At 43.7% G+C, this 107,134-nt stretch overlaps 1 protein-coding gene and 1 pseudogene across 3 annotated transcripts; one reads left to right on the top strand and one right to left on the bottom strand.

The window, feature by feature from the left end:
• The first annotated feature begins 10,029 nt into the window (after nucleotides 1-10,029).
• SEPTIN11 (septin 11) lies at nucleotides 10,030-103,629 on the top strand. Of its 3 annotated transcripts, none has more exons than XM_043447730.1 (10): nucleotides 10,030-10,244; nucleotides 57,137-57,251; nucleotides 67,755-67,950; nucleotides 75,728-75,914; nucleotides 79,837-79,998; nucleotides 82,477-82,573; nucleotides 83,967-84,135; nucleotides 92,325-92,457; nucleotides 94,196-94,383; nucleotides 97,937-101,925. In XM_043447730.1, the coding sequence occupies exons 1-10, from the start codon at nucleotides 10,218-10,220 to the stop codon at nucleotides 97,950-97,952; spliced, it is 1,290 nt and encodes a 429-aa protein (XP_043303665.1). In that variant the 5' UTR covers nucleotides 10,030-10,217; the 3' UTR covers nucleotides 97,953-101,925. The 3 variants fall into 3 exon arrangements, with proteins under 3 accessions (XP_043303665.1, XP_043303667.1, XP_043303666.1); XM_043447732.1 differs by lacking the exon at nucleotides 97,937-101,925 and adding an exon at nucleotides 103,204-103,629 and having other exon boundaries at nucleotides 10,032-10,244; XM_043447731.1 differs by lacking the exon at nucleotides 97,937-101,925 and adding an exon at nucleotides 102,554-103,172 and having other exon boundaries at nucleotides 10,032-10,244.
• On the bottom strand, nucleotides 76,791-78,948 carry LOC122427981 (annotated as a pseudogene).
• Nucleotides 103,630-107,134: the final 3,505 nt, after the last annotated feature.

Below are 107,134 nucleotides of genomic sequence, written 5' to 3' on the forward strand. Positions count from 1 at the left end.
GATAAATGTACACTAGGCAATTTTCTTAAAGTCTCTGTGCTTCATTATCTTCATCTGTAAAATAGAGCAGTTATCAGAGGGCTGTTGAGATGACTTGGGCTTCTCCGATGGCTCAGCGGGTAAAGAATGTGTCTGCAATGCAGGAGACACAGGGGACGCAGGTTCAGTCCCTGGGTGGGGAAGATCCCCTGGAGGAGGAAAAGGGCAACTCACTCAAGTGTTCTTGCCTGAAAAACTCCATGGACAGAGGAACCTGGCAGGCTACAGGGCAAGCTGTCACAAAGAGCGGGACATGACTGAGTGACTAAGCATGCTGTGATGACTAAATGAAATATGCATGCAAAATACCTTGCCTGATGCCTAACAGAGTGGATATTCAATAAATCTAAACAGACATTTGGTGGTATGTAATTACTTCTAGAGAAAGAGACCTACTCTTATAGTTTTTGATATAACAATAGCTACCTTGGTACAGTAACCTTAAAAATAAATTTTATTATGTATAATTGATAGACAATAATACATGTCCATTTTAAGTACAGAGATCAGTGAACTGTGACAAATTAATTCACTCATGTAATCACCACCACAACCACTATAAAGAACACTTTGGGGACGTCCCTGGTGGTTTAGTGGTTAAGAATCCACCTGCCAATGCAGGGGACATGGGTTTGATCCCGGCTCGGGAAGATCTCACATGCCACGGAGCAACTAAGCTTGTGGGCTACAGCTGTTGAGCCCATGCTCCAGCACAAGAGAAGCCGCGGTAAGTCCTTGCACTGCAGCGAAGAGTAGCCGCCTCTAGCTGCAACTCTTGCAATGAAGACCCAGCGCAGCCAAAAATAAATTAATTAATTTAAAAAAAGATCCAGGATGGGGAACACATGTAAATCCATGGCTGATGTCAATGTATGGCAAAAACCACTACAAAATTGTAAAGTAATTAGCCTCCAACTAATAAAAATAAATGAAAAAATAAATAAATAAAAAAATTTTTAAAAGATTCATCTGTTTGGCTCTAAGAGAAGAATTGAAACATATTTTATCATCTCAAAAATTCCTTTTGTGCCCTTTCAAGTTAATCCACCCTACCTGAGACCCCAGGCCACCACTATTTTGTTTTCTGTAAGTACGGTTTGGGTTTTTAGAATTTTATATAAACGGAATCATATTGTATGCACTTTTTTTTCTGTGTCTGGTTCGTTTCATTCGGCATAATGCTTTTGAGACCTATCCACATTTTGCATTATCTGTGGATTATTTTATTGTTGCTGGGCTGTGCTAAGGCACTTCAGTCGTGTCTGACTCTTTGGGACCCAGTGGACTGTAGCCCGCCAGGCTCCTCTGCTCATGGGATTCTCCAGGCAAGAATACTGGAGCGGGTTGCCATGCCCTCTTCCAGGGGATCTTCTTGACCCAGGGATCAAACCCATGTCTCCTGCGGCTCCCGCATTATAGGTGGATTCTTTACCACTGAGCCACTTGAGAAGCCCCTATTTCATTGCTGAGTAGCATCCAATTGTACAGATAGCCCACAATTTATTTACCGATTAAACTGTTGAGGGACTCTTGGACTGTTTCCATTTCAGGGCTACTATGAATAAAGCTGCTATGAATATTCTTTTTGTGGGTACAAGTTCTTGTCTCTCTTGTAAATACCTCTGAATGAAATTATTGAATCATATGACTTAGTATTTAATGTTTGTAAGAAATTGCCAAGTTGTTTCCCAAAGTAGTTGTATATTTTACATTCTCATTAACAATACATCAGAGTTTGTTACTCCACATCCTCCCTAACAATTGGTATTGCCAATTTTTTCTAACTTTCACCATTCAAGGAGGTGGAATATAATTGTGGTTTAGCTTGGATTTCCCTAAAGACTAGTGATGTTGATTATCATTTCATGTGCATTTGGCCAAACATATTTTATGATGCCATGTGGCTGAACTACACTGACTCCATTCTGTAAACTGCAGTTAACTGCATCTTAGGAGTACAGTCCTACCCTCTCCCCTTCCCACATGACTGAACTTTAGCCTATTCATAAGCAATGCCCTCAAGCCAGATAAATTAACAAAAGGAAATGAAAGCAATCCAATAGATATTGACAGATGAGGAATCAGGATATTGATCGATGATTGAAATAGGTAGAGAAAATTTTACTTCATTCAAAAGGAAGGAGTTGACAAGAAGGGAGATGACAGTGCAGAGGAATCCCATGCGCTAGAGAGTTATTCAGCAGGTGGAAATTGATGATGGTAGAATGATGGATAGCAAACAGGTTGAGACAAAAGGTAAAAATGTAGAAGTGATATTGCTGCTCGAATATACAGGTATGTATGTATGAATCTGTTCTAATCCAGTGTCAATATTTAATGGTCGAAAGGACTTCAACTATGTAAATTTTTTAGGCTCACAAAGAAGGAATAATAACTGATATTACAATATATGACTACAGGCAGAAAGGAATTATCTGAGAATTAGAGATGCCAGAACTATGGGAACTGACCCAGCTCTGGGGCTGGCTGCCAAAGAGAGTGACCAGCAGGCCAAGTCATCATACTCCAGGGAGCAGATCATTTCACAGGATGCTCGTTAATAAGATCAGATTTTAAAAAGGAGCATGTATTAAACAGTAGCACAAGCCTACAAGGATTGATACTTGCAGACTTAATTTTGCTTTTAAAAAGAAAATCAAGAATTTTTCAAAAATTGTTTCTTGCTTTTTAAGTAATACTTGTCATAAGAGGGTGAAAAGGAAGAATAAAGTCACCTATTGATGCTGATGATATAATGCTATCAGATGACAGAGAAAAGTAAAAGCTACCCAAGTTTAATTTCGTTTTCTCTCTCAAAGAGAATAATTTTAAATGAAAAATGTAGTATTAACGTGATTAAAAGGTTACTGAAATCCAGTGTGGTAAGTGAGCAACCAATTGCTTTCTTTAAGTGAGTTAAACTTTCCAGGCCTCAATGAATTATCCATGAAAGACTTTGCATAAGTGATTGTAGATTAGTGTCAGTCAGCTTTGGAAAACCAGAGAAAAATAAGAAATGCCAAGGACTGAAGAAGGGCAAATATTGTCCTGATTTTCAAATAGTAAAAAGGCAACAGGAGCAGGGCAGAGTTTGAGTTACTGGTAAATTTAACATTGCCTAGAATGAATGTTTAACCAATTGTTTTAACAACAGGGAAAGAAATTGAGCTTACTAATAACAATATCAATTTTTTTCCTGTTTCCTTATATATCTACCAAAGTCTCCATGGGAAAAAAAATATTTCAGCAGATGTTTCAAATAAAAAATAAATAAACAAAAACCTCTTAAATAAAGGGTAGAACTGTAAACACTTCATTGTCTAGTATAATCACTAAATCAGCAGCGTCAGCATCACCTGGGAGACTGACAGACCCAAAGAGTATCAGGTCCCACACCAGACCTACTGGTTTTAGAATCTGCATTTTAACAGGATCTCCACGTGATTCACATGTACTAAAATTTGAGATGCACTGAAGTCAAACAAATAAGGGATGGTAAGGCACCCAAAGACTAATAAAATTAAGAAATCATTATCACCCTTAGGACTGAAGGAAAACAAAGGGAGGAAATTGTGAGACTGGAACTGGTGAATCTATTAAAAAAAAAACATTGAATTGTTTACTTTAAATGAGTAAATTGTATGATATGTGCATGTACAGATGTGAGAGTTGGACCATAAAAAAGCGTGAGTGTTGTGGTGCTGGAGAAGACTCTTGAGAGTCCCTTAGACAGCAAGATCAAATCAGTCAATCCCAAAGGAAATCAGCCTTGAATATTCATTGGAAGGAATGAATGAATGAATGCTGAAGCTGAAGCTCCAATACTTTGGCCACCTGATGGGAGGAACTGACTCATTGGAAAAGACCCTGATGCTGGGAAAGATTGAAGGCGGGAGGAGAAGGGGACAACAGAAAATGAGATGGTTGGATGGCATCACTGACTCGATGGACATGAGTTTGAGCAAACTCTGGGAGATGGTGGAAGACAGAGGAGCCTGGCCTGCTGCAGTCCATGTGGTCACAGAGAGTCAGACATGACTTAGCGACTGAATAACAACAAGCTGGCATGTGAATTGTATTTTGATAAAACTGTTGGAAAAAAAACAAAAAATACATGTAAAACCTGTATTCTGAAATCAAAATATTAAAAAAAGCAAGCAGGGGGAATAAATATCATGTTCATGGATTGAAAGATTCGATAGTGTTAAGATGTTAATTCTCCCAAGTGATTCTATAGATTTAATGCAATCCGAAATAAATCCCATCATGATTTTTTGGTATGACTTTACAAGATTATAAAATGTATATAGAGAGGCAAACAATTTAGATTAGCCAAAGTGATTTAGAAAGAGAATAAAGTTGGAGAGTTCATATTTCCTCATTTCAAGACTTACTAGAAAGCTACAGAAACCAAGGCAGCGTGGTATTGGCAGAAGGACAGATACATTGACCAATAGACAGAATAGAAATTAGTCTAGACAAGCATATATATGCTTAGTCAATTTTTGACTAAGGTACAAAGGCAATTCAGTGGAGAAAGGATAATCTTTCCAATATCTGAAGCTGGAAAAATTGGATATGTCAGAAAATAAACTTTCATCCATATCTCACACAATATACAAAAATTAACTCAAAACCATGCATAGACTTAAATGTAAAGACAAAAACTATAGACTTCTAGAAAAAACAAAGATTTGACAGATTTCTTAAACACCAAGAGCACAATCCATAAAAGAAAAAAAACCAGTTATACTCCATCAAATAAAACTTTCTGCTCTATTAAGAAAATGAAATGACAAACCTTAGAAATATGTGTAAAACATACAGCAAGCATAAGAATAAAAAATAAAGTAACTCAGTTTAATAAGAAACAGCAAAAAACCCCACATAACCCAAGAAGGTATGAAAGCAAAAGTGTTAGTCACTCAGTCATGTATGACTCTTTGCGACCCCATGGGCTGGAACCCACCAGGCTCCTCCATCCATGGAATTTTCCAGGCAAGAATACTGGAGTGGGTTGCCCTGCCCTTCTCCAGGGGATCTTCCCAACCCAGGGATTAAACCATGGTCTCCCACATTGTCAGCAGTTTCTTTACTGTCCAAGAAACAAATGGAAAGACTGTCAGCACCATCATTCACCAGAGAAATGCAAATTAAAAGAACATTGAGGTACCCCTGAAAAATGACTAGAATGACTAAAAATTTAAAAACTGAATATACTTACTGCTGATACAGAACAGAACAACTGGAACCTTACATGTCACCATGATAGATTTTAGAACATTTTTATCATTTAAAAAAAAAAAATTCCATACCCCTTAGTTATTACTTAGTTATGACTTCTCTACCACTTCAGTCCTGAGTAACTGTTAATTTACGTCTGTCTGTATTTGTGGTGTTGTTCAGCCTCTCAGTCGTGTCCGACTTATTGTGACCCCATGGCCTGCAGCACGCCAGGCTTCCCTGTCCTTCACTGTCTCCCGGAGTTTGCTCAAACTCATGTCCACTGAGTTGATGATGCCATCCAATTGTCACCCCTTCTCCTCCTGCCCTCAATCATTCCCAGCATCAGGAAATCTTTTCTAAATCCTTAGTATGGCAATAACGGTCTTTTGTAACCCCTAGCCTCATCTCTATTCCAATGCAATTCAACATTTATTGAATGTATCAGACTTTATGTGTGCGGGCTTCCCAGGTAGTGCTAGTGGTAAGGAATCCGCCTGCCAATGCAGGAGATGTAAGGGACGCGGTTTGATCCCTGGGTCAGGAAGATCCCCCGGAGAAGGAATAGTCTCATCTCTATTCCAATACAGCTCAATGTTTACTGAATATATCAGACTTCATGTAACACAAATAAGCACTCTTGCCTTGAGACACTCATACTCCAGTAAAAGATGTGTATTAGGATGATCATCTTTCAATTAATAATGTCTTATAAAAATAGCTAGGGTGACCATAAGTCCTGGTTTTTGCCTATTGTCCTAGTGTAGTTACTAATGGTACCAATGCTGTTTTTCAGTCTCAAAAGTTTCTAGAAAGTTTGAACAATAGCAAGAATACTGGAGTGAATTGCCATCCCTCCTCCAGGTTACCCTGGGTTACCCTAGAAAAACCTAGTCACTGTGAGCTTCAGAAGTAGCCATATCAATGTATGACAAAACCCACTGAAATGTTGTGAAGTAATTAGCCTCCAACTAAAAAAAAAAAAAAAAAAGAAGTAGCCAGCTTGCAGTCATCCCATAGCAAGGGAGCCTAGGGGAATAAGTAACCAGACTCCTCTGCTGTATTGCTGTTGCTCCGCATTGCCCAAACTCAGCTAACTGAACCTAAGGGAAAGAAAGCCCTTTACGTTCAGGCTCTCTTGGGGGCAGGAACATGGATATCCTGTATCAGGACTCACAGTTACTACCTTATTTTGCAATAGGAAAAAAATGAGATGAAGAAAGGCTAACATGCTCAATGTGACAAAGCTGGTAAGTGATAATACGGAGTGCTGTGTGCTCCCCACTCTACCAGGCTCCCTCCTACGTCCTAGCAAATGCCAAAGTACCTGTCCTCGCCACAGCATCATTACCCCTGAAGCCACTAAATCTTTGCTCATTCTCATCCCTTGTTTGGAATGTCTTCCTTGCCCTCTCCCCTCCACCTCTTTGGTGAAGCCTTTCCTGTTCTGACAGGCAGAGTGAATGGCTCCTTCTACTGTGCTTTGAAATCCCATAATTGATATATCTTTTCTAGGATTTGACCTATTTATTAGAGTTCTTCAACATCTGTCTCTCAGCAGACTGTGTACGGGTTAAGAGTCAGAGAGGCATCCTATTAAAAAATAGTTTTTTAGTTGCTAGCACAGTGCTGGGCAGAATTAGAAAGGTAATCTAAGCCCTTAGCAACTCTACTAGGGAGGAACGATCACTAAACAGGTTTTAAAGATGAGAAAATTGAAGCACTGAAATGCTAAGTAATTTGCCCAAGGTCACACAGCTGTCAAGCAGTAAAGCCAGGATTTTGGATCTAGGTAGTCAGGTTGGAGTTGTTGTTATGCTTGGTTGCCCAGTCATGTCTGACTCTTTGCAACTGCATGGACTATAGTCCACCAGGCTCCTCTGTCCATGGAATTCTCCAGGCAAGAATACTGGAGTGGGTTGCCATTCCCTTCTCCGGGAGATCTTCTCAACCCAGGGATCAAACCTGGGTCTCCTGCACTGCAGGCAGATTCTTTACCATCTGAGCCACCAGGGAAGCCCAGTCTGATTGTAGAATGATACATAAATAACTTCATAATAAGAAATGAAATTCTGAAACAGCATTCCTTGGTTGAAAGGACTTAAGTTGTACATTTATTAAATATATTTATGCCTACCTGCCAAAAAAACAAGGAGGGGGGCAGTTTAAGGCACTGCCCTCATCAGTGAAAAAATTCAGGCAGAAACTCGGTTAACTGATGATTTTATCCTGAAAGAGTTCCCTCAAACAGATGAAACTTTGGAATAAACGACTTTGAGCTTTAGTGAGGAGCATAAAATAACCTACTAACAAAGTCAGGGAGTTCACATTATCAGTTGTTTTCAATATAGGTGAAAGAAGGTGAAGTCCCTCAGTCGTGTCCGACTCTTTGTGACCCCTGGACTGTAGCCTACCAGGGTCCTAGGTCCAGGGATTTTCCAGGCAAGAATACTGGAGTGGGTTGCTATTTCCTTCTCCAGGGGATCTTCCCAACCCAGGGATCAAACCCGGGTCTCCCGCATTGTAGCAGACGCCTTACCATCTGAGCTACCTTTGGCCCCTTTCAATATAAGCATTTGCAAACAAAATGTCAATAAAATTAAAAACAATTAGTAAAACCCTGCAGTCTGGTTTGGTCAATATAACACAAAATGGAGAGCTGGTTTGCAGCTGCCCTTATGGGGTTGACAGCTCCTGGAGCATCTTTTCATCGGGTTCACCTGAGACCTCTGGTCCAGGGCAGTGTTGCTCTTAAATCCTTCCTCCAGGAGAAGGAACCGAATGTCCATATACCACAGAGAGTGTGGATCAAGTATATATTCCCCCTCCCTTTGCACAGTACCCATGTACCTGGTAATCCTAACTCAGTACATAGGGTGCCTCACGTCTGCTTGACATAAAGCAGTGGTCTTGTCTTCCAAAGAGCTGAAGCCTAGGGGAAGACACTGGTCAGAAATGAAGAGGTTAGTGCTCTGAGGGTCTGGGCTACAGACTGAGGAGCTGCTCATCTTTCTTTCATCGAGTGTGTGTTCAAGTCCTGTCCAACTCTCTGCAACCCCCCCCCCCCCCCCCCTTCGCTCGCCAGCCAGGCTCCTCTGTCTGTGGGATTTTCCAGCAAGAAAACTGGAATGGATTGCTATTTCTCCCTCCAGGGGATCTTCTCCATCCCGGGATGGAACAGGGGCTCCTGAATTGGCAGGCGGGTTCTTCATCACTTGAACCACCTGGGAAGTCCTTTCACTGAGAGCTCTTTCATCCTATTCTCTCATTCCCGGCTGTCCATCCCATCCCTGCGGGTGGACTTCACCCTGGGTTGCCTCTAGCCCCTCGACCCCTCCCGGGGCAAACCAGTGTCTGTCTCGCAGCAGCGGGACGCCCACTCAACACTTGGGCAAAGGTGGCGCAGCGAGTTTGAGTCCTGCACCGTTGGGGGCAGAGGCAGCTGGAGCGGCAGACCCAAGGCCGCGAGAAAGCCGGGTAGTTGAAGTCTCAGCTCAGACTCTGAGGCGCCCCAGTCTGAAGAGGCGGTTTGTCTTTTCATCTAATTCAGTAGGCCCAGGATTTCCCCAAGGGCGCAATCCCGTGGGCTGATCACAGACAGCCCTTCATCGCCTCACCACACCTTCCCCACGCTGGGATCCACTGGCTTCCCTCTCCCCGACCGGTCGCTATCCTCGATCACCGTGTCGTCAGGGCCCCCCCGCCACCGCGACCCCACATCTACAGCACTCCAAACACACCTCGCCGCCCAGCCCTGGCCGAGGCGCCGCGCCGCCCCGCGTGCAGCGGGACTCGGTCTTTCTTCCCGCGGCACAGACACGCAGCAATGCCCCAACACCTCCGGGAAAAACCCTTCCCCACCGCAAAGCAGTCTCCAGTCGCACCCGCTCCAGGGTCACCCGCCTGGCGCCGCCGCCGCCCTGCGCGCCCGCCTCCGGGTCGTGGGGTCGGGTCTCCAGCGATCAAAAAAGGCCGGCCGCGCAGTCACTTGTGTCCAGCTCTCCGGTTACACCCGGGGGAGGCCTCGGCCCCCACGCTCTAGGGCAGTCAGCAGCTGCTTTCGTTCTCCGGCTGGGGCGTCCTTTTCTTCCTCTCTGGCAGGCGGTGGTTAGCGGTGCACGGCTGCAACTCCTCCGGCCTCTTCCTCTCCGGTGGGGTCGCCTATCCGGCCGCACGCGACAGTGACAGCTTCCAGCTGCCTGCCTTTGAGTCTCTCCCTTAGGAGAAAAGAATTGTGGAGGGGCATCTCTCCCCTCGCGGGGGTCTGCCCAGCCCTACCTCGGTCGCCCGCCGCTCTCCCTAGTGACCCGCTCCCCTTTCAAGCCAGTTCCTCCGAGGGGAGCGTGCTTGCCCGGGGCTAACTCTCGGCGAGATGCTGTCCGCGTGGACCTGTCTCGCCCCAGGAGCCCGTCTCCCTCTACGCAGCCCCTCCAGCCACCAGCTTGGGGAAGCGCGTGGCGGGACCCAGGGCTGGGACCTCAGCGCCCAGGCTTTTACTCGGACTTCAGCACGTGGTGGAACGGGGGGTGGCGGCCAGCACACAGGCTTGGGGGGCGCTCCCGGTGGCACCGGAGCGGGTCCTTTCGGAGCCGATCGCTCCATTCGGGGAGGGCGAGCCCGGCGGCCGGGGCTGGCTGACCCGGGCTGGAGACCCGCCCTCCGTCCTCCCTCCCACCGCCTCAGCCAGGGCGCGCCGGCTCACACCCCTTCCTGGGGAAGCAAATGGTCCCTTCCAGGCGGGTGGCCATGTTGCTCTAATAAAGCGGGAGGGGCGGCGGCGTGGGGGCAGCAGATGCTGCTAGTGGCGCGCGGGATCCGGGCGCAAGCAGAGCGCAGCCGCGAGGGAGGCGCGGGGGTGGCGAGCCGGAGCCGGAGCCGGAGCTCGAGCCCGAGCAGCAGCCGCTAGTGTTGGCGGAGAGCACCCGGGCGCAGCCAGAGCCGCCGCCGCCGCCGCGATGGCCGTGGCCGTGGGGAGACCATCTGTGAGTGCTGGGGCCTCGCTTTCCTCGTCCGCCTCTCCTCCGGCGCTGGTGGGGGTGGGGGGCTCCCGCTGGGCGGGAGGGTATCGGCGGGGACCCCGGGGGCCGGGGCGGGGGCGCGGGACGGCTGCGGCGGTGGCTCTGGGTGTGTGCATGAATTTGGGCGCGCGTCTGGGGCGAAGGGGAGGGCGAGGAGCCGGGAGGCTCGGCTACTACGTGATGCAACAGTGGATCGCCCCGGTTCTGGGGATGTGGGAGAAAAAGGACCCCTTTCCTGTTTTTTTATTTTTTAACAGGGTCGTTTTGGCCACGGTGTTTCTCGGCTGCCTCCCTCTCCCCGCGCACACCTTTTCTCTCGTGGCGGTGGAGAAAGGCGCCGGGTGCGGGGCTTTCCTCCCGGCTCCCCCGCGCCGAGGGGCGACCAGGGCATGGGAATTGTTAGTCCAAGCGCCGTGTCTTAGGGTGGCAGAAGCCGGCTCAAAAATAAAGGAGAGGGATTTCCGTGGTGGCTTCCCCAGTGCCTTGAGAGATTCCGGACACCCTCCGGCACCCACGCCGGTAACCGGGCCCTGCCCAGGATGTGGACAAAAGCCCTAGACACACACACAAAGTTTTCAAAGGGCCCCCTTGTCCGGGTGGGTGGAAGTCTTAAAGCGCTCTGCGGTTGGAAGGCCGGAGGCGGGGGCGCGGGAAGAGGAAGGGATGGCGGGTGCGTGGAGAATCGGGTGCCCCGAGACTGGGGCGAGGGAGCCGGGGAGGGAGGGAGGGGGATGCTCAGGCCGCGGGCTAGCGGGCGGGGCGGGGGTGCAGGGCTCAGTGGGCGACTCCGGAGCCGGCCTGGATGGCAGCGGGACTTCAAGGGCGCGGCTTCAGCCGGGCTCCGCATCCCGGGTGAAGGGCGAAGGGAAGGGGCGGCGACGGCCTTTTCCTTTTTTTTTTTAACTGAAAGGAGCAGAGCCGGGTGGGGAAGGCGGAGTCCTTTTTCTTTCTCTTTCCCCCTTTCTTTGTCGCTCTTCAAAGTCCATTTTCGTCCCACGGGCTTTGTGGGCTCTCTCAGAGAGGCTCTTCCCGCTCCGTCACCGCCGGTTCCTTTCCTCTTCGCCTGCTCACCGCTGTGGAGCTGCAGGTGGTGGCTGCAGAGGGTTTGTAGGTATAGACCCAAGTCTCCGGGAGATCCTGGAAGCTCTGAAAACCCAGAAGTGCAAAACGCAAGACTGTGCTCTTAGGACCCCCCCCCCCCCGCCCCGGTTCTTCTTGCAACTCTTCCCCCAGATACCCTCTCTTTTTGCACCCCTTCCTCTTCATTTAGCGGAGTCCCTCTCCGGGTTCTAACCCGGTTGGGTGGTTCAGCTGCCAGAGGTGTTTTCAAAGGCATTCTCCACCGTCGGAACAAGTGCAGTTGGTCGTATTGAAGCGTAACTGTAGGTCTTCTAGGCATTTTAAACTCTAATATTTAATGACATACTCTTCAGAATTCAGGCCTCCTCTTGATAATTAGTGGTCATAGATTGTTGTTACTGAGGGAATTTGCAAAGTCTCCGGGCTGATCCCTTTATTTTGCTGGTGAGAAAATTGAGGTCCAGAGAGGTCAAGTTCATCTGGTTAAATTACCACCCCCATCCGCCTACCCTACCCCCTTCCCCAAGACACACACACACACACACTCACACACTCACTCACACACTCACTCACTCACACTCACTCTCTCTCTCTCTCATTTCCAGAGCAGTGATTCAGATAACTAAAATAACAAGGTAATTGGACAGTGGCTAGGAATGCAAATATTCTGTGTGTGTAGGGGGAGGATGCCTTCAGTGACACCTATTGCTGGTGCATTCTTGGGGCAAGGGGGAGGTGGAAGAAATAATTTGCCGCACATTTTCTATAAATTAGTTAGTTCATATATGTCAGCTAAATAGGAACAGTATGTGGATTTAAGACTCAGTTGTGTGGCCGTAATCATATCCAACACCAGGTCTGCCAACCAGATGTGAACTTAATCCCTCAGAATTCTTGTGTAAGACCTTGCTCATTCAAAAACAGAGGTGACTTTACAAAGTATATGTGCACAGAGGAGGTGACTGCTTTCTCTGCACATTCCCTGTTGTCACTAGAATTAAGATTAAATTACTTACAGTTTGAAAACAGAAGACTTTTTTTGGATCAAGTTGTGGTAGGGGTGATCAGGAGTTGACTACAAAGTTACAAAGTCTTTTCAGGCAGCTTGCAAGGAATTGTTGAAGGGTTTCACTTTGTTCATTCGGTTACTGTCTTAGTGTAGTATTTGCCCTTAGGTCTTCAGAACAACCCCAGTGAATGCAAAAGAGTCTCCTAACTCAGCCCCAAGGCCTCTATACAGAGTCCTTGATGGTAGAATTAGTTGCTCCCTCCTTTTCCCTCATCTAGTCTGTGATTTGAACAAAAGAAGGGAAGGGTGTGTTGAGAAAAAAGAATTACTTAGAAGTTGATTGTGGATAGAATGTCCCTAGTTAGTCCTTTAGAATTAGTTTTGTGTTTTTTTTTTTTTTTAGTTGTTTAGGAAACCATGAACACATCTCCTTTCCCTACAGACCGTCTCTCTCATTCAGATTGAAGAAAAGTTCAGTCAAAATAAGTTGCCCTCAACTTGAGACTGACATTCTTGGACTTGAACATCTTAATCTGATATCTTAGGTAAATACGCAGTTTACTGAGCAAAAATCTTTACATATCAGAGGTAATATTTTCTGTCTTCTGAAGTGGTTGTATTCAGTTATAACGATTTTAATTTCAAGGCTAAACTGAGACGTCTCAAGTGGATTTGTTGTTGGCTGGGCGACAGGAGCTTCGGTCTGGTGCGATTCTGTTTATTTCCATTTTGATCTCGACCCCTAGCTGCGCCATTTTCCCAAGAATGGTTTTTGTATTTGGCTCTCAGAGGCCCCTGAGGCACATCTGCTGTTTCCAGAGTGTGACTGGTGATTAGCAAGAGTATTTCTTCCCTAGGGATGTGTCCACATTTTGGATGAGTTAGTATTTTGGCATCCAAGTCCCAGGGCAGCTATTAACTTTATTTTAATCAGAGCATGGTAATTCACTCTACCTGGGAACAGACTTTAAGCAGCTGATCTCTCAGGGAGTGGTGTTCATAAAGTTATAGGGTCTGGGGGTTTAGAGGGGTTTTAGAGGTCATTTGGTTCAGCCTCCTCTGCAATGCAGAAATATTTTCCGCGTTATGCCTAATAGAAGTGTTTAAACTTTCCCAATGGTGGAGGGTCTTCTGTGATATCAAGAAACGTTTTCAAGAAACACGTTTAATTTTTGTTTATTCACTGTACCCAAAGGAATAGAAAATCACGTTTGTTCATTAGCTCACTTAACACTGTTAAACACCTCCTCTGTGCCAGTACTGTTCTACGTGCTCGGGATACAATAGTGGACAACTGAGAAATTCCTTCTTACCTGGAGCTTTTATTTTCTGAAATTTAGTGTCCGTGTGTATTACAGAAACAAACTTCAACAGAGTATGTAAGCCATTTAGGGAGAAAGGAAATTACGTGCCTATTGCCGAGTGAATAGCTATGATGCAGGTGAAGGATCTTATCTGTTTGAGGGTTTTTATAGGCAGTTCCTAAGATATGGTCTGTCTTCAGCTGGAGGGTGAGGACTGGCAGTGAAAAGTTATTTTCCCTTGTAGTAAAATTGCCATTTTTATGACTTGAGGATGTGGCCCCTACTTGGAAGTCTCTGGTTGTTGGACCTGGAGAAGGAGTAAATCTTTTGAAAGCTGTGGATTATTTTTCTATCTTTTAAAATAACTTTAGAAATGATGTCTCTACATCACAATGAAAAATCGACCCAAGAAATTGATTAAAAGACCAAAGCTACTCATAATCCCATTGTCCTTATATAACAGTACTTAGAGTGTTATTTTCATCCATTTTTTGAGGTTTATACCAGCAAGCATAACCCATACCATATAAATTGTTGCTAAGAAACCAGACTGTTTAATTGGGAGATTGGGATCAACATACATACACTGTGGTAAAGAATCTACCTGCAATGCAGGAGACATGTTTTCGATCCCTGGGTCGGGAAGATCCCTTGGAAAAAGGAATGGCAACCCACTCCAGTGTTCTTGCCTGGGAAATCCCATGGACAGAGGAGCCTGGCGGGCCACAGCCCATGGGGTCACAAAAGAGTCAGACGTGACTGAGCAACTAAACCACAACAACAATAAAATAGATAACTAATGTGAACCTACTGTATAGCATTCTATTCAGTGCTCTGTGGTGACATAAATGGAAAGGAAATTCAAAAAAGAGGGGATATATGTAGAAAATAAATAAACCAAACTATGTGCCTGGGAAGACCCTGTGTGACTAATTGGACATTCATATAATGAAGGAAACAGATGCTTAGTGCTCTCACAGGGGCCACCATATGTCTGTGTCCAGACAAAAGAATGAATGATTCGGATGGCCTGCTTTGATTAATTACCAGAAGACTCAGTGTCTGTTACCACTCATTGATGATGCCACAACTGATAACGATGCTCGGGTTTTGACTCCTTGTGGAGCCAGCTATGGTTTTCTGTGCCTCTCTTTCTCTTCGCAGGGCCTGCACTTGGTTGGGGGAGGAGCAGGGTAGGGACCGCTCTTGGATTTTATCATTTTTGGGGAACTGTCTTTCATAGCCTTAGTTAGACTGTCTCACCCGGGGTCAGCCAAGCTGAACCATTATTGAAGCAAAGACCCAGTAGGTCTAAAGCTTCTATCCTTTTTCCCAAGGAGAACTACTTTGCAATATAATTGATACCCCCTCTGTTTTGGGGTTGTTAGTTTTAATCCAGATTGACAGAAAACTCCCTTCCAACTAAACAATACCTCTTCTACCCACTCAGGCCTCTTGGCAGCCCATCAGTGCAGCTGCTGTTGAATGGAGAAACATAACTGGAGCTAAGGTGAAACAGACAGGTTTCTAAAAAGAATGCTAGTGCTCTAAGAAGCAAATTTGCATTATCTCAGGCCTGGCCGGAGGTAGAAATCAGGTCTGTTGCCTGATATGACCAGGCATCAGAGCCACCTCTTTCAGATCCACGCCAGTGAGAGAGAGTGAGCGTGTCACTCAGGTCAAAGGATGCAGGAGGTTGAGTTGTGTGGATGTACTTTGTCTGTCTGTTGGGCTAGGATGGCAGGACAGGGTGCGATGTATTGATGGAAGGGGCCAGGCTGCGCTGGACAAGTAGGAATGACTTCATGCTCCAAAAGGGCATCTTTGGGGTCTGACAAGGGGCAGCTTCGTTTCTGCCTTTTTAAAAAAAAATTATTAAGATTGTTGTGAAAACAGACATAAAATGTGTCTACTTTTGATGACTAACATTCCTTTGGAAAGAATTTATGAATTTTTTTACTTTCTAACCTTTTTTTTTTTTTTTTTTGTCATAGAAGTAGAATCACTGTAATATAGATAGGTTAAAAGTGGAAAAACAAAACCACTCTCAACACCCTAATGCATCAGTAGTCATTCTTGGCTTTATCTGGCTTCGTCTTGGCTAATCCATCTGCTTTATCAGATACTTCATGTGCAGTTTCTTTGTGCAGGTGCTGAGGTTATGATGTGGGTACTTGAGATGCTGTTCCTGCTGCTCTCATCAAATTTCTCTAAAGGATGAGCAAGCACTAGGATTTAGCAAGGAAAACGAGGTGGGGAAAAGTGTTCCAAGCCAAGGGAACAGCGTGTGCAAAGCTCTGAGGTGAGGCAGAGCCTCCGAAGGATATATCCAGTGTAGCAGGGACATCAGCATTCAAGATGGGGGATTGGTAGACAGATAGGAGGCTGGGGAGGTGATGGAAAGAGACCACATCACTTTTGTGGTGCATTCTTCGGGACATGGGTATTGACTGCAGAGCATTTTCAGTATTTTCAATGCAGTCCAGCCGCCCCGCAACTTACAATATCCCAGATTCTTGCACTTGGTTGATAGAAGACACTGAAAATCTTCAGAGCACTAATTCTTCAGCTTTCAGGGAAGGTTCAGGGGAGTTGATTCCTTTCATGGCCAAATCTAGCCCTTAAAGAACAGAGGAAGAATGGGAAGGGCAGGGAGAGGAGGAGGGATCCAGTAACAATATCACCAGGTCTTCCTCTGTCTAGTTATCTGTATTGAGTTCTTCCTCAAAAGGTAGAACTAAAGTCTTAGACACTGAAGCAGATGAGTCCTAAAGGGTGGGATGGGGAGAATGCTAGGACTCCTTCCGCCTTAGATTGTGTGTTGTCCCTAAAGAAAACTAAAAACCCATTGGATCCTGTGAAGACAGGAGGAACGTCTTAAAAGCCAGGGTCCTCCTAAGACTTAATCCTTTTTTATTCATCTCCCTTTGTGTACCATTTTCATGCCAGTATAAACTTCATGAATCTCATTAAGGGTGCCCATTAAATTTACTCAGACCTGCTGTTGCAAGGAAAAGGCTTGACTCACAACTTCTCTGTACAGGAAACCTGTGTAGCATCTTGACTTTTTAAGTGTTTTCTGTTTAAATTACTGTCAAGACAGTTCTCTCTTAATCCTCACAGTTCCTAAGAAGTAATGTAGGCAGGGAAACTGAGGCACAAAGAAGTCATCACTCACCTGATCTGGTACAACCAGTTAGTGGGAGAACTTGGCTTTGGAACCCATGGCTCTTAACCAACATGCATACGGACCTACTGTTCATGTTGGTTAGGGAGACTCAATTCTGTTGAGGTAACAAACTGCTCCCAAGATCTGGTGGCTTACCCAGCAGAGGTTTGTTTTCTCACGCAGGGTCCCTGTCTGTTCCTTCCTCTGAGATCCGCTCCATGCTGAACTGACCTTTGGACCCAGCTGAGGGAGTGTCCTGTCCTCTTCTCTGGACATTGCCAGTCTGGTACCAGAGGAGAAATAGGCAGGCTGAACCCTGAACTGACTTTCCAGGCTCTTGGATGAGTCACTTCCAATGTGAACCTCACTGGCGAAAATAAATGGTCATTTCTAAATTCAACAGGATGGAGGTGGATAGTTTTCTGCAGAGAGGGGCTCTGCTGGTCTCGTGGCCAGGCTGGATGGGATGGGGGAAGTCAGCCCTCCCCTAGGGAGGGCCAGTGGTGGTGTTCAATAGCGAGATTTCACCATACCTGGTGGCTCAGACAGTGAAGAATCTACCTGCAGTGTAGGAAACAGGGTTTGATCCCTGGGTTGGGAAGATCCCCTGGAGAAGGAAATGGCAACCCACTCCAGTATTCTTGCCTGGAGAATTCCATGGATGGAGGAGCCTGGTGGGCTACAGTCCATGGGGTTGCAAAGAGTCAGACATGACTGAGTGACTAACACATTCCCCTTCCTAGTCAGGGCGTCTTCTGGAGAGCCACGTGTCCTTATTTTGTAAAATTGTCTCCCTGTCGGTAGTGATTTCTCTCCGTCTGTTTGATTTCTGTGATTCCAGCTGGATTTTGTAAACTGAAGAGAGAGGGAGAAAGTGTTCAGCTGGGACGAACTGAAGGCTGAGAGTGTGACTGTTTCTCTTCTTTCACAGTGAACTTCCAAGTAGCATCATCACCAGATAAGGGATTGGGCGGTGACCTTCTCAAAGACCTTCTGTGCTGCTCTCTGGTGGCCCCAGCTCTGGGACTCTGCTCTCTGGGAACTGGTTTTGAGGCCATTAGGACTTCCAGCTGCTTGATAGGCTGATTTCCCTTAGGATGCTTCCAAATCAGTCCTTTTTCCCCCAGGCCTGTCTGTCCTAAACGCAGATACATCTATGACCCCCTTCTTCTTTGTGTTGTTTTCTCTCTACTGAGAGATACTAGTATGGTTGTGTCCCTCAGTGTCCATGGGGACTGGTTCCAGGATCCCCGTGGACCCCCAAATATGCGGATGCTCAAGCCCCTTATATAGAATGGCCTAGTGTAGTCTGCGCTCCGTATCTAGATTCACCCAGCCGCTGATGTGGTCCCTGCAGACCACTTGGATGGAGGACTGTATGCAGCGTTTTGGTTAAGAATGTGGGCTCTAGAGCCAGACTGCTGGAGGAGTTCTTGGGTATCAGCTCTGCCATTTGGCCTCCTTTATGACCTTAGACAGGCCAGCTCTCAGTCCTCATATGTGAAATAATTATAGTGTGTGCTCAGCCATGTCTGACTCTTTGTGATCCCACGGTGGAAGTCCACCAGGTTCCTCTGTCCGTGGGATTTTCCAAGCAAGAATACTGGAGTGCTTTGCCGTTGCCTTCTCCAGGGGATCTTCTGGACCGAGGGATCAAACCAGTGTTTCCTGCATCGGCAGGCAGATCCTTTACCACTGAGCTGCCTGGGAAGCCCCAGATAATTACAGTACCTTGCTCAAAGGTTTACAGGATTAAATGAGTTAGTCCACCTGGTGCTTTCACTGATGTAGTCCTCTTTAATTCCAGCTGTGCTGTGCTGAACTCAGGCAGGCATAGACCTCATCTCTGCAGCTTTCTTCCCCAAGTTTTTCTGCTGTAGCCGCTTGGGTTCTGCTTAGCTATTCTGACCTGTATGCAAATCCGGATATCCAAGGTTGTTAGCATTCCCTGGGCCCACCTTTGACTGCTGGGGATGGAAGCTGGTAGAGAAGTACTTCTGTCTTTTGTTACTAAGTTGGACAATTCTGAAACACAATAGATAGGGCTCCTCAGAGGGTCCACGTGGGCCCCAGCCCACAGGGATGACTGTCTCCATCCTTTAGGATGATTTTCCTCTTTCTCTGTTAAACTATTCCAGGTCCCCACTCCTGTTCCTTGGGATCACTTTTCAAAATAGCTGCGTGTACACACGCTCTTGTCTCAGGTTTCTGCATTTTGGGGAAAACTGGGTGAAAACACCTTGTTTTCTGGTTTGTGTCTCTTTTTTTGCGTTATGCAGATGAGGGAGCTTCCATGTTACTTTTGTAACATAACATAACTCTGGACGTCAAAAAAAAAAAGGTTCACAACAAACTGATCTTTTATCAGATTTTTACTGTTTACTAGAGGTCAGACTTCAAACTTCTATAAAAACTGGTCTTAGGAAAACAGGCCTCTCTGTCACCTAAACTTTTCTATTATTTTCTTCCCTAGATCCTTGGAATGGGATTCTGATACTCCCCAGTTTGCAGGTGCTTTTTCTGAGTCCATGGAGCCTAGTTTGTGCTATAACTTGTTTATCATGCTGATTGCAAGTCAGTGACATATTTTGTTACCCAGAAACTAGATACAGAGTGTATGAGGGAAGATGTGTGTGTGTGTGTGTGTGTGTGTGTGTGTGTTTTCTTATGATGTCCTTTTTTTATTCAAATATGTTTAGAAAGGTAAAATTTTTTATAATTGGAGGATAATTGCTTTACAATATTGTGTTGATTTCTGCCATCCATCAACATGAATCAGCCACAGGTATACCTAATATGTCCCTTGTGATTCTCCCTCCCATCTCCCACCCCATCCCACCCTTCTAGGTTGTCAGAGAGCACTGGGTTGAACTCCCGGTGTCGCATAGCAAATTCCCACTTGCTATCTAGTTCACAATATTACTCAGCTACGAAAAGTGTTTTTGATATATGCCTGGGCTGTGAACTTGGGCCAAAGCTTAAAACTTTTTGAAAAAGAGAAATTTGGGAGCTTACATTGTCCATAAAGATTGGAAAAATGAGGTCGCAATTCTTGAAAGAGTTTTTCGTTAACTAATGTTGGGAGATTTTAAGGGCCCAGATTAATTTATGTATCTACCCGGGAGTTCTTAGGATAATTGTTCAAATCATCCTGGCTCTTTGTAGAAGCTTAGCTCAGAGGTGGTTTCTGATGTGGAAGAGATATTTGGAAACATAGAAGCCAAATGGATTCATTCTCCAAATCTCACCGAACTTGTCACCTTTGCTCCTACCCTGAGATTTGGTTTGACTTTCTGTGTGGGTGGGCAATCAGAGACTACGCCACCACCACCGCTGGAATGGTTTGATTATTTACCTATTAGGTACTTCTTTGTTTTCAAAGACTCTTCCAATCCTTAGTCAGCCTTTGAATCACTTCTCCCCTGGGGGATATTGGTTGGTCCTGAAGCACAGTTTTATCTCTTGGCCCGCTGAAGAAGTCTTTTAGTTGCTGGTAATCAAATTTTCCTGATTCAGAAAACAGAATGCTAAAGTATTTTATGAACTTAAGGCAGAATATGAAATTAAGATCAGCCATTGAAATGACTGATAATTAATTTGTTGTCACTAGCTGCCGTTCCAAAGCTGGCTTTTATAGCTAAAGAGACCTTAGTCTAAATTGGATTTTATAACCCAGTCAGAGCGAGAGAGATGAGAATTCTCAGGGACTTTCTATAACAAACATTTATGTAGGCATATTGCGGAGTTAGGGATACTGCTAAATGTTACTTCTTCTTTCTTAAAGATTTTGTTTCCTTATTCCTCAAAGGTCTTTCCTGTTTCCCTGTTTCGTTAAGTCAATAGACACTGAACCTGGGCCAGCACCATGCATGAGTGAAGATGTCAAAACCTTATTCCTTCTCATTCTCCCACTAAACCAAGCCAGAACCAAAAATCTTTTTTGGCAAATGGAGCTCCCTGTCACTGAGATTCAAAATCTTGAAAGGAATTCCTTGGTGGCCCAGTGGTTAGGACTTGGGTGCTCTCAATGCTCTGGGTTCAATCCCTGAACTAAGATCCCACTTGCCACATGGCATAGTCCAAAATTAAAAAGTAAAGAAATAAAAATAAAGATGTACTCAGTCTGTCTGGGAAGAAGAAATTACCTCTTTAGATATAGATGAAAACTTGGCCCATAGTCAGTCATCAGCCTGGATTTTTTCATTCATTCCCCCCACTTACCTTAGGTAATCTTCCATCAGCAATTTGATTTAATTTTTAATCCCAACATTTTTAATCCCAAAATTAAGTGTTTTTTTTTTAAAGTAAATAGTTGTTTTTCTATTCTAAAATAAAGGTAGTGGGAGGAGAAACTTAATAAATTGGAAGCTGAAATGTGTGATTTCTCCTTTTTTCAAACTAAAACTGGAATCATTTTTCAGTTTTGTTGGGTTTTTTTGGTCTTTTCAAAATATATGTATATTTCAAAATATACATTTGAAATGTTGCTAATTTGCACATTGGCTTTACCATTAAACTCAACTGCATAGACAGCAGTGATGTCCTAGTTGAAGTTGTGCAATTGCATATATTTTTCCTGTGATAAGATTTCAATGGGGTAAAAGGTGATTTTTGAAATAACATTGTGAGGAAGTTTGATTAGATATTATTCTTGATCCAAGCCCATCAGCCCCTATTTTGACGGATCAGGACTCAGACTTGATGCTCTTAAGGCCAAGTCGTCTGACTATTGGTTATACTTCTTACCAAATAGAGGTTCCAGATACCACCCTAGGCTGCAGACCAGAGCAATCAGGTAGAACTTTCTATGACAATGGAAATGTTCTCCTACTACATTGATCAGTTATGGCAGCTGCTAGCCACAGATTGCTGTTTAACATTTGAAATATGACTGGTACAACTACAGAATTAAATTTTTTGTCTGGTTTAATTCATTTGCTTTAAATAGCTACATGTGGCTAGTGGCTATTGCACTGAATAGGGAACCTTTAGGAGTATAGTCTAGAGATATTTACAACCTGATGTCTGTCTCAATTTTTAGAAAACTTTTTTGTTGAGGAAACTATCATACACAGAGTAGGGATGGAAGTGTTCATTGTAATGTTCTGTCATCACCCAGACCAGTCTTAGTTCATCTAGTTCCCCTTTTCTCTTCTCTTCCCCACCCATCAGTCCCCCAAACTATTTTGAAGTAAATTCCAGGCACACTCCAATCTCATTTTGTTTTTAAAACTAGGAAGGTGATCTGGGGAAGTAGGGGAATGGTATCAGAGAGGTACTCAGGGATCTTCAAATGTATCTATGATTTAAAAAAAAAAAAAAGATGTGAAGTATATGGGTGGGAAAAGCTATGGTTTGATGAAGCTAGGTAATGAGTATACAGATGTTTTGTATGTTTTGTATGCTTGAAACATTTCATCACTATCATAATCAGAAAAAGCCAAGCTTGAGCCCAGAGATTGAACAGTCACTGTACCAGGACTTGTTTACCTGTGCTTACTGTGGACTTTGGGTTTCCCTGGTGGCTCAGATGGTTAAGCGTCTGCCCCGCAATGCGGGAGACCGGGTTTAATCCCCGGGTGGGGAATATCCCCTGGAGAAGGAAATGGCAACCCACTCCAGTATTCTTGCCTGGAGAATCCCATGGACAGAGGACCCTGATAGGCTACAGTCCATGGGGTCACAAAGAGTTGGACACACAACTGAGCGACTTCACTTTCACTTTCGCTGTGAACTTTGAGTTCATGGGTAATTTAAACAAATATTATTCACATACGGTATTTATCATTGAGCTTAATTGAATGCCGACAGTGCTATAGAGTCATAGGATCTGTACAAAGGTGGAAAGGAAGGTGAGGATCTTTTTCTTTAGCCCAGTCTCCTCCCATCACTTGGTTCCAGAGAGTGGTAGCTTGATGAGAGCTCACAGTGAGTCCAGAGCTCTCTGCCACACTTGCCAGATGGACTGATTTGCTAAGTTAAAACTTGCAGCACTAAGTCACTCCTTGTGTTGTTCAGTTGCTAAGTCATGCCAGATTCTTCTTGACCTCATGGGCTGCAGCACACGAGGCTTCCCTGTCCTTCACTATCTCCTGGAGTTTGTTCAAATTCATGTCTGTTGAGTCAGTGATGCTGTCTAACCATCTCATTCTCTGCTGCCCTCTTCTCCTTTTGCCTTCAGTCTTTCCCAGCATCAGGGTCTTTTCCAGTGAGTCAGCTCTTCGCCTCAGGTGGCCAAAATATTGGAGCTTCAGCATCAGTCCTTCCAATGAATATTCAGGGTTGATTTCCTTTAGGATTGACTGGTTTGATCTCCTTGTCCAAGGGACTCTCAAGCGTCTTCTTCCACTCCACAGTTCAAAAGCATCAATTCTTTGGCCCTTAGCCTTCTTTATGGTCCAACTCTCACATCCTTACAGAACTACTGGAAAAACTATAGCTTTGATTAAACAGACCTCTGTCATGCCTACCTACTTTTCAGAATGGCAGATTCTTATGATCTCTGTTAGAGCAGATGCATTATTTCTAAGTCTGCTTGCAGTTTTGCAGATATCCTTGTGGGAGGGAAATGTTTCTATAAGAGTATGAAGAAGTCATTTATGAAAATCTTATCTTTGGGGCTGAAAATCGATGCCTGTTACTGGTGGAGATCATTACAGGAAATGCCTGTTTGTTTTTTATGTTTCTATTTATAAAAGAAACCCTTGTAGCAAGCACATTTTGGTCATATGGACACACTGAAGGAAATAATGCTGGCATCAGTGATACTTAAAAGTGCATTTTTCCTTCACAACATAAAGCAAGAATTGTTGCTCTGCTTTTGTAGTTCAATTTAGGGGCTAATAATGATTTTCTTCCTTAGGATAGAGTGCAGCATATATATATTCTAAATTTGGAATCCTATACTTACGATCTCAGGATTCAAGGGGAATGAATTTGTGATGGTAAAAGGATCTCATATCATCAGAAATGCTCCCAGGCCTTGGCTCAGCTGTCCTTTGATGGAGAAAGATAATATGCTTTAGAAGAAGAGCTATTAAAGATGTTAGCAACATTCTGAACAACTGCAAGCCCGGAGTTGCAACAGGATGCTGTTCCTTTTCCGTGTCTCTGAGTTTGCCCTTTGTGTTCCCTTGGTCTTTTGTTAACCACATTCCTGGGAGGGAGGGAAGAGCTTTGTCTGATCTCATCATCTATATCTCTAGTCCAGTTAGTTTTTATCTCATGGTTTGTGGAGACAAATACCCTACATATAAATGTTGCCAGGAGTCAAGATTTATGCCATTTTGCACATAATACTCCCATGAAATGAGCCTCCTTATCTCCACTTGACAAGAGATACTTGAATCCATGGTAGGGCAAGATTTAGGGAAATGTTTTGTCAAATCAGTTGCTCTGTCCTTTTCATGCAGGATAGAGACAAACTATTAAGGCTTTTAAAATGACTGTGACCTGATTAGGAGAATATAGCAACTATTTTCAGTAAAGAGGACATAAGATTAGCAAGAGTAGCAGGTTCTTTTATTTTTTTTCATGTATTGTTAAGTTTATAGATTTTGAAAAGCTCTTATATTAGACCTAAACGTATCTAGCAATAACATGCCTTGAAAAAGAAAATAAATTCATATAATCTTGATGGCAAGCATTCTTATACTTAATTACCATTAGAAAAATGTCAAACTTAATGTAGCCATAACACTAATAAGAAATAGAAGTTTACCTTACATGTTCTCTTTAAAATAGTTATGAGCCATGGTTTACTGTGGTTTACTAGCAATTTTGCAGTCTTTAAAGTGTTAGTCACTCAGTTGTGTCCAGCTCTTTGCTACCCCATAGACTGTAGCCCGCTAGGCTCCTCTGTCCATGGGATTTCCCAGGCAAGAATATTGGAGTGGGTAGCCATTCCCTTCTCCAGGCGATCTTCCTGACCCAGAGTTCGAACCCAAGTCTCCTGCATTGCAGGCAGATTCTTTGCCATCTGAGCCTCCAGGCCTCAATTTTGTTCTGGAGTGAATTATTTATGGCATGGTGAGATAGTAAGGGAGAGATACTGATGCATCAAACATCTTTGACCATGGTAAACTTCATTGTTTGGTTCATTTATTTGAGAGGAAAAAAGCACCAAAAGGGACAACTCTCTGATTCTTCAATTAAATTACTATAAATGCACTAGCATGTGCCACCTCTTGATTTTAGCTGTTGAAATGAGGGTGTTAGAGGTGTCATAGTTTTCAATTTTTCAAGAGAAGGACATTTAAGAGTTTGAGGTGAAATTTTCCCATCTGAAAATGCTGGCAACTGAATCAAATATTTTAAAATACTGTGTGGGCCACATACACATGTTCATGGGCTGTGCCTGCCAGTTTGCAGTCTGATTTCCATTGGAAATAATTCATTTATTTTTCTTGTATTTGAATAAAGAAATCATTCAAGTTTTTAAATTGTGTTTTGGTATGTCTTTTAGAATGCTTTAACATTTGAGCAATTAAAGCACTTTGTGTGGGAAATATGCTGGTTTTTAAAACAGAAGCAGTTCCTTGAATTCTGATATGAAAATGTCTGCATAGTTTGAAGGCAGCAGCAAAACTTGTAGATTGTTTCCTTCACAGGATCTCTCCAGACGGGTTCGATCCATTTGGGAGAAATAGAACCAGAGTTGTGTGGTGTGACCAGGATCCACAGCAGAGGGAATGGGAGGCCTTCTTGAAAGTGTGGTGTGTGATGCATAATACTCCTCTGCGAAAATACTTGCTATACATAGTGAATAGGGTTGGATTTTTTCTTTCTTTTTTTTTCATTTTGGTTGAGGTCCAGTGACAGTTAATGGCTGTTCCTTACAGGCTGTGAAATAATTTATGAGCTTGGCAGCAGGATGATGTAAAACGCAAGTGGATATAGGTAGAATAAGGTCTGTTACCAGATTCCAAGAAATTGTTAGTGCTAGAGCCAGGAGGGACTTTAGAGGTCACCTCATCAAGGCCTGCCTTTGAGATGGGAAGTTGAGTTCTGGGGAGTTCAGCTGAGACTGAAGTTTCTCATTTACCCTTTCCCGCCCAGCAGGAAGCCAGCACTCCCCCTTCTTCTCTCTTCTTCCTGCCTGAAGGAAAATGTATCTTCTAGGACTTATTTGTGACATTCAGAGTCTTGGAAAACAAGCAAATAAATAAAAGCAGATGTTTGGTGAACAGAATACTTAGAAAACAACTTACGAGGCTTCTGATCGTCAGAAGATTTTTATTGATAAAAATTTCTGTGATGGTTTTTTTGAGTCTTGATTCCCTTCTTTCCAAAAGACCACATTTCCCTAATGGTTGTGTGTATTGAGTTACTCAGTCGTGTCTGACTCTTTGCGACCTCATGGACTGTAACCCACCCGGCTTCTCTGTCCATGGAATTTTCCAGGCAAGAAGACTGGCATGGGTTGCCATTTCCTGCTCCAGGGGATCTTCCTGATCCAGGGATTGAAGCTGAGTCTTGCATCTTCTGCATTAACAGGCTGAATCTTTACCACTGCACCACGTGGGAAGCCCAGTGGTTATAAGAAGCAAAAATCTAGTTAGATCACCAACAGAAAAATGTGGCAGGACTTCGCTGGTGCCGCGGTGGCTAAGAATCCGCCCGCCAGTGCAGGGGACAGACGGGTTCCATCCCTGGTCTGGAAAGATCTCACGTGCTGAGAAGCAACGTAAGCCTGTGCGCCGCAGCTCCCGAGCCTGTGCTCTCAAGCCTGTGAGACGCGACTCCTGAATCCTGTGGGCCCTAGAGTCCATGCCCCGCAACAAGAGAAGCCACCCTTTGCCGCAGCTAGAGAAAGCCCACACAAAGCAGCAAAGATCCAGTGCAACCAGAAAGAAAGGAAATTGAAGAAAAATGTGGCAATTAATTACCTTTAATTGTGTCCAGTTTCCTGCTGGTGGGTTCAACCACATGAACTAGTTGATTTCAGCTGTTTCTGAACTACGAAAATGCTAGTTTCCTGTGAGTGGAGATAGTAACTTGACTAAAGGGTAACCAAGTACAGTTGACCCTTGAGCAACACGGGTTTGAACTGCACAGGTCCGCTTAGAAGTGGATATTTTTCAGTAGTAAACACTACAGCACTAGACATCTGTAGTTGGTTGAATCCAAGGATGCAGAGAAACCACTGGTATGGAGGGCTGGCTATAAATTATATGAGGATTAACCCCTGGGTTCTTCAAGGGCCAGCTTATACTGGGCTATCTTCCCAGTCTTCTAAAACCATCCTTAGCATTTTCCATGGTCAGTGACCATTCAGCCCTTCTCGGTTTATCCGGCTCAAGCACTGTTCTGCTGGGACAGTTTTACTGAGAGATGTGGGTTGAAAGCTCCCCGTGCACATGTGGAACAGTCTTCCTTCCACATGTTATGTTTGTTTGAAAAGTCTCCCTTGCCTTGAAGAAAAGACTGTCCAGCTGAAGTCAGATGCTACATTTGTCTAAGTTTTCAGGCCAACAGAAGCCAGTTGAAATGGAAGTCTTGATCCACAGCAGTATAGTTTGATAGGCAGTCATAGTAATGTTACAATCTGTATTGAGGATTCGAAACTTTTGAAAACATTGCCCTGTTATTGTAATTGAATTCTAATTCCGATTTGGCCATGGTAGTGGTCATGGGGGGTGGTGAGTGGGCCCACAGAAAGCAGTGTTCTAAACTTTAGACTTTTTCTTCTAGTTTTCTCAATCGAATCCACTGAATATTGCCGTTGTCAAACCAACTTCTATAAAAGAAGTGGCATCTTGGCATTTTGCAGATTCTGAAAATAAGTATAAAATGAGACATTTAAGCTTAACTCTGAAATTTTTACTTCAGAGATGTTGTGATCTCAATAATATTTCAGACCTCTGACAAAATAGAATAAATCTTTTGACTTCAGGCATCAAGGGAATTGAAAATGTATACTCCTTTTTCTTAAGAAATTAAAAAAAAGAAATCCACCCTAGATCCAGGCAATAGGAGAAAGCCAAACTCTACCAAATTCGTGGCTCATAAAGGTCAGCGTGCCCTGCAGCTGCATAAATATGAGAGAGCCACCACAAAGAGCAACTTGGAAATGGGATTTTTCTGTACTCCTCTGAACCAGAGGATTAGTTTGAAATGCACTTCTGACATCTCAGGTCATTTTTGACTCTTAAAGTCCACGCTTTTACCCAGTTCTTAACTCATGTTATAGTACTTGTTTATGAGCTGTAGAACTAAGGGGTCCTTCTATTGGTATAGGGCTTCCCTGGTGGCTCAGATGGTAAGGAATCTGTCTAATGCAGAAGACCTGGGTTCGATCCCTGGGGAAGGGAATGGCTCCCCGCCCCACCCCCGCCGACTAGTCTTGCCTAGAGAATTCTATGGACAGAGGAGCTTAGAAGAGTCAGACAAAATTGAGCGACTCTTTTTTTTTTTTCTCTTTTATTGGTATAAAAGGTTTTCCAAAGGGAAAAGGTATGAGAGAGGCTGAATCTCTTACTTCATCTCTGCAGAACTGCGCTTGCCACTCTGTTCTTTTCGGGGTGCAGGGTTTGCTCCCCTAATCCCTGTGAGGCTGCTGGTGGGTCCTAGGTACATCTCCATGCCAACTTGGTCTTTGCACATCACGGGAATGCCTTTCCCCGGCTCTTCCACTCTCTACACCTTCTCATCCTGCAAGACTCTCCAGGCCTTTTAACTTTCCCCTCATCCAGGCAGAGCTGGGAGGACTCATTTCTCATTTATCTTGGGGTCCCGTAATAAACGGATACCTAGTTTTACCATGACAATTTTCATGTCCTTTTCATTTTTGTATATTAAATACAGCAGAGAATAGCACAAAAGAGATCCTCAGTAAACACTTCAAAATAATTCAGCCATAACAGGCCTATAATAAATTCAGCCATAACAGGCCTAGGTTTCTGCCTAATGTAGAAGAACTTAATCAGTAAAAATTACTATGGCAGAACATCCTAGAAGGAGGTGATGGAACAAAGAATTTAACTATCCACTCAATTTTTCTCAGGAATTCTCAATCGTCATCATTTAACGGTTGAGCTCCTGACAGTAGGGAGCTGCAGAGGGCTGGGAAGTGAACACAGATGCAGCGGGCTGAAGATTTTAATTTTCCCTTCACCTGTTTCTTGTCTCCATTCAATTTTTCACAGCCCTGGGTTGCTCAGGCCATACCAGTTGGGATTGACAGAGCGTAATATAATTTATTCTTGCCCATCAGAAAATACTGCAGAGTGACTGGGTGAGGCGGCCTCCATCAACGGTACAGCTGGTTCTCTTCGGGATTGCATTCAGGGCCTTCCTCTGGGCGTGTTTTTCCTAATTATTGAAATTATATGTATACAGTGATCCCTGAAGCGCTTCTGTGTGGAAATTGGTGGGCTGCCGTCAGTTTTTTCATGTTCATTACTTATTACCTTCCAGAGAGCTGCCAGTGTGGTTGGTGAAAGTTCTGGAAATAATAGCATGAAGTGGTTATTCACGGTTGTCTTTATCCTGTGGAACGGAGACTACAGGATTCATTGGGGCAATAAATCCCTACATTTTTAAAATTTGTGTATGAAATCTATATGTGTTTCTTATATAGACATCCGTAAGTGTCTAGTGTAGTTGACATTGAATTGATGGGGAAAACATTTTGAATATTGTTTACAATGGAATTGCTTACAGTGGGCAAGACTGTACCAGACGTTTCCTATTGATTGCATTGAACTCCCCCCTCACCAAAATCTTATGTATTGACCTTTGCCCACTAACTTCTTCGGGGCTTCTCTGGTGGTTCACTGTAGGAGCCAGGCTCCCCATCACAAGCCTATGCTGCTGCTGCTGCGGCTAAGTCACTTCAGTCGTGTCTGACTCTGTGCGACCCCATAGATGGCAGCCCACCAGGCTCCCCCGTCCCTGGGATTCTCCAGGCAAGAACACTGGAGTGGGTTGCCATGTCCTTCTCCAATGCATGAAAGTGAAAAGTGAAAGTGAAGTCGCTCAGTCGTGTCCGACTCTGTGCGACCCCATAGACGGCAGCCCACCAGGCTCCTCTGTCCATGGGATTTTCCAGGTAAGAGTACTAGAGTGGGTTGCCATTGTCTTCTCCACACAAGCCTATGATGTACACACTAGCCATACTTTTCAATGAAAGGCAAAGAGACCTAGAAGTCATCTGCCCCAAAGTCATTCAGCTCAGAAGTGGAGGAGCTGGAATTTTTATTCCCGACTGACTTGCAGTTGCAGCCAGTGCTTAGGATACCCTTCCATGCTGTTTTACTTTTTGTATCAATTACAGAGAGTTTTTTTCTGGAGTCTATAATTTGTTGACTAAAAAGATACACAATGTGAGAGTTGCAAGTTAAGTTTTCTTTGTGGCAAAATGAGGACTGTAGCCTGGGAGACAGTGCCTCAGATAGCTCTGAGAGACTGCTCCAAAGAGGTAGCCTTGTTGTTCAGTCGCTAAGTCGTGTCCAGCTCTTTGCAACCCCATAGACTGTAGCCCAGGCTCCTCTTTCCATGGGATTATCATAGCAGGAATACTGGAGTGGGTTGCCATTTCCTCCTCCAGGAAACCTTCCTGACCCAGGGATCGAACTCACATCTGCTGCACTGGCCGGCAGATTTTTTTTTTTTTTACCACTGAACCACCAGAGAAGCCCCAAAGAGGGAGTGGGGAAAGGTCAATTTATAAGATTTTTGTGAGGGAGGAATTCAATGTAATCAAGCACTTTACAACAGTTTCCTACTAGTCACAAGGAGCTGATGTCACCATGAAGGGATTTAGTGCTTTTCTAGATCTGGAAGAGATGCAAGGATTTGGATCATGAAATCAGTTCCTGAAAATATCTATCTAAAGACCCAGTTTCCCTGGAGCACAGTGTCTCACTTTCCACCCTGAGTGCCCTTCGGGGGGTGTCGAGGGGTCGCCAGCTGCAGCAGCACAGAGTTCAATCCCTGCAGAAGCAGGTGGCAAATGCCCTTCTTGTTCAATTGCTGTCAAATGCTCTTGGCAAGTGCCAGTTTGTAGTTGACACATTTAAGATGAGTATGTGCCTGCTTGCTAAGTCATTTCAGTCATGTCCTACTCTGTGTGACCCCATGACTGTAACCCACCAGGCTCCTCTGTCCATGGGATTCTCCAACTAAGGATACTGGAGTGGGTTGCCATGCCCTCCTCCGGGGGTCTTTCCGACCCACGGATCGAACCCACATCTCTTACATTTCCTGCATTGGCAGGCGGGTTCTTGACCACTCGCACCACCTGGGAAGCCCATTAAAATTGGCACCATTGACTTCATGTAGACCTGCCCAAGATATATGTGGGTGAAAGGTAACACTAATTACTTTCAAAATTTAAATCACTTTATGCATTGTTCTGGAACAAAATATTGAAGCATTTGTTTCCCCTAAATGCTATTGAGTTATGATTTTTAAATGTTGGCTGGGTGCCGTGCAACACTTAGGAATATGCCAAGACTTTTATGAGATTTTTAGAGGGGTAGTATTCACTTGGGAAAAAGGAAAACATCTGAAAATGGACAACTTCAGGGCTATTCAGTGGTACACTGTTTATCTTAAAGGAAGATTGGGGGACTTCCCTGATAATCCAGTGATTAAGACTTCTCCTTCCAATGCACAGAATGCAGGTTTGATCCCTGGTCAGGGAGTTAAAATCCCACATGCCTTGTGGCCAAAAAAAACCAAAACATAAAAAACAGAAACAAAATTGTAACAAAGTCAATAAAGACTTTAAAAGTGGTTCACATTAAAAAAAAAAAAAAATGAGAATGAGCCAGTGAGGGTCCGGGTGTGAAATGCCAAGAGGTGGTCACAGTGCCTTTTTTCTGTCCAGCTTCATGCAGCCCTGTAAAAAATGGGCCTTTTAAAATATGGGGACATAATTACTTTTCTAAAGTAATTCTTAATAAAGATGGCCAGTGGCTCCACAAGATACAACAGCAACCTCTAGGTGGTTATAATATTTAACTACCGTGGTTGTAGTGAGGCTGAACCTCTTTTCGTGTGGCCATGGGGCATTTGTTTTCATTTCTCTGTGAATGACCTCTTCACCTCCTTGCCTTCCCCTCCTCTGCCCCCCACTTGGGCTATTTCTCTCTGTCCTGTTGACATTCATCCTTTTTGTATGTGGAAATAATCTTCTCTCAGGCTGCCTTGTGTCTTTACTTTTCTTTCTGTTGTCTTGTTATATAGAAGCTTCAGTGGCACCGTCTTCTTTCTGGTTTGTATTTGAGTGTCTTGTTTGGGAAATCTTGAGCTCCCTTTCCACTGAAGTTCATTTAATTACGTTTAACAACTGTTTTGTCTTTTGCTCAGTAATTTAAAGGGGACAAGAATGGAGCAACTGTGGAGCAACAGAGCCCATTCATCCAGTGGGAGATGTCCTGAACTAATAAATTAGAAACAACTCAAAGAGGAGACAGAAAGGGAAGAGCTTGGAACCTAAGATGTGACAAGGAACTCAAGATCCAGGCCTTTTAGAGGGGTGCAGGCATTTAATGCTCTGTGATTTGAAGAAACTTTGATGAGACAGTTAACACCTAACTTGTCATTAGCAGTTCAGTACACGCTGGACTAGATGGAGGACAAGCAAGGGAGGCCTTGAGTTAGGGATGGGGTCTCTTGAGTTAGAAATGTGTTGTTTGAGGGGGAAGAGATCCCATTTTAACGTTCATTTCACTTGGGTTATTTCCAGCTGTATCGATCTAAGTATTTTATTGAAAATAATAAGTAATAATGTTGAACACTCACTCTACACAGCAGGCACTGTGCCTAAGCACTTTATATGCATTATCTCATTTCGTCGATAAACTCCTGAGCAGGTGGTGTACTATTTTCTGAATGAGGAAACAGGCTCAAGAAGGATAAATAACCTGCCCAAAGTAAGTAAATGGGACCAGGATTTGAATTCAGTATTTTCTGACCTCAGGACCATCTAGATATGATTGTTACACATTTTAAATAATAAAGTACTTGTGAAGATGATGCATGATGAGTCCTTGACGTTGATGACCGTGGCTGTTCTGCTGTGAAATTGGGCTCTATCAAGCATCTGCTGGCAGGGCTGGCGTTTGTTGTTCTCAGTGGGAATGAGAAGTTTCTGAAGGGCTCTTCCACTGGAAACCCTTTAAAAAAAAGCCACTTCCCTTCTGCAGACCCTGCTTTTTTATGCAGGCTTTGGTACCTTCTGCAAAGGGGGTGTGTGTGTGTCTATGTGCTAAGTCACTTCAGTTGTGTCTCTTTGCAACCCCATAGACTGTAGCCCACCAGGCTCCTCTGTCCATGAGATTCTCCAGGCAAGAAACCCAAGGAGTGGGTTGCCATTTCCTTTTCCAGGGTTCTTTGCTGACCCAGTGATCGAACCCGCATCTCTTACGTCTCCCTGTATAGGCAGGCAGGTTCTGTACCGCTAGTGCCACTGACATCAATAAAGAGTCTGCAAGGTGACGAATGGGTTATTCTCTCCTTCCAAGCCCTGGCTTGGCTCTCCAGCAGCCCTTTACTCAAAGAGGCCACAGGTAACTACATTCTGCTGTGGTGCAAGGGGACTGGATGGACCTTCTTGGCGTGTGTGTTTTTTTTTTTTCAAGATTTATGTATTATTTTTTGGCTGTGCTGGGTCTTCCTTGCTGCATGTGGGCTTTCTCTAGTTCTGGTGCATGGGCTTTTCATCATGGCGGTGTCTCTTGTTGCGGAGCACGGGCTCTAGGTGCCTGGGTTCTGGAGCGAGGGCTCAGTAGTCGTGGCTCATGGGCTCAGTTGCTCCACAGCCTGTGGGATCTTCCCCGGCCAGGGATCGAACCCGGGTCCCCTGCACTGGCAGGGGGATTCTTAACCACTAGACCACCAGGGAAGCCCTGCGTTTGTGTTAACACATGACCCCAACACACGTGAGGGGAGACTCAGCGTGGCCATCTCCCCAGGGCTCCTCATCAACAGTCCACTCCCCACCTCAGCGTGTTTTTCATCAGGCTGACTCAAACGTATTGTTTTACTTTGTTTATATTTTAATTAAAAACAATTTTTTTTTGTCCATACCACACAGCATGCAGGGCCTAGTTCCCTGACCAGGTGTTGAACCCAAGCCTCCTGCAGTGGAAGCCTGGAGTCTTAACCACTGGACCCCCAGGGGAGTCCCATAACCTTCTACTTTAGTGAAAACGTACACATAGCAAGCAAACAGGAAACTACAATCTGTTTATATGGAACTAGTGTTGAGGTGAATCACTGATATAGTTCCCTACTGTTAAAGCAGGTTAAAAATCCAGGTTTTGTTGCTTATTTCCTATGAGACCTTGGCCAAGTTTCTTTGTATCCTTATGACTTAATTAATGTCCACCTCTGTAAAATGAGGATAATATCTTCTAACTTACCGGGTTCTGAGGATGTAAACTTTAATGCGTGGAAAGCGTTGAGAATAGTGCCTGGTGGGTAGATGGTACCTTATGAATGTTCACTGTTTTATAGATTTAAAGCAGTTAAGTCACTATTTCCAGGGCGGTGGTCTTGTTACTATTTCATTGTGCCTCAGGGAAATCTTACATTCTTATCTCTGAGAGTTTTGGTGAATTGATACCGCTTTTACTTCCCCTTGTAGATGAAGACATCTCTGCGGTCTCTAGAAAAATAGAAAAGTTTATTTGAGCCCCAGGAAGACGGCTGCTGGCTTTACGGTCATGTTTTCTCACCGTGGCCATGTCCCCTTGATCACCCAGATGCAGTCCCCCATTTAAGCCTCAAGAATAGGTTCTCCCCCATCTAGAATTGGCAGTGTGTTCATAAGTTATTAGGACTTCCTGGTGGCTCAGACGGAAAAGCGTCTGCCTACAGTGCGGGAGGCCCAGGTTCAATCCCTGGGTCTGGAAGATCTCCTGGAGAAGGAAATGGTAACCCACTCCGGTACTCTTGCCTGGAAAATCCCATGGACGGAGAAGCCTGGTAGGCTACAGGCCATGGGGTCGCAAAGAGTCAGGCACGACTGAGCGACTTCACTTTCACTTTTCATAAGTTATTACTCTGGCAGCTGAAATCAGGATTAAAGCATCCTGGCTGTCTTTGTGGACTCTCCCGCCCTCCTCTTGTTGAACTTGCCCCTTAGCTGTGGTAGTTACAGCCTGTTGACAGTTCAGTGACCCATGTTGAGCACTGACTCTCCGCCAAGGCCTGTCCTAGATCCTGTGGAGGGTAAACTGAACACCACTGCAGGTTTTTGTGGCTTGGGTTTTCAGAGAGCATTCAAGCAGGAATGACTTTGAAAGAAATCATCTCATCCAGCTCTTTCAGTGTACAGAGAAGGGAGCCAAGACCCAGGAGAATCAGTGACCTGCTTACAGCCCAGAGACTCAGAACAGGAGCCAAATCCTCTGACTTCTGTTCATCCTACAAACCCAAGGACAGCAGAACCAGAGGTGTTCTAGATAGGTAGTTTGTAGGCAAATTCTTTGGTGGTTTCCCATGACCCAGCAGAGGAAAGCCCAAATCGCTTTCCAGTTGCTGATCTCATGTTTGGGACCCTGGTCACTGACTATGGTGGAATAAAACCTGAACAGTTTTGGAGCTACAGATGCAATGAATCCAGTTTAACTTGGGTCTTCAATGCAGTTGAATATGGTGAGTCACTCTTTGTTAAAAAAAAAAAAAAAAGTCCTTGGGAAAGACTTACATAATACAGCTACATAACACAGCTCGGGTTACTGTGGGTTTTGCACGCGTGCACACCTCCAGCCTGTGGACTGGAGAATAACTAATGCCTCACAGACAACACAGGTCACCCTCTGAGAGCTCTCAGCCATCCCAAGTGCATATGTGACAGTGGCAGTTTGGGAACTCTTTTTTTATTAGTTGCATACTTTATGTCAAAGCAGAGTGCTTCCCGTAGCCATTACTGTGGGGCTTTGTTGCAACTTCAATCCACTAATATACTTAGTTTTTTACATGCTAAAAAATTACTTATTAATTCATTTTATGTGACAATAATTGTATTGCCCGTTGACACAAATAATGGTTTTATGAAATGTAAATTTTTCAAGCCAGTCAGTGAGATGAGATGCATTGTTTTACACTTTTGTAATTCTTTTTAATGTTGACTTAATAGAAGACAGCTGGGTCTTCAGGCCTGCTTTTCATTTACTCTGATGCAATATATTGTTTTGGTTGAAGTACATGAAGAAGTTCCAGCTTCACAGATAATGTGGTTGAAAAGAAGGAACTTGTATACCCTTAAAAGTTTCCTGGAAAGCCGCCAGAAAGTCTCTGACCACACTTGGAGAACTACTTCTTATAAAATTAATTTTTATTGGAATATAGTTGCTTTACACTGTCGTGTTAGTTTCCACTGTCCAGCAAAGTGAATCAGCCGTACATACACATACATCCGCTTCCTTTTGGACTTTCTTCATATTCAGGTCACTCCCAGAGCATTAGGTAAAGTTCCCTGCGCTATAGGGTATGTTCTCTTTAGGTATCTGTTTCATACATAGTATCAGTAACTGTGTATGGGTCAATCTCAACCTCCCAATTCCTCCCACTCCACTTTAAAGTAACTCTCCCTGCCCTGTATCCTCATTCATTTCTCTCTAGGGAGGAGTGTTGAATTTCCTGATAGGTGGTTTGGGGAAGAAAGTGGGCGCTGTTCTTATGGTTTCTGTGTGCTGATGGTGGTGTATAAAGTAACACTATTAAACAACAGCAACTGGAAGAAAATGATTTAACGCCAATTCAAGATAAGTGTTTGCCTGTAGTGGTGGGCATTAGGGAGAGGAATACTATCTCATGTGGGGGACCCTGGGGCTTCAAAGCTTTCCATAGTGTTCTGTCTCTTGGGCTGGGCGTTAGATATGTTGGTGTGTGTTCTATTATCTTTACATGATAAGGATATTTTATAGACATAATTTAAACAGAGCTCTGGTTTCTAGCAGTTGGGGAAACAATGAAACTGTTTTTCTCCCTCATTCAGTCTCTTCTGCTTTTTTGGCTTGGCATGTTTGAATCCTTCCAGTCTAAAAAAACACCTGTTTGGATACATGAGTTGTAACTCTATCCATCACAGTTACTTTTCACTTCCTATGCTTGTGTTCACCTAAGGTCTAAGGCTTGTGATTGCCTCACTGTTGTAAGAATCAGGAAAGTCGGAAACTCTCAGGCTCAAAGGGGGGGGCCAGAGTTGTGAGAGGTGTGGGAATGGTCTGGTGGCCGTGGCCCCCACGGCCTTCTCTGTCATGTTGATCTTGGCCCACAAGGGCTGGATGGTTGTTTTGCTTTCTGCTAGATAATAGACTGGTTTTGTGGTCTCAAAAACTAAAGTCGTGCTTCTTGGACAGGGTAGCACTCTGTTTGACCTGGACTTGGATCCATTCCTCTGTCTGTTGTGTCTTCTCCTTTGGCTTCATGTTGTTTACTTCTGTTTTGATGACTGATCGCTTCTAGTTGGGTTTTATTTTGGAACCTGATCTGATATCTATTCTCTGTGGGTGCTGGCATCCTTTTCTTCTCTTTCCCCATTGTGAGTGATTAAAGCCCATGATTTAAGAACTAGAGAGTGTTCATGCACCCTTCCCCAGCAGCCCCTGTCCCCTCATTTGTGTTACAGAAGATGAAACCAGAGCAGCGAGAAATGGTACTTGCTGTCATTTAAAGTGGCTCCTAGCTCACGTATGGTTGCAAACCCTGATAGATTTTTGGTGTAATGGCTAAAGTAGCTTTTCATGTGTGGGTGCTTACTTGTTTTAAGGTCGGTTAAGTCCAGCTTCATGATATAATGTGGAATGAGGTGGCGAGAAGAGTATAGTGTTGTAAGTAAAGAAAGCCTATTTGGTGGGACAGAAATTTAGATCGTAAGAAAAAGCTTAAGAGGAAGCAACCAACAACTTTTATTGGAGGGGGAGAAAATGGTATTAAATAATATGTGCCTTTGAATTTATTAACATTTGATTTTAGAATGCTTTGCCATTGGTTGCACTTGCAGAAATATTATTGTCTAAATATATGACATTTGAGTATGGTTTCCTTGGGTCTGTTATTAGTATTAACTAATACTATATTAGTAATAACCTCGTGGATTGTTAGGAAGTCAAAAAGCAGGTGTCTTGTGTTGATACCGTGGCTGGTGGTTTGAACATGTGTTCCAAATTGTGAGCTGCAGACAAGTGGGTGTCAAGGAATGTGGGTGCAATTAAAATGTCTTCAGAATGGGGAGTTGAAGTAAATATTAAGTGGAATTGCCAATGAATGGCTAGCTCAGGGTAGGCTTTAGAATCATGTTCGTTTCCCTGAGGGTAAAATTATCACTAGTTTTAAAAGTTTTATTTTTTAATATAAGCTCAGAGGAAGTGGATAATGGTGTTCCATCGATAAATCAGGAGATAATCGTTTTCTCTCTCGTCTAATCTGAAATCCCTGGGCGATGAGCCTTCCCCTCTGGACAGGGTGAGGGAATGAATCTGGAAATGCTTTCTCATCCCCAAAGGGGCATCTTTTTTTAGGATAGTGAGGTTGATGTCTTGCCAGTTCCTTGCACATGGTGGTAGGGGTCCAGAAAATACTCTCTGTGCCCTGCTCCTGAAAGCTTCGTGGCAGTCCAGCCATACGTGTGTGCGCTCCTCAGTGCTCTCTGAGAAGCTAAGGAGGAAGTGATGGGAGCTTATCCGACACGTGAGCCATGTGGTTTTAATCCGTCAGGACTGCTGACTGCATCCTGTCTTTCTTCTCTGCCTCCAGTGTATCTTCTTTGCATCTTCTGTGTGAGCTTCGGTTGCTTTTTCTTTGCAGCTGGCTTTTGTAGCATCCCCAGAGAAAACAAAGAAGGGAGGCTGGATAATCTTTGCTGCTTTTCGGGCGAGCAAGAGAGTGATGGCTGTAGGCTGCTTAACTTTAACTTACAATCTTCCCACTGGATGTGTTCCTTCTGTGTGAGAAATACAAGAATGTGCTCAACAGCTGGGGGTGGAAAGGCATTTCTTCTCAGATCCTTTCTCCCCTTGCTGCCTGCTTCCCGCCCCCCACCCCCAAGTCTCCCCATCACTTTCTCTCTCTGCTTCCACCGGGTGGGTTCAGGCACAGGTGTTGTGGTGGGCCTGCCTCCCCGGCTTTTACTGATCTCAGGAGATGGTAGTATAATGTGCTCATGTGAGGCTATGGATGTCCCCCAGTGGCCAACACACATGTACCATTCTGTGGTTTATAAAAGGTTGACCAGAAGTCCCTTTTGTCGGCTCTCAGGCCTTGCTAATGCAGTGGTGAGGGCTTTAGAAGCAGCTTGCCTGGCTTTAAACCATCACTTACTTGCTGTGTGTCCCTCAGCAGCTACATCTCTGAGCATCAGTTGCCTCAACTATAAGATGGGAATAATATCAGAGACGATGATGAGAGATCAGTGAGATCAATGTAAAGTGCCCAGGATGGTGCCTGGCACACACATATATATTTATCTGTATGTATATGTGTTTATATGTTGTTGTTTAGTCGCTCAGTTGTGTCTGACTCTTTTGTGACCCCATGGACTGTAGCCCGCCAGGCTCCTGTGTCCATGGGGTTCTCCAGGCAAGAATACTGGAGTGGGTAGCCATTTCCTCCTCCAGGGAATCTTCCCGACCTAGGGATCAAACCCACATCTCCTGCATTGGCAGGATGGTTCTTTACTCTTGAGCTACCAGGGAAGCCCACATATATTTATATAAATAAAAATGTATATTTCCTGAGACCAAGTGCCCTATACTGTTTAGCTTCATGCACAATGAGTGGCTTCCTAGTGCTGAAAATGACAGTCAGTCGTGTCCGACTCGTTGTGATCCATGGACTATACAGTCATTGGAATTCTCCAGGCCATAATACTGGTGTGGGTAGCCTCTCATTTCTCCAGGGCGTCTTCCCAACCCAGGTATCAAACCCATGTCTCCCGCATTGCAGGTGGATTCTTTACCAGCTGAGCCACAAGGAAATACTGCAGTGGGTAGTCCATTCCTTCTCCAGTGGAATCTTCTTGACCTAGGAATCAAACCAGAGTCTCCTGCATTGCCAGCAGATTCTTTACCAACTGAGCTATCAGGGAAGCTTTCAAAGTGCTGGGAAGGGATCAAACTGACGCATGTGGCCAGAGTGTTAATGTCTATCTTTTCTAATTACCAAGGGCCATCTTCGACCTCACTCCCTCCATCACACATCCCCCAGCTTGAAATGATGCTCCTTCCTGCATGGCAGTTATTTTGGTTGGGAAAGACAGGGGAAGACTGTTAACTCTGTGAGATCTGATTCTCTGCATTTGTTCATCCTAAAACACAGACCAGGCTAAGGGTGACATAATGGTAAGTGAAGTTCAAAGTAAGACACATAAGATGGGGTTCCTGTCCTCAGGAAATTTGCATTCTTCCAGGGGCCTGGACCAGTGGAAAACTAAGTATAGTGCTAGGTACAGGATGACCCAGATACCGTGACTGCGTGTAGAATAGAGAGCAGTGGTGTCTAATTCACGGAACAGGGAAGGCTTAATGAAGTAGGTGGCATTTTGCCTGGGGCTTTAAGGATGAGTAGGATTTGACAGGTGGAACTGAGGATGAGACATTCTCTGTGCAGAGTTGGGTGTACTTTGAGAAGAGTCAGCTGTCCAGTTTAAAGTCTAGGTAGGTGGTGGTGGACTTGGAATCTGGAAAAACTGGTCTGAATGCTGCCTCTGCTTTTCAGCTGAGCTGTGGTTTCCTCATCTATAAAACGGAGCCAACAGTATCTACCTCAGAGTTATGAGGATTAAATAAATGGGAAGATGTTTTAAAGGTCCAGGTGTGGTGTGTGGCACAGAACTGCTCAGGAAATTATTACGTAAATGACGGTTGCAGTGGAAAAGAGAAGGGAAAAGTTAGAGGACAGGCTCCTCTGTCCATGGAATTCTCCAGACAAGAGTACTGGAGTGGGTTGCCAATTCCTTCTCCAGGCAGTCTTCCTGACCCAGGGACTGAACCTGGGTCTCCTGCATTGCAGGCAGATTCTTTAGTGTTCAAACCACCAGGCTGTAGTGGAAGGAGGATGGTATTGAAAAGCTTGAAGGGCAGTCCAGGTATGGAGACTTGGTGTATCTCATTCATTTCTGCTGAACTGTACTTAGTGTGGTGGTCTTTGTATACGAGTTTGGTGATTGAGTTTTGGTTGATTGATCAAAGGAAATGTTAGAACTTTCTTGTAGTTCTCTGGCTAAAAAAGTGGTAGAGCCCGTTTCCGCTTTTCCTACTCTGAATTTTTAACCTTCACTATTCAGGTATTCTGGGCTTCCCTGGTGGCTCAGTGGTAAAGAATCCGCCTGCCAATGTAGGAGACTCAGGTTCTAACCCTGGGTCGGGAAGATCCCCTGGAGAAGGGAATGGCAACCCACTCCAGTATTCTTGCCTGGAGGATTCCATGGACAGAGGAGCCTGGTGGGCTACAGTCCATGGGGTCGCAAAAGAGTTGGACACAACTTAGCGACTAAACAACAAAGGTTCAGGTATTCCAGGCAGCTTTGAATTCATACTTTTAAAAGATATCAATCAACTTTTCCATGTTGATCCCAGAAACGGAGATGAAAGAGGAGGTGCATTTATTAGTACTTTAATCTTCTTGAGGATTAAACCTTCATTCACGCCACTGTCCAGATAGAGCTGGTTTTACAGTGTATATTTCTTGAGTGTTTGGGCATGCTAGCAGCCAGATGACTTGGGGCTGTCACACTGCCTTCTGAATTATTAATATTTGGGCTAAAGAGTAGGTAGGAAGTTGGACTGAGAAGGAATCCTGGGGTAGAGCTCTCAGGCCTTATTTCCTTACATTTGTGGTTGCAGCTGCCGCACTGCACAAAACCCACTCCTGGTAATAACCAACCTAAGTATGTACAGTTGGTGCAATTGTGGCCAAAGGGGTTTAACTCTGTGTAGCCATGATTACAGTAAGATATATGGTCTGACCCTCTCTATGTGGGAGGGATTTGAGGCTTGGATCTTTCTCAACTCCAGAGGGCCGAAGTTGCTCTTCTTGTTCTTGCCAGTGTAATTATCACTTATTTTCCCTGCCTGCCTTTCATTTTCACTATGTGAATAATAATTATTCTAATGAACCACTAAGGCTCTGGAAGAGGTTAATGGCAGTGACTTGGATCAGTGCCGAAGACTTTGCTAATTCTGTCCTTTCACCCCGGGTCTCATTGAACTTTCTCAGTTTCTTCTTCCTACAGAACGTATGAATTACAGCAAGGATCTCTTGCCAAGCTACAGTCTTTCAAGTTTCGATTTCAGCTTAATGCTTCCCTGTAATCATGCTATCAAAGACTGTCAGAAACATGTTCCCATTCACAGATCCCATGACTCTTCATCTGTTAACCTAGGAGCATTGAACTGGGGCTGGACCCCATCTCAGTGATGAATCTGGGTTGCTGACCCAACCCCTTTGGGCTTTGTGGGAACAACATCGAGGAAACGTAACCTTCGCTGTTGCATATATTTTATCATCTAGTTTTGAAAGCTGATGGGAATTTGTAACAGATTGTTGGATGCAGCAGAGGTTTCCCAGTATCTGACTTGGGTTCTTGTTGATTCTTCAGAAATAATGTGATGATGATGATAATGAAAATGGCTCTTTAAGAGGCTGTGGAGGGGTGGAGGGGACTGTGGGAACATTTTTCTGGGACAGCCTGTGAAAAGAAGGTTTGTTTTGCATTAGCTGATCAGGACAAGAAAGCCAGCCTCTAAAGCCATCCAACAAGAGGAAACTTTTGAGAGTAGGGGATAATTGTAATGTAGCCTTTTGGGTCTGCTTTCCTAAGTGCAGCAATAGGTGTGGGGAAAAAAAACCCTGCACCAGCTTTCTCTTAGAGCTAAGCAGACTCTTCTATGATGTATGGCTTCTAGAAGGCAGAAGATTGTCTGTTCTGCTGGTGGGAGTATTTATTTATTTTAGGGATTAATTGGTTCTATTTTTTGAGAAAGAGACCAGGGTAGGAAGAAATAAGAAAGCTTTAGTTTGATTAGGATGGCAGAAATTGTGGCCATAGTTAAAGGAGTCAGTCTATTACATTTTCTGCAAGATACACCTTTTTTTTTTTTTTTTTTTAATGTTCTGAAGGATGTTTGCATCAAATAGCTTACCACTGGAAGATTGCCCAGGCTGGTAATCTGGGTTAAAACCTTGGCTAGCAGGCAGTACTGTATATCCAAGATCCCTTGGGCCGCTGCTCTCGTGGGAAGATCTATTCAAAGTGCGCTGGGTGGTAGGGAACAGAAAAATCTTTCTTGCTCTCATGATGTGATCATCTAGTGTTTGTTCCTCCTCCCTCAGCACTGGGACACCCAGTGACAGATCCTGGACATGTGTATAGTTATGTGTTGCTTAGATGTGTGTTTGTAATGCTTCACTTTAAGGGTTATTTCCAATAGACTAAAATGTGAGCCAGATTTATTTAAAGTCTTATATCCTCTACACTGAATTATTCTTTGCCTTTTCCAATTCATTGATTTCCAGGCCCATGGGACCTCTTTCTTTTCCTGCTGCCTCCCCTGACAGACTCCATTTCTTTCTCTCCTCCCATCTGCATTCCTTCTCTGCAGCTCAGCTCAGTTCAGTTCAGTTGCTCAGTCGTGTCCTACTCTTTGCAGCCCCGTGGACTGCACCACGCTAGGCTTCCCTGTCCATCACCAGCTCCCAGAGCTTGCTCAAACTCCCAGCATCAGGGTCTTTTCCAATGAGTCAGTTCTTTGTATCAGGTGGCCAGAGTATTGGAGCTTCAGCTTCAGCATCAGTCCTTCCAATGAATATTCAGGACTGATTTCCTTTAGGATGGACTGATTGGATCTCCTTGCAGTCCAGGGGACTCTTAAGAGTCTTCTCCAACACCACAATTCAAAAGCATCAGTTCTTCGGCACTCAGCTTTCTTTATAGTCCAGTCTCACATGCATACATGACTACTGTTAAAACCATAGCTTTGACTATCTCTGCAACTCACCAAATCTGTTTCATCTCATCATGAGCTAGATGAGGTCTGACCCCTCTAAGATAAGCCTTACTTTCTTGCCGTGGTCCATGTTGCTCTCCATTGGCTCACCCTGATAACCTTTGTATTGTATTTCATCATCAAACAGGTCACAGTCATCTTCTGTTTTGTCTAAATGACTTTTCTCCCGAATAATGCTTAAGTTCCTTAAAAAACTTTTGCATTTCCTAGAATTCTTGTGATGTTGCAGCCCCCCTAAATGTTTGCAGAGTTTGCTTTTGTTGTTGGGGAAGACTTCCTCCAAAGGCAGAGTGACTCTCCAGCTAGCTCGTTGTTAGCTGCCTTATCACTTTTGCTGTAAAAGAGGGTGGAAATGCCGTGGTAACCTGATAGAGATCTAGTTTACTATGACTGTTTTTTTTTTGTTTTGTTTTGTTTTTAACTAATTTCTGTGTTTTTCCTCCCTGGAGACTTGGTTGTGTTTTCAGTTAGGGAAGTGCTAACATTCACTATTTTATTGTATCTTAAAATGACACAGGAGAACATAGGAACATTTTAGTGCACAGAGGGCTGGCAGAATCTTAAGGTGGCCCACGATCCAAGCCCTCGGTTTCCATGCCCTGTATACCTCCAGAATTTGGAGGTATGAGGGGGTAGTCACTCCTTTGATGAGCTTATGTTATGGCACAGTTGACTCAAGATACGAAGGTTATCCTGGGGGGGATCTGACTCAAGCAGTCCCTTAAAAGGGACTGGACTCTTTCTGAAAAAAGAGATTTGAAATATGAGAGGGACATGAGGGGTTTTCTGTTGCTGCCTTGGAAGACAGGCGGCCATATGGCTAGTGACTGTGAGTGCAACCCCAGCTGACAGTCAGCAAGGAGAGGTAGCCCTCACTTCTACAGCTGCAAGGAATTGAATTCTCCCAACCTGAATGAAATTGGAAGTGGAATCCCATACCCCCCAGCTGGCCCTCTCCCCGCAAGCTTCTCAGCCTGGCCAGTGCGTTGATTTCAGTGATACCCCCGCAGGGGATCCAGCCATGCCATTCCCAGACTTCCGACTTACAGCACCAAGAGCTGATGAATAGGTGTTGTTCCCAGCCACCAGGTTTGTGGTCATTTGTTGCATGGCAATAAGAAACTAAGATATACCCCAGGTGTATGTAGGCAACCTCTTCTTCCGTCCTGATCACATTTCAGCCTGCGCTGAGATTAAGATGTTACATTTACCTTAGGAAGGCTTGAGGTTTTTGGCCAGGATTTTTTAGTAATATTTGCAGAGTGATATCAGATGTTAATTTGTATGTTTATCTCCTAAGAACATCTTTACTGGCTCTTGGGTCATTTTTGGTACAGTCTCTCAATTTTCAGGGTCTGGAAATGAATCCTTTCCCTCAAGAATGTTCCAGACTTCCCCAGTGGCTCAACGGTAGTCTCCATGCAGTGCAGGAGATGCAGGTTTGATCCCTGGGTCAGGAAGATCCCCTGGAGGAGGGCATGGCAACCCACTCCAGTATTCTTCCCTGGAGAATCCCATGGACAGAAGAGCCTGGTGGGCCACAGGGTCCATAGGGTCGCAAAGAGTCGGACACAACTGAAGTGACTTAGCAGGCATGCAAAGATGTTCCAGATCAGCCTGGCTGAGGGAATGAAGATGCGTTGGGAGGAGATCCTTGGTGCTTTTATGACTGCCGTAGAGCAGGCTTGGGTGGTTTTTTCCTTTCTCAGAGACTGCCATTACGTGGTCCTTAACAGTCACTGAAAGCCCCTTCCATTTATCAGAAAGGGACAGAAATAAATGGTGTCTTTCAAAAAGGAAGTGGCTAATTGATATCCGGTGATAGAAATGGTGGCAAAGGGAAAGAAGTGTCCCATCCATGTTTCATTTTTTGCTGATGAATACATTCAGTGAATAGAAGTATGAGAACCGTGCCACATGATTTCTCAGACAGGAAGGATGGAGGAATTGATGTATGAATACGAGGAGGAGAACTGTGCACACAGAGTTGAGAATGAAACTTCCAAGTGATCTGGGCCCTTAAATATCTTAGACCTCCTGTGCATCACTGTTTTGAGAAAGCTTGTCTGGAAGATCTAGCATATTGTAAAGGCAGGACATGCCTGAGTGCTCAGTCGCTTCAGTTGTGTCTGACTCTGCAAACCCATGGACTGTAGCCTGCCGGGCTCCTCTGTCCATGGGATTCTCCAGGCAAGAATACTGGAGTGGGTTGCTGTGCCCTCCTCCAGGGGATCTTCCCGACCTAGGGATCGAACCCCTGTCTCTTACATCTCCTGCATTGGGAGGTGGGTTCTTTAGCCCTAGCGCTACCTGGGAAGTGAAAAAGGCAGGGCAGAAGGGCCCAAAAAGTACCATACAGCTGTGTAAAATTGCATGGTTTTCTCCCGTGCAAGGTAGGTGACGTGTTGGGAGAGGGTGGTGGGCTCTTTGGGATCCCACTGGAAAGCTGAGGGTTTGGAGGTGGTTAGTGACTCTCCTCCAGGGTTTTTTCTTTAGCTTTCCTTGGTGTTGGCTGAGCGAAGGGCTTCTCTTTATCTTGGGGCGAGAGTGGAGACAGAGTGGTATGAGGGAGCAGCTGTAGCATGTGTTTCTAATCAGATCGTGCCTTTCTGAGTATTCTGGCCTTGTCACATTGCTCTCCCCACCTCCCCCCCAGCACTGCTGAATTTGTGAGAGTCCCTGGAATGCACATGTGGGCCTCTTCATTCCCAAACAGGAGACTTTCTGCTGATCAGCACTTTGTAACATTAGGCTCTTACAGGCATTAGTCACTTGGACTCAAATAGAAAGATCGGTCTTTGGAAACTTCAGAAAACGTCTTTTGCTGTTGTCATTAATTCTTGGCATCCAGTTAGGTTTAGCCTTTCAGAATTTACGTGGACTTCTAGAAAAGAAACATCGTAAGAAAAAAAAAGTACTGCCCCTTCTTACAATTTGGGGATCGTCACACTTGGTAGTTCCTGGCTGCAAGGCTGTTTTACTAATAAGCCAGCCCCCCACCCCTCTCCCACTGCCCTACCCACCACCTCCCCAGGACCCAGGGCTGTGGGCAGCAGCTGGGGGCTTTGTTGACTTCACATATCCATTTCTGGGGTCTGCTTTCAAGCAGTATATGTCCCAGTTGTTAAGGTGAGAGATCTGATACCTAATGGGACAAAAGTGAGACCGTTCATCACAGAGAAAGCAGCGAGATGTTGGAGGAAGTGTGGGCAGGGACTGTTGTCTTGAGAGGAGGATGTAGAGAAGACAGAGAGGAACAGAGGCCTGGGTGGAGGAAGATGAGGGCTGTGTGTCCTCAGGCTTTACTCAGCAGTAGTATGCATTCTAAGCCTCATGGAGGGTGGTGGGGTTGGCCAGGCACCAGAGTGGTGGGTGTTCCTGCCCCTCTGCTCCTCCACCTGGCCCTGTGTGTTGCGCTGGACCTGCCTCCTCATCTAAGAAAGAGGAGGTCGGAAAATAGAATTTCCGCGAGACATCACACTGGATACAAATCTGGGTGAGGTCTAACAGGGGTGATGTTAGGAAAAAAGGGCTATCTGAGTCATGGATTTCCAGGCTCGGAAATAGAAATCAGCTGGTAGAATGGATGCACTCTTGTCAGTGAAGAGTGCTGGGTGCGAGAGGTTCAGCCAAAAAAGGGCGATGGGTGGTTATTACATCTAGGCGCAGAGGAGAAAATCTAACCTGACACTGACAGCTTCCCGAAGTCTTCACTGTCTAGTTCGGAGGACAGTGGAGGGTTTAAGACGATTAAAAGTAGACTTTTTTCTTCTGCAAGGGGGTGGAGGCCTATACATTTATGTAGGTTTTTAACAGTATGCACACGAATTGATGTTAACCTAGAGGCCTCTAATTACCTTGGAGTAGATGATGTTGCCAAGAAAATGAGAGGAAGGACAGATGTGAATTGAGAATGGGGGGTAGGGTGCATTCCACTTTCAGTGTTGGCTTTGAAGTACCTGGACTGTGGATGCCCAGGAAGGAGGCCGGGCTGCAGGTTGTGACTAGGGAGTTGTTAGCCTGTGATTGGTCACTAACATTGTGGGCAGGGATGAGATCATCCAAGAAAAGTGTGTCAAAAGAGCTGAAGATAGAGAATTATGTTAATTAATTCTTGCAACAACTTGGTGAGCTAGTTTATTTTCGACTTGACAAAATTGGCGTAGCCACTATGGAGAACAGTGTGGAGGTTCCTTAAGAAGCTAAAAATAGACGTACCATATGATCTTGCAATCCCACTCCTGGGCATATATCTGGATAAAAGCATAGTTCAAAAAGATGCATGCTCCCCAGTGTTCCTGGCAGCACCATTTACAATAGCCAGGGCATGGAAGCAACCTAAGTGTCTGTCAGCAGAGGAATGGATAAGGAAGATGTGACATATATATGCAATAGAATATTATTCAGCCATAAAAAGGAAGGAAATAATGCCATTTGCCACACCATGGGTAGACCTAGAGATTGTCATACTGAGTGAAGTAAGTGAAGATATATGACAGAGAAGGACATAATATGTCCACATAATATGTGTGGAATCTAAAGAAGTGAGACAAAGGAGCTTATTTACAAAACAGAAATAGACTCAGGACATAGAGAACAAACTTATGGTTACCAAAGGGCCAGGAGGGATAAATTAGAAGTTTGGGATTAATAGATACACACTACTGCGTGTAAAACAGACAGACAACAAGGACCTATTGTGTAGCGCAGGGAGGTGGTTTAGTCTCTGAGCTGTGTCCAGCTCTTTTGTGCTTCCATGGACTGTAGCCCGCCAGGCTCCTCTGTCCTTGGAACTTCCCTGGCAAGAAATACTGGAGAGAGTTGAAGCCATTTCCTTCATTATACTCAATGTCTTATAGTAATCCCTCATCGAAAAGAATCCGAAAAAGAATATATATATGTGTGTGTGTGTGTATGTGTATAATTGGGCCAACTGCGCTGTATACCTTTAGCTAACACAACATTGTGAGTTAGCTATATTTCAGTTTTTTAAAAAGTTGGCAAAACTGAAGCTGAGAAGTTAAATGACTTACCCCAGGTCACCCAGATAAACAACGGAGAGTTGCCCCAAGCCTCCTGACTTCATGTATCAAGTACCTTCTACTGTCTTATTCTGATTTTTTTTGCTTACTCTTCATTGCTTTCTATGTGACTTGGTTCTGTTATTAGAAAAAATAAATACTCATATTTTATCTTACCACCCACCTATTAGCTGCAATAAAATTGTAGTCTTAGCCCCTTTGAAAAGATTTTTATTATTGTTACTCACATTTCCTGATTTTTAAAATCTTACTAATATTTCTTTTCTGCTATAAAAATGTGAGGGTTTTTAAAAATAATAATTCTAATATTACAGAAACATAGCAGTAAAATTTCCCTGTAATCCTGAAATCCTCAAAGAAAACCCTTCCACTGCATTAGTTTTGTTAGGATTTGGAAAAGCAAAATTTGTCCTTCCGCTGGGAGTCTTTTGGAGACAGTTGCTTAGAGACGGTACCTGATATTGGGGCAGTTACTCAATATTAATCAAGATCTTTTCTGGTTATTTGTTTTCTTTCAAGGGTGGCTCCTGGGTTGGTAGTTGGAGCTGACGTCCCTGGCTCTGTGACTTGGGTACTGGCCCCTGGATGCCTTTTTTCTCAGTCCCGACTTCTTGCTGGATGCACTCAAGTTCTTTCCTCATATGGTTTTCCTCTGAACAGTCCACTCTTCTTCCTGGCTGTCTCTTCTGCTGCTAGTGTGAGACAATTTCCTTGGGGGCTTTCTTGGCTCTGGTTTTGGGATTTTATAGTATAGATGACAAGCGGAGTAGCAAATGTTGTCTAAGTCATCCTTAAAGAACGCGATCCCCGTTGGTAATGAGATGCTTCAGATGTTTTATATTATTTCATATTATGGAAGTGACCCTAGCCATGCCTAGCCCTCAAAACAGCCCAACTCAGGCTTCATAGTTGTGGTTTGGGTTGATACTTTGCATTCCAGTGTTTTCCTTTTTTGCATGAGAACTAAGGGCGTTTCCCATCTTCCCACTAACTTTCCTGTCTTTACAAGAGAATATGAAACCAGTTGAATGCTCTCTAGAATGTATTTAGATAAATGTATGTATTTACAAAAATAAACAGTCAGGCATTTGGGTAGAACCTACTTCTTGGGCAGTTTGTGAGGCCAGGATTTCTCCAAATACTGGGAGGTGGCTGGTGCTCAGTCAAGATTTTTTTTTTTTTAATAATTTTATTTATTATTTTTTAAATTTTTGGCTGTACTGGGTCTTCCTTGCTGCACGGGCTTTTCTCTAGTTGCAGAGAGCAGTAATGCATGGGTTTCTCATCGTGCTGGCTTCTTCTCTTGTTGCAGAGCACGATAAAGCTCCAGGCGAGTGGGCTTCAGTAGTTGCGGCATCTGGCCTCTAGAGCGCAGGCTCAATAGCTGTGGCACAGGGCTTGGTTGCTCCACGGTATGTGGGGTCTTCCCAGACCAGGGATCGAACCCATGTCCCCTACATTGGCAGGCAGATTCTTTACCACTGAGCCACCAAGGAAGCCCTCAGTCAAGGGTTTTGTGTGAAGAAAAACAGGTTCTTCTCTTTGACTATTTCCAGCTGGGTGGGATCTATACTAAAACAGAGCCCAAAAAAAAAAAGACTCTAATATAATGAAGGGATATGTACCTCTCCTCTGAGCATCTTCTTTATGGGAAAAGACAGAGTAAAGGGAGTCTGCCCCATGGTTACATCTCAGCTCTGTTTAAAATTGGACATTCATTTTCTTAAGACTCGAGTCTTCATTGTTTCTACCTCCTCCTATCAGGCAATGCTGGGCAAAATGACTCTTTGTATTCTTCTGAATACATAAGACCTGCAAGTCAACTGACCTTAGGAGTTGTCTACTAAATTAATATTGAAAAGTACTGCAGAGCAAATACGTGTTTTTATATCCTAGAAGCTGGTGAATTCACTGGATGGATAACTAGTTAATCACATGAGTTGGAAGGTTGCATTGCATCCTGTAGTTTCAATAGCTTATGAGTATACATTTGTGGCTGTTTTTGATTTTTAATAGCCGAGCTGCAAAGCTCGGGATCTTATTTCCCTAAGCAGGGATCGAACCTGTGCCCCCAGCATTGGAAGTGCACAGTCTTAACCACTGGACCACCAGGGAAGTCCCTGTGACTATTTGATTAACTTTGCTGTCTGTCCCATGTGTTCCATGAGTTACCAATGCTTTGTTTTCTCACCATCATCACCTTAGCATTTATCACAGTATCTAGCACGTGCTAGTATTCAGTAAGTATTTGTTGTATGAATGAAAGCATGAAAAGAAGATTTGCTTCTCTTCATGAAGACAGATGATTAACTTACTTAGAAGACTTTTCTGTGTTTTGTCTTGAGGCTATAAACCTACTTTTCGAAAAATTTCTGGGAGACTGCAGATACAGCTGAAGAAAAAGGTAGTTTTTAAGCAGGACAGTTATAGGGAGTGGGTCCATAGTTAAGCAAGCGAAAATGAAAAATATATGTGGAAAACACTGGGATACACACAGAGATTTCTGTTATGTTTGGAGTTAACCAGAGTAACTGACAGAAACTCCCTTTTTTAAGGGTCATGTAAAACTTGAGCCATCTTAGATCTGACAAGGGAAGATATACTACCAAGAAGTTTTTGCCCTGTGTTGGCCTTTCCTCAAGCAAAAGGACAGATTTAGATTTATGCATCTCTGATTTCCAAACTCAAGAAATCTTAGAATTAGCAAACCAAAGGCATTGTTTAGAGGTCATTTGATTAAATCTCATTTTACAGATTGACTTGGATCAATATAATTCATTCTCCATAAAATGAGGCTTTGCAAAGAATGTAATTTCCAGCTGTCTAATACATAATAAAGTTTTATCTCTTAAATTAAAAAAAAAATAGAGAGGCAGAATCTTTCGAAACTTCAATTGTAATTTATGTCTTTAAAGGCAAAAAAAAACCCCAAACATAAAAACCCTGAAAATGAAGTCTAATTGTTTTCAAAAAACATGAAAACAGATACAACATATCACCTTGGTAACATGCTCCCCTACTCCCACTGGCTGATTAAGATCAGCAGATGTAGACTACCTGCTAACCACATCTATGGAAGCCTTTGGTTTTAAAAGGCACCCAGTAACTTTGGGTTAACCCTTCAGTTTGAATATGGTGAATAGAATCCATCTGGGCACAGCCAGTTTGTTAATTTCAAGAGGCTGTGGGCGGGGCTAAAATAGAAAGAAGAGTGAAGCTGAGGAATCCTTTAATGGTTTCCAGCCCTGGAAGATGTTGATGCCTGCAAACAGGAATGGAATTCTGTGGCTTTTCCCGCAGATTTGTAAATGAGCATCCTATTTAGGGTGGGTTTTCTTCATGCTAGAGCCCCATTCTTTCTTCCATGTTCTTTTATCCCCCTCTTTGTTCATCCTTATCACTAAGGATAAGTGACCTTATCACTTCCTCCCTGGGTAGTCTGAGGGCTTTGCCCATCCGCAGAGTCTCCCAGCATGAAGTGTGATGTGAACGTTGCTAAGTCGTCTCTGACTCTTTGGGGGCCCAGCAGCAATAGGAGAGCTCCTCTCTTCGTCCCACCTAATTTGGGGAAAGGAAACCCAGGTTTCCTGAAGACCTATTAAATGCTGGTCCTCCCATATGTACCATTCCCTTAGTTGCTTCCAGCCACCTTGCCAAGTGGACCATTTTTACTGATGGAGGAATGGGGACTAAAAAGAGTAGGGATTCAAACCCATGGCTATCTGACTCCAAGCTTTGTGCCATCCAATTTTTGACTAAGCAAGATTTGGAAATGTGGAACATATTTTGAAGCAGCACTCAGAATGTAGGTGTTGGTGCACATTCTTATGTAATTTGTTTTATAATTATTTCCATAATGAAGTCAGCTAGACATCTTCTGCAAAACTTGTTGACTGTAATCTTCAAGAGTACCCACATTCCTAATAAAGTAACCCTTTGGGCAGAAGATAGTGTTTATCTGGCAGGCTTCTGCAAGCTGGACTTTTATTTTCCTGGTAGGTTTGGAGAACTCTAGCCTTCCTGAAAGATATCCCCTGAATTTCCCTTGCCAAAAGCTCCCACTTCCCCTTTGTCATCCCACAGTATTTCTCTCTCTCATCCTTAAGACTACTTGTGTTCTATCTCTACTGCTACACAGTAAGCCTCTGAAGGGCAGGAAGAGCATTTGTCAATGAATAACAAAAGTAATGTATTTTTGTTCCCTTAGTGCTTTGAGCAGTGTTTTTTGAAACACTGTGAAGAGATCTGGGAAGAGAAAAATGAGGTTGTCATGTTAAAGACTGGTTATTTTACACTATAGAATTTAGTCATAACTCATTTCAGGATGGATTGGGCCTAGAAATCATCCAAGTACAGCCCCTCCCTGAGTAGATTAGCAAATGGAGGACTGAATCAATTAAGGTCTTATAGTTACTTGCTTGGTGGCTCCAAGCTGGCACTTGCATCTCAAAAATGGTCCAAAATAAGCCTTTTATTATTGGCTTCATGTGCCGTAGATGCAAAAATCAAAGTCTCAGCATTGCCAGGACCCATGAAAATATACTTAAGAGCTACTTTGCCAATTCTAATTTTCAACTTCCACCTCTTATGGTTGCCAGAGAATTATTTTAGAGAACTTTTTTTTCTTTCTAGTTTAATATATTGGCTTTCAGTAGTGGCTAAAATCATTGTATTGTCTACCTAGGAACTACCTAGGAACTTAGATCTTCGTGTGGTTAACAGTGACTCTGGAATCTGACCTGGGTCCACATTTCAGCTTCTCACCTTATTGACTGTATGACCTTGGGCAAGTTACTAAACTCTGTGGGGCTCTGTTTTCTCATCTGGCAGTTGAGATTGAGAAACAGTAGTTAACTACCTCATAGAACTGTTAAATTCTCTAGTTCATTCATGTTTAAGGCTTTTCTGGAACCTTGATCAATAAATGCTAGCCGTTATATAGTGGTAGAATGCCACATAGCTCGAACCACCTTTATCCAGGCATCATTTTTCCTTTTATTGATAAAGGGAGTGTTTACTGAAATTCACCTTGAGATTTCATAGTCAAGACAAGGGTGTGTGTTTGTCGCTCAGTCACGTCTGACTCTTTTTGATCCCACCAGGCTCCTGTATCCATGGAATTCTCCAGGCAAGACTACTGGAGTGGGTAGCCATTCCCTTCCCCAAGGGATCTTCCTGACCCAGGGATCAAACCTAGGTCTCCTGCATTGTAGGCATATTCTTTACCGATTGAGCCACCAGGGAAGCCCAGTAAAGACAAGATTGGAGATAAAATTTCTATGGGATCTGGAAGGTTGGGATGTGTTGGAGGCTATAAGATCCTCCCAGATAGAGGAAATATCATAATATGAATAAAGTCTGATGAGGAGAAACCGGGGCTCTCCCAGGAACTGTAAGTAATTCCATTTAACTGCAGTGGAAGGTCCTCCTCTGGGAGGAGTGGGAGATTTGACGGGAATAGAGATTTGATATCAGCCTACAGAAGCTCCTGAGAAGGCAGAATAAGAAGTTTGGATTGAGGGCCTTTGAGTACCAAGATCCCTTTGGCAGCCAAGTAGAGTGAGGGAGGGAGGATTAGAGGGAGTGGGATGCGGTTGGAAGGCTGCTGAATTAGTGAGAATAAATACAAGGAGGGTACAGCATTAATAACACTTTGAAATGAATGAGACGTGTGGGTCTCAAGCACAAATTAGCGCCATTAAGAGAAGTAGGAAACCCTGGAGTAGGGGTGGGTTTGCAATCAAGGACGATGATTTCAAGTTCGGTGAACAATTTAAGGTATAAGTAGGACAACCTGGGAGAACTGGCCCTGGGTTAGAAATTCAGAACTGGAATGCAGACAGAGCTCAGTACCAGACAGAAAATTCTGAGAGTCGTTGCTAATATATGATAGCAGTAAAGACAGGAGAGTATCTGAGATTCCCCGTGATCATATCTAGACTCGAGCCCCACACACATTCTTTGGGTCGAGACAGCTAAGGCATAAAGCTACAGGCGTGGTACTGTGAGGTGCAGAGTGTAGGAATTCATTTCACCTGCTCTGTGTGAGTTAAATAGACTCCCCTCACATATCCTGCAGTGATTTTAGTGTGAAAGCCTGTTCGTGAACCAAAGGAGGAGCCTCCCATTTCCCACTGCCCCATCACCACCGCTGGGCAACAGCCCTCAGGATTCCTTTAATGCTGGGTAGTCCTCTAATGGACTTTTGAAGTGGCATTATAAAATGTACATATTTTATATGACAAAGAAGACAGAGACATTGAAGACATAAATTCAAAGTAAAAAAAAAATTTTAAGACCAAACTGTTTTATAACCTTTCATTTTGTATGTGGTTTTCAGTGGGTATAAAAATACTCAGTGGGTGTGTGGGTGGTTTCTCGTGTTTTGGAAATGGTGAGAATATGAGATGCTGAGCATTGGGTTCTGGGATGAGAGCTATAATTACTAACTCTGATTCTTTCCCCGGATTGGCTCCTGGGTGAATATCTGAATCTAAAAACCCAACAACCGTCCAGAATCCAGAGCAATAAATCACTCTTTCCTCCCCCACCCCAGAAATTAAGAGAATTATTGTGGCAAAAAAGGAGAGGGGCTGTCGGGCGGTCGTTCTTCCTTGCCTGGCCTCCTTTCCTGCTGCTCGCGGACTGCTGAAGGCCGGGATGCGTCAGGAGAGAGGCTGGTGTGATGGTGTCTCCTCGCCGGCTACGCGGCAGCCTGTGCACATCTGTGGTGGAAAGAGTTCTAAATATAACCCAGACTCATTTCACATCTCCTCCTTCAGTCTTGGCGGATGTGGTAAACACCCTAAAAATACCTGCTGCCTGAACCTTTGAGGTATCTGAAGAGGAAAGGGCAGGTGGTAGCCTTGGGGCCTCGAGGTGGTGCTGGGAGGCCTGGCCAGCCAGCAGAGCGGCTGCCCCCGGGGGCCGCTCCCCAAGCTGTTGGGTGCGCTGTCGGCCAGGCCATCCTGCTCAAGGCTAAGAGCCCACTCTTGAGTCTCATATTCACTGTTGGCAGGTCTCAAGGAGGCTATTCATAGCCTCGGCATCTGTTCTCTGCACCAGTGACCTCAAACCTGCAGCTGCCACCATGGTATTCGGGGGGGTGGTGGTGTTTTCCAACCTTACTTCACAGAATCAGAATTTTAGCGCTAGCAAGGCCCTCAGACGTCATTTTGTCCATAAAGACATTGCACTAAAATCCCAACATTTAGGGAGTCACGTTTCTCCATCTCTTTAGTAATTGAAGTGATTTGGAAATGGAGTTTCAGCCTTTGAGTATTCAAAGACATCACTCTCATTATTATCTAACACATATAGGAGGATAACGAAGGCCCGTCTTTTAAAAACTATGGACCAGTTGATTCTGTGCAAGGCTTTTGCTTCTTTATTTAAAAATGGAGCTCTGAGGCTTATTTTCTTACCCCCAATTCAGTGTCTTGAAAAACTCATTGGCAACATAGGCAGACACCAGGAAGACTTTTAATAACTAGTTTCTGGAATCCCATACTGTTAACTGTGGTTCTTAATTGAAGGGCCATAAGTAGCCTCTGTTTTCCTGGGAAGAAAGGGTTTTACAAATGATCTCCAATACCTACAGAATGCATTCAGCATTGTGGAGGAAGTTAGCACCATATAATAATACAGCCTAAGTCATCCAGCTTTTAAAATATGATAACTACCCTAGCCCCATTCTCTTTCAGCAGACTCTTGAGCAGGCGTGGGGACTGCAGAGCCTGTTGGGGAGAGCAAGGAGGCCCCACAAAGCCTGTCCAGTTCATCCTAGAGAACGAACCAAGCCCTGTGTTGCGCCATTTTCAATAAGTTCAATATGGTGGTTACAGAATTTCTGCATAGTAACGGGAATGCATCCTCCACTATGAGCTTCTGAAAGCTGCTTCCGGTGTCTAGAAGAGAGTCCTTAATTTTTTCCCTCTGGGTTGAAAAGTTTTCTTGAGTGCTTGAGGCTGTCAAAAGGGCTGGAGTTTTAGTGTCACTTAGAGCGTGTCGGTATCAGCCACCTCTGGAAAGCGTATTTCCCCTGAAGCGATGCACCTGTAACCATACCTGAGCTGCCTGGGAGGGAGATGGTGTACTTTGGGAGTCGGTGTGATTTTGTGGAAGGAGCCTGGCTCTAGAGTTGGTCGCTTCAGTTGTGTAGAAGCCAGGGAGGGGGTGGGCGCAGAGGGGTCGCCGTTTTCCCCGTGTGCCCAGAAGAGGACAGGAGAGGGAGGGGGACCCAGGTAGTGTCGTCATGGGTTCGCCAACGTTTCCCCTCTGACATTCCAGAATGAAGAACTTCGAAACTTATCCCTTTCTGGCCATGTTGGATTTGACAGTCTCCCCGACCAGCTGGTCAACAAATCAACTTCTCAAGGATTCTGTTTCAACATCCTTTGTGTTGGTAAGTGACTCATCGCTTGCTGCTGAGCAACGAGTCTGACTCTTGGGGTGTTGGCAGGTGACTGTCAGAGGGGCATGTTTCAGGAAATAAGGGGAATGATATTTTTACTCTCTTATTATCTGTAAAGCAAGACAATAATATCTCCATTCCACGTATGTCGCACAGTTCTTAGGTTGGCCAAGAAGTTCATCCTGAACAAACTTTTTGGCCAACCCAAAGATAAAGACATATTCAGATAAAATGCTTTGTAAGTTTCATGGTGTTACTCAAATTGTTATCTTTATTTATGTCACATAGTCGAGCAATGATCAGTTTAATATTGCTGTTGAATCACTTATTTTAATTTTTCATAGAGGAGGGACTTAGACCCTAACTAGACAATGAGTACTCAGTCATGTCCAACTTTTTACACCCCCATGGACTGTAACCCACTTGGCTCCTCTGTCCATGGAATTTTCCAGGCAAGAATACTGGAGTGGATTGTCATTTCCTTCTCCAGGAGATCTTCCCGACCCAGAGACTGAACCCACATCTCTTGTGTCTCCTTCATTGGCAGGTGAATTCTTTACCACTGAGCCTCCTGGGAAGCCCATAACTAGACTGTAGGAAGTTGAAAGAAGGAACTGAGATACACATACACAGAAAGATCATTCAAAAGCATTTTAAAAATGTGTTTCCAGGGTTTCTGAATGTGGTGCAGTAGTAATCTCCATTGAAATCTTTTTAAAGATAAGCTTCTGCCTACAGTGAGTAAAATCTGCAATTACTTTAACCACTTTGATAAACTTGAAAATTTTGCTTTTAGAGTAAAAGACAATCTTAAATCCTATTTTATACTTGAAATAAATTTTCCACCTGAATTATTGAATTAACCTTTAGTCTTTCAATTGGAATCTGAAATTGATGTCTGTTTGTTCCTGGTAGATAAATGGGAAGAGGCCAAAGGGATCTGACTTATGTGTTTGCATCTCCAGTATGTTTTATTCATAGCCTTTAAATGTGATGTATTGGCCTATGTTTCTGGTCTCGGTATTTTTCTTCTTTAGCCTTTTTTTTTTTAAACCAAGAGGAGGAAGGTACAAAAGAAGGTGGAGAAAAAGAGGAAAGTAGAAATAGGACTCTCCTGTTGTTTGGAAGCAGATGTGTCCCTGAAATAGATCATGGCCTTTCCTTCAGCCTCCCTGTCACTCTTGATGGAGGACCAGACTGCCCAGCAGTGAAGTGGTTCATACTACACTGTTTCATGGCCATTGTCCTCTGGGCATAGACTTCAAGACAAACTAAAAAGAATTCTGCCCGTAGCCAATATATATTCTGTATGTCTCCTCCCTATAAGCTTGGCAGAATGTACCTGACTTACTTCTCTTGTCTAAGTAAAATGAAGTGAATTTAGCAGAGAAAGGTGTAGTGTTCAATGGAAGTCAGTTGTTGAGAGGAAGGGGTAGATATTTTCCTTTCTGAAAATCTTCGAGAGGAGCATGTTGAATGTGGCTTCTGCATGGGCGTTGAAAGCCACCCGCCAACCTGCCCACCAGCCAGCTCGCTGTGTGGCGTTCTGTCTCCAGCACCGGAGGGGAACACGAGCAGAGCCGCCAGCTCTCCTTTTTTGTGTTTTCCCCACATTAAAATTCAGCAGGGGACCCCCTGGAATGGCAGCTTGCTTTACAGAGTGGCATAAATGAGTTGTCTTTTCTCTTCTGCTAAATGCTCATTGCTGAGCAGAGCGATTCTTCATTAGCATAGTGATTTGTTGGCAATTTGTTGATTTTTCTATTGAAAAGTATGCTAAATTGTAGGCCAATTACTATTCCGGCTTCTCTTGTCTGTCTCCCCCAGCCCTGCCTTCAAAATCAGTTTCCAGAATGCATTTGAGAGTTATGGTCCAGCCCCTGCTGTCTGGTCCAGCGGAACCAGACTGGGGGGATCTGGTTTGACCTGGGGTGTGGCGTGCAAGTGTTAGCTCCTTGGCTGACCATTGTGTTACTAGCGCAGTTAATGATACTCGTTGGAATTCCGCACAAGTGACATCCGTGCTGTGCTGTTGCCTTTGGGAAGCAGCTGGTATTCTGATTCTCCTGGGTGGGTGGTGACTCCTGAGATTCTGAGGTTTTTACTCTGGTTCCATTCTTGGTTGTTGTTTAGTCACTAAGTTGGGTCAGACTCTTTTTGAGACCCCTTGGACTCCATTCTTAACCACGTTAATTTATTTATTTATTTTTATTATTATTATTTTTTTTCTTAACCACGTTTAAAATTAGTTTTTCATTTACTTAATATTATGAGTGCTAAATTGCTTCAGTCGTGTCTGACTCTTTGAGACCCCATGGACTGTGTAGCCTGCCAGGCTTCTCTGTCCATGGGATTCTCCAGGCAAGAATACTGGAGTGGGTTGCCATGTCCTCCTCCAGAAGATCCTCCCAACCCAGGAATCGAACCCACATCTTTTATGTCTTCTGCATTGGCAGGCGGGTTCTTTACCCCTAGCACCATCTTGGAAGTCCATTATAATGCATGTGTGTGTGTTAGTCACTCAGTTGTGTCCAACTCTATGAGACTCCTTGGACTGTAGCCCACCAGGCTTCTCTATCCATGGGATTCTCCAGGCAAGAATACTGGAGTGGGTTGCCATGCCCTCCTCCAGGGGATCTTCCCCACCAGGGATTGAACCTGGGCCTCCTGCATTGCAGGTGGACTCTTTACCATCTGAGCCACAAGGGATGCCCTAATATAATGCATATTTCTAGTTAAAAATTTATAAAATATCCCTGCTTTTCCCCTCCCACCCTCATTTTCATTCCACAGAGATAAAACTGTAGAATCCTTCTAGAAACTTCCTACACTTGGAAGTTATTTTCAGAGGCTGAAAACAACACCAGTTATTATTTTACAGCTTTTTCATGAGTTAATTTTTAAAAATTAATTTTTATTGGAGTATAGTTACTTTACAATGTTATTAGTTTCTACTGTACCCCAAAGTGAATCAGCCACAGGTATACATGTATCCAGTTTTTCTTGGAGTTCCTTCCCATTTAGGTCACCACAGAGCGTTGAGCATGTCAGTTTTGTTGAAGGCCAACATGTGTCTCGCAGGGCTAAAATCAAGGCCTCTGCAAGGCGGTTCTCCTTTCTGGAACTCAAGGGGTGAAGACACTTCCTTTTTTCCCTTCTGCTAGAAGGCTGCCCACATTCCTTGACGCTTGGACCCTTTCCTCCATCCTCAAAGCCAGCAGTGTTGCACCTCTCTCTGACTGGTCTTGGATTAGGAAATTTTCCACAGAGAATTGCAGAAATCTAGTTTAAACTGAGTTAAGGCTCTTCCTCAACCCCAGAACACACTGCAAAGGTCCTATACCGAGTTGCGTAATTAAGAACAGCCTGGTCTAGGAATTCAAAGAGCATTTCCAGGGCTCCGTCTCCGGTTTCCGATCCTGCTCGCTTCTGCGCGGCTTTTACCGTGTTTGGGCTTTTTCTTCACTGAGGTGGTATGGCTGCCGGCAGTGTCGCCAGCTCAGCAACCCCAGAGGGAAGAAGAAGCCATCCCTGCCACGGCTGCTTCAATAGTCATGGGATTGTCTGATCCACCAGGCCTGAGTCATCCACCCACCCGGGGTGGGAGATGGGGTTTATCTACCCTGCAACACACCAGGGTCCCCTAGGAGGGGAGACGTGGGCAGAAGGGAGTCTTAGCACGGGAGAGACACACACTGGGCAGATATAAACAGGTCTCTCAAGATTGTATAAGTGCTGTTTTGTTTTGGTTTTATACAAATGAGATCATGCTGTTCTGTTTTTCGCATTTTCCTTTTTTTTACTTCATGGTAAGTCCTTCCCCTCCTTCTCTGCCCTTATATCTAGCAATCCAGGTTCTTTTGCACAGCACTTTCCCTTTGGTTGGAACGAGCATTAGTTCTTTGAGAAACAGGGGGTGTCAGCATTAAGTTAAATGTACTTATCCTCAGAGGATAAGACACATCAAATCCCTTCACACATACTTTACAGCAAAATATCTGTAGAAGAAAACAGTTCTCAGTGTCAATTAATGCTCCATTTTTAAAGTAAGAGTCTACGGAAAGCATTCTAGTTGATCCAAATGTTTTGACAGCCACTTAGAGAAGTGGGTGTCATATTTAACTTGAGTATCCATGCTACTTTCTCTTCTCCTTGTTATCCTACTATGCATTTATGTGTTTTACACGGCAGGTGCACCCATGGTGTTTATAGCATCATTATTTTGGGTGAAAGATATGGAAGGAAATTAAAGACTGAAAAAAAAAAGAGTTATGATCCTAGTGAGGACGCTGTTTTTCTAAAAGGTCTTAGAATGGTAAGTTTGTTTTGTGGCAGAGCCTACAGGTTGCAAAGAGAGAGGAAACAAACCAGGACAGAAATTAATCCTGGTGTGCACCTAGTTTAGTTTCAGAGACACTGAATTAAATTCTGTTAGAGCCTATCTTCTCTCAGTCCTGGAGAAAAATGTAACAGAGAGCAGGAGAGTAGTGTTCACTTAACTGGGAAGAGAATTTTTTTTTTGGCTGCACCAGCTCTTCGTGGGTTTCTCTCCTTGCGGTGAGTGGGGGCTGCTCATTGTGGTGGCTTCTTTAGTTGTGGAGCACAGCCTCTAGGATGTGCGGGCTCAGTAGTTGCTGCGAATGCACTTCGTGGACTCTTCCTGACCAAGGATCAAACCCATGTTCCCTGCATCGGCAGGCAGATTCTCAACCACCGAAGTCTGGAAGAGGATTCTTGATGCTAAATCGGGTATCAGATAGCCGAGGGTTCATAGTTCCCTTACCCTCCATCTTGCCTGTAACACACCAGTTCATCCCCCAAACTATACTTCAGTTTCCATAAAGCCTTTGTTCCTTAAACTTTTGTTAATTGGCTATACCCCAATACAAAATAAATTGTGGTAGGTGAACAGCAAAAGGACTCAGCGGTACATATACTTGTGTCCATTCTCCTCCAACACCCCTCCCATCTAGGCTGGCAGGTAACATTGAGTAGAGTTCCATGTGCCATACAATGGGTACAACCTTGCTGGTTATCTGTTTTGAATATAGCAGTGTGTACATGACCTTCCCAAACTCCCTAACTCTCCCTTCCCCCCACCCTCCCGCAACCATAAGTTGGTTTTCTAAGACTGTGAGTCTCTTTCTGATTTGTAACTAAGTTCATTTGTATCATTTCTTTTTAGATTCCACATATAAGGGATGTCATACACTATTTCTCCTCTGTCTGACTTCACCCAGTATGACACTGTGTGTGTCCATCCGTGCTGCTGCAAATGGCGTTATTAAATAAACTTTGCTTTCTTATCCACACCTCATTTCTAAATTAGTACCCAGCCTTTTTTCACAATTCAAGATTTATTGATCGTTGTCATTCTCTTTCCAAAATGACACCAGCTCTGTGACAAACTACACCATTGATCCTGCTGTTTGTGGTTCTTTGTGCATCTACACAGAGGGATAAAATACTGGGACATCCCGGCTTTTGAAGAGCAACCAGTTCAATAGTAGGGTCAAAATAAATTAATAACACATTTTGAGAGTAGAATTTTTTTTAAAAATTTCACTGATCATTTTGAGAGAATGGCAGAAGAGAAATAGCAAGCAGACGAGTTTAAGATCATTTTAGCTAAGGCAACAGTGTCATCATTAGCTGTGGAATTTTGCAATCAGATCTTAAACATTTTTATCCCAGCTTGCTTTTCCAGGAAAGGCTGTAAGTGGTGTAAGGGTGGAATGAATAAATAAATAAATAAAGATAAAATTAACCCCAGAAAACAAAGTGAAGGTTGGAGTCAGAGCTCAAAGCCGTTAGATCTGCCTGTAGCAGTTGATTCTCTCAGGAACCTCTTAGCCAGTGTGGTCAGAGCATGGGGGTCCCATTCAGTCAATGGATATTTGTTAAACACATATTATGTGCCAAACACAAGTTAAACGTTTAATGAGGACAGACTTATAGGAACTATAAAGTAAAAACAAAAAGAGTTGCTCAGATGAAACACAATTTACCTGGAAAAATCTCTCTTGTAAATTTTCAGAAAAGACATATGTGGCTGTCCCTCCATTTAAACCTGGGTTCCTGAGCTTCCCCCACTTGGGGATCATTGAGCCATGCAATGCTGAGGGTCACATGCAGGTCTTCCAAGTCCCTGGTGGTATTAGCCAAAGCGTGCTTCATCAAACGGGATTCTATGAGGAGTTAAAATAACACAACATAACTCTGATTTTCTGGCTCCATCCAAGAATAAAACCTTGACTGTTTAGAGGAGACAGACAGACCTTCATTCACAGCTATTTGAGTAGGTATAATAATAATTATCCAAGTAGCCAGTTTTGGCAGTCAGAGTAAAAATGCTGCATCACCGATCAACTATTTGCTCAGTTTACAATTAATTACCTTCTAATTAATAATAGTGCTCTGTGCTCTTTTTGTTTTCCTTCGTTTTCTTTTTAAACAGTGTCCAGCTTAGAGCTTTTAAACAGTGTCCAGCTTAGAGCTTGATTGGAGAAGGAAATGGCAACCCACTCCAGTGTTCTTGCCTGGAGAATCCCAGGGATGGGGGAGCCTGGTGGGCTGCCGTCTATGGGGTCGCACAGAGTCGGACACGACTGAAGCGACTTAGCAGCGGCAGCAGCTTAGAACTTGAGATTTATGTAAGCCTGAGAACACAAGGGAAGAGGCAGACCTGCTTTCCACTGTGCTGTGGGTGTCCAGCTCCCCAGCACTGGCAGGAGCAGGAGAAACAGAAGCCCCAGACAGCCCTTCAATAGTAAATGTCTCATCACTCTAACAACTGTTTGGGCAGGTGAACTTATCACAGAATAAACAACAGACTCAGAAAAATCTACCAAAGTGGCAAGTCTCCAGTATAAGTGATCACTGTGACCACTTTTCAGTTACTTTTTATGGAAGCCAGGGGTTCTGAGATGTTGCAGAGTTGCTGTTAGTGATTAATTGTCTCGAAATATTGTTGCAGTTGTTGGGTTTGAGTTGGAACCTATGCCAGGTAGGCTTTCAGTTAACTCAATTCAAAAGAAGCCTTTTTGCTCTTGCGTGTCCTCAAAAGTATAGAAAATGCCTTCTTTTCTGAGGCTCGAGATTGACCTCAGCAACGAACGCATTGAAAAGCTCTCCTAGTTCTCTAGAATTCCTTTTATTCCCCAAACTGTCATTTCTTCGTGAAATACTTTTGGTGAATTGCACTGCTGCTAGGGGAGCGGTGTCTAATTAGGGCTCTTAAAAGCACAGAGCATAGAAATGGAAAGCTAAGCACTCTGAAATTTAGAGGAACAGTGGTTTTTCCAACCCATTGGTTAACCCTGTGCTATATAAGTAGGGCCGGGAATGCTAATGGTTCATAATGTCCACCTTAATGCAAATAATAATTAAAATTATGTTGCCTTAAAAAAAAAGCGTCATATTCTTGATTCACATATGCTTAACTAATTCTCAACTTAGTAAATGGTAATTTCAGTGCTGTCCAGGTAACCTAGAATTCTTGCCATGTAAATTGTAGTCTTTATTGCTGTTCTGAGGGAAAGAGATGGAAGTAAGATGGGTCACTTTTCCACTGTGAGAACCTTGACCTTATAGAGGAAATTTTATAAAGTAGCTCTGCTCTTCTTCCTTGGTCTTTACTCTGGGCTTCCCTTGTGGCTCAGCTGGTTAAGAAAATGCCCGCAATGCGGGAGACCTGGATTCAATCCCTGGGTGGGGAAGATCCCCTGGAGAAGGGAAAGGCTACCCACTCCAGTAAATTCTGGAAAGAAGTTTGCTGTATCGAGAAAGATACTCATGTACTTAACTTAAAATGACTGGCGTACCTTAAATACTGAATTGCTGTCCAGATGGTCTGTATCTTATGAGTGAAAACCCTGTTTTGTTTCTGTATCCATTACTTTGTAACTTTATTTTGCTCGAGAGTTATTTTGTTAAGTTACCAGTCATGGGTATGAGCTTGTTGAGCATTAGGAAACAGAGCCTACTTTTGATTATTTTTATTGTTGGGTCTTTTTGGTTAGAATATTAAGGAAAGTAAGGAAGATAGGAAACAGTCTCAACTGCTACACAGCCAGACTGCATGGAGATTCTGAACAACATTCAGGATATTACAGATATTCAAGAAGTTTCAGTTGCTATTGTTATTTACCATTTTATCCCCACCGCCTATGTTTGTTACATAGTAAATACAGAAGTATTATACATGAATGAATTTCAGATACTAACGTCTACTGTATCTGTCTGCTCTCTTTCTTCTGTGTGCCTGGCTAATGGTCTGTCAACAACATGTCTTCTGTTTATTTATAGCCTTCATGGCATCTGCTTATTCACTTCTCTCAGTATATCTTTTCTTTCTCGTGCCATCATGCTGTGTGCAGATTCAAAGTCCCAAAGAGACAAGTGTGATTAGATACACAGATCACTGTTCAATATGGAGCATTCTCACAGCATAATAATTGCACGTCCATGGGTGCAGCTCTGGGGGTGCCCCAGGGGGCAACAGCGGGGTAGCACTGGTCCAGTTATCTGTGGTCATTAGCAAGGTCCAAGGAATAAACTATGGTCTTGCTTGTGAGATTAAGGTGGTTATGGCAGACATGTAAATACCATTCCCATAACAGTAAATCAGAGTCTGCTTGGTATTCAGTCATGTTCCAGATCAGATTCTAAGCTATGGGAGCGTACCATATCCAGTCAGTTCACTGTTGTATTTCCAACACTTGGCACAAAGCTGGAAAAGATACTGGCTGAATGAAGACGGATGAAGGAGGAAGTTCTTTGATCTTAGGTGTATCAGGTCCAATGGGTAAAGCTGAAGAGTCAGGCAAATGTTCTTGACCAACTTTTATCCTACAAATGAATCATGGTAGTCAGTGGCAAACCACAGAAGGCTTCTAATTAGAGAAAGCTCAGTTACAGAGAGATTCCGTTCTGCTTCATTTTTGTACTATGTTGGAAAGCAATGAGTAATACAGAACTTCTAATTAGTAAGTGGATTTTGTCTTTTCAATGGGAAAGTTGCCCTAAGGCTGCCAATCCCAGAGCTCTTTTTTTTCTCCCATGGAATTGTCACCATCCTAAAAGGCATTACAGCAACCCTTCAGAAGAGAGATACTGTCCCTAGGAACATCATGGGATTGAGATTTGTTGAAAGGGCTACAGTATACTGGTATGTTTAAATTGAGCTGAAAATCTAATTGGGGAAATTTTCCAAATTTTGTTTTTAAAAATGCATTCCTGTAGATAATGTTTCTTGACTTCTACCATCATACACTCAACCACGGTCACAGAAGTGGGTGGGTTCTTTCTCTTTGCCAACTATTTTTGACTCAAGAATTAGTATTAAGAGAAAGTTTTTCTTGGTTTTATTTTAAAGATCAGGTTAAAGTTCTCCATGGCTCTACATTTGGGTCTTACGATTTGATTGCTTTCGTATAATACCTGCCTGATTTGCATATATTAGAGGCTCAGTGAAACCTGATGACCTGAACTATAATGTGAACCAGTAAGGCCATCTTTGCAGGTCATTTAACATCATTCAATTTCATTGTCACAAACATCAGCCTGAATACCAGGACATCTAACAAATGCTTGCCATCTACTGAATAGGGAAGTACAAATGGAGATAATATAAAGGATTCTCACAGATTCATAGCCACACCTGAAAATATTAGGCAGTCAGTTTTCTCTGTAACAGTGTCAGAATTGGTTGAATGTAGGTGTTAGAACCACACAAACCCGAGATAGAAACCTGGGTTTGCCATTTAACAATATGACTTTAGACAACTTACTTAAACCTTATCTAAGCCTTAATGGCTCATCTGTAAAAGGGAGGAAGCAGTAGCACTTATTCCACAGGAATTAGTACTAGGGTTTAATGAGACAGTACATCGGAAGCTCTTGTCAGAGGACCTGGTACAAAGTAAGTGCTCAGCAATTGTAGCTGGGTTTGTTATTTTTGTTGTTATTTGTTAAGAGTGTTGTTTTGAAAAAATGTAATTCTTTCCCACAACATTAGATGGTATCAAATAAGTCAATATAAATGCAATCAGTCTCTTACATTTTCCTAGTAACAGAAACTCAGCAATATAGATTTTTTTTTAAAGTACTATATTGATAGTTTTACATGCCAACATTTAGGTTAGGAAGAGCTACAGTTTATGTCTTTGAAATGACCACAAACGGACCACAGGCAAGCTTTTTACGTTCTGTTTCTCTATTCAGAGGTAAAAAAGAGCATTTTGATCTATAACTTCAAGATCTTCTCTGCTGAGTGGTTTTTGAAATCCATTAAGCCTTTTCTAGGGAGGTATTCCATAGATCATACATGGAAAGAGTTATTTTTTTGTGGTGGGATATGTGGTGAGACTGACTTTTCAAAAATTTTTACTAACATAATGATTTTTAAAAAAAGAAAAAAACACTCCTGATGATGTCAACTGATGTCTCAGAGGCATTGACACCTTCTTTGATTTCTCTCTTGTGGTCATGCAGGCGAGACGGGCATCGGCAAATCCACGTTAATGGACACTTTATTCAACACCAAATTTGAAAGTGATCCAGCAACTCACAATGAACCAGGTGTCCGGTTAAAAGCCAGAAGTTATGAGCTTCAGGAAAGCAATGTGCGGCTGAAGTTAACCATCGTTGACACTGTGGGATTTGGAGATCAGATCAATAAAGATGACAGGTACATCTTGGGATTTTGTGGGGATGTAAATGAATGAGGAGGTAACAATACTCATCCTGGGTAAATGCAAAGACTAAATGTTTGCTCATTGTGGAGCTTGGACTCCTGTCACCTACAAGAGAAGACATTCTTGTCTTCTGATAAATTTTCTTAGAATGTTCTTGAGGTCGGAATCAACTGATGTAATTGATTCCAGCTAGTGTGAGCAGAAAAGGGATTTGGTAGAAGGAATAAGCTAGCTTATAATATTTTCCTGGAACAGTCATGGAACCAGGTTTGGGGGCTTTCCCACCTAGAAAAGCAATCTAGAAAAACATCTAGGGTTAATGGAACTCCTGCCACAAATTACCTTATATATTACAAAGTACCTATATATTTGGTACCTGTCATGCTGGGGACAGGCCTCTAGAACCTCCACTGAATCTGTCCCTGTTAACCGAATGCCTTCATCACTACTTGCAAGAAGAACCCCTTTCCCTGCCTGTGGCCTCTGCCTTGGGTGACATGCCTTCTGCCTCCAGATCTTGTATGGCTGCAGCTGCTTGGCAGGAAGTAGACCACATCTGAACACTAGCTGCAAGAGGGTCTGGGAAATGTGGTTTCTGGTTTGGTTTTTTTGTTGTTGATGTTGTTGCTTTAACTCTGCCAAGAAAACAAAACAAAAACCAGGCATTAAAAAGTAAGAAGAGTTTGGAGTGAGCATCTGCCCTGCTCTCCTAGGGCTTCCCAGGTGTCACTAGTGGTAAAGACCTGCCTGCCAATGCAGGAGGTGTAAGAGACATGGTTTTGGTCCCTGGGTTGGAAAGACCCCCTAGAGGAGGAAATGGCAACACACTCCAGTATTCTTGCCCGGAGAATCCCATGGACAGAGGAGCCTGGTGGGCTACAGTCCATAGGGTTGCAAAGAATCGGACACAACTGAAGTGACTTAGCATGCATGCACACACTCATGCTCTCCTAGTCACCGAGACAGATTGGGATATTTGACTTAATCTCCCAATTCCTACAGATCTGAGTGAAAACTTGGAGTCAGTAATGATTTTGCCCAAGAAACTAGAGCCCAGGATTTAGTAGACTCAGGGTATGGTCTGAATTCTGCCAATAACCAGCTATGGGTCCTTGGCAGTTTATCTCACTCTAAGAGAATGACACTAGATACTCTCAGGTCTCTTCCAGTGGGATCTGCATACAGTCTCTTTTCAGGTGGGGGGGTCTAAGGAAGGGTGCTGTGATTGGCTGAGCCTGGAGGAGGGGTGTGGTAATCTTAGGGGGTAATCCTGTATTTTGATGGTCTTGGCAACCAGGGGTATCCGCTCCTAAAACCCAAAGTGAAGAAAGCATGTTTGTGAAAGCTCAATGGGAAATATCGTAGTTGATTTCCAGCCGGCACAGGATCTTAATATTGATTCCAGAGCCGTGGTGTGAGCACTGTGGCTCCTTTGTTCTTTGTCCGGGTCTTCCTGTAGGCTGCTCACAGTTGGGTGGCCTGCTGGGTGCAGAATGGCCACATTGAGTCTGAATAATGAGTGTGGTTTCAGTGGAGCCTAGTGAAGAATTCAGATCATTCTCTATCCAGCGAGGGTTTGTTAAGCTAACCAGATAATGTGTATATAACAAACCACTTTGTCAGTGTAGAAAACAGACATGTTTAACCTGCTTAAGAAATAAAATGTCTTTTTTTTTCTTCTTCAAAATTTTGATCCTATCATTTGTATGTAGACAGAAGCTATTAGTTATAAGTCAGTCTTGCTGGGCTTAGTCACTCAGTCATGTCCCATGTCTTTGTGACCCCATGGACTGTGTGCAGCCCACCAGGCTCCTCTGTCCATAGGGGTTCTCCAGGCAAGAATACTAGAGTGGATTGCCATGCCCTCCTCCAGGGGATCTTCCCAACCCAGGGATTGAACTCAGGTCTCCTGCATGGTGGGAAGATTCTTTACCATCTGAGCCACCAGGGAAGCCCAAGAATACTGGAGTGGGTAGCCAATCGCTTCTCCATGGGATCTTCCCAACTCAGGAATCAACCTGGGGTCTCCTGAATTGCAGGCAGATTCTTTACCAGCTGAGCCACCAGGGAAGCCTTTAAGTTCATCTTATGTATTCACTAGTTGACATAAACTTGACCTAATTATAAACTAATACTGTGAAGTTTTATTTTTATAAAACAGACCTACTCAATTGATAAAGCCAAACACGTTCAACTCTTTTCTCTGAGTCCTTATTTGAGGGAAGCGTTTAAGTTTTTAAACCTTCCTGATGTGCACCCATGCATTCATCTCAAGATCACTCATCTTCTTCACTAATCTTTGAATCCCTTATGATTATTTTAAATATTTATGTTCATTCTCTAAAAAAAAAGTTTGAAAAAGTTAAACTGTCCCAGGCCCAAAGACAATTCTAGAAGGAGGCTTCCAGAGACATTTTTGTGCAGTGACAACTTAATGGAAAGAAGACAACCAGAACATTAAGTTACAGTCTGTTTGCTTAGGGCTCAGACACTTCATTTGTATCATACCAGGTTTTGTTTATTTGTTTGCTTCATTTTCCTCTGAACTGTGTATGGTATATGTGTGTGTTTTCTAAAGAGGAATTTTAACCATTTTTAAAAATCTAGAGCTGTGTATTGTCTCAATACATTTTAACTGTCTCTGATATAAAGATGTACCCATAGTAATGACAGAGAAATATTTAACGCATGCTCTAGCTGAGCACTGAACTTTAGTTTATCTATAGAGCAGTTTATATGCTCTTCAGTAAACGTTGGCCTGGAATAACAGGCGCAATTGTTAGACATAGTAAGAAAGATTTTATTTTGCCTCTGTCAAAATGGACTATCTGTACATTGTGTTGAGTGGGGAACAGCTAAGCACAGCCCCTGCAGCTGAGCAGTTGCTCTTGATTTATGACTTCAATTCCGAGGAATGATGGAGAGGTTCTTGTCTGAATGCTCTGTGTGATGGTCAGTGAAACAGATGAAGAGAAAACCCTGATGACAAGCAGAAGAGCACAAGTGCATTGTGGGAGCTGGGAAGCAAGCCGGGGGCTCCTGGTCCTCGTGTGGTCAGGAGGACCCATCCAAACAAGGCGGGTCTCCGTCTCTGACCTGTGCAGGTTTCTCCCTGGGGTTGCGGAATGCCAGGCGTGTGCGCCGCCTGATGGGCAGGCAGCGGCCGGACTTTTTCAGGATGCCTTCTGGCGGGAATGAGAACCATCCTCCTGCATTTTGCTGCTAAGATTCCTTGAGCTATTCCCGCTCCGTCATTGCCCCAACACTGCCACTGCATTTTTTACTTCTCCTTTAAATGGTGACTCCCACCCTTCTGGTGGGTTTTCACTCGCCAGCCCTGAGCAGCAGGTGGCCAGTACGAGGCTGAAGCACACATTTGCAGCTGGAGGCCTCTTTAAGAAAATTTCTGACTCATTTGGGTCAAATAATAGTTTCCAAGGAGACAGAAGAGAGGAAGTGTGATATTAACCTAACCTAGATACCAAATATTTTTTTTTTTTCTTCTGAAATTTCTTGACAGCTGTTGCATAACCTCTTTGAGTGGCATTTAGAACTCTGTGCTCCAGAAGGATTGTTGACACTGTTGACTATAAACCCAAATGCCTGCTGTTTAAAAAAAAAAAAAAAAAGGTCATTCGGATAAGGTCTGCTTCCATCAAAAAATTGGAAGTGGGCTATGCATTTTTGTATCAGTATGTAAACATATGCGAAGGGATGTGTTGTTTCTCCAAACCCATGATTATTTTTACTACTTTGAGGATTAGGCAAGCTTTTCTGCCATCGATGCAAGACTTCAAGAATGTCCCAGTTTGTTTATGTAGGCTTTGGACATGTCAGCATTCCTGCATCACTATCTGCCTTGGACCAGGCTAACTAGAAGGAGGCAGGAAGAGAGGTCTGGTAAGGTTTCCTGTTTTGTTTAATAGCATGATTAACTCTTCGTGGTCTAAGGACATCCTTGTTCTACTGTCTCTGCTATTCAGTGAGGAAGGAAAGAGGTCTAGAGGAGAAGGGAAATCGCAATCTGCTATAGTGCTGGAAATAGAAGAGTTCATTTGCTGCGTATTTAGGAGATGGGAGATAGAATGTCGGTAGCGTATTACAAACTGCAATGATGATAGCACAAAAAGCAGGGCTAGTTGAAGTCCACTGAGAGACTCCTCAAACTCACCAAATCTTTATCAGAGTTATAAAGTGGTGACGGAGTGGTCTGTTTGATCTTTAAATTCTGTCTTAGTCCCACTTTCTGGTCGAGGTAGTTGAAAGATAAGGAAAATTAGCTTTGGCTAGTAGATAGCAGGAGAGAGAAAAATATATGGTAGGTATCTGTTTATGTGTTCACATGTAAAATGGAGAGTCAGTCCCTGAACAATGGCATAGGCTATTTTGCAAGCATGGTCAATGGGTACCTTGGGTGGCTAGAAAACATTGTATAAAATATTTTTTCCCATCACTTTTAGGGTCAACCACTGTCATTTTTTTTTTAAATGGCTGGATATTTATGGGGGAAAAAAAAGTGGAGGATAAAAAGGGATCTCCCCATGCCTTAAAAGGAAATTATGTGAAAACGGATGACTTGATTTGGTTTACCTGCCCCCTTTCCTCTGCTTGATATGGCTACAATCCAAAGAAGTTTGAATTGGTGAAACCAGATTATAAATAGGTATCCTCACTATAAGAATGGAAACTGGCAAAAGGCAAAAATAAGGATGCAGTTTCCTTATTTTTATGACTTTGAGTATAGATAACAGGTGGACAGGAGACAGAGAGAGGGCAGAGTTTATTTGAAGGATGTGAAGGGAGAACAGAGCCACTAGGCTGACTTACTATATGCATCAAGAGAGGCTGTTTCATCAACGCAATGAAATCTGGAACACAGGGAATAGTGATTTTGGTCAATAGTTTTCCTGAAATACGTTTATTTGTTTATAATGCTATAGAGGCTAGAACAGATGGGGTCTTGTTCTTGGCTGTGTGGGGGAAGTGGGCTCTGTGTGGGCAGTCTCTGGGTTGAACCTAGGATTCTGATTTGTCCAGTGGTGTGGATGGAGCTGCCATCTGCTGAGCTAAGGAATACGGGCTAGTAGGGTTTGGGGACAAGATGAAGTGTGATTTCGGGCACATTAGCTAGAAGAGCAACTGGAAATATCTGGTAAGCAGTTGGATGGAGTGGTCTGAAACTTAGGTAAGAGATCTGGCTAAGTGAAACACAAGAGGAAATGTGATTTTCCAAGGAAACCGCATACAGGGAAAAGAAGGAGATTGAAAAGATTGGCCCAAACTCCTAAACAGGGGAAGGCGGCAGGAAGCCTGAAACATTAGAGGAGAACAAGAGATGGCTTTGGAGATGCTGAATCCAGGGCAGAAAGCATTCCTCAGTGGAAAAGGAGAGGTGCTATGCCTCCCATAATCTTGGAGGAACAGAATCAAAACCAAAGGCGAAAAGGAAATTACTAGAAAGAAGAAGCATTCTTGGACCACTGTTGGGGGAGGTGCTAGGAAGCTGCAAATCAGGAACTGGGGGGACAGGAAGGAGCAACTGCTATGAGCTGCTTTCCTCCCTTCCGGGCTCAGAGGGTGCTGGGGAGGTGCCTGGTTCCCCAAGCACTTGCCTCAGTGTCAGGGGACCCGAAGGTCTGGCCCTGGACTCACAGGGCATGAGTGGGCCTCGTTGGAGTGGCCTGGGCCACCGCCCTCCAGGGCATGAGCCGGTGGCAGAAGAGTTACCGTGGATCTGGGTCAGTACACATTTCCTTTTTCTTTTTTCCCCTGTCTTTTGAAAACTGAGGCTTGCTTTTCTCATGAATTTGTGGTTTATTAATTTACTGTGAAATAGTTATATCTCACACTTTTACGTGCTAGTTTTTTGCATATACTAGCTCACTTATTTGTCACATTAGCTCCGATATAGGTGATACTTTTGTCCTTGATGTTACCTGTGAGGAAATTGAAACACAGGGAGGTTTAGGAACTTGTCCAAAGCAAGTTAGAAAGTTGTGGATTTGGAGTTTGATCTTAGTTGGTCTGACTTGAGTCCCTGTTTCTAACCACCATTTTACAGAACTATCCTATCATAATAATGATTATGAATATTGTTATGTAATTCTTGCTTATATTAAAATTTTTTTAATTTATGTATTTGGGGTTTTTTTGGCTATAGTGGGTCTTTGTTGCTGTACGCGAGTTTTCTCTAGTTGCTGCAGGTGGGGCCTCCTCTAGTTGTGTGTGGGCGTCTCATGCGGTGGCTTCTCTTGTTGCCGAGCGCGGGCTCTAGGGCATGCGGGTTTCAGTAGTTTGGTTATGGGCTTAGTTGGTCCATGGCATATGGGATCTTCCCAGACCTGAGATCGAACCAGTGTCCCTTGCACTGTACTAGTTCTTAACCACTGAACCACCCGAGAAGCCCTACCTGCCTATATTTTAAAATTGGAACATGTAGAAGAATCTTATTAGTTGTTCACCCTTTCTATTGGAATTCATTGGGATTTCTATTATGTTTAGGATTTTTTAGGCACAGTCTACTTTTTCTTTAAACTTCTAGAGGCTTTGCTCAGATTGAATCAATGGATTATAGTAAATCACCAAAGGCAAATAGAGGAAAAACTTTTTTCTGTTTTCAGTTTTGGTCATACATTTTTTTTTTTGTTTTTTTCTTTTAGGACATCTGCTGTCATCCTCATTATAAAATATTTATAGTTCCCTTTCAGGGATTTCAGTTTAATTTATGGGTCTGCAGATTGAGTGTTGAGAGGTTTTTATTTTTCTTAAAGCTTAAGTCATTCCTCAGCAAGGTAGTAAGTCTGGGGAAGGATTAACCCATTTTATTCCTATTCTACCCATCTCATTGCTGCTGACACTAGCTTCTGAGCAGTCTCTCTGGAGACCTGGAAGAGTTCGTGGCTTTTCCGTAGTGACCTAATGAACTACTTCATCCCTGGAGAACATGTGGTTTATTGAATATATATCCTGCAGATGCTATTAATGATAGTGTTTGTGGTCAATTCAGAGAGTCATGCATAATTATTCAAAACAGATTTGAATTATGATTTGGTGAGAAGAGAGTTTACCTTCAAATCATGAAATTGAGAGTTGGAAGGACTCTTGATCCTAATAGACCAGGCATTTCCGTTTATAGATGAGGTCACGGCAAGCGCAGGGCTTTTTGAGAGCACAGAGTGGCTAGCCCTCATCCCTGCAGGACTGGGCAGAGGAACGGGGAGAGGCTGCCAGCCGGAGATCGTGCCACATCCTAAAACCACAGAGGAGTTTCCCTCTGGGCACCAATGCCAGTCAGTTGGGAGAGCCTGTCAAAGTCACTTTTTGGGGACAGATTTTGAGGCTCAGTTTTGGCCCAGCAGGGAAGAATACCACAGTCTCTTAGCTGTATCTTCATGGGCGCCATGGGGGCAGTGACAGTGTGTCCTACGTACTTCTAATCACTGTTTTAAAGGATGAGTGTTAGCCAGGAGATTAACGGGAAGAAGGCCATTCCAGGTGGGGATCTAGCATGAGCGAAGGCCTGGAGGCAGGCAAGAGCTTGCCACGCCGGGCAGAAAGCATGAACTAGGAAGGAGAAGGATGGGAGGGCTGGGGCGATGTTTAGCGGCCACATGGCCAAAGGCCTGGGCTGCCAAGGTAAGGAGCTTGGGCTTTAGCTCTTAGGGAACAGGGAACCACTAAGGGCTTGCCTGGAGGATTGTACGAAGAGGTTTGAGACTAGCAACATGCTGATTTAAAAATGTGTTTTAATGACCGTCTTCTGCATTCTAGCTATAAGCCGATCGTGGAATATATCGATGCCCAGTTTGAGGCCTACTTGCAAGAGGAACTGAAGATCAAACGTTCTCTCTTCAACTACCATGACACCAGGATCCATGCATGCCTCTACTTCATCGCCCCCACTGGCCATTCGCTCAAATCCCTGGACCTGGTCACCATGAAGAAGCTGGACAGTAAGGTACTCACTGCTGCTCTAGGTGCCGTCCACTCTCCCCTAAGATCACCTTTATCCAGAGGCCCCAGGGGACCTTTGCTTTTGGTGTAATTTGGTGTTTTATTTATTTTGTTCTATTTTTTACAGTAGTTTTGTGTGTGCTTAGTCACTCAGTCATGTCCAACTCTTGGCTACCCCATTGACTATGGCCCACCAGGCTTCTCTATCCATGAGGATTCTCCAGGCAGGAGTACCGGAGTGGGTTGCCATGTCCTTTTCCAGGGGATCTTCCCAACCCAAGGATCAAACCCAGGTCTCCCGCATTGCAGGCAGATTCTTTACCATCTGAGCCATCAGGGAAGCCGTTTTAGGTTCACAGCAAAATTAAGAGCAAGGTGCAGATATTTTCCATAGATTGCCTGCTCTGCACATGCATAGCCCCCTATTACCAATATCCCCCCAAGATGGTGCATTTGTTATTAATACAATCAAAAAACCTACATTGACACATCCCTATCACCCCAAGTCGATAGTTTACACAAGAGTTCACTCTTGATATTGTACATTCTGTGGGCTTGGACACATTTATAATGACATGTAATTATCACTAGAGTATCAAATATAGTAGTTTCACCGCCCTAAAAGTCTCCACCTGTTCATCCCCACCTCTACTTCCTAACCCTGTATTTCTTTTCACTGGCTTACAGAACCATAAGGTTTAACAGTACGAAAAAAAATGTTTCAAAACCTCTGGATATTAGGACAAAGCAAAATCATGTAACTTATTATGAAGTATCTTTGGTGGGTTGTTTTTTGTTTTTTTTTTTTCTTTTTTTCATGTAAGAGGTCTTCACTTATTTTCTCTTTCATGAAAAATCTGTACAATCACCATAGATACAGTCATTGCAGAATCTTGACTCCTTCTGTCATCCAATCTCCAGCTTGCTTTTTGCCAGTGCCAACACTGGCCTTTGCAGTCCCCCTGACTTCTTCACTCCGTTCTTGTGTTCCTTGCACTGTTTTCTTGAGGTCTTGTTCTTCTCATACAGGCCATGTCTTGCAAGCCTGTGTTTGGGCTCCTTCTTCTTCGCATAATCCAAGGAATGGTAAATCATGCCGAAGCCAGTTGTCTTACCGTCACCAAAATGGGTTCTGAATCCAAACACAAAGATGACATTTGGTCTTGGACATTTTGGCCAGTTATTCCCGAATTTCTGTCTTAGGGACTGTTGCCTTTCCAGGGCGAAGGACATCATTTCCTCTGAAGTAGCTGGTTGGTCGTGAACTTGCTGGTCTGGATAGTTGCTGTGTCATTCGTGATGACGGCTGATCTTCAAGCAGCCAGGGAGGAAGAGAGCTCTTCAGTTCTTAAATTAGCACTAGCGTGTGCTCTGTTGAGGGTTGGGGAATCGTATAGTGGAGACACCTTAAAGGGTCACAGGAAGGGTTAAATTTAGGGAGATTGAACAATAATTCATGATTTATGTTTTTAAAGAAACTTGCTTTAAACCTCTCTTTGAAGGGTTTATATAGGCTGGACTTTAACTTAAAGTTAAAAATTTTTTTAAAAAGTGTTACTTTTTTATCTTTATGATAAGGTTGGTCTAACTTCTTAGATTTTAAAAGAGATCTGTACCCTGTGTTCAGAAGAAGTAGTGTCTCAGATTGTGTTTGACCCCTGATCTTTGCACATGTATGACTTCTCTCCTTCACAACATTTGAGAGAAGGGGCTGCTAAGTTTGACTGCATTTGATGACGTACTTGACGACTAATTTGATTTTCCATTTTGAAATAAGTAGGAAGACAATACATTGTGAAATAAAGAAGTGGCAAATGGCAATGAGAACAACCACAGAATTCCGCTCTAGTGTTTCCTCTTAGATTCTAACCTGCTTTTGAGATCAGTAACAAGTCTTAGTATCTTTACGGGGTTTTGTTGGGTGTTATTTTCTGTCCCAACAGCTCTGTTTAAAGGATGCTTTCTCCCCCGAGGGACATAATAGAGACTGCTGAGAAGATCCGCCTGTCCCCAAGGCCTCTGCCTGAACCAGCCCACAGGAGGCCCGCATACTGATACCACGCCAGGCTCCCCAGGCCCCGGGCTGCACAGGCACACTGCTTTACACAAACATGTTCTACCAGCCAGAAAGGACTCCTGCAGCTGGAGTATTCTTGGGAGAATAAAGAGAAGCCTTCCCTCATCTCATCTCAGCTGCAGTGAGCCACTGAGGGTGCGGGGTCCTGGGCAGGGGGACCCTGCTCCCTGCACTATCAGGCCCTTGAAAGCAGGGCTGGGAGGCAGGCAGAGGGAGGTGGCTTCCTCACTGAGGCAGAGCTTGTAGACCCCATCAGGGTGATATCCAACAATAGGATTATGCTTCATAGAGTTGATTTCAAAGGGGAAAGGAAAGGCAAATGCAGCTAATAAAAACAAAACCATCACTATAAAGCAGATTCAACTGCTTTCAAAGAACTAATGTTATTGTGGAGATAGAATGCTGGAGAGAATTTGAAAATGATTTTGCCAAAGGTTTGTTGGTACAAGTCAAGTAAAGAATTAAGGCAAACATATGATAATTTCAGACAAGATTTCCAAGCACCTGCCTCTGAAGAAGAGATTTTAAATCTAAATTAGCTTGGTTCTTCTGTCTACTCTCATCAAATTGGCCAGGAAAGTATGAACCTCTGCCATTTTGTGCATGTTGATTAACTGAATACCAAATGTGCACAAAAGTTAGCCAATATGAAAAACAGGGGAGTTTGTTGCCCAGGTCCTGATTCAGACATTCACTAACCCTCAGTGATGTCTGCCTCGGCCTGCAACTTGCTGGAGGAAGCCCACGCATGATAAGGTGAGGAATGGGTTGAGGAATAGGGAAGAATAGGTTTTTTCCATCAGTGGGTCATCTCATTCTGGTTTATTTTTGATTTGGCTCTTGGGATAAAAGGAGAAGCAAAGGAATGCGGACATGACCCGGAAAACCTCCCAGAAGTTTCTCTTTTCTCTGGCTGGGACCACTTTCTGTTCCCTTTCCGGCTGACCTGGGTGAAGCACATGGTCTTCAGTATCAGATGTCAATAGCATCTTATTGAAACCTGTGTACCAAGCAGGAAGTGGAAGGAAGTTATTTTTTAAAACTGAATTTTTAAAAATGTGCCTTATGGACAGTGCTGGGGCAAGCTGGGAGAAGAGTGGCCCACCTTGGGCTTTAGGGCTTGAGCTGGAGGGTCCTCAGTCCCCGTCCTGGGCTTTCTGCCATTGTTGTCAAATCCTGAGTTCTCTTTATCCGATCCTCTGAAAGTGAGTTTTGTCTTTGGCACTAGGTCTCATTCTGGCACAGAGTAATGTGATAGAAGCTGGTTCTCGAGAGAATTAGTTGATGTGATTTTGAAAAATTTAAAAGTAGGTGAAACCATTTTTGTTTGGTTAATGTTTAGGCTCCCTGCTCCTAGCAGTTTTCAGGTCATCAGAAGAAAGAAAGGATGCTATCCTCAGAGAGCTGCATGTTCTACTATTCTAACTACGAAAACCTTGGTATTGGACTGTTAGAAACTTGCAAAAATCAAGCTCCTAAAGGAGCTGGGAGGAGTCCCAGAGGAGTGGCTGGTTACTGAAAGAACAGGCTTCTTTGTTATCGTTCTTTGTCATAGAGTAACACTTCCTTTTACACCGTAAGAAAGAATGAGGTGGCACAGAAGAGGAAATTACAAGGATGCTGTCATTCAGTGCCAGATGGGAGGAAGTAAAGTGTTCAGAGATGGAATTAAAAGATTATCACATATCTTCTGAATTTTGCATCTAGGTAGAAAGTGCAATTTTTTAATATCATCTCTATTTTCTAAGTGAAGTCGTACAATTTCCATTTCTATGTTTTCTATATTTTATTCATTTGTCTGTTTTTCTTCTGTTGGAATTAAATAAAAATGGCTGTGTTTGGTTTACAGGTGAACATCATTCCAATAATTGCAAAAGCTGACACCATTGCCAAGAACGAATTGCACAAATTCAAGAGTAAGATCATGAGTGAACTAGTCAGCAATGGAGTCCAGATCTATCAGTTCCCTACAGATGAAGAAACGGTGGCAGAGATTAACGCAACGATGAGTGTAAGTCCTCACGTAAGGACCATCCAGTGATGATGGTGCAGTGGTTTTTAGTATTCACAGAATTGTGTGACTATCGCCATAATCAATTTTAGAACATTTTCATCACCCCAGAAAGAAACTGTGTACCTTTCAGATGTCAGCCTTCTAACCATCCCAGCCATTGGTAGGGGCTTCTCAGGTGGCGCTAGTGGTAAAGAACCTGTCTGCCAATGCAGGAGACGTAAGAGATGCAGGTTCGATCCCTGGGTTGGAAAGATACCCTAGAGGAGGGCATGGTAACCCATTCCAGTATTCTTGCCTGGAGAATCCCATGGACGGAGAAGCTTGCTGGGCTACAGTCCATAGTGTTGCAAAGAGGTGGACAAGACTGACGTGACTTAGCGCACACACACATACAGACATTGACAACCACCAGTCTATACCTCCCTGTCCCTGTAGATTTGCCTGTTGTGGACATTTTATACAAAGAAAGTCATACTGAAGCTTATCTAGAGAATTAAATAATTTGGTAAAAGCCATCTAGTGAATACTAACACTGAGATTTCAACCTAACCGAAATTTCAACCAGATTTGTGCTGTTGCCATCACAGTTAGGAGATGAGAGTAATTCCTCAGAACTGCTTCTTCCTCCGTCTGTTCAGCATATCACTTCTAGATAGGGCTGTTATCACTTAGGGAGGAACATCTCCCTCCAGTCATCCCCACCATGACCAGGACTTTGGAAGGGAATAGAATGTTTTCCTTCTCTGGGAAATCGTTGCCTTTAGCACTGAAGGATCTCATTCCTGCAGAGGTTAGTCAGCTCTGCTCCACCCGGGTCTGGTCACCCTGAGTTGTGTGGGCCCCTCTGGCTGTCGTGCTTCTGTGGCCAGAATAGTAAAGGGTCTGGAATCCTTGGAAGAAACCCAAGAGAGATACTTCCTGGGAAACGGCCATGAGAGCGTGTGAAGGAAAGGTTATCCTAGGGGACAGTGGCGGCTTCTGTCCATCAGCGCCAATGGAGCAGGTGGTTTCCTAGGTCGTGACATCATAGTGTGGGCTGCAAGGGTCCTGCTGCCCTCAACTCAAGGGAACGCTCTGCAGTTCCAGACGCTGCGGAAGAAGATGTGCTTTCTTCCCTTCGTCCACAGTGTGAAATCAACTAGAAAATATAAGTACCATGAGCACCAGACAGAGTAGCACGTGGGCAGCCTGGGCCATGGGTTCTGCCAAGCTCTCTGTGGGAGAGGATTCAGCTTTAAAAGCATCATCTTTCTCAGTTTATCTGTAGCAGAAGGACCCTGCATCAGGGAGTAGTAAATCAGTAAATAGTTGCTGATTAATTATTTATCAGCAATCAATCGCAGAGCAGCATTTCAAATGTTACTCTTACCTGCTAATAGGAAAAAGAATCACTGTTTTCTCCCCAGAATGTAGCCATAGTTAGCAAATAAATCAACGTGGCACAGAGCATGGTGTCTTACATAGCATCTTACATAGCATCTCTGCTCAAGGTAAGTCTGGGTGCAAGGCCTGAGCCAGTAATTTTCTCACTTGAGTTTTGTGCAGTGATCAACTGTCAAAAGCAATGCTGTTAAATAGAAATATAGAATGAGCCACACAAGGAATTTAAAATTTTCCAGTAGCCACATTTTTTAAAAGTAAAAAGATAAATTTAAGAACGTATTTAACCTAGTATATAAAAAATATCATTTCTGTGTGTGTGTGTATTTTGTTTATTATTTAATTTTCGTCTTTTTTTGCCTGCACTGCGAGTCTTGCAGGATCTTAGTTTCCTGACCAGGGATTGAACCCAGGCCATGGCAATGAAACCTCAGAGTCCTAACCACCGGACCACCAGGGAATTCCCCAATGTACATTTTACAGTTACATACATCCCTACTTGGACATCTGCCTAACTGACTCCTCACATACTTCAAAGTTTTTCAATATGAAATAAGTACAAAAAAGATAATTTTCCTTCATGTTTATGTCCACATTGACATAATTGCTTCTTCCTCTCTTTTTTTAAGGAGATTTAAATTTGATGCCACGTGAAGTGCAGTCCTACCAAAACCATAAAGTTGTAATTAAGGGAAAACTGTTTCACACTGCTTCCTTTTAAATGTAAATGAATTAAAAGTAAATAAAATTAAAAATTTCTTCATCTTACCAGCCTCCTGTCAAGTGCTCTGTAACCACATAGATCAGCGGCTGCTGTCAGGAACTGGAGGTCGCTGACTTACCATGTATATAATTGTAAAGACTCCAGTCTCCCCTGGAGTCTCGCCCACATCAGAGCCTCGGTAGCTGGTTGCAGGGGCGTCGGATCCATGACACCTACCCCACTGGGCTGTCAGCCCCCTCCCTCCTCTGCCTTCATTCCGCCTTTTCTCTCGCCCCAAGGAGATGCCTGCGGGAGGAGCGGGCGTGTGGAGGCAGCGGGGGCCCATCTTTGCCGCCTGGGGAGGGTAACGCTCTGTCCTCTGTTGCTGGCAGGTCCACCTCCCTTTTGCAGTAGTCGGCAGCACCGAAGAGGTGAAGATCGGCAACAAGATGGCAAAGGCCAGGCAGTACCCCTGGGGTGTGGTGCAGGGTATGTACATGGGCATCACAGGGAAGGCGCTCCTCAGCTGTCACCCCCAGAATGACCATGCGGGGACTCGACATGGGAGGGTGGAAGGGGGCCGCTGGCAGTCATGGACGAAAGAAAGAAATGGGGAGGCCGGAATACAACAGAGAGAAGTGTCTGCAGAGCCTTTGTGCCCATGAGGCAGCCATCAGGAATGCTGGGTGGTGTGGGGAATTTGCTATAAATTCCTGAGCGAAGAGAGTTCTTCCCTGGGAGTCTGAACCAGTTTCATCAGCCAAGTATCAGAAAGCTGCAAAAAGTTTCTCGCAGACAAGATGATACTTGTTTCTCCATTATCTCCTGAGAAATTGTCTTCTAATGAAATGTTTTCTCAGTCAGTATCTGAGAATTATGAGAATAAGTGACCTGTAATTGGCACTCGGGGACATGACCACAGTCTCTAACCTGAAGACGTTTTTTTCCTCTGTCACTTTGTTGGGCAAGGTCTCTGATTCTGTTGCCTGCCCTTGTGTGTTGTGAAGGAGGTTATCCAATGCTATGGATTAAGTCGGGTGACTGCAGAAAGAAAGTTTCTTCATCAGTTTAAGGTTTATCAGTCCTCTTGTTCTGAATAAAGGCAGCAAATCTATGAGAACTGAGAAAGCACAGTACCTTTGAGACGTATAGGAAAATTGTAGTGTTTATGAATCTTCCTAAATTCTCTGCAATAAGAAGACGTTCTTCATATTGGTGATGCAAAAGGAGAAGGGGGTGGCAGAGGATGAGATGGTTAGATGGCATCACTGACTCAATGGACATGAATCTGAGTAAAATCCAGGAGATGGTAAAGGACAGGAGAGCCTGGTGGGCTGTAGTCCATGGGGTTGCACAGAGTTGGACACGACTTAGTGACTGAACAACAACAGCAAGAAGTTGTTGTTGGTAAAATTAAAGGAGCTGGTACGTAAAAGCTGTCTTGTACAGGTCCCGACAGCATGGAGGAGTAGAAATCACCAGATATGACAAGGTCTGGATGTAGACTCTGCTCCATCTGTCTGGGAGGTCAGCCTGCTCATCAGAACCACGCTCTGCATCTGGGGGGCAGGAGTCACATAGCCTGCTTGGCAGAACTGTTACGGAGTCGAGACAGTATTTGCAGAGCTCCTCCCAGGGTGCCTTGCCCTCAGCAGTCAGTATGCACTCAGCGGTCACCCTCGTCATCAGGCACAGTCATCACCGAAGTCAGAAATCCTGTCTATGTTTGGGGTGGAAGGAGGATCCAGTAGAGGATCCTCAGATGACCTTGAGACCTCAGAGGTTTCAGTAGCCATGGTAACAACATCTTAGAAGCATCACTTCAGATCTTGATGACATGGCTGCTGAGAACCTTCCCTGCCTTCTTACCCGTCTCTCGCAGTGGAGAATGAAAACCACTGTGACTTTGTGAAGCTCCGAGAGATGCTGATCCGTGTGAACATGGAAGATTTACGAGAGCAGACGCATACCCGCCATTATGAGCTGTATCGGCGCTGTAAGCTCGAGGAGATGGGCTTCAAGGACACCGACCCGGACAGCAAGCCCTTCAGGTACGTGGGCACCTAGCAGTCAGCTTCCCCGGCAGCAGTCTCACAGAAACACTCACTGGATTGAGATACCCACATGCGGGGGGTGGGCGGGTGAGGGCAGATCAGTAGCATGTATTGCCAGGCATTGCGATAATCACTTTGCATCATCTCGAGTAACTGATGCACCTGGTGTCATTACTGACAGACGAGGAAGCGAAGGCCCCGAGAGTGTCCGCAACCTGCCCAAGTTGGAAGTGATGGGCGTGAGTTTTGAACCCTGTTATACTCACACAAGCATAGAACCTGGTCCAGGCCTTTATAAAGGTGTTGCTGTTCGTTTTTGCCAGCCGGATGTAAGGTTGAACCTTGCCAGCAGTCCTGTTTTGGAAGCGCTCTTAGATTTCAATGAATCCATACAATTCTAAGGACACGAGTGAGCAGGAAAGGAAATAACTTACAGAACGTTTGTTATGTATTTTCCCCACACCGTTGATGGATGGAGATGAAGAGGCAGAATGTGAAGGGGAGAGTGTGGAGATTAATGTAGAGTTTTGTTGTTGTTGTTCAGTCGCTAAGTCGTGTCTGACTTTGCAGCCCCGTGGGCTTCTGCATCCCAGGCTTGGTGTGCTAGAGAATTAGTGGCCCAGCAAAGGCCAGGCCCGGTCAGAACCCAGTGTTGGGGAAGGGTCAGCCAGGCAGAGGAAGGTGGGGCTGCTGGGCTAGATTTGCCACCTCCTGGTACAGGAGAGAATCACTTTTCCATACTAAACTCATACAATTTCTTTTCTTTTTAAATATGTATTTACTTACTGACTTATGACTCTGCTGGGTCTTTGTTCCTGCACACCAGCTTTCTCTAGTTGTGTTGAGCAGGGTCTGCTCTTGAGTTGCAGTTCAAGGGCTTCTCATTTCGGTGACTTCTCTTGTTTTGGAGCACGGGCTCTAGGCTCACGGGCTTCAGCAGTTGGGGCTCTCCGGTTCAGTAGTTGCCTGAACAGGTTCAGGACCTGTTGGCCTGAGACATGTGGGATCGTCCCAGACCAGGGATTGAACCCGTGTCCCCTGCACTGGCAGGCCATTGGACCTCCAGCGAAGTCCCTCTTGTGGCTTCTTAATGGGGATTTGAGTTGAGGTGATACGAGGTGTCTGCTCTGTACCAATTGGGGGCCACAGTTCCTTGGCAAAGACTGTTTTCCTTTGCTTTTGTGGCTGACCTGTAACTCACACTTGGATGTCTAGGAGCTGGCTGGCCACACATCTACCTCCCACAGTGTGCCCGAGGCAGCCTGCGTGCAGTGTGGGCAGACTCTGTCCCTGGGATCTGAGCTGCCTTTCGGATGGGAGGAGGTTATTTTCTTGGAATCGCTTTAGAGATGGTTTTGTGAGATCTGGGCTGGTTTCCTGGGACAGAGCTCCTGTGTATCATGCGAGAGTGAATGGAGACCCCAGACAAAGGACTTCTAACTGAGATGTTCACTTCTAGCCAGGTTTGCACCATTTAATCCTGCCGTGGGGGCTTGTGAAACTGACCCTCTTCAGCCACGGGAATGTGCTTTCTGAGGCATTGTAGAGGATCCCTTTTTGTGTATACAGGTTCAGCTGATAGAAAAGTGAAGTCGCTCAGTCGTGTCCGACTCTTTGTGACCCCATGGACTGTAGCCTACCATGCTCCTCTGTCCGTGGGATTTTCCAGGCAAGAATACTGGAGTAGGCTGCCTTTATAGAAACTTGACCCCAAAATAGCCTCAACACAGTCAAGCCTGCTCCGCTTGCTAAGCTGGAGGAAAATGGTAGCTGATAGTGGCAGAGGCCATCTTTATTTTTCATAGAGGTTTTCTCTGCTCATCCCCACCCCCCCACCCCCATAGACATGGAACAGAAGGAACCACAGAACAACGGGACACATGTGCTTCCACCCTCATTCAAACCTGGGCAGCATTGAAGCGTGAGGGGGCATCAGTCTGGGTTCAGGTCTTGGTCCTGCTACCACTGGACTTCTTAACTTGTCTGGGCCTCAGGTTCTTTATCTGTAAAATGAGGAATTGGGCTGGATCAGGGCAGAATAAGATCTAGTAGGAGTACTTTTTCCAGAATGTGCCACCCAGGAAATAAATGCGGTAGGTTCTATGAACCGTGTAGTCACTGTCCAATCATTCAGTTCCACCGTTTTAGGATGAAAGCAGCCAGCGACCCTAACTAAAAGAACACGTGTGGTTGCGTGGCTGTAAAAAAGATATTCACATCCTAAAAGTGGAGGGTTGTGTTTTAATGTTTGGTGGGACTTTTTAAGACTTCAAGCCCAGGAGACAGCATCTCAAGTAACCCTGAGAGAACTGCTCTGAGGAGACCAGGGGAGGATCCATCAGGTTATATGGAAGTTTTGCCACAAAGGGCAGGTAGTCTGAACTGATTATTGTTTATTAAAGGAACCCAGATAACCCAAGTGAAGGAATTTAGTGCTTCTCTGTGTATGGGAAGATGCAAGAGCCTGGACTCACTGAAGTCGTCCCTGTCACTTGCATTTTGGCTGTCCCAGGCCAGTATCCTGTGTTTTTCACGTCCAAAGCTCCCTTGGGGCTCACAGCGGGGAGTGGCTGCAGTCTGATGGCTGCTGGATCGCAGGTATTCTTCCTGAGTTCCCTCGGGGCGCACCAGCTCACCTTGAAGGACTAATCGCTGATGACTGTGACATCCTTGTTTTCTGATATGGCTGGAAATATTCCATTTCTCAGCTGTGTTCCAATAAAACTGTAGTTAGAAAAACAGGAGGGGCCAGATTTCCCCCTCAGGCTCTAATTTGGCAACCCCTAGATTACTAGATCATCACTTGGAGCCAGTGAGCTGCTTGCAGAAGTTAGACTGCATGTGACTATTTCCTAAGTCTGTTAGAGGTAGTTTACATCCCCAAATGTTAATCGTTCAGCACATCTGTGTTCTTTTTAACTCTGGAATTTGGAGTCTGTAACGCAGGCCCCTGGATGGTGAGGGTTTCCTGCTGCTGCCCCTGTCTCTGCATTTGAACAACAGTTTCTCCTGCAAGGCCAGGGTAGTGCCCACCACGAGGAGCATTTCTGGGTGAGTCCAGCTGGCTTTGCCTGGCCTGGCAGAGCCGGGTCCAGCCCACTGCTCCGGCCTCCCGATCCGGTGGTGGAGGTTCCTTGAGATTTGGAGAGAACATGCTTTATTCACACATCTCCCCCTCCCCATTTGGTTCCATTTCTACTGGCCTGAGGGTTCCTTTTTGAGGACAAAAAAGCAGGAAATATAGAATATTGGGCTGGCCAAAACATTTGGGTTTTATGTAAGATGGTATGGAAATCCCAATGAACTTTTTGGCCAACCCAATATATCTGTATCACCAAGGCCTTTACTCTTTCCCCTGTATAAGAAAATAAAAAATAGAAATAGACCTTCTAAAAATAAACACCTCCTACCACCTCAGTTCCTGGGAACCCTGGAAGCAGTTTCTCCTCTTAGAGACCCACTCACTCAACCTCAGGTGGCCCTCTTGGTACAGGCAAGATCCTTGGAATGCAAAAGTCAACTCTGAAATCACAAGTCTTGGCAGGTTGTAAGGTGAAAGGAACTTGGTTTTCCTCTCCTTGGAAACCACCACTTTACGAAGTGCCCAGTCTCTCTCCTGGAGGAGTTTCCAGCCTCCTGGGCACTTCTGTGGGCCTGACCCTGAGGGTCCACTGCGTGAACAATGACACAGTTAAGGAAAAGCAAAAGCCACAGTTAATTTGAGGGATTTCCTAGAATTTCACCATCGAAGTCATCACGCCTGGATGCTCATAGAAGACATTTTTTCCCTGTGCATTTAGGGTGAGGGTGGAGGAGTATCAGTGAAGGGCTCCAGGCTTTTATGTTCTCGAAGTAGAGGATTCCTTCTCGGGTGTGCAGTGAAGGCCATCCTCCCCTCTGGGCGCCCCTTGTGTTTGTACCACTTGTTCATAAAACTGGTCTGTAAAGCCGAGGCTCATGAGTGGCGGCTCCCCTGAGTGTTACACCAAACCAGGAGTCAGGCTAGCACAGGGCCAGGCCACATCTGAGCCTTGGAAGTGAGTCCCAGGCACAGAAGCCAAGTCTCTGCCCGGTACTGTCCTTCAACCTACCCGCATTCAGAGTTGCGTGTCTTTTGTCTTGTGGCAGAATCTTTCCGTCACTATGCATACACATCTCCAGGTGTCAACCTGCTTTTTCTTTTTTTAAAAAAATGTTTATTTTGGCTGCACCAGGTCTTAGTTGCAGCATGTAGGATCTAATTCCCTGACCAGGGATCGAACCCGGGCCCCCTTGCATTGGGAGCTTGGACCAGGGAGGTCCCTTCCTGCTTGTCCTGGTGCGCATCTTTTCCACCACTGCCCTGCAGCCTTGGAGCACATGCTCCACTCCAGCCAGAGCACCCGTGCCTTCCCAGGACTCGGGTCCCCCATACCTGGGCCCCTTTCTGGCTGGCATTTGGGGAGGAAGTGGGGGTGGGATGTTGCACAGAAGAGGGGATGGGTCCTGTCCCTGCCGCTCGTCTCCTGGGACGCCACTGCCCTCTTCCCAGCACTTCTTGCACACCTCCAAACGCCACCTTCTCCTTCCCTCTACCTGTCAGGTCATATATAGTGCTCTTTACTGCCCTTCTCTCGAGGTCACACAGTTTTCAGTCCCTGGAGACTTACTTGTTTTTAGGAGCACCAAGGCCTTGCTTCTCCGGCCATGGGGGGGGGGTGAGCTCCCACCCGAGCGAGGTGGCTGAGGTGCACGCCCCAGCTCTGTCATTTCTTCATTGTGTGACGTGCACAGATTACTAAGCTCCTCTGTGTCTGAGTTTCTCCGTCTATGAAATGGGTGGTGATAATAATACCCGCTTCACTGTGTGGTTAGGATGACACATTTTCGTGTGTACTTTCCTCCACTAGCCCCGGTGACGTGTGGGCCTCCAGCCTGCCCTCCCCTGCTGGTCCACGAGGCGTGGCAGGGTGAGAGCCGTGCTGCGGGACTTCCCGAGTGAAGGATGGGCTGGAGTGTCAGCGCTTGTTCTCCTCTGCCTTGACCTCTGTGGGCAGAGCCATCTTCTACCCAGAGCTGCTGAGAGAAAGTGAGAAAAGCCTGTGTTTCCAGCTGGCTTAATGCCTCATGAAAATATTGTTCACTTCTCCCCTCGGAAAAGGGTATTAGTAAGTACAATTACAAAGGAAGTTAGAAGAGCTAAAAATTGCAAAAGGTGTCATCCCCGTAGGCATCTGAGTGGATACTATAGGGCCAGTTCCTCTAGACTGGGGGTCACTGGCTGGAGGCATTGGGGAGGGTGTCCAGTGTCTCTCGGTCACACATGGATTTCCGCAGGTGCCTGGGGAGTGTCATCTGGGGATGCATGTCTAAGAAATTTTCTGCATTGGAGTCCTTGGAATAGGGTTTCTCTTTCAACATGTTGCTTGTCATTTCCAGTGTCAGAGCTCCAGAGCCGCTTCCCATCCCCGGATGCAGCCATCTCATAAGCAGCCGGTGTTCAGATCGTCTAGCTGTAGTAGCATCATTCTATCCTTTCTCTGGGATACATTGTTTTCCAACTTGGGGCTGCAGACTTTACTATGAAATATGTTCTGCGTCATGATTCAATATACACATTTCATGAAACAATATCTACTCTTCATGTTTGCACTGCATTCTGTTTTTTTTTCTGTCCTAGTCTCTAAACCTTTTCTTTTAACAGATGGGTTAAGACTCTCGACTGGGTCGTGACTCAGTTTGAAAATGGATCTCCTGAAACAGGAGCCCAGGCTAGGCTGTGTCTGGGACTGGCAAAGGCAGAGTCATTCTGAGAGTTCTCAGAATTCCGAGTAGTGTTACCCAAAGGAGATTCTCCTTGTGGGTCACTTAATAAAACTTTCCATGATTAAACAGATTTGGGGGGCTCTAAGTTAATCAGCTTAAACAGGTTTTTGTTTTGTTTTTAAACTAAACGCCTTTTCAGAGCACTTAAGACAAGCTGTGGTTGGCAGACTAGTTACTGTCCAGTCACCTGGAACCATTTAAGAAGTACAGAGATCTCTTTGCCTTCGCTGGACATCCTGAGCCAGCATCTCCAGGAGTGGAGTTTAGAAAAGTCCAGTAAAACCTGCCCAGGCAATGCTGACATGCTGCAGGGCTTGGGAGCCCCTGCACTCTGGGGCTCTCCTAAAGAGAGGTCAAGGTCACACACTGCACCTTCCTTTTGTTCTTTCAACCTGGGATCCCTTCTTTTGAAGATTTCTTGAAATTAGTGGTCTCTGGAACACATTTTGGGTCATGTTTCTTGGTCGTGTTTCTGTAATATTGGCTTGGCCAACAAGTTCATTTGGATTTTTTCCTAACATCTCAACAGAAAAACCCAAATGAAACTTTGGCGAACCCAATGGGTGTTCCACTGCTTGTTAGGAAAGGGAGACGTATTCATTATCTTAAAATCAACAAAAACTGGGTTCCCTCCCACAATTTATTAGCAGGGACAAGTCATCCTCTGCCTTTGGCGATTCTTACCCAAGTAATGGTGTTGAGTTTATTGGAAGCTAGCAAAGAAAATCAAATTTTAAAATTATTTTGTACCTTTATTATCCATTCATTTCTCTTATCTGTGGCTGTATAGCTTAAATGTCAAGTCCAAATATTGCTGTTAATGTTGGCTACGCTTACTTTTTTGTTCTAAGATAATGTGAAAGCCAAATATATCTCCAGAAACTTGAAACTGGTAATTGTCCTTTACTGGGTAGTGTTGATACTCTTGAAAGCAGGAGAACTTATTTTTCAGCAGCCAGTAAAAGCACTGACTATAGAAATAGAAACAACCCTAATTAAGACATTTGTAAGTATGTTGCTATTTTCCCTCCTCCCACCCTTCACCTGTATGTCCTTTTTCTCCTTCGACATGGACAAGTGTGGATGCTGGGGTGGCTCTGCATGGAGCCTGGGGTCATCCACAGGTGCTTTTCATTTTGGAACCTGCTCTATGGATGAAATTGGTCCCTGGGTAAAGGTGGACAGTTCTGCAGACTTGGGTTACTATAACAACTCTTGTTCTAGGGTTAGTTCAAGGGAGAGCTAGAAATAATAATTTACCCACAAATGTTTCTCTGTGTGGGTGTCTGTTTTTCTAAGTTGTGTCACTAACGGTGCTTTTTCTGTAAATATATTTGTTCTGATTTGGAGGTGAAACTGAGTCCATGGCATTTGCTTTAAAATATCGGGCCCTAAGTTCTGTAGACAGTCAGGAGGTGGATGAGGTTTAAAATAAAAGTAAAACTCCTCCCTGCTCTATTTACAATTCATAATATCACTTGAAGAGTAGTAATTTTCTATAATATCTTTAAACATAGTCTTGTCTCTTTAAATGGTTCACTGAGTCTGTTTTCTAAACTGGGGGTTGGAGGGAGCTGAGTGGGGGAGATGACATTTATCCAGCACTAATGTTATGTCAGATGCTTTCCTCGGTCTACCCACATTCACCTCCCATAATAATATCCCCGGAAGGCATTGTATCCACATTTATGTAGAGGACATTGAGCTGAGAGGCTGTGCCCTTCCTCAGATCGATCAGTAAACTGCTGTGAACCCCAGATCAGCCCTGATAGCTCTGTCGGCTCTAGTGCCCATGCATGTCTCTCCCCACACCCCCTCCACCTTCTAAAATTCTGATCATGTCTTCAGTGACCGCCTGGTACTGATCTGGGAGACACTGGCCCTCCCAGGCTGCCCCTGTGAGTATGCACAGCAGACGGCTTGGTCAGTAAGAGACATCCCATTAATGCTAGGGTCTTCCCTGGTGCCTCACTGGTAAAGAGTCCGCCTTCCAATGTAAGAGACTCAGGTTTGATCCCTGAGTGGGAAAGATCCCCTGGAGAAGGAGAAGGCAACCCGCTCCAGTATTCTTACCTGGGGAATCCCATGGAGAGAGGAGCCTGGCAGGCTACATACAGTCCATGGGGTCACAAAAGAACAGTGACTAAACAACATCAACGTTAGTGCTATACTGTGCTTACGGCCACATCTCTGGTTCCTATATGCTTGTCTTTCTGATCCTCACATAATTAAAAAAGATGGTGCCATTTTATGTGTCCCTGAACCTGGTAAGTGGCAGCCTTATCTGTTTTGAGGAAGCAGTTGGGTAGAAATTTTTCTGAAATGAAATTTCTTATCATGCAACTTCACAACACTGTCCTTGGTTTGTGACTTTTGAATAGTCTTCAGGAGACATATGAAGCAAAAAGGAATGAATTTCTGGGAGAACTTCAGAAGAAAGAAGAAGAGATGAGACAGATGTTTGTCATGAGGGTGAAGGAGAAAGAAGCTGAACTTAAAGAGGCGGAGAAAGAGGTGAGCTGTCTGTCCTGTGTCCAGGGGAGACACAGAGGAAATAAGCACTTGATACATGTATTGTATCAGAGGGGTGGCCTATCAGCTTGGTATGAAGAGTAGGACAGCCAGTCTCATTCCTGTTTCACAGATGGTAACGCTGAGTGTCCTAAAGATTAAGGGGTTTATTCAGTCACTTACCTACTTAGTAGCAAAGCCAAGACTAAAGCTAGATCTTAGATCTCTAGGCCTGATCCCAAAGCCCTTGTAGTTCCACCCAGGCCAGGGTAACTGCTTCCTAGATTTCTTTTTTATTTCTTTAAAAAAATTTTTTTAAGCAGTATTTATTGATTATATTAGTTTTATTTTGAGAAGTCTCTTAAAACACAAATTAGAGCTTTTCATCTATCACTGTTGATATGGAAGTTCTTTCTAATAATTAAGCAAACACACTAAATCATTACCACTTTAAAATAGTTTAAGCACACAAAATCTGCCTAAAACTGCACAGATAAACATATATTTGATTATATAACCATATATGCCCCTATTATTTAAATTAAACCAAGAACTTAATTTAGTTGCCACTAGATTAATGTAGTGTGGAAGCTTTTAAGATCACTTAATTAAATGTAAATGTATCCTTTTATTTACATTTGTTTCTTAAACATAATACCCTAAATATACTGCTAAATGTGTGCATAGTATATTGTAAAATAAATAACAGGGAACATTTTCAGACATACAAATTATTCCACATGGTGATGAGTAGTAATTTGTTTTCATCTTAAGTAATATTTTCATTACAGTAAGAGTTTTCACAGAGTTCAGAATGAAGGAATCAATTCTCTTCAGATTTTAAAATGACCCAGTTCTTTAGCTAATATAGCTTAATGAATATTACTCATTTTCTCCTGTTAAAAGATAAACTGAGGTATATTAAAATTTATAAGAGTGTTTGCATGGACATCAGTTGGAATTGGGCCCCATGGATTTCTAAGTAACACTTATCCCACTGAGAGAAAGAAATAGGTTTGCCTTGATGGTAGATAATGAGAAACCTAGAGTTCACTTAAGTAGCTAAGTACTCAACATAGTTTTGCTGCAGAGAAAGGAAAGTTGAGCCTTATTTGATGTTGGCTTTAAGTATCAAGTGAATGCTGGCTAAAAAATCTAGAATCATTCAGTAAGGACATTTCCCTCCATCCCTCCTTCCCTTTCTCTTCCTACCTCCCCAACCCTCCTTCTGCCTCCCCAACCCTCCTTCTGTCTCCCCCTGTTTTTGTTTCTGCATTATGATTATTTTTCTAAATTCAATTTGTCAAGGTTCAGAAATTTCTCCACATGCTCTTCCTATTTGAATAGTATGTATACATCTATCTGTAGTCATTATGTCAGTCTCTAAGTAAATATATATTACCTATTTTGAAAAGGATGAGAAGTAATGAACTACTCTTAACATCAGGTAAGTTTCTTACTAGGAGCATGGATGATTTTAATTTTCTTCTTTATGCTTTTTACAATGAATATGTATTTTATCATCTGAAAAACTGCACAGAGATTTCCCTTCGTCCTAAAGGATCCTAAAGTCTCAATAGAACACAGGGCTCCACAGGATGCTCTTCACACCTCTGCCTGGCTCAGCCCTAGATGGTACCCTCTGGGATCTGGACCACAGGCAGCATCACGTGTGTGTTTCTGAATAGAGGCAAGCATCCCAGCCCCTCCCTCAAGCTTGTTCTCTTCCTCTCCTTTCCAGCTCCATGAGAAATTCGACCTCCTCAAGCGGACGCACCAAGAAGAGAAGAAGAAAGTGGAAGACAAGAAGAAGGAGCTGGAGGAGGAGGTGAACAATTTCCAGAAGAAGAAGGCAGCCGCCCAGTTGCTCCAGTCCCAGGCCCAACAGTCTGGGGCCCAGCAAACCAAGAAAGACAAGGATAAGAAAAAGTAAGCGGGTGTCACCCCCACGCAGCGGGGCTCTCTAACAGTTTATTCCTCTTGCATGTCTCTACTTTCCCCATTTGCAGACTGGAAACTGGTCTGTTACCAGAAAGATAAAAGCAAGTATTTTCTCTACAATGCAGGGGAGACGATAAAGGTTTTTAAAGTATTTCTAAAGGGTACACAAACGCTCATGTCTAAAACTTGACCACACGATCAAGCAATCAGGACTGGAGTCACCTGTCATCTCCAGTAGCATCTTCTGCACCCACACTAGGACTCTCGAGAAGACAGTGTATTTCTCTTCACTACTCTCTGGAGACAATCCTCCTGGCTCTTGATGAAAGAGCATCCTAAAATTATGATTGTTAGAATTATTTTTCTATTCTCTCTTGTAAGGCCTGAGAAGCCAGTTATTGACAGTCTTGTTCCCAAAATGAAAGATTCAGAAGAACTGCCAGTGGCCACTAGTTTTCCTCTGAACAGGCTGATGAATTGTTTTATTGTGAAAATGAAATCAAAATGCCCATCCCATTAAGACACTTCCACCAGCTCTCAAGACATACCTGTATCCACACACACAAAGAAGAATTTTTTTTAATATAGCCATGATTTAATGTGCCGAGGGGTCAGACTCTGCTCCTGAGTTGTCACTCCCTATGATATTCCAACAGCAGTGGCCTGAAGCCAGTGGGAGATTTGGGCCTGCCTTGAAATTCTCCTGTGTTTTGAAGCATTATGGCAAATCACCTGAAAGACTCGAGGGTGCCGTTTTATGACAATTATTGTCGGTCTGACAGTAAGCACAGTGGTCAGTAAGTTACTTTAGAAGAAAACCTTAGTGGCGGCTGGGTAGGGAGCCCATGGGTACCACCCTCCTTTGTTTAACACGCGGCCCTCTGAGGGCAGCAAGGAGACAACTCGGAGCGTGTTTCAGGATTCCTGCTCTCCACACTCGGATGCTAAGGTGCTAGGGGAGAGGCTGACAACTAAGTAAACACTCAAAACACTAGAGCAGGCAGAAAGTTAGGTTCTTAGACGTAATATGGCAGACAGGCTGGAGCCTTCGTGGTCATCGAGTCTGATCAGTGGACAGTGAGCACGGTAGTGAGGTGTTCACATCTCGGTCGATGTGCAGACTTGCCTGCCCAAGGAATATTGTTATGTTGCCTGTGGTAGAAACCAACATGCACTGCTCCAGTGACGTGCAGAGAGAGTTTGCAGTTCTCCTCTGCAGACCTTGACTTTCCATGCTCTGAGCCAGCAAGCAACGTGTGAAGGGAGCCAGGGAGCAAGCAGATGTTCTAAGCAATAGAAGGTAGTCGGTGTAGGTGAGCTGTGGCGTTGGGGTTGGTACAGAATGGGGTTGGTACAGACCCAAGCGATGGAAGGACTCCAGGGGCTGAAAATTGACTCATGCTGGATTAATCCTGAGCCTGACAGCTGCCTAGATTATAATCCAGTTGAAGAACGTGCTTTGTAGTAGCTCTACACGTTGGGGGCAGTGTCGTTCACCAATGGTGATGATCCCCATGCAGAGGCAGAGATTAGTGATTCCTTTAGGGAAGACACAATGAAAGCCGTTTGGCATCATACCCTTGTTGATCCAAACCAACCCAGGATAAAAATAGGGTGTGTGTGTGTGCACGCGTGTGTGTGTGTGTACACATCTATAGGCATGAATGAAATAGAAAAAAGCTGCTGACTCATGGTTTAGGTAACCCAAAGTCAAGTTTTCTTACCCTGAAGCACAAAGTGAGTAAAAGGTACACGTTTTAGGACTAAAAATGTTTATAAAAGACCAGCATCGTTCCAAGGATATCTCACTTATACTGGATGTGCCTTTAAGCAATAAATATTCCAGGAGCTGATCAGCATCGTGCCTCCATGTTCATTAATGTGGAGGAGTCTATTAACAGACTTCTCCGTGTAAGGAGGTTTTTCTTATCCTTTAGAATGTTTTAGATTATTTTCTTCCCAGCCTTGGGCCTTAGCCATGTATAATGCTTTTCAAGTTTATGTGAAGTGTGTGTGAATTCTATTTTAGCCTTATTTATACATTCTCAGTTATTATTAATGGAGTTAGACTTAATTTGGTGCGCAAGAGTCACCATATTTTGTGCCTGACAACAGCACGAACTTTTTGGTAACTTCTTCTAGGCGCTTAAGATTTTCCCACTTTCCCATTTGAACAATGAAAGCAATTGCCAGTTGGAGGCTGGAAGGGTAAAAGTGGGGGGAAAAAAATCACTTCTCTTACTGCCAGTGGAGACTGTTGGTTAGAGAGGACCACAGACAGACAGTGACCAGGGGAACGAGGACAGTACTTTGAAAATACACGAGGCTCTTTCCTCCTTGTGTAGCTAGAGGAGGTGCTGGAGTCGCCATACATGCCGCATGGGAGCTGTTTGAGGGAGAAAATTTAAAAAGAGATGCGTGTTTATTCACCTGCTATGCTTCCACCTCAGAGCTTAACTAAGTTTTTCTAATAGTTTGAAATTCTGTTGTTTTTTTTTTCCTATTCTAATGACACGCTCCCTCTTTAACGTAGGTAAGGCTTTGTACTTCCTCCTTGACCTGTAGTGGCATGAGATCATATAACATGTCCTAAGATTTCAGACAAGGTAGAACTAACCCTGGTACTGCCATTAACTGGACCCCACCTCCTGCCATCTCTGGCCACCAAGTCACTTTCCCTGCTCGCGGCTACACCTCAGTGGTGGGAGTGCCCGAGGGTAAGTTGTTCCGTAGACAGTGTTCATCTTTTCTGAAAACTTTGCCAGCCGGCAGTTTTGGGGGTTTAAAGACGCATCCATTCCAAAAAGAAAGTTTTAAAATCTCATTTTAAAACTATACCTGGCATCTGATAATGACAGTTTACACAATCATCCACTCATTTTTTTCTTTTTTAAAACATATTTTGATTCTTGCTAAGGAATGAAGTTGCATGTTTTGTATTTGCCTAAAATGAGACGTGTGGATCTTGAACTTGGCACTGCTTTATACCCAAGAGGGGGAAGGCTCCTGGCATTGCTGTAACCATATAATGATTGTCCTTTTTTTTCCCCTCCCAAGTAGATCGATAGCATGTCCTCCATCCACTATATTCCAACTGCCAAATTATTTGTTCAAAGACGTTTATTGTATATTTGTTTATTCTCTGACTCTAGCAGCTCAGAAATGTTATTTTAAGCTCCTATTCAGTACTGCTGTGATGCCCAAATCTAATAGATCATGGTTTTGTGTTATTTGAGAAAATGAAAAATCAAACCGCAAATCTTTCCAGTAGAACATGTAATGGTTTCAAGAAGTCACTTGTGAATTCCGAATGACCTGCAAATGGAAACTAACCATGTGTTCTTTAATTCAATATTAAAATTTTGCTTTTGCTTGTCATGTAGTATATAGCTTACTCAAATTTTTGGTTTTAATTTCTGTCGATTCCATAATCATTGCATGAGCATTCACCATCACCGAATGCTGGTGCTGGCGCTCCTAATTTTCCTTCTTTTAATTTATTATTATTTCTAACTTTTTTGTTTTGTTTTTTAACTTGCAGTGCAAGCTTCACATAAAGCCTGGCAAGCCAAGGATGGTCCGCATTCACCTGCTTTTGCAGTAATATTGTATCTCTGCCATCTGTGTCCTTTTGTTTTATTTTTATTTTTCCCCCCTCCCCAGACACCATATAACTATTAACTCATTTTGCTGAATGTTGTTGGGTGGTGGAAAATGAGAGAACAAGGGAGTCACAGCAAAAGCTATGTGCAGTGGGACTTTGTTTCTGGAAACGCAAATGACTTGCCGTTTATGCCTGTTCAGAGTGGCGGCAGCAAGCATGCCTGTCCTGTGACTCGTGTGTTGCTTGGGATCAAGGGAAGGAGGCTAAATTCCTCCATGTACGTCTGACAGGAAACTTCTCACCACCTCAGCAGCTGAACTGTAAACCTGAATAGCCCTGACAACTTGCTTTTCTTGATTATTCATCTCCATGATGGAAAGGCTCTGAACCCCTTCTGATTCTTCTCCTCACCTGCCCCAAACCAAGGTAGCTTTGTATGTAGGCAGAACGGTGGGTGGTAAGCTTTACCTGACTTTTACCCTTGCATGGATTTTTTTTTATTACTATAACATTATTTGGCCTGAATTGGGGGTCTGTTCAGACTGGTTTGTCTCCTCTTATGGCTTTAAAAACATGTCTGAACCCCTACCTTAAGTCCTAGCCAAGTTGGACAGTAATAAGAAAACTGATTATATTTACTTGTGTCAGGGCAGCCTTGGCCCTCTCACAGATAGCCCTCTCCAAGGCTGATCATACAACGTTCTTAGTAGAAGAGTCTTCTTCTAAGATTAATGGGCTTTCTGCAACCTGTTTGCTACTAACAATACCCCATCTTTTCATAAACACACCTAAATCTGCTCTCAGTAGGCTGAGGGCGAAGGCCTAATGAATGACTCCAGGATATCAGTGCTTCGAATAACATTTTTCAATAATTCCAAGGAGAAATTTTCCAGAAATATTTAAAATAGAACATTTGTTATAAACTGTATCATCTTGCAGCACAAGTTTGAGGAGACTTTGTCATTTTAAGATAGAAATGGGAAGGGACATAACACAAACCCATGAGTCAAGAAAGCAGAAATCCAATTTCACCTCCCAATGTCCTTGCATATTTTGATACGTGGCCAAAAGAGGGATGAAGGAATAGGACATCTGGTCTTTCAAATCCAGTTGTCTTGAAGGAATGGCCTCACCAAGACTCGCTCAACTGCCCTCTTCGTTTAAGACCCATCACCCCATCAACAAGAATTAGGAATTAGTCACATTTCAGGACATAGACTGCATATGCCAGATTTATATGGAAAGGAGCATACCTAATTTCTTTTCGATACTTTTCCTTCTTGAGGCTTATCCTTTCAGTTTCTTAGTTATCCCCCCTCCCCCCATAAAAACAAAACACTCCCAGCTTCTCTCTGACTCCATAGTCTCCAACTTCTTACTTGAAAGAATAACATTTCTTATGAATCTGACCCTTCACCCCTGCGTTTTCCTTTTGGCCCTCCCTAGTCATCCATTAGGTGGGCTTCCCAAGTGGCTCAGATGATAAAGGATCCACCTGTAATGCAGGAGACCCAAGTTCAATCCCTGGGTTGGGAAGATCCCCTGGAGAAGGGTCTTCATTAAGTCATATGTTAAGTCACCCATTAAGTAAATAGAACACACATACACACTTAAAAAAAAAATTTTTTTTTTTTTAATAGTCAGCCTCTAGTTGATTCCAGTAAATTTTTCAACCTTCTCTTTATCCTCAATGACACTCTTATGGGAAAGAAGGAATGGGCTTCCATGAACTGATTTAGACTTAATTAGGCAAAGCAAGGAATCAGTTTTCATGGATGTTCAAACTAAGCTGGGATAGAAACTGCCAACCAGAAGCAGCAATAGAGGTATAAAGACAGGCTTTAGAAGCTCCTGGATCAGTGTTTTTTGCTTTTGTTTTTGAATGATTCTAGTCTGAAGCTAGCTGTGCCGCAGCCAAACGTTAGGTGGCATGCTGATTCTAACCGTGGGCTGAATTTGCTCAGACGCTGTGCCCCAGACAGAAGCTTGAATACTAGTGCTGTATGCTTGTTCCAACCATTGCTTGTGTGCGCATTTTTGTGCCTTGTAACAGGAAATACACTTCTAAATCCTAAGAATGCGTCCCTTGAAAATAACCATTTTACATGCATCACCTAAAGCCTTTTTAAAGTGAGCCCAACCGTGAAAGGCATCCAGCTGACTTTTTGATTCCAAGATTGTTGATTGATTTTTTCCCCCATTAAATTTTTCACAGAAAAACAAATCATGGAGAGTCAGGGAATAAAAAGTCAAAAGAAACATAAAAGCTCTCTTTTTTTAAAAAAACTGCGTTGCTTCTGAACTTTTTTCTGCCCCTGCTCCCTGGCCCTGTTTGGTTTGTTATTGCTGCCCTCTCTTCTTTCTGTATCTGTGCCTTTTTTCACAGTAGTCCTTGGCTCTGCACGGAGTAAATGATACCCTCAAATCTAATTGGATATGCTTTCGCCTCTGCATGTAAGTACAGTAGTAAGAAACCTTTGAGATCTTTTTGGCTTTTTAATTAGAGAAACAAATGGGATAGGTGGAATTCTTTTTTTTTTTTTTCCTGGATGGGGGTAGGGAGGTATTGGTTTGAGTAGCCTTTGTTTTCTTTTTTTTAAAGAAAGAAAACTATATTTTAAATGGCTCACATTTATCTCTTTTTCACAAGAAACACAGAGATTTGACTTTTCCTTGGTGTCAGTGTGGAAGTCAGAAATTATTAATCCCAGTCTGTGTTCTACATAGCGTTGTGGGTTCACTGGATATTATAGAAGGTCCTTGGGTCTTTTTTGTTGTTGTTTTTGGTTGTGCCATGTGATCCAGGACTTCAGTTCCCTGACCAGGGGTTGAACCTGAGTCCTCAGCAGTGAGAGCGTGAAGTTGTAACCACTGGACCCCCAGGGAAGTCCCAGAGGGTCCTTGGTTCTGACTGTGGAAGTAAAGCTACAGTGAGAAGCTACTATCTTCCACTAGAGAAAAACAAGAGAAAGTTTTTCTTCCTGTTACCCTGCCTTTATGGCGGCTTAGTTTTTTGGTGATCCTGGTTTAATGATCTTTCCCTTGTGCTAACTACTACCAGGGATCACCTCTTTTTTTTTTTTTTTTGCCAAGACAGCTCTTGCTGGCCCTTCCCCAGATCTTTCGTTCAACCATTATGACCATGCTTTTGCTTCTTCTGGACTTTAGATACCTATAACAGTTTTAAGAAGGATGTGATGGAAAAGCACTTATGAGAATTAATGGGCAGTTGAGAGACTACCTTTTCCCAGCTTAGGCTCTTTATTAATTGGTGAAGGTTTTGTCCAGAAAGGACGCCTCAACCAGGGAACATTAAACATCATGCCGGGCACAGGTTACTCATCTTCCTTCCCTGCTTTGTGATCTCACCAGCAATAACACCTCATATCTTGTGCACCTCAAACAAATAGACTTGGTTTCCCCACTTTCTTGACATATCCATCAGTGTTTCATAATACAGACTGTTGAATCAGGTTTCCAGCTGTTACCGACTCATGTCATACCGTCTCTGTGTGGTCCTCCCAAAACTGTGCATTGAGACCCCTTGCTTTGCCATTTGCAAGTGTCTGAAGTTGTCAAGTCTCAACTTCCGGAAGTCTTGGTTCTATTGACACGATACATATGTGCCGACTCTTTAGGGGGAAATGATGACGTACAAAGTCTAGATTGTATGTAGGTATGAAGGGAATTTTTAAAATAAATGGAAGATTAAGCTGTGAACAGCATTAGAACTTTGTCTATTCCTTAATTTTAAAATATGCTGATATGCCTTAAACTGTAGTTGTAGATCATTGTCATTTTGCTGTTGGAAAATAACCAATGTGTTTTTAAAACTGTTGTGTAATCTCCTTTCCATGTTAATGCAGAATTGTCATATATGTAAACTGCATGTTAGACACTTGTCTTTTTTAAAAAACTAAAACAATTGTATTGGTGTGAAGCATATCATTTTTTTCAAGTATGAAAGGAATCCCGTAGCAAACTTGCTCGGTCATTTGGTGTCTGTGGAGGTAGGAGCGTGGTGGACAGGTAATCTATGCATATATCACTAGTGCCAAGAACATAAAGTGGGGGAAAATATATTTTTACCCAAACACTGTGTGCCCTTTTGTGAGTTCTTTTTAGTCACTGTTTGATATACAAATGTACACGTGTTTATAGTACTGGATAAAAGAAATAGGGATGAAAGTGTCTCATGCTTTCCTGCTTTGTCTGGACTTCAAATGCTACCATCTGGGCAGCACCAGCTCCTCCAAGACGCTTGCCACGTGGTGTTCTGTACTTCATACACCGTCTCTGCCACCCTGTGTCCCCCATCCCCATCCCCTTCTACCCTGATTAGCACCCCACTGCCCCAGCCGAGGCAGCCTCCGCTTTCTCGGCCTCTGGTGCCAGTTCTGTTGCTGCTGTTCCCCACCTTAACTGATCATCCCTTTACTGACACACCACCGTTCTTTCAGTCTGTTGTAGAGAAGCTCCTTTTTTTTAAAAAAAAAAAAAAAGCATTTTAAGAATCAACTTTGAATCTGAACCTTTCTTTTTTCTCTTCTGTAGCTTCTTCTTTATGTAACCATCCTGTTGACAAGCCCTACTCTCTCCTAATGGACATAGAGCATTAGAAGAGCAGGAGCTGTCTGTTCACACGTGTTGGGGAAGAGTTACCTCATTTCCACCATCGCCTCCTGTTCTTTTTAAAGTCTGGGTCAAATATTGCACTGCTGTTTGTATTTGTCAATGTCTGTTTACAGACCACTGCCCGTAGTGGTTACTAAAATGACTTCTCATCACCAAAAACAGTAATAATAATACTCCTTAAAAGGAAATTGAGTGAAACAGAGAACTCGGGCTAAAACCCAAAGTAGCCATGTATTGGGATCTTGCTTAGCTGTCATGTTCTTGAAGCTGCTGACCCAAGAACTCACGGACTGAAGACAGCCTGGACCCTAGTCTGAGGGTCCACAAACTTGATCTCATGTAAACTCCAGACCTCTGTCCCATGAGCGACCTTCTGAACAGTCCCATCAGGACCCTCAACCATCCATCAGGTCATAAGATTGGGGCAACAATTTTCCTTCTTCTTGGTAGCTTGATGGGTTGTTTTGAAGTTTGGGGTATTTTTCTAAACATTTGATATTGCATGAACAAAGATGGCTGCAAGTTTTAAATTTGGAGTGTTCTATTGATACAATATTTTTATTTTTCAGCTGACCGTCTGCCTCTTGAGAGAGAGAAGTGGGCATCCTTCCTTTAAATTCAGGAACCATTGTTGTTTTCTTTGACTCTTTCTGTTACCTGCATCCTATATATAAGTTTTTGGGGTTTGGGATTCTGTTTTGGGGGAAAAAAATTTTTTTTTTCTACTTAGCCAGTTTGTTTTTATGTATTGATTATTCAGACTTAGTTTTGGTATCAAAATTATGCCAATTTTAAGCTCAAGGGGAAAGTTAAGTGACATTTAAGCCACAGAATTGTGTTTAAGATGCTCTCCTCAGCTCAAATACAGCAACAAATCCCAGTGCTGTCACTGGGATTTTGACCTGCAAGTCTTAATCATGTTTAAAATGTGCCAGTGTTGGGTAGGTGATTTTTCTGCCTCTGGGACTCAATTTATATTTAAAGGTACGTTAAAATAACTTTCTGGCCCATCCTTGCCTTTTTATTTATTGTGAAGCTCTTCTCTACCACGTGTCCAGAGTTTTTGTGTCCTGGACCATGGAAACAAACCCCCAAGTACATATCCCGTCCCAGACAACAGGAGCGTTGTTAACAATGGTTCTCATCCATGCCTGCCAGTCAGCCAGGTGGTTTTCTCCCCTCTTGTTTGCCAAAAGAGAAAAAAAAAAAAAATTTGCTGAAAACTGTTTAAAGTACACCCACATGCAAACACACACTTCTGGCGGTTGAGTCAGTGATTTCTCATGCTGACTCATTTGTGATGGGCTGGATTCAGGGCTAGGTTATTTTGTTAGCAGTCACCTCTTAGGGGCAATTTTTGTAGTTGAGGTGCCATTTCCAAATTCATTTCTATTTTAAAGCATGAACATGCAATTTTTCTACCTTTTCATTTCTTGTCAATAGTTTTTGCTTCCATCATTTTTCAGCCCCATAGCAGATGGATATTGGTTGCATGAGTTGTATTTGGTAAAGATCCTTAAGAGAGTTCCCCCCTTTATTTAAGAATGATAAACGTATGCTTTGGTTGAAAGGTGAAATGATGAAGCAACAGTGCCTGCCTCTTGAATCATTTGATTCTTGGAAAGAGGTCATTTAGTCCAATTGGATAATACTGGCGAGAGGCTTCCTTTACTTAGACACTGTTATTAAATGCAATAAAATCAAGTTCATCTGAGCCATTAAATAGTTAGAATATGAGTCGAGAGTCATCCCCTCCATATTACACTATAATCTGCAAGGATAGACATCTGCTAAGATGTGATCAGTGGTTTGACGGATGGATGGGTGGGTATCAACTCCTTAACTGATGCTACAGTATGACATATTATCAGTCTTGTAAGTTGAACACAGACATCCTATTGTGTGAAACCACTGTGATTTCTAAGCACAAAAACTGGATTTATTTTTAAGCTCCTTTAAATATTTTAATATCAACTTTACCCTGTCACTCATTTTGAAAACATTTTGCATCAGATTGTAAAGACATTTTTTGAGCAATATTTAAAACTCAAATTAGGCAGTATTTTTGTCCTTAAGTAGGGAAATGTGTAATCTATTTCTGCTGTTCCCCTTTTAGTCCTCAGGCTAGAGAAATGTAATGGTGACATCGCAGTGGGAGGGGTGAGGGAACTGGCTGTTCCATCCAGGTTTGTTTCTGCTCAGTTATCTAGGAAGAGTGGATAACAGCGCAGGTCAAGCACACAGCTAACCTCCATTTTACTTCAGGTGGCTCTTTTTCTCAAGTGTTGATAAAACTTGTAGGTTCTCAAGTTCTCTTGGCTGACCAACTAAGAGAGATGAAAAATAAACATTATTCGCTTTTCCTAAGCTAGATTGTTGAAAAGCAAGGAGAATTGAACCAGCTGAACCTATTTTGGTTAACAGGCTTTTTATTTTTCATAGTCTTTTTTTTCTTTTCTTTTCATAATCTTTAAAAAAAAGAAAACACCTCACTTCAGATACAAACTCTGCCTTATTGCTGAAAGTGTATCCTAGATGGTCTCTTTAGAGATTGGCACAGCACATGTATAAAGGAGAAACCTGATCTTCTGAATTAGTATGCACTGAGCTAAGTCAGATAAAATTAGGTCATCAAGCCAATAGGCTCGACTGTACTTTTCCCCATCAACTGTACCTCAACTTCCTTCTTAGTTATTTTGACTTTTCTGCTTATCATTGTCCCGTTCTGGACATCTGAAAACTAAGTCCATAATTTCCACTGTACTTAAATGACAGTTCTGTGAAAAACCTTTGCTTTGCAGATGACTGCCATCTTTCCACCTTGGAGACAGTGTTGGCAATCTGGCTCACTTAGAAGACCCTTGTACTGGAATCCTTAAGACCATGGTGTTTAGTCCTTGTGACTGACACCATGCAGCTTTCAGATCAGTCTCCAGCCAACAAGTGGCAGCCTCAGGGCTGAATGTGTTAACCTGAAAGGACTAATTGCAAGCCTGGGTATCTGCTCATCTCCTTTCCCAACCTTCCTGTTCTGACAGGGAGCTGTAAATAAATGAGATCTTTTGGTTATTAGTGGAACATCATGGGAGGTACAGATGAGGATTTCATGTCTGCCTCAAATCAGTTATTTGCAGTACTGTAAGTTGAAATGGCCTATCAGTCCACTACGGGAACTTTATTGGCACCAAAGCAAAGCTTTTTTCTTGGCAAATTATGGCACCAAGAGCCATGAAGCTATTACTTTAAGGTTGGTTCCTGTCCAAAAAAATTTTTTGTGTGTGTATATGGCAGGGGGAGGATGCAGAATAGCATTCTACAAACTCTGCTTAACCATGCCCCTCTGCCACAGGGCTTTTAGAATGCTGAAGAGGTGCAGCTCCAGCTCTCCTTGCCCTTTCTTACATCCATCCGTTTCCCCCACCCTTCCCTCTCCCCAGATACTTTTACAGTACACTAGGCTAACATTAGGCACTCGATGTGTAGCCACACGCTATGAATTGCATGTGTATACCTCACACAGCAAACTTTGGGAGTAAGAGGTAAGCCCTTTCTGGGCTAAACTGCAAGAGTATTCTGAAAAGCAAAATCCACTCCTGCTTGCTTTTCAGTAGTTTTTTAAGTTCACTGGCCTACTGTTGCATAACATAAGGTCCAAAGTTTTGACATTTGATCTGCCATGAAACTCGTACTTTGAGTTGAGAGAAATGGAGAGGTTCAGCCTCCTGGAAACTGAAAAACCTAGAGTTATGTGGTGTCTTTAAACTTCTCTATCGGGTAGATGTTCTTGGTTACCTCTTACGGCAGCTTTTCAATGATCCAGAGATGGCACAGGGAGAGGTATGTCTCTTGACTACACATGGGTCTTACATCACACAAACCACTGCAGAAGGTCCCTGACTTAATATGGTTTGACTTCATGATGGTGTGAGTGATATACATTAAGAAACTGTAGTTCTGGATTTGGATCTTGTCTTAGGCTAGCCATATGCAGTACGGATATTCATTTTGTTGGGCAGTAGCAGCAAGCTGCAGCTCCTAGTCAGCCACACACTCATGAAAGAAAACTGATAGACTTATAACCATTGTTTTCCACTTAAGCACAGGATTCAACAAATTCCATAGGATATCTGATTCTTGTGTTATAGAACAGGCTTTGTGTTAAATGGATTCAGCCCAACTGGAGGTTAATGTTAACTGTACTGAGCACTTCAGGTGGACTAGGTTCGTAAGTTATGGTGTTTAGTAGATTAAGTGCACAAAATGCATTTTCAATTTAAGGATATTTTCAACTTATGAGTTTATCAAGATGTAACTCTGTTGTAAATAGAGGAAGGTCTGTAAACTTACTAATACGGTGAGGGGAAGCTCTCATTTTAACTCCTTGTTCCTAGCTTTACCACGTAAGCCTATACTTCCATCTTCTGTCCTATGATCGGTCAAATCCAACTGAAAATGAAAGCAGCAAGCTTTTGGGACTTGGCTATTTTCAAATATTCCCAG

The sequence above is a fragment of the Cervus canadensis genome, chromosome 26 (genome assembly GCF_019320065.1).
Source record: "Cervus canadensis isolate Bull #8, Minnesota chromosome 26, ASM1932006v1, whole genome shotgun sequence".
In the NCBI taxonomy this organism is placed as follows: Eukaryota; Metazoa; Chordata; class Mammalia; order Artiodactyla; family Cervidae; genus Cervus; species Cervus canadensis.

What these genes read in the sequence shown, in the direction of transcription:
- SEPTIN11 (XM_043447730.1), top strand. Translation starts at nt 10,218, where the DNA reads ATGGCCGTGGCCGTGGGGAGACCATCT. An exon ending in TTTCAACATCCTTTGTGTTG is followed by an intron (nt 57,252 to 67,754) that starts GTAAGTGACTCA and finishes GTGGTCATGCAG; the next exon opens with GCGAGACGGGCATCGGCAAA. An exon ending in TTAAAGAGGCGGAGAAAGAG is followed by an intron (nt 92,458 to 94,195) that starts GTGAGCTGTCTG and finishes TCTCCTTTCCAG; the next exon opens with CTCCATGAGAAATTCGACCT.